Genomic DNA, 122,374 nt, shown 5'->3' with positions numbered 1-122,374 from the left:
GTGTGTGTGTGTGAGTGTGTGTGTGTGTGTGTGAGTGTGTGTGTGTAAGAGCGTGTGTGTTCCTTCTCATAGACTGGGGAGTTAAGTTGATTATGGGCCTCAACACAGTAGGGGGCAAAGAAAAGGAAAGGAGATATATGCTGTTTACAGTCCACATATTTATCATATCCAGGCTGCATGTATGTAAGTGCTAACGTCATTCTGTTAATTATGATTATGTTTATTTATCTGTAGAGGTGGAAAAAGTAGTAAGGTTTGAATGAGACCAGTGTCATGGGTGCCATGAGCGGAGAGAGGGGCAGGAAGAGAGAGGGAAAGGGGAAGAGGGAGTGCAAGGGAGTGGGGTGAATAGTGCTCTGTTTGGGGAACGGGAGACAAGAGAGAGACTCTTGTGGTATGTTTACATGTTAGTGCGGTTCCAAGTATGATTGAGAATATCTGCTTGTGTGTGTGCCTATAGGTGTGTGTCTATGTCTATGAGTGTGTGTTTGCACATTGAATTACTGGGATTTCGTTTGCAATAATTTATACCTGACCATTATGCATAGCTTAATGTACCTAGTGTCACTGTTTAATTGGTTATGGCTGTGTTTTCAGTTCATAATTCAGTGTTTGTCCTCGGAGATGTCTGGCCTATAACAAGCAGGAGCGTGGTAAAAAGGCTCAGTTCTGGGTATTCCACTATTTAGCATTGCACAGAGCTACCAACCAACACTATCCAACAGGCAGTGTAAATCTGAGCAGCCTTTGGCCTGGAGGTGTTTTGCTGGAGAGACTAGTAGTGTAGTCATAATAGAGAGAGGCAAACCTGATGAACTGTAAGGAAATCAGATGTAATTGCAGAACAGAAATTCCATTACAATTACCCCGGTCTACTATATTTAAGTTATTGCCTTTTTTCTCATGCCCAGTGATTGTTGGTTATGTTATGTATTCATATGTTTCTAAAGCTTTCTTAGAACTGCACTGCAATAATTCAGTGCATACAATATATAAAACTGGTAATATGTTTTGCTATGAAGATATTATCAGCAAAATCGCCCATCTCAAGCAAGCACATTTCTTCGGGCTTTGATGTGAGGTAACATTTTTTTGGAAACAATTGATTTCAGTCCTTAGAGGAGACTAGAGTGTTTTTTTGAGGCCATAGAAGAGGCTGTTTCTCATTATTCAACAGCCAAGGAGGGGAAGAGAGGGTCACAGGGATGGAGAAGGGAAAGGGGAAAAGGGGGAGGCCAATGGAAAGAGACTAGGGAGCTGCATAGAGCAGAGAAAGACTGATGAATAGACAGTGAGATGTTTTTTCTTTTCATATAGGATATAGTATAGTAGTATAGTAGAATAATCTTACAGGATAGGAGGTTGAGGAGAGAGGCAATAACACAAGGGAGAGAGAGAGAGAGAGAGAGCGAGAGCGAGAGCGAGAGAGAGAGAGAGAGAGAGAGAGAGAGAGAGAGAGAGAGAGAGAGGGATTACAGTTCATCTCACATTACTGTCAATGAGACTTTAAGTGTGTCAGTCAGTGTAGTGTGCATGCAAAGTGTCAGGTTAGTGCCCTTCACAGCGACTCCCTGCTCAGTGCTGTGTGTTTAATAGAACCTCCTCATGCATAAACCGAGTCTTTAGTCACCCTGTCACTCTCTGGGTGTACTATAGCACAGCAGACGACAATGAGCTGCCTCTGTCTGTGACCAGAGCTGCTAATCTAATGAAGTAACTCACTTTGCTGTTTTAGGGTGTACTATTTGTTGTGCTGTAAACAGTTCTTAACAACATATCACATTGCTACCGATCCCTTGTTATCAGGTCGTTTAGATCTGTTTTAAGAAAGCAAAGCAGTGTAATACCAATCTGAGAAGCCTATATCTAAAAATGTTTATGAAAGCTTTCCCATACTCCTCTGGGGACGTGATCCCCTGTTCTCTGGGAAAGAGGACAAACAGGATTGCGGTAGAACTGCAGTGCTGGCTACACAATGACCATACAATACATGACCTCTGGCAATTCTAATGGTGAACTGTTTGTGAATTGTGCTCGACGTCTCTATGGAGAAGTGGAGAAATGTCACTTTGAGTTAGAAGTCTGGAGTCTCTCGCGAACCCTGCTTTGTCCTTTCCTGCTACTATGAGACCTTGCACCAGATCTGAGTGGAGTGTACTGGCAAGTGAACACACAGCTCAGACCTCCATCACACTTGTACTGTTAGAAGTGTATGCAAGGGTAGGAAAAGGTATGACCCTGTATCAACTGATGAAATGAAGTCTGTGATTTAGTGACTGTGGGTTAGCTGTTCTGTCTCCAACTTCTTCTCTATCAAGATCTGAAGATCTAAGTAACATCACTGATGTATGACAATTCTTATTCTGTCCTCTCTGTACAACCCCAGCAACTGAACGATTAAGGTGTCTTGAATAGAAGTTGTCATTATAAAAAGATTATGGTAAAGACAGATATACAGTATACTGCATTATTAGGCACTGGGAGGATTGCTGACTATAGTGAATATGACAGGAGCTGTCCAGCAGATGTTCTTAGACACGTGTACAATAGGCCATATACTGTGCAACAATGTAAACAGGGTTAGTATGTACATTAGGTCATGCTAAGCTAAGCATCACGATAGCTATATTCCCACAATCATGTAAGAAGTTCAGATAGAATGTCAGTCACTGTTGTTTTTAGACATATTTCCAGACTGAAGACATTGTAAAGAAACTGTGGTTAGACCTGAAAAGCAATAGGACATTAGCTTTTCATGAGGCACCCAGTATAGTATTAAATGGGCCTGAATAATGGAGAGAGACAGGGGAAAAGGAGAGGGGGTGGGGTTAAAATTAGACTGTGGTCTTTTCAAGCCCTTGTCTTTTGCTACGACTCATTTAGTGTAACTGGGATTAAGACGATTTCCGTATTGTATTTCCATGGAAAATTAGACAGTAAGAGGGGTTGACAGGGAGCAAAGGTGTTAATGTCTGTGTTGAACGCCAGCCTTGATTTTCTGCCATTTTGGGCCCGCCTTATGACTGAGCAGAAGAAAGGTCTGTTTGTCTGTCGTTGGCAGAAATTAGGCATATAAACCACAGACTGCCATCGCCAGACAGTGTGTGACATAAGACTGCTTTATTGAGTTTGCTAGAACCTGAAGCTAAATATGCCAACACACTGTAAACAAACAAACACAAACACAAACTCTTGAAAGGACCGACCATTGGTGTGTGGGTGCAGTGGGTGGGTAGGTGGATAAGGGGAGGCTGAAAGATGGACATTTAACATAAACAGTGGCCATAATTGTGTAAAATACTGTACATCTTCACCTCTGCTCCTGGATTGTTTGGGAATAGGTATCAGAGTGATAGAAACCATGGATTAGATTGGAGTAAAGTATTTGATCTCTGGGGAGGGGGTAAAGCAGGCAAGTATGTGGGCTAGACATGTGTCGACAGAAGGAGCAGGTTGGTAATGGTGAAAGAATGTGAGAAAAGTTTTATTTTGGCCCAGGAGCGTAATAACAACTGGTCTTTAAGTTAAGGTGATGAATGTACATAGTGACACACCAGTAGCTTTCTGCTTATATATCAGTGAGAGAGGGCAAATATACAGACACATCATGCCTCAAGTTAACAGATTAACTTGATACTCATGTTACTACTCCAGCTGTTTCATCAGATAGTATCAATCCTCGGATTCTGATCACATAGGAACCATATTGTTTAATTTCACATTGTATAACACCAACTCTCACCATCTGAACCCTAATGGCAAGACTTCAGTTGAAATGTTTCCCACCAAGAGAGGGCAGGGCTTACTTCTTTATTTTGGATAGGCTTATTCAAAGACAGGATTGAGGGAAATATTCAGAGACAACAAGCGGAAAATAAAAGGCAGTGTGAGCTGTGTCACCCGTGTATAGTACACTCTCCCTCCCTGGCCTGGTTCTTCTTAGTGCTGGGTCACAGCAAGTATGTTGTCAGAGGTCCTGAGGCCAGGTATGGAGAAGTACTGCAGAGCCCCCCTTCCTGAATGAGGCCATTCCACGGGCGAATAACCAGCAGGCAACACATAACCTATGACCTTACAATCCTGTACATGCCATGAGGAAAAGCTCTAAATCACTGAATGATATACTGTATGTATAATATAATGTATTTATGTATGACGTGATATATGATGTACATTATAAATAATTTGTAATTTTATAATACAAAAAGCATGTTGAATATGGAGTGTTCTCTTTTGCAAACAATGTGCAATCTGCCACAGACGTCCACTACAGGACCCCTGCAGTTTATTATTTTTTCATATTGTGTCATGTAAGTGCATTGTCTAAAGAATAGCCAAAACATATGTTGTAATGTGTTTTAATGTGTTTTAATGTGTTTTATATTAGAGAACAGTTTATGAACAGTCACTGAGATAAGAACTTAAAAGTGCTGTCCTAAGGAGAGTTTATATTATATATTATATAAATATAATAAAATCTGTATGATCTGGTGGATTCACAGAAAAATCTGTTTTCATCAAAAGCACTTTAGCGACGGTGCATCCGGGTAGAACAGGGGAGGACGAGGCAGACATGCAAGAGAGGGAGAGAATTCATCATGTGAGAGTTAGGGTTCGGGTTTGTCTTAGAGGTGGAGAAAACAAAGAAATAGAGGAATAGGGATGGGTCTTTGCTACCGTCGGGAAATAAGACAGGACATAAAGATGGAAAAGATAGAGACTTGTGGTTAGAAAAACGCTCAAATTCTTATCTATAAAAGCCTGACGTCTCATTTTGGGAGGTTTAGAAGGATTACATGGATCTTTTAGTGTGACATATTTACTTACCTAATAGCTGCGTCTAGACAAGCCTCTGGCAGGGACGCAGACCTTAGTGGATGTGGATGGGAGACAATAACTCACATTTATCAGATACTATTTCTATCAACTTCCCTTAGAAATGTGGTCTGCTTTGGCAACACCTGGCCAAGAGAACATTTGGTGTTGGAGTTTAGCTCTGTAGAGGGGGTGGGGTGGTGTTTGAGGGCTGCAGAGTTGACATCATGCCATGGCTTTAAGTTGGGGAGAGTGGGAATGGTGAGATCAGGTTTATGTTATGCAGGTTGTCATGAGCGCAGTGTGGATTTCTTGATGTAATGCAGCTTTGTCACTGCCCCCTGAACTCAGTCAGGAGCCCAGGAGGTCGAATACTGTGTGTGTGTGTGTGTGTGTGTGTGTGTGTGTGTGTTTTGGGGGGGGGGGGTTGGAAAGAACCAATGGCAGGTCCAAATAGAACAAACAGCCCATCAATATCCAATCAATCACCCATGTTTGCCTTCCCATTTTTCTTTCTCTGGCTTGTCTATACATCCTGCCAATGAGCTCTGTAGCTTGACCCCTGATGATGAGAAACTGCATAACATGGTCCTCTGTGGTCCCTGTGAGGAAAACAAGTCTACAGATTTGTCATAAAACAAAACAGAAATAGCACGCAGCCTTGTGCCTCTACCCAGGCCCCTGCCAAGAACCTTTCAGCCTGACATAAAAGCCCATAGAGAGAGAGAAAGAAAGAGGGTGGGGAGAGGGAGAGATATGTGACGCAATACGGCCCCCAGTTGGCCTCATGAGTTCCCCCTACACTACAAATTATCACCTTAGCCCTCTGACAGCATTGAATACCAGGACTGGGCCATATAGCAGGACCCAGTGTAGGATATACACAGGTGGGATCAATTTCCCCACCTCAGGCTCAGAGCAGGGTACACTAAAAGCACATGGACACACACTCCAGCCACCCCAGGGGCCTAGGCCTGCTCCCAGAGGGATCAAATTAGAATGCTGTATGCACTTATAAGGCAAGTGATCATAATGTGTCTGTATGTGTGTGGCACATAAAGTAGACCTAATGGGCATGTTACTAACGTAATGACTATGTTATGACTGTGTGAGATCAGTAGAGGGACCACCTCCCCCTCCCCCTTGGGGCTTCCATGGATGTGTGGTGAGGGATAAGGGAGATCTACGAGCAGGCAGAACAGAGTATCTCACTAGGTGGTAAAGCCTGGCGGTACCCCCCCCCCTGGAATCCATAGCAGAGAACAAACCCACAACGATGGGTTTATATAACATTAAAGACATTACGTTATATAACAGATACAGAACCAGACAGAAGTTAGCTGCTCTCCATCCAGCTACAGTACTCTTGTTCTCCAGAGTAGAATAAGAGTGCTGTATGAGGCCTAAAACATGTTGCAATATCCAATACGATCTCCCCTAACCTTCAAAACATCTCACATGTACCTCGCTCTCGTGACCCTCTAACTGCCAAGTTTCAACACGAGCCTCCCTCTGCTACTCCTCTCAACATTCACTGTTGAGGAAGATGCAAGGCAATCAAGCCAAAAAGTCAAATATCTTACAATAGGCACCATAGAGTAAGTGATGGAAACAATAGGTGACCTCTGACGTAACTTAATGCAGCTAAGCCACAGCTGAAAAAAGGCATATTAATAGAGAGCAGAGCTCTCTGAGCTGTTGACTAGAACCAGCTGTGGTGGGTGATCAGACAGCAGCGTGATTGATTACTATCACCTGGAGCACACACGCACATACTATAATAACAAACACGCACGCACGCGCACACACACACACACACACACACACACACACACACACACACACACACACACACACACACACACACACACACACATAATAACTTGCAGCTGAATTCTAGAAGGAAATGACCTGTAAGAACTTGGATTATAGTGGATAAACAGTGAGACAGAGAACTAGGGAAATGAGCTGGAGAAGAGGGAGCCATGAGTGCAAGAGTTATGGCAACTAATAACAATGCGTGTTTTCTATCATTTTCATATCTCTCTGTTAATGTCAACCTTTTGTATCACTTCATTCATCATGGGACAAGGAGTAGAATTAGACGAACACAAAGAGAGAAAGATATGGTATGAAAATGAGAAAGGCCGGCGGGAGAGACGGAGAGAAGAGATGATGTTAGGTTAAATCCATAGTGAGAGGTTGACTGGAGAATGGCATAACAACATGGTCAAACAGTGATTTTGAGGAAAGCAGTAGAAGAAGAAAAGGCTACAAACAAAATCCAGACTAAGCCCTGAGGACATTTCAAGTCAGATTTAGTTTCCAGGCAACTCTAGTGAGTTGCAGCTCTGCAACAGGGTTATGGGCTCACCACATATGGGCGGGATCAAAACCTTTTGATCAGGTGGGTATTCGATTTCTAAGATCTTTTTCTCCAAAGATACAGTATGTGTTGGAGTTCTGACCATATGACTCACAAACTGGCCTCAGCTCACCCATCAGGAGAGAGTGTTAGGGGAGAGGGAGGTACGGGGGAGTGAGGGGACCAGGGGAAAGAGCGCACAGAGCACAAAACAGCGATTAGCAGTGTCAGGGAAGATGGGGGACGTATTGGGTTGAATAGGCAGAGTGGGGTAAGAGTATAAACAAATTGACTCTGATAGGGTGTATTCAGAGTAATCAATCTTAAACGAAAGAGAGTGGATGTGAACAAGCCAACTCTGTGTCTCTGTGGACCACATAACTGATGGAGACAGAGAGAGGTAGTTAAACAGTGACAGAGAGCCAAAACTTCAGAAGCCAAAATACACTCCAGCATAATTCCCAACACACTTCACACACCATACATCACTCCACAAACTCCAGTAATCCCTCAATTAATGCAAGAAACTCCACTATAAACAGCTTTCTCCACTCAATTTTCAAATTCTAAAATGTGGGAAACAGATCATAACTTTCCCACAGAATCTGATATTTGGGATTGACCTGTGCAATTATAAAGGGTCCCCGTATCCCTCTGACGGTAGAGAATATTATTACAGAACAAGAGAGGCAGAATGGAATTGTTTGGATAGTTCCCTTGTGCAGGAGCTCAGTGTATGATGCAGTGTGTGACGTCCATCGCTGTATAATTGCCTGTGTTTGAAGATCTGAGTGCTATGCTTACGAGAACACGCTGTCCTGGAGGCTTGCCCCCTACTACACAGAGGCTTCCTGACAACAACACTTAGCGTTTCCAACTCACATTGTGGTAACACTTGCGTCATAACTGAACCCCACTGATTTTGTAATAATGTAATTTTAGCTGGTCAAACAAATGACAATGGTACACATATGGTGTATGACAGAGCATGATGCAGTGTAGAACATTTAAGAACATACTGTATATACTACTATCAAAGACGTTATATTCCCTCTGTGTTGTGGTTGCCATCTAGTGAGCAAATGTCTAACAGCAACTCTCCTGTCAGTCTCAGGTTACATGTGAAGCATGGCCTCATGTCTGAAATTGTAGGGTACATTTATTCAGAGCTATATAAAAGGAGAGAAAGGTTGTTTCAGCAGCTAAGAGAACCATGTCATTTATTTTAGACAAAGGTTTTCCTAATCATAATATAGGTAAAATCACAACTGACAGAAAAATAGGCTTACAATGGAAAGTTTGTTTCTACATATCTGTTTGCTGAATCTATAAAACAACAACTCTTACCACAGGAAAGTAACATAGTTAACTGCTTTATTGATAATACATCTTACATACAGCCACACTATGTACACACAAATTCATCAAATTCATGGGCTTTGTCCACTCTAGACATCCATCTGTTTGTTAATAAGGTATATATATAAGTACTGTGGCATAAACACAACAACTTCTTTTCATGTGAGTACAACACAGAGATATGCTTGCATGATTGACATTTTCTGAATTGATCAAATGAAGTACATTATGACAGATAGGTATATGACCATTTTTAGTGTACAGTTCTTGATATCATGACATTATTGATCATATAGGAACATAGATGTAACAGTAAACAATGATGTTAAGTAGCATGACAAAAACCTTAAGGCAAAATAAAACCGAGCATTTTGACCGAATCAAAGGTTATAAAAAAAATCTGTGGTAAATTGTAAGACTTTGAAATCTGTAGAAGAGACACATCTGATAACATGAAAGAAAGCAGCAAAAAGCTAAAGCTAATTACAGTGAAAAACTGGAATGGGGAACATACAACTGTTATAACTCTCACAAAGAAAGCAGTGAACCATGCCCCTATCTTCAAATCTTTAGCTGGAAGTGTTGCTCTGTCATGTGTTAGGGTAAACCCAAGCACAAGGATCCAAAGATTACAGCTTTCCCATTCACCATTGGCACTCTGGTTAAGAAGAAGTGTACTATATGTCATGGGAACCAGGGAATGATTATTGAAAGGCAAATGGTGTTAAACAAAAATAACTTAACAATCCCTGAAGAGCAGACATTGAACAACAAAGCATGTGAATAAGATAATACACAGGGCTCATCTGAAAGGTAGGTAAAGACAAGAATGAACCACTCAGGTAAGTCATCAATGTGTGGGAGGAACATCACTATGGAGACAGGCATGCACAGACACACAGACACACACACACACACTCACACTCACACACACACTTGTTCACTCACTCACACACCCACACACACAGTGTGTTGTCCTCAGGTCCAGAGTTGCTGTGTTCAGAACTCGGTGGTGAGAGGTCCCTTGCTCTGGATGTTCCTCATGATAGACTGGACCACCTCAGACGTAGTTCCCTGTCCCCCAATGTCAGCTGTGTGCAACTGAAGGAGAACAAGAACAGCCACCATCACATCACAGTCAAGTCAAGTCAACTGACACTTGCATTCACAATTGTTTCATAGCACAAAGTCACCCATGAACATTATTTTTTAAAACAAAAACAATACTTTTGACGACAGGTTTGACCATGTTGTAATCTAGACTATAGGTCAAAGAGCTGAATGCTGAAATTGATAAATACTTGCCGAACTGGCAGACAATTCAAGTGAAGGACATGTCCAACCTGTCATTCAGGATCTGACCTCTAAAACAAAGGGCCTCGCACGAGCAGTGAGCTGTAGGGCAGAGAGGTTGCAGGTATGCATTGAGGTAAGACTACTTACCCTGGTCTCATTCATGGTGGTTAGGATAGCATTCCGGATCATAGTGGCATAATCATGGACCCTTGGAAACACAGGAGAAGGGCTTAAGTTGGCATGACCTTTCCACATTACCTGATCAACAAGTCCACAAAAATCGTTAACGCACAATACGAAATACCAAAGCAAATGTACAACCTTGTTGATGCAAAAATATTAACTTACTTGAGGTGGTCAAGCATCATGCAACTGGCCAGCAACATGGCAGTGGGGTTAGCAATGTTCCTGTCTGCAATACTCTTCCCTGTGTTCCTTGTCGCCTAGTGTCAGAGAAAGAGAGTGAGTGAGAATGAGGACGAGGAGTAGACTTCGAAACAAATCAATCAATCAACAATCAATCACCATCAGTTCACTCCTTCTTAACCTCACTTTGCCTGAGGCCCAAATTCGGACTCACCGTTTCAAAGACAGCGTAGTCTCGGCCATAGTTGGCCCCAGGCACCAGCCCAGGCCCTCCCACCAGCCCAGCACACACGTTGCTGACCACATTACCATACAGGTTGGGCATCACCATCACATCAAACTGCTGAGGCTTGGACACAAGCTAAAGAATCCAAACACAAAGAGGGAGACGCAAGCAATGAGAAGAGTAACAAAGACGCTGCAATAATCAACTGACTAATAATCAAATTCACAAAGAGAGCCTTGGTTACCTGCATGGTGGTGTTGTCAACGATCATCGCGTCAAAGGAGATGTCTGGATATCCGGAAGCCACCTCCCTACAGCACTGTAGGAACAAGCCATCGCCCAGCTTCCTGTTGGGGAGAACGGGGAGCGTTCAACAACCTCAAAAGTCAAAAACACTGGGAGGGACTCATGTCTCAAGTCTATTAGGCAACTGATGCACACATACAACTGAGCTGAATGACTCACATGATGTTGGCCTTATGCACTGCAGTGACCCTACGACGACCCTTCTCCCGGGCCAATCGGAAGGCGTAGTCAGCGATCCTAAGCGAGTTATTCCGTGTGATAATCTTCAGGCTCTCCACCACTCCTGACACACTCTACACAAGGAACGTAAGAAAGAAAGGTTCATGCAGAGTCAAACTGAAATTGAGGAAGAGACAGAAAGAGAGCAAGGGGTGGTGTGTGTGTGTGTATGTATGGCTAACCTCATGCTCAAGGCTGCTGTATTCTCCCTCTGTGTTCTCTCTGATGATCATGATGTCAATGTTCTTGTGGCGGGTCTGGACCCCAGGGAGGGACTGACAGTGCATCACATTGGCATACAGGTCCAGGCTGGTGCTGGTGGACACACAAAGACAAAGGGAGTGACTGTGTGAACGGATGGGGCAGGACAGAGACAGACACAAAGCAACAGAGTTGAGTATTTTCAAGGACTAATCATTTAATATAAACCCTTACCGGAGTAGATTGTTTCTGGATTTGTGGGAAGGGGGCATGGTGTGGTTGGTCTCAATATTACCTACAAAACATTGACATTACATAATTGACAACAATGTTATAGGCCTAAGTATTTCATTTAGAATAAAGGCATGATAGTTCACTATGTAGTGACACACATGCAATTGTGTTGTTTGCTTTCATCAGCATCAGAAAGAAATAGCACTGAGCATTAGTCCATTTCTCTAACCTTTGAGGGCCACTCCATTGCGGCGGATGGCAGTGATGGCATCGTTGATGTCATCCTCAGCGGCCAAAGCGGAGTTGACATTTACAACTTCAAAGTCCACAGGCACACAGCTGAACCTGTAGCACAATACAATACAATGCAATCCAATCCAAGGACACCTGTTATGCCTCAACTGAAAAAGAACAATCGCATGAGCCTGTGTCTATAAACCATGAATAACATGTGATAGTAACCTGTTATAATACACTTCTTCACTGACCTGAAGAGTTCCTTCACATGGTTGAGAAGTTCAGGTCCAATACCATCGCCAGGTATCAGGGTCACGGTGTGTCTCCCACCATACTTTGCAGGAGGGGGCTGAAACATAAACATACCATGGAGATGATGATAATAGAAATTGTCTAACAGATCAATATAAATGACGACACCAGTACTATATATTTTTGAAGTGTGCATGGGTACTGTAATGTCTTGCAGTGGTAAAAAAAGCAACAATAAAAAAAACAAGGTAAATGGTGGGGATGTGCATGCTTGTATGGTGGTACTTACTATGATTTGTCCCTGCTTTTTTGAGGTAGACATAAAGAAAGGCAGAAGAATAATTGTCAGTTAGAGAGATGCTAGCAAGACACCAGAAATCAATCAAAAAGTTGGCCTATCAAAACCAGGATCATCACCCTTCCCAAATAGGATGGATACAGTAGATAGAAAGGGCTGACAACTGAGTTAGCTTTGAAAATTACAAACACAACCTACCCAAGTTCAAGTTGACCCAACAATATAGAATGGAAATGTTCTGAATGTCAGAAAGGATTGATAAAATATCAGTGTTTGGCTCTAACAGAGTGGTATTGTGATGCTGTGTTAGTATCTAGAATTGACATCAATGTTTGATAATTTCGTGGTATTATGTTCCAAATTGGCATATTAACGGTAGGCCTAGGCGTACAGTATATCTTCTGTACCAAGTGTTAATAGGCCTACCCTGTTTAACAGACAAACGCTATATCTACACACTGTCAGATTCAACAACATGGATTTGACACAATTCCAACATAGTTCACTACTCACATAAGCTGCTGATGACTTCTCTCTGTGACAAGACACTGTAATTCCAAAAACCTGAAAATAAATGCAAAAATAGGAATAAGCACGGCGGATATGCCATGGACGACGTGCATGGGGACCTCTAGTCCTCCCCGTGTGTGTGGGTTTGCGTTTAGTGTTAGACTGATTTGAAGCATCTACCTAGCCGGATGTTATTCACTCGAGATCAAGTACAGTAGCTATACAGTAAATCGGGGAGAGCAAGGGGTATCATACCATCATCACCATGCACGGTTCATGAACATGATGCGCTTTCAACCAGCTAGCTAACTAGCTAGCTAACCAAATGACCTTGTATTCGTTAGGTTTAACCCCTCTGTTTATTTCATTCAAAGTTTTCGGCAGCATCATAGTTGTGAACCATGAAGTACGTGAGCGATGCCTTACTTTTGCAGTAGTTCCCAATCGTCCACCCCAAACTGGTTTTAGGATTTTGGACATTACAAGCGCTGCACCGGAAGCGGCCATCTTCAGACGATCTGACAGTTCGCGTGCCCGATTATGCTCGTACCCCACAGCAGAAGTGCCTGGCGATGCACCGTGTCATTGAGCACGAGTTGATACTCCACTCAGAATGCTGGTAGTTCTGCTGTGGCTATCCTACCTTAAGATCTGGGACCTAGTTTCTGTTGAAAGCTATCTGTTTGAAGCCAATTGCTGTCAATCACCAGTGGGAGGGCCTGAAACTATTCTGCAAGGTTTTTAACTCCTGCTCACCTTGGACCAGGACTAATACGTTTGGAATTGAGTGGTGAAGCCTGTTCTCCAGTCTAAGTAAGTTAATTTAATCTTGTTTTAAGGTCAGTGTGTTGCTGGTAGTTTTGCTGTATTTTGCTGTGGCTATCCTGCCTCGAGCTCTGGGACCTTTTCTGTTGAAAGCTATCTGTTTGAAGCCAATTGCTGTCGATCTCCAGTGGGAGGGCCTGAAATTATGCTGCAAGGTATTTAACTCCTGCTCACCTTGAACCAGGAATAATACATTTGGAATTGAGTGGTGAAACCTGTCTGGTCGTTAACTGATCATTAGGTGGGAGGGGCTGCTACCCTGCTAGTCATCAGCAATTACAGAATCTGCATTTCTATCTTGATAGTCATAGAGTGACAGCCTCTTGACACAAAGACGAAGGAGTCAATCTGTGGAGTATCTCTATACCGGCAAATATTACAATGTGCTTTCTCCCCATTCCTGTTATTTCATCCCTCAGCAGGACGCGTCGACGCCACACCTCCCCTCGCAACCATTCCAATCTAGTCTACCCACCATGCTCAACTGACCACGACCTCACGAGAGGTCTTTGGAACTACCAGTCAGCCCTCCGGAAAGCAGAGGCTATCTCAGTTTAAGCCTGCTTCATGTCCTTCCATTTCCTTGCCCTCACAGAGACATGGATTACACCGGAAAACACAGCTACTCCGGCGGCCCTCTCTAATGCCTGCTCCTTTTCTCATTCCCCTAGACTCTCTGGTCAAGAGGGAGGCACAGGACTGCTCATCTCACCTAAGTGGTCACATAATGTCCTTCCCCTGTCACACCTGTCCATATCCACCTTCGAATTCCATGCTGTTTCTGTCACCTCCCCAGTCAAACTTCACATTGTCGTTGTGACTAACATCCAGTCAGAGAAGCTTCACTCATCTGGAGTACTTGACCTTCTCTCCTCCTTCGGCCTTACCCTGTCCCACACTCCTCTGACTCATAACGCGGGCAATCAGCTCGACATGTCTTCACCAGATCCTCCCATACCCCCAACCTTACTGTCACCCCTCTTCCAGTTTCTGATCATCATTTTGTATCCTTCTCCCTTCCCCTCAAATCTACCCTCTCCCAGTCAGTCTCTACCCACACTGTATCCTCTCGTCACAACCTGCGTACCCTCTCCCTTACCACTCTCTCTTCATCTGTCTTATCCTCCCTACCCTCTGTTGAATCCTTCACCCTTCTATCCACTGATGCAGCCTCTTCCACCCTTCTGTCCACTCTTTCCTGATCCTTCGACTCTCTGTCCACTGACCTCAAGGCCAGCACGATTCTCTCCATGCGCTCCTTGGTTGTCTGAAACCCTGCAAGCTATATTAGCCCAATCTGTAACTAGTTATATTTGTATATTTACAACACAACATCCAAATGTAAATAATAGTAGTCACAGCTGGGGCTAATCCCATTGTAACCCCCCATTTATTGCTTAGTGCTCCTTTCTGCGCAGACTCGGAATTGACGTCATCGCAAATGGGTTGAAGACTAATCCGGAAGACATAAGACAGCTTTGATAGAATAATACAATTCCTGCATGCTTGTCGAAACGGGAATGATGGAAATCATACAGATGGCCAGCTAAATCGCTCAAATCAAACATTATTGGCTTAGTTTTTTTTTCGGAGGGGGGGGCTTCCTAGGGAAAGTAAATGTGCACAGGGAAAGTGTCGATGAGGTTGAAAAAATAAGTGTCCCAGGTTACAAGAGCAACGTACAGCTCTTGTTTGCTGGTTAACAAGGCGACAAGCAAATCAACCTCCATAGCTTGGACAGTGACCGTAGGTATGATATTGGCATCTAATGTTGATGAGTGTTACGATTAATTGACTGTGCTCTCTCTACAGTGTGTTCCCCTTCACTTTTTGCCCTGGTCGAATTCATTTCAAGTCAGAGCCATCTTGTTTGCTTGCAACTCTCATGATCTCATAGGTCGGACAGTTTTCAGAAATGTGCGTAAATGTTTTCTTGAACATCGTTACGCGTACTACACGTCTGCGTTGGTCAGGAAGTGCTTACATGTATAACTCCTAATAATCTTGTTGTTTTGCATCTAACCGGTCTACAGAGCAATACGATATTGATTTGTAAATCTTATTACAGTCCACATGTCATTTTTTTCTCCCCGCACAGGACTACTTGCAGGCCAGTTCTTACAGATCAAACATGAGGTTAGCAGGTGGGTTGGAGCTACAATGTATGAAAAACATTCTGTGTGTGTCATACTGTAATATTAATATAATCACCAAGTCAATTAATTAATGCTTTTTCTCTGTGTCAGGGCCACTGCGAGCTGTAGCTGTGCTGCTATTGGTTGGACTCACCTGGGTGTTGGCCAGCTCAATACTAGGAGGAGACAGTAGCTCATCAGTGCGACACTTCTTCACTGGTAAGACAACCAAACTGTCTGATGGATAACGTACAGCCTATGTTTCAGATTGAGCCCAGCATTTCTGTGATCAATCAGTTATACTGTACACATTGGTGTTTTGGAATTTACTTTAGCATTGATTATCAGCATTAACAATAAATCAAGAATGCTCACTTGATTGACTGAGAATGCTGTCTTTCTTCAGGAGCAAGTGAGGAGCCAACAGAAGGTAGGCCTATGTGGAAAGATCGTAACAGGCTGGGGGCAATTTGTACAACATTCATCTACAAACTTTGTCTTTGGAGGCTAAGTTCTTGTGAATGTCAGTGCTAACTTATGTTTCCTGTTTTCTTTCAGAGCCCAGACAACGCAAGTACAAATGTGGTCTATCTGCTCCTTGTCCTCAGAAACACCTGGCCTTCCGCCTTGTCTCTGGAGCTGCCAATGTCATTGGTCCCAAAATCTGTCTCGAGGATAAGATGTGAGAATCAGTACCAATTGCTCTCCATTCATGTCATTCTCCCTCTTGTCTCTCTCTGCCATTATAACCAGGCCCTAAAGTATGTCTGAGGAACTGAATGCGAGTATTCTCTGTCTTGCTTTCCTTCCATCTTTCTGGTGGTTTTGTCAGTCGTGTTCATCCCTACACTGTGTCAGTTGTTACTGTTACAGTGTACAGCTGAACTGGAACCAGTTTCCTGAAACCTTTGTAGCTAATGTGGTACTTAATTTCTTTTGTCAACCCAGACTTGTATTACTTGTATAACAGCAAAGTGCTTCATTGCAAAAATTCCATTTGGTCACGCACAGATGAGCTGCCAAATGTCGAAAGAGGTTGCAGAGAAAGATTAAGTACATGTTAGTTACAAAGCTTTTGAGAAATTGGATCCTATTCATTATGTTACCTCCCATCTGTGATCATTGCTCTTACCTTTCTTGTCCAACCAACCTCTCTTATTTCTGTCCCATAGCCTTGTGAGCAGTGTCAAAAACAATGTTGGCAGAGGACTAAACATAGCTTTAGTAAATGGTAAGAGTCTCAAAAGTCTCCAAGTCTTGATAGAATATTCCCATTTGCATCGTGGAAAGTGCTGGTTTTGACTGCTACTGTCACATGTAACACTAATTCTTATTTCGGTTTCTCAGGTGTGACAGGAGAGCTCTTGGACACTAAATATTTTGACATGTGGGCAGGAGGTGAGAAGTTGAATAATGTAATATGGATGTGCTGAGTACATATTATTCAGTGTTGGAAGTCAGAAATTATTGTACTTTAGTACATCCTCTGTTCTACATTCTCAGATGTGGCTGACCTGTTGAAGTATCTCCGGCCTCTCCATGAGGGAACACTTGTGTTTGCGGCCTCCTTTGATGATCCTGCCACAAAGTAAGAGTCCATAATGTGCTTCCCCCTCTCCCCAATACACTCATGGAACACATGGAAGCCATTTTCACACTGACAACTGTTGCGAAATGGTGGTGTTTTTCACCCCCAGATATTGTTAGGTAAGCCCCTGGCAGTTGTGCAAAACTTATTGTGTTACCCAGTGGCTGTCATTCACAGAAAACTGGAATGGGGGTTGCTTAACAGTACAGTTCATGTATCACCTCTTACTTGAAAGAATGTGAACAGATTTGCTAAACTGATGTACGTACTGTATGTTGCTTAGTTAGAACAGTCTCTCACTTCACTTTTGAATGCATTTCCACATTTTCTGAATAATGAAACGAGCATAAGCATCATTAACCAGCTGTTTTCTTCCTCCTAAACATAATGACAGGATGAATGACGAGGCCCGACGGCTCTTTGAGGAGCTGGGCAGCACAGCAATAAAGGAGCTGGCTTTCAGAGACAGCTGGGTGTTTGTGGGAGCCAAGGGAATCGAGAATAAGAGTCCGTTTGAACAGGTAGACTACAACTGGTGCTTTATTTGTCAATATGTGTGCATCTGCATTATGCACGACACACATTATCTTCAACACTCTCACAGAGGCGTGTTCGCGTGACCTTTTGAACAAGATATGTCGGTATTCATAGATTGGTGAGAAGATCAACACCGAAACAGGAAACCCCATAGACGTGTCAGGTTTTCATGTCTGTGAAACAGAATGGGAAATTAAGGGATAAAAGGACACAAAACAACAGAGCACTGAATAAAACAATAAGGTAAATGTTTAATGGCATATGTGTATTTCAATGGGATGAATCTCTCTCTCTCTCTCTCTCTCTCTGCGCCCCCTAGCGTATGAAGAACAGTAAGAGCAGTAACAAATATGAAGGCTGGCCTGAGTCTCTTGAGATGGATGGCTGTATTCCCCTGCGGGCCCCCTTGGAGAGCTAAGCCGCCTCTTTCGTGCTCTTATTAGGACTAGCACTGGAGGAGCAGCAGCATTGCCTATCACAACGGGACTAATACTGCTCTGTTACAGAGCCAAGGAACACTTGGGTTGTGAATTGACCACCTAGACAAGACTATTTTTACTTGACAACTCACACATACAAAGGACTTCCTCTCTGGATTCACTGTGAAAAGGCTGGAGCTAGTTGCTGAAGCTTCATATGCAACAGTTTTAACTAGGTAAATTAATAATTGTATGCATAAGGATGTTGCTGCAATAGCAGGTGACCATGTATAAGGGAAAGCGAAGGTTCTGAGACAAAATGTTTGATGACCAAATGCAGATATACCCAGAGGACTTTTATTTTCCGATCAGACTTTGAACAGATTACAATTAGATGTGGTAGTACTTCATACATATTTCTAGAAAACTGTTCGACGCAAGATCTTGCCTTTTGTAGTAATTAAGACTTTCATTTTTTTTAATTGCATTGACAGTTATTATTTTTTAGCTTTTATTAGAGAATTTGCTGTGTAGCAATCATTGTTTGACCAATGTTTACAGAATACCTTGTATGTGCAATCTTTCAGACATGTCTGATTTGGAATATACTCTCGAACCTTGACATACATATTTGCATGTCATATTAATTAATTGCGCACTAAGTTTTTGTGCCTATGAAACATGTTTCAAAACATTTGTGTTTGGGTGTTTTACACTATCTATGCCTTTATCTCTGTGTCTCAGGCTTTGTCTTATTATTGTCAGTAATGCTGTGTTTATTTTGCTATTGTACTTTTTTGTATCTAAGATTGATGAAATCTCCTTCCTTTTTGAAAAGATCTACTATGGGTAATTTCACACTTGGTCCATTTTTGCTGATTTTTATGAACTCAAAAATAACTGAACTTAGTCCTCTTTAAGTGAACCAAGAGGTGAAAAAAAACTTTGAATGGGGACTTCATTTGTTTTCTTGCTGGTCCATTTCAGTCCATCTTTCGTTGGAACTCAGGCCAATTAACTGCTTTGCACCTTGGGTAATTGCACATTGAACAGCACCACAGACTACTCTGTCTGTGAGATACACAGAGGTCAGATACACAGATGGTCTCAGTTCAGTTCAATTGGGGCTTCCACATATGCATGAACATTTTGGTGAACCGCTCTGAGTTCGCAAACATTGGCTGAAAGGGACCAAGTGTAAAAATACCCTGAAAAGTCCCTGAAATAGACCAGCAAGATAACTGAGTCCTCATTCAAACAGAAGGCAGTGTGAACACAAAAATAACTGAGTTCATTTACTTTTTTTTTCACATATTGGTTAACTTAAAGAGGACTATATGTGAAAATACCCTAGGATTTACCTCTAGCTGGCCTATAGCTACCATCTATTGGACACCTGGTAGATGCTCACAATTTTAACTACTTTGTCTTCTTCTTTGTGGATTTAATAATAAAATAAGCTTTAATTAGAAAAATCTTACATTTACCTTCTATACACTCACAAACTTGACAAAAGAAATGTTTTGGATTGTGATCATGATATGGCCAGGAATAGTGTCCTTCTGAGTGTCCTTTGATAAGAACAGAAAGAGTACACTTATTTGATGAGTGGATTTAGATATCACTGCTTAAGTGCTTGCAAAGTATGTGAACATTTGATTGTCCTGGAAGGTGGAATGATAACCAGGGATCCACTGGTGTCAGTGGAACATACACTGGTGCTCCACCTGCATGTTGTATGTATGTATTGTTTGTTTGTTTGTTTCGTTTTTTTAATTTATTCACTATTTTACTAATTACTATGAGCATGAAGGGGAGTTTTAATAAGATACGATTGATAGATCAGCACTACACAACAGCAATGTAGGAGGAAATCCACCAGAGGGAGACAAATGTCAGGGTTATTCGGTTCATTTTGCGCTTCGCGTCATGCCTTGATTGGAGGAATGGAAGGAAAATTGCGCACCATAGTATCACTTATTTTGTTTGTTTAGAGAGATTATGATAATAACAGAAGTTCCTAAACCAAAATTACCCACAGACCGTCTACAAACGATAAATGATTGTAAGACAACTAGCAAGTCTATCAGCTGCTGGCCTCAACATCACCTTGTGAGGGAAAAAGTCCAAATACAATGTAGGACGCCGTGGTCATTATTGTTTGTATTTGTTTGATAACGTTAAAATAGTGTTGTGTATGGTTTAATGTTTCATTGAAAGATCACAACGAAATGCGCGCGAGAGCCGCTGCCCTCTCCTGGTAAAACACTAGACTAGCGGTCGCGTGCGCACTTTGGATGAGCCCGGGCCGTGACAAGTGCTTCTCGACTGCCGGGAAGGAGAAGCAAGCAAGCGTATGTCGTTACACCTTGTACACAGATGGCCGTGTGACTCGTGTCTTGTCAATTATGTACATACATTAACTTCTAATCGTGTCTGCAATTGTAGGTGTGCACATTTAAGTCTCGACATCGACGACTGAGTGAGAAATCTGTACATCAAACGAGGCAAGCATCATCTATCCCGGGAGCACGTAGACCGACCTGCTTTTCATATAGATTGAGACTCGACGACTCGAGAGGGGATTTTTCAAGACAGGATTTACCGTCACAGCACCGTGAGAAGCGCTATAAAATGAAAAGGAAACAAATGAATGCGAGTCGTATGTGATGCCTATGTTTGGGGGAATTATTTGGTTTGCAATTCTCGTAAGAAAAACCCCCCCAATGTATAGGCCGCTCATGCAACGTTAGAATTGGTGTGTGTACATAACGGAATAAATTAGGGCTCAGTTAGCTAGCGTGCTTGCTAGCTCTCTGTGTTAACCCGCGCGTCTATAAATCACAGAACGGACCACAAGGAGATGATACATTTAGGTAAGTGCGGCTTGCGACATTGTTTCAGTTATAATGTAACGAATTTCAGTGTATCTACAGCTTGATATCAGTATGGTATTTCTAAGCATCTTGGGGAGAGTAGTTACAGTGTTATTGTCAGCTAACTACGTACCGGCATACCTCATTGGGGATTTAAACACTTAATTCTGGCTGGGAAATATCGTGCCACATTTTTTTTTATTCTCAGCAAAGGATTTCCACTTGCATGTTTATTTATGTTATGAAATAAGGCAAAGGAGTCCCCCTCAACATCACGTCGTGTGGGGGGCACGAGTGTGTGTGTTTGCTGTTGGAAAAATATCTCTATATTTGTCAGTTGCTTACTATGCTAGCCTATGTAGCGTAGCCTTGCCTGGTGAAGAAACGAACAAACATGCGTTATTGTAACCCGTGCCTCCATGTATCACTTCTTATTTCAGCACACTAGTGTTGATGTGTTCAGGATTTTTCGATCTGACATGTGTCAATCATCAGATTATGACTCCACTCCGCGCACAACTGGTGATGGCTGCGATCACTGCCGAAAGTCAGCTGCACCCGCCAGCCAGCTCCCCGCACAGTAGGCCCGATGCGCACTACTTGTACTCGAAACAATGTTGTACAAACGAAACAATTTATTTATTGAGTTTTTTTGCTTGTCAATAAATCATTAACATATATCGGGGGGGGCACCTTGATTGCCTCGACAGTCCATACACATAATGCCTACTTCTCAGCCTACAAGTTGTAATAGAGACTAGTTTATATTGGTAAAATGACACAAGCAACATTTAGATTGAATACTCACACTCATTGACATCAGTGTTCATTCTGGATACATTAATGATGACTGACTGTTTTTTTGTGGTGTCAGGTGTGAGGAACGATCATCCCTTTTTTATATTGAAAATGAAGTATGATTATTTGGCTGGACTATAGACTACAAATAAGTCCTGAAAATATTCTTTTAGTATAGCTTTGGTGATAGGCATATTCTGAACTGGATTAAGTCTTTTGTATATTCACATTTTATAATTGTTGAAGGAGTAAGCATTGGTTATATAACTGCTCCAGTGGGAGTCATAGTGATGTACAAGTACATGTACTCAAGTCATTAGTAGGGCTTCTGCTCCTTCTCAAAATGCTGACAACATATTAACTGACAAAATACACTATAGTTCGAAGGTGATCGGCTCAGTAGTGTGGCTGTGTAGTAATAAAAAGGGGCTCATCCATGGATGCAGGCTTCAGGAGTAGTAAACCACTTTTCTAACGTGTAATCCTGACTCATCATCGACAGGCGCCCGCTGATTAAAGCCCTCTCACCTGGATTAGATGGTTCCTTTAGTGAGAGAGGGCTCTACTGGGGAATGAAAAAGAGGAGAATAAAAGGGGGTTAGATAATACTCCTCTCTCTCTTTCTCCCCCTCTCTCTTTCTCCCCCTCTCTCGCAGTGAACAACCCGCTGTGTGTGCTACCTACACTCACTCTCACATGCTTGACCTGGATTGGACAAAAGTAGTTGTGTTTTCAGCCTTGGCTTTCCCCAATGGAAAGAGAACAATAATTTGTGTGTTTGATTCTTGTAGTTAATCGTTTTTTGTTCTTGACCTTGAACCTTGTACTTTTAAAACTGGTTCTTTGCTCAAGTCCAGACTCCTTTCGGGCAAGACTAGGTCTAAAAGCTTGTATTACTTTATATTGTGTCTCCGTACCCCAATCCCTTTAATCTCTGTGGGGCAGTTTGCGTAAAGCATGTGGCCTTTTCATATAAAGTAAGTTCCAGTTCCATGCACTCATCTCAAGTTGGCTTGTGAATAACACATTATGGTTACTTGATTATGACCAATAGAACACAGTGTGCTCTAACCATCCAGGTAGCCTATCTATATGTCAGTCCTGAGCAGGTGTAATAACTGAGGAGTAAGAGTGAAATATGAACTCAAATGCTTCCTGTACTTTTGATGGCCTTATTTAGGCCTGCTGTCAGAGGGCAGCCATAACTCTGTCCAACATTTTTCCCATTGTGGCTTCGGTAGGTACTCACACAATTAATCAGGAGGGGCTAACGAGCTGGGCTTTAACGAGCTCATGAGAGTGCCTCCATCCTTGTCCCCTGTCGCCCCCCCCCTAACCCTCCTCCACCAGACGTGGCTGAACCAGTAGCGTGGATCAACGTGGTGCACCAAACCTCTGTGCCCGAAGCAAATCGTTGTCGGCAAAACCGACTGAGCTCTTGCTTCTCGTGCTCCCAGTCAAACAGCCACTCGGCTTGCAGAAATATTACTATGCTAATGTAATTGCTTCACTCATTGTCTCCCCCGTTCTACAGTGACCTCTCACATTACCACTCCCATCTTTCATTCTCTTTTCTGTGTCCCACTCCTTCCTGCAAAAACTGTAGTTGTTTTTGTTCAAGCAGAAATTTAGCTATAGTCACTGCTTTCATTCACACAAACACTGGCACATATTTTATCAGGGAAAATCCCCCCAACCCCCTTTTTGTCTATGCCACCCCCTCTCTTTATCTCTCTCTTGTTCTCTTTCACACACACACATTTTTCCCACCCCTTACACTAGCCAGCCCCCCTTCCCTCCCTCCCTCCCTCCCTCCCTCCCTCCCTCCCTCCCTCCCACCCCCCCTCTCTCTCTCTCTCTCTCTCTCTCTCTCTGTCTCTCTCTCTCTCTCCCCCCCTTTCTCTCGGCGTTCAGTTTGAAACCTTGATGTCGCCTCTCTTCACCCTCAATCCCTTCCTGTCCCCCCTTTTTAATCACACTTTTCATCTATGTACCTCATGTCCCCCTTTACCCCCCCCCCCCCCCTCCCCCCCCCCCCCCCCCCCCCCCACACACACACACACAGTCCACTGGCTCCTCCTTTGTCTGCCTCACTAAATCTACAGAGGCTGTTCAGTCCCAGGGGATTAATGTGTGTATGCCCACGAAGTGAGGGATGAAAAAAGTGAGAGAGGCAGAGAGGGCGCGGTGTAGCAGCGTGTTTGTTATGTTTGGAGTTTAGTGACTCTGTGGGAGAGAGGGGGAAACTCTGTGTCCGTCCCTACACTTGGATGGAGGGTTTTCTTTATGTGGTGCGTTTTGGTTTTCCAAGTTTGCGTTAGAGTTTCCAAACATTGAGTTCAAGTTCTGCTAGATCAGTTAAGAGAGGGTTAAATGGATTTTTTAGGAACAAATCAAATTAAGGGTTTCGCAATACTCAACTGACAATGTCAGAATGATTTTTGCTGTGCGTTCAAAAAGTGATTAGACTTTAGTTAATACTTGACTGGTGTTACACCCATCTGGTGCTGGTGTTACACCCAAGTCCTCCAGTAGAAGCCTTGAGGGTAGGCAGAATTTTGCATGTCTTGGATGTTTGATTCTCATCACATGTAGTTCATGTAATTCCATAAACTTTAAGGCTAGATGGAGGAGACCAGTGACAAGTGAACTTGATCCAGCCACAAAACACACAACACCCCCCAAACAAGCTTTGTCTAAAGAATTGAATTTCTACCACATTATTACCACAGAGGGTTACCACATTTGCCTACATGGGCGGTCATTTGGCTGGTGTCAGGAAATTCCTTTTGACATTCTTTTTTTTTTTTTAAAAGGGACATGGTGTGTGTGTGTGCGGTGTGTATATGTGAGTGCACATGTGTGTATTTCTGTGTGTACGTGTACGTGTGCGTGTGTGTGAGAGAGAGAGAGAGATGAGACTGAATGTGTTTGATGTACTGTGATAACTCTGTCCGGTATGTGGCTTTCATGGGAACTCCTTGCCCTGGGGACACTGGCAAATAAGCTCCTTTTTAAAGGAGTACTTCCCCCTCTTTATCGCCTGTTGTTTTTCCACCTTGTCCCCCATTTGGTAGGGTACGTTCCCTCTGTCCTTCACTACCTTTTCCCTTTTCCTTGTTTGTGGTCATAGTTTTGATTAAGTCAAATACCATGATCAAATGACTTTTATTTTTTATGACTAGTATTTCAATGAGTGATTTGAAAGGACTATGTCTATACTATGACTGTATCTGGCTCCCGTTGGAATTCTTGACGGTGCAGCATTCTTAAAGTACAGCATGTATCCACAGGAGACATCTGGTGTCTTCCTCATACCTTTCATTAATCTAAGTCCTGTACAGTGGACTACATTTTCTATACAGAGGGAGTTGCTTACAACAGGTCTTATTGCTGTATGAGTCTAAATACAGTACAGCATGTGCCTCAGCCTCTGGAATGTAACTGAACTGGAATTCTTCTTCTCCTTTTTGTGTCTCTAACAGTTAGTCTAATATCCTTCACCCTCGCCCTATTGTTTTTTAAATTTGAGTGACAGGTATTGACATTGAAGGTTGGGTTTGCTTGGTTCTCTTATTCAGAAAGAGCATGCATGACTTGAGCATTAATAATTGTGTAATAAAGGACATTATGGTTAGGAGTTTCTGCTTCATATCCCCTGTTGTTCATTTCACTCATTAGATTTGAGGGTAAAGTATCCACCGTGACATTGCTTGTTACAACTGATTTTGCGTCCCTGTATGATTTTGACTCTCTTCCCATACATGATGTGGTCCATTCAAGTTAGCGATCTGTCAACGTACGTATGCTCAGGATGTTCAGTAACTCTATAAAGGTGTGTACAGCTGCTTGATTGATAGTGAATGGTCCTCCCACACATCAGATACCATAACACATCAGACACCATCACATAATGCAAATAACAATGCATATCCACATAGTGAGGGAATGTGTGTCCATCGTTGTTTGCTCTACTGTATCTCTCAGATTCAATATTAGCCAGAAAGTGAATTGAGCAATAGCCATTGTCGGGAAGCTACAAGCTGGGTTGGCAGTTATCGACTGTCAGAGGGGAGGGGAGACCTGACACTCAGGGACAGATGGAGAGTGACAGAGGAGAAGTGGTGATAAAGATGTAACCAGAGAGAGAGAGAGAGAGAGAGAGAGAGAGAGACTTACAGCATCAGAGGAATAGAGTGGTACCCCTTTATGGACGTTGTGTGTTACTGTAGACCAGGTCTGATCAGTTTCACTTAGGGCTGGGCGATATTGCCTGAATATCATATCACAGTATTTCCAAAAATGTTGACGCTTTGATGGTATTGGGCAGTATTTTTGTTTCTTAATAATTCAAGTTCTAAATATGTTTCATGAGTATGCATGACTTGACTCAATGCATAGCTCACTTGAAATACCACCAAGGAAATACCACCTTTAAACAAGATCTTGTGCCTCTTCAGCTGTTATTGTGAATCATCAGACACATATTTGATATGCACAGTGCACTGCATAGGCTAACCTGTCACCATAGCCATGACGTTTCTTAACCATTCAGAGAAGAGGATGGCGTGGGGGAGGGAAATGATCTTTTCCTTTTCCTGGACACAGTAGAACCAGAGTGGTATGCTAGAATTCTAATATAACACTCTGAAGTAGACCATTTTCCGCTATTTGGTCTCGCACCTATTCTCCACTATTCTGTCTCGCGCCTATTCACATGGATGAAAAGCTGTTCATTTTACAAATGAGAGCCAACGTCTCAATGGTGTCACAGTGGGTCTTTTATTCATGTTAAACTCGAATTAAACTGTTGCAGCACACAATCTGTACGTGTTATGAGGAGCAAAACAACGGTAGTAAAATTTCATATGACAGCGTGAATTATTGGCTAATGGTATAACAAAAAAAAACGTATACCGCCCAGCCCAAATTTCACTGTCTGCTGAAAGATGAGAACATTATGGAGCAATGAAACCTAGCCCACTGTGAATAAATGAACAAGCATTAGGCATATCAACTGCTAATGATATACAACTACTGGGTAGTGTTGCTGATCATAATTACAATGATGATTGTGTTCATTTATTGTGCGTTCACTCCGGCTCAATTTTACAATCCCCCTGCTTATGAATTAATCATGATGAAATGGCCCATACTGCATCATCCATTTTTAATCATCAGGATCTAGGCCTATCCCAAACAGCAGCTTTGTATTGACTAATGGACTTGAAACACAACACAAATTGCAAGACACTCACAAACTTGATTGATGATATACTGTGGTAGTCTCTAGCAAGCTAGCCTTTTTTACGAAGGACTTCTTCATTGTAACACCAAAGTCTAGCCCATAACAAAGATTAGGCTTTTTGGAGTGTTTTGATTAGCAGATTTAATGGTTGCTCTCCTCTGAAGGCTAAGAACATTCTCTCAAGTATCACCATACATGGGCACTTGTGGAGCTGCATGTGCTTGCCACCGAATCCGAATGAATGCAGACCAATTAATCACCTTACAGTACTTGTTTACCCACAAACACTGTTAAAAAGTCAATTTTTGTATATTTCTAGCACTTGTTGTATTGGTTAGCATTCGATTACCAGTTGTGAGGGTTAAAGGGACCTTTTGTTGACGCCCATATTATGAAATAAGCCTATTGCCTAGCATTCATTTTTGTGTGCTAGCAAGCTAACTGCAGGAACAGAAAACCCATTACAAAGAAGGCAATCAACACTTGAGGCAATCAAGACTCTGGGGAAACGTCTGTAACAACACAAATTGGTGGTGGTTGGCAGCGTTTAAGTGTACTAGGGAATCAGTTACAGTCAAAATGAGAGGGTAATTACTCCAAAGAATATTTCTCCATTTTCCATTCAAAAGAAGAACATATGATTGGATAGGACTTTACAGACTGTGAGCAGGCGTCTTTGATAGGTAATAGGCTACTGTTGAAATAAAAAGGTTCTGGATTGGTTCTTTGATTACTTTCAGATCTTCCACTTCAGCCTCTGAGACTGTGCCATCCCCCTGACCTCTACCCACAACATCAAACTCTTAATATTCTCAACTGGAGTTCTTCTTGAGGAAGATGAATATATAATATATAATATGAGTCAAGAGTTTTTACTGTAGTGCTGGCATGTGCTGAATATTAATTGTTGTTTGTTTTCTTTCCAGGATTTACCTGAGGATCTTCACCTTACGCTTTGAAGAAGGGGGATCTTCAAGAGGAGCCCCGAGCTCCTCTCAGAGACTTGAAAGACCCTCCTCTGCCTTTGTGTGTGTACATAGTTACTGTAGGGTTGGCTGAGGTGAGCTTCATTCCAGTCGAGTGCCCTTAGAGGGTAGTGGGGAAAGGGTAAGTAGGAGATGGAGAGAAGGAAAGTAAGGACAGAGAACTAGTATTGGGTGGAGAAAAGCCAAGTGCTTATCCTCTAATGTCATTGTAAAACACCTGAAGAGAGGAGAGAGAGGAGAGAGAGGAGAGAGGGAGGGTTAGTCTACCTGGTTGGGGGAAGGGCCCGAGTCACCAGCAGCACTGGAAGAACAGCTAGAGAACTTAGAAGGGTTAAGAGGGTGACCACAGAAAGAGAGAGACGGGGTCTGACAGAGAACCAGAGGGCCGGAGGAGGAGGAGGAGGTGGGGGAGGTGGGGGAGGAGGAGTGGGAAAGAGCATTCCCCATGGCAACTGACCCTGGAGAGCCCACGGGCACGGAGGACTCCTCTGAGAAGCCTGATGGACAGAGGGAGGAGGAGACGGAGCACGAGGGCAGGGCCGGCCGAGAGAAGGAGAGGACGCGCAGCACCCCCTCCGACTTCCCCTCCTCCCAGACCGAGGAGAGGAAAGCCGGGGGAGGGGAGGGAGGAGGACCAAGGGGAGGAGGAGGAGAAGGGAAGGACAACAGGCAGGCGGGGGAGAACCCTGTCAAACCCATGTCCGTCTCCACCCCCTCGTCCCCGGCGGCCCACGGGCCCAGACTGAGGAGGGAGAAGCGCTTCTTCAGGAAGAGTGTGGAGATCTGTGAGGAGGAGGACGAGGTGGAGGAGGCCCACGAGGCCCCCCACAGCGCCCCCCACCTGGAGCTGCGCTCCTCAGACACAGTCTTCACCAGCAGCGCCCAGCAGCAGGCCACCGCCTCCGCCTCCGCCGCCCTGGGCCACGACACCAGTCCCGGTGCCGTCCAGGACCCAGCCAAGGACGCCCCCTCCTCAGCACCCCCTCAGACAGGCAAGGAGAGGGACCGGGAGTTGGAGGAGGAGGCTGAGATGAAGGCAGTGGCCACCTCTCCCGGAGGAAGGTTCCTCAAGTTTGACATTGAGCTGGGCAGGGGAGCCTTCAAGACTGTTTACAAAGGCCTGGACACAGAGACCTGGGTGGAAGTGGCCTGGTGTGAACTTCAGGTGAGAATATTCATACCCTATGAGTTCTATACAGGCCATGATATCATGTAGCATCAAGTTTTGATGTTTGGTTGGTTATATGACACCCAATACTATCTCTTCTGATATAGTCTATGTGAGTGGTCCAGAAATCATTTAATAAAAGATGAAGAAAGTGGAATGAGATGCAAGTATCTGTACTGCATAACTATGTATTGTGTGATTTTCATATCCTATGATATGGATAAATAAATGGATAATGTCCATAATCCTATATTGTTTGTATTAGAGTGAGTTGGACACAGATAATGTGATATATGAATTGAAGTATTCCTAGAATTGCTGTCCTACTTGCTGTTCATGCTGTGAGACAGTACAGTGGAGACAGGGGTGAGAAAAGGAGCAGATGCACTTGTTGCTGCCTTCATTTTGAATGACAGTAGCAGAGACAGTTAATCCAAATGGTGGTGCAACAGTCGTCATAGATGCTCATGTCTTAATAGGTAACAGAATTATGTTTCTTATTCTTTTAAAGTTACGGTCCATTCATCCTCATTGAAACTCTCTGTGACCTCCAACATTTTTTTCATTGAATTATGAACAGCTTCAGACAAATGTGCTGGTTCGCTAATTCTTTCCATCAAAATGTAGCTCAAGTGTTCACTGTATGGTTTATGATAATGTTATATATAATCAATTTCTTATCTCATTAGACCACACAGTCCTCAGTCCACAGCCATCAAACTTTTGTAAAATAAGAGGGAGGTGTGCCTCTCTCTGTCCAGTCAGGTTATTTCTTGACAATATTTCAGTCTATTTTGGGGACCCGTTTTTGGCTTGTGTGTGCAAACCTTAGAACTAGTGGTTGAAAATATAGTCTACAAAAATCCTGCAAGATCTCTTTAAATCAGCTCTAAGCAATTAAGAGATCAATGCAAGTCACAAGACTTTGGGTAGGAGGTCAGCGAGTGTTCCATCTTAAAGTAAGAGGTTAACATTCCGCAACTCATTAAAGTAGTCTAAAGCAACATGTTCCTGTTAAGGTGCAAGTCGTGTATACACTTGTGTCTATTAGAAAAGTGTAGTGTCCCAGCCAATGCTTTTCTTTGTGTTCTTGAGCAGTAATGTTGTTTCGGATGTGAACCGTCAGTTACCACCAATAGAACACAACATAGACCTCATCAATGATGCCTAAAGAATGATGATCAATGATAATAAACCAACAGTAACATAAGGGTGAGTGGGACGTGATGGTATGTGTATGTAGCAAATAAAGCAACAAATACTACAGCATAATGACAATGTGGCTCACTATGGGGACTACCGTTTATTGACACTTGAAGTCGTGAAATAGTTAAGAGCCAAATGAAGTGTTGCACCCAGAGAAATGATCTCATCCCACAGAGAGCATGATTGATTGCACCGTAAAGCAACGGGGAAGGATGTTGAACGACGTGGGCTCAACATGTTGGTGGGAGTTGAGGAGAAGGAGAAAAGAAACTTGTCTTTGACTTGTTGGAACCACAATAGAGAGCTGTGGAATTTGCCAGTTGATTTGTTTGGTAGCTAAGCTTTGTGTGTGGAAAAAAGACTCCCTAGTTATGGGTTTGGTTTGGAGCTAATTCTACAGCCTTAACTAATTCCTGTGTTTACTGCTTGTGGGATTAAAGACCACCATACACCAATACTGTACCTCTTCACCTTTCATCATAGCCTGCCCTCCTGCTTCTAAATCACACTCCCATCAACAGCTCTGGTTTATATCACTTACAATGCCAGCAGCAACTCTAACTGGTACCTCCATCAAAGGCAACTGCCTTACCTAAGCACTTAGTAAAGCCAGAGATCTTTGACAAGAGATTTACTGAGGTTGTAAAGCTAGTCTGCTCCACATACAAAGGATATCACTAGGTTATTGTACCCCTTACTATGGCTGTAAGACTTGTATTGTACCACTGGTGAAGGCAGCAACTCTTTGTATAGCAAGAGCTGGGACACATCGTTTTGAAAACAATGAAGAAACAAAAATACTCAACACTTTATGCTCCCACAAGGTTGAATGATACATGCATTTGAAATGATTGAAACAATGCTTGGACAGACAAAACATGCTCATTGTTCTCTGCCTTCTTTGTTAATTGTTTCACATTAGTTTTTAACGTTTTGGATTTGGGTCTGCCTATTCCTATTCCATTTTCTAACTAGACTGTTTATCATGTGATAGAGAGAGAAAGAGAAACAGAGAAAGAGAGAGAGAGATTGATAGAGGGAAATTGTGTGTGTGTGTGTGTGTGTGTGTGTGTGTGTGTGTGTGTGTGTGTGTGTGTGTGTGTGTTGAGGAGGAGGGGGGGGGGGGGGACAGAGTGAGAGAATGATGACCCAAACAGAGGATTAACATGGCATCACTCCCAGAGAGAGTGGCCGTGTGGGTTATGCTAACTTAACACACACACACACACACACACACACACACACACACACACACACACACACACACACACACACATACACACATACATACACACACACACACACACACACACACACACACATACACACATACATACGCACACACACGCACACACACACACACACACACACACACACACACACACACACACACACACACACACACACACACACACACACACATACCCCCCCACACACATACCCACACCCACACACGCACACCCACACCCACACGCACATAGATGGATCCACTAACACACATACACACCCAATACACAGACTATATCTTGTGACCTGTTTCATTTCCTGAATTCCTGTAGCCTAATGTGAATTCTCAGTATCAAAGGAAAATGTGATTAGGATGGATCATGATGATGATGATGATGAAGATGATAATGATGAGTATTAGAATTGATAGGGTAGTAGTAGCAGTAATGATAATTCAGGTCAAGGCAGCTGTTGCAGTGGAAGACGATATGCAATGTGGTGGATAAACGATTAAGGCTTCAAATAGGAATATTGATCCTTTTTAAATTCAGCAGCATAATAAGGCTAGACAAGGACATAACCTCAAACTATTTGCCACCAAATGTTTCTAGAAGTGACACTCAAAAGTTGGCAGGTGAGAGAGAGTTTTGAATCATATATCGTAGTATCTTCATATATCATATCAGTACATCTTTTGAGATTGCTGGATATCGATGCAGGTCATTGATGTGGTTTGTTGTAAGTTGAATCATTCTCTTATCATTATAGACCATATGATTTGCATCTATTTGATTGCAAAGTCAAACTCAAGGGAATTCTACATACAGTAGTAACATTAACATGGATACATACCAGGAGTACAAGCTCCACACACTTGAGATGTGCACTGTCCATGAGCATACTGTACATGCGCAGTGAGCAGTGAGCACCTACTCTTGTATTCACAAAGAAAGGGAAGGCCCTCCTGAACTGGGGATTAGCTGGACTAATGCATCTTGAAAGAGTGGGACGAGTGAGAAATTCCCCCTTCGTCTCTCTTCCCTCAAGAATTTTGTGCTCAAAGGGCAAAGCCATATATCCCCTCATGCTAACATTTGTGCTGTCATTTGTCACTTTAAATACAGTGTGTGTGTGTGTGTGTGTGTGCGTGTGTGTGTGTGCGTGCGCGCGTGTGCGTGCGCGCGCGAGTGTGACTGAGTGACCGAGCGAGTGAATGCACGTGCACAAGAGTTTTTTGAGTGTGAGTATCTGTGTACAATTGTGTGTATGTATGTGTGTGCATACCACTGTATGTGTGTGTCTCTCTCTTTGTCTGTGTGAGTGAGTATACAGAGTGATCCAGGGAGTTAATTACAGTGGGTGCCTGTCAGGCTGGAACAAAAACCCTGCACAGACAGCACAACTCGGGCGGCAGAAACCCGACTGGCTCAACCCTGTCAAACCAGACTGGCCCAGCTCAGGGGCTGACACAACAACAGGCTATGCCACAGGGAGGGGAATGAGCCAGGCTATGGGATGGCTGAATGGAGCTAAGAGTAGTGTAGCATAAGTAACCTGCCCAGGAATCAAGACATCAAATGACAAGTTTGGACCAGTGGAACAGGCATTTAGGGCCGTGTTTTACTGTAGTAAAGGTTGCCATGATCGCTAGTCAGTGTGACAGGTGGATGTGATTCAGCATGTCTTCCTAGAAACACTGGGGCCTCTAAGGATTCCTCAGTATTTATGTCCACAGACAAGAGGCTAAAACTCAGAGGCCCCACATACCATGTCTTCTTTTAGAGCGAGAGTTTAGAGAGAGGGTAAAACCAACAGTACAGTTGGGGGAAACAAGGTCTTATAACTCTGTTATAGTGGGTATTATCATGTGTGCTCAATTAGCTCAGTTACTCTAAAGACGATTGGAGACACTCCAGGAGACCATCTATTGGATTAAAGTCAGAGATTGACTTCATGATAATCCAGCCATTCGTGGGGTTTAGGGATAATTGGTCGTTTGCCCCAAAAAGACTAATGTCATTTTGGTGACATTTGTTGGTGAAATTTGCTAACCTTTGAAAATAAACAAACTATTAGGCCTAATGTTGAAATGGTTGAATAGCAAATGGTGCAATGTTAACAGTCAGAGCTTGATTTAAAATAAATGTGGTTATTCAGTTTAATCACGACCAGTTGAGATGGATTTATGTTTATTAGAGAGGCTAAACAACAAGCTGTACTAAATGACTCATGACTAAATTAGCCCACAGACCACAGCTGAATTTATTACACAAGATTATAATTGATTAGGCCAGATTGACCAAACATGTGTTGAACTAGGCCAGCGATACTCAAATAGCAGCTCAAGGGTAATAACCAGCCCGCCAAAACAAGTCCTGTGGCTCACCACATTGATCGAATTGTGAGCTCCCACAGCAAACATTGATGGTATAAAATCAATAATCTCATTTTTATGATGTGTGAAGATTGGTTCTGATTCACTGGGATTACAGAGCTGATTCATGTTGATGTTTCAAACCATTGACCTGAGACTTATTATTTGAAAAAGAAATCCTGCTTGCTAATCCCATTCTTCAAACCGTGCTTGCTGTGGGAAATGTTGAGGAAATGTTAACGTTTTTGTATTTGTTAGGATAGCTAACTAACTATTGCTTCCCAAGTTGAAAGCATGACAGGTTACGACAGATGGAATTTCAAGCGCAAATGTTGTGTCTAAGTACTTGAGAATCATCTGCCAATACAGATAACAGCCTTTATTTAATTCTGAAGGCCATAGCCTTGCTACTGTACTGTACTGTGTATGCAGCCAACATTTCTCATCATATTTGGACAAGGAAAGGCTTTCAAGCTTTCATTTAAAGTGAAACCCAAGTGTTTAATTACGAGGTTAATTAAGTATTGATCATAGAAGCTCCCTGAACTCAAGAGTTGTGAATAATCTTTGCCTGTCATAAATCTCAGCAGGAGGCAGGGATGGTATGATCATTAAGCTACATTCATTAATACAGCAGGATCCTGCTGTCATTTTTCACTGTCGGTTTAGTTACCTAAAATCCCCACTAATAGAAGATAAAAGGCCATAACTAGAAACATCCGTGATGGGATGCCTATTGAACTTGGCCCGCTAGCCTGTGTGCTAATCCGAGTGAGATCTGCCCTTTTCCAGCAGTCCATCTCGTTAGTCTGAGCTCCCATAGATTACAGTAATCTCAGCAACCAGCCGCCTCGCATTCTCAACCACTAAAAAGCTTACTCCCACACTGCAACAGCCACACTCCGGCTAGCTGATGTGTGCAGACATGTCCATATGCACAGAGAATTAGCTTCACCTGGGGAGCTGGTTACCCGGAGGCTGCCTAGCTACCATTCACATCATATCATGTTGGGGGAATGATCTCCTCCTTTCTCTCTCTCTCTCTCTCTCTCTCTCTCTCTCTTTGGAAAAAAAAACGATTGCCTGGTTTTATCATCAAGATACTGTAAGCCTATCAATCCGAGGTGTATCTAAAACTTCGGCTTCGGCGTCAGTCAAATAGGGATTGCACAGTAGAGGGAGAGGCATGAGAATGAGGTCGTTCACAACTATAAACTATATTTAAAAAAAAAAGTTGTTTTCCCATTCCCTCAAGCAAGCCTTGGCTTTAAAGCACTGTCTGCTTGGCCCAGTGTTTTCATGAGCCTACCTAACCCAGGGCCTGACCTTCTGCCTTAACAGGTGTCTGATCCAAACCAGTCTGACGGTGTGTGGCTAGGCAGGGGCAAGCAGGGTCAAGTCTTTTTATGGCACGGGGTTACAGGCCTGCTACTCGAGCCTCCCATTATCAAACTGAGCGTACAGGCGATTAGAGCATGTACACAGGTTATGTAATGTCTTTGTTCCATGTTTTGAGCTGCTACATTGTTTACATTAATACACAGCTGAAAGTGCACAAAGTGGTGCAACTGTATTCACGATCGTCAACGAGTCATTAAACAAAAATTAACACACATATTAGCTATTGTAGATTAGGATTTATTTATGCTAGGAACAGTAGGAGCAGTGTAGATATGTATCACACCACTTAGTAGAATGCAGAAGGACACCCACAACCTGCACACAATAGGGCTCTTTCATAGCCTCATGGGCCTCCCTTGTTCTCTCCCTCACTTTCTGTCTCTTTGTTACTCTGTTGCTCTCTTCTTCGATTTTTCTAGTGGTCAATTTAGCAGCGGCTTTCCATTTTTTGGATTTTGTCATTTTGACGTTTTGGCCAACATTCTGTATTCTTTCCTCACAGATTATTAGCATTACATCATAATCAATGCTTGCCTGCTTTGCTAAAAAGCAAATGATAATTGTTATTGTTGCTTTTTGTTTACAGTATATATCTATTGTCTAACATTCTGGTATGCAGTATTGATAATGAACGGGGGACTATAATTTATTCATGCAGCACTTGAAGATCTATCTTCTTTCCTATTGCGTAGAGCAGGTGTTTATGTGTCTGATTGTTCGTGTATCTTAGCTTGTCCACAGTGACATGACTGATAATGATAATAATTGACCCCTCTGACCTTTGCTTACCGCATATTGTCTGAGCTGACACTCAGAGAGACACAATAGATGCACAAGGGAGAGCAGGATACAGAGGGAATGTAGTCAGACATTCAAACAGACATCCAGACAGAAGCACAGACAAGCACTCTGTCTGAGACTATCACAGTCCGACAGAGTGATACTCAAACTACACCGTGACACACTGATGTGGTTAGGCAGCCACCAACAAACACAGACAGAAACGAACATAGGCACACATTCAAACGTAGAGATACCCACATACCGGGAAAGAAACACATCCATTGAGACCCAGACAGACCCAGACACAGACAGAGCCGGTCAGACAGACAGAGCAGCAGGGAGGAGGGGCACAAGGCCAGTCCCGAGGCTCTTATTTTTAGTCATGATAATGAAGCATTCTCACTGTTGTGATGCTCATTTCCAGGGAATAAAGGAGAGAGAGAGAGAGACAGAGAGAGAGAGAGAGAGAGAGAGAGAGAGAGAGAGGTAGGGGGGGGCTTCACATAGCCAAGAGGGGGAGGGGAGGAGAAGTGGCCTTCACAACTACTTCCAGAAAAGGACATTGAGTTGTCGAATGGATGAAGAGGATCTTGGAATAGATGATGCAGTGACAGAGGCAGACATAGGGAGACGGCAGGGGGGAGTTTAATGGAAGGAAACATTACATTGCATTACACAGAAATCTAATTATTCACAATGAAATGTAGCCTATCCCTTCAGACTACTCATATAAACAAAGTGTTCTAAGTAAATGTAAGTGGTTAATGATGGAAAGCAAAATATTATGAATGCTATTTTTGGGGTGTCAGGCTGAAATGTCAGACATCCCACTTCTAAGGCCTACAAGGGGATGGTATTGTTTCTTATTCTTTCTCCAGTGAATGCTCTTTGTTTGATTTAGGCTACCATATGGTAATGTCACAAAATGTTGCAATTGTCACTTCTTTTATTTCACGCCTCTTATTGTGTGTGTCCTATTCAGACTGTGACCTGAATAGGACAAGATGCCCAAGAGAGGCAAGTGGCACGGTCAACAAAGGTCAAATGACCACAAAACCCCAATCCATTATTTGTACACAATTGTAAGGAGAACCACCATTATGGAATTACTACTCGACACATTTAAATGATTCATGATTTTATAGTTTATTGAAGGCATTTTGGTCCAACATTGAACAAAAGTTTACCCATGGATATTATGAAATGAAGTGCAAGCGATTTTTATTCCAAATGCAAATGATACAGAGAAACGTGTGAGCTATTGTTTCTCTAAATGAATTCAAAGTAGTCTTTTTATTTCATGCAAGCAAATCCTTGCTCTGGTTTGATATTTTAGAACACACTTATGCTTTTTTATTAGTTTACCAAACTAAATCCTATCCTCATCCTGTGATGACTCCAGAGTGTGTGTTTTGCCAGTAGCCAACAGAGGGCCTAGTCTGTAGCCTGGTCTGTTCCTGTGGGATGCTGTGCCAGTGAGAAGGATTTCTGCAGCATCCACCATACTGGGGCAGTCGCAGCATGGCAGATGCAGCAGGCATTTTTTTTTTTATCGGCTGAGGTTGGGTGTTGTCTCTTCAAGTCACGCAACTCTATTTTGCTAGCACCACCTAGTGGTAGTGTGCAGGTAGTGCTATGAAACGTGGTTGCTACTGGCTCTTCTAGCACAGTTCTCCGGTAGTGGGCCTGTTGTTGACAGCACTGACTCATAAAGGTATAGTCTACTCCTCCTAATATGTTTCCCACCAATGTCAGGTTATGGCAATGGATTATCTTTTTTGAGAATGAGCCCTAGTAATGTAGACCTAACTACCCAAAATTGTACATGGTATTTTCATGTACAATATTAGTAGTGTATCTACTACACGCAGAAGACTTCTGGTCCATGTGTATGCACTCATTTGGTCTGTAAGCACTCAGTCGGTCTAACCTGCGGTGTGTGTGTGTGTGTGTGTGTGTGCCTCAGGACCGTAAGCTGACCAAGGCGGAGCAGCAGCGCTTCAAGGAGGAGGCAGAGATGCTGAAGGGACTTCAGCACCCCAACATCGTGCGCTTCTACGACTCCTGGGAGTCGGTGCTCCGCGGCAAGAAGTGCATCGTCTTGGTCACCGAGCTCATGACCTCTGGGACACTCAAAACGTCAGTGCACCCCTCCACCACCCCTCTATGCCAGCATACATCCCATGACAGCTAACATTAAAGGCAGCCTATTCAGGATTGTGCCCTCTTTTGACTGCAATGGAATTGGAATGACAATTCAGAATAGTGTCCCCTCCTCCCACTCTCCCCTTGCTTAATGCAAACTACTTCTAACTGAAACAATGAATCTATCAATCATTTTTACATTTTTATCCAGCAAATGTCTAATTTACATGACCTTGAAACTAGCAAAGGACTTGTTGAAATGGTTGAAAGGGCAGCCGTTATTTAGTTGGAACTCTTGTTGTTGTTTGTATCCCTTCTAACTGCAGTTACCTGAAGCGCTTTAAGGTGATGAAGCCCAAGGTCCTGAGGAGCTGGTGCAGGCAGATCCTGAAGGGCCTACAGTTCCTGCACACGAGGACCCCACCTATAGTGCACCGCGACCTCAAGTGTGACAACATCTTCATCACAGGGCCCACGGGGTCGGTGAAGATCGGAGACCTGGGCTTGGCCACCCTCATGAGGACCTCCTTCGCCAAGAGTGTCATAGGTAATGGATGTCACTGTGAAATGGCACTGGGAATCTGGATGGTCTCTCAACTGCATTTCCCTATGGATCTGTTATCTGCACAACTCTCAGAGAAGCCAAAGGCTGCCCAGGAGTATAGAGTAATTCAGATAAAGGTCATTCAAGAATCTATAATGGCAGCACTAACTGTAAGACCATAGCTGGTGCCTCTTAAAAAAAAAAAATTAGTTGAGTGGCATTTTAGTGTGATCGGGCTTGACCTCAGAGCAAGCATATTTACTGCCAAGATTGTTGTCATCCCGACTACAAATTAGTTTGGGGCCAAAGCTAAACCTTCCAAGATAAAAAATGATTTGCTATAATAAACACATGTTGTAGTATAGATACTTATTGTTATACAGTAGGTGTCATTGGCACCGTTGTCCTGACATTGACTGAGATGTGACGGTCTTGTAGGCACTCCTGAGTTCATGGCTCCAGAGATGTATGAGGAGCACTATGACGAGTCTGTGGACGTCTATGCCTTTGGGATGTGCATGCTGGAGATGGCTACTTCAGAGTACCCCTATTCAGAGTGCCAGAATGCAGCACAGATCTACCGCAAAGTCACCAGCGTAAGTCTGAGACTATAGATAGCTACTTTGGCCTTTAGCCTGGCTGTGCTTTCCCTCGTTTTGAACATAAATGATGAGTGAATTGGGCGCGAAAACTGCAATGTCAGGTTTCCTTCATGACCTCTTTATGATTACTACTCCATTGTAGGAGTCCTTTCACGTATTGTACACTATGCCCCCCACTCGCTCTCTTTGCAGGGTATAAAACCAGCCAGCTTTGATAAAGTCAACGACCCCGAGATTAAAGAGATCATTGAGGGCTGCATTCGTCAGAACAAGAGCCAGAGGTAAGCCTTTTTTTTTCTTCTCATAACATGATGTCTTGCATCGCCTCTCACAAAACAGAGCGCTCGTAAAACTTCATCTGTTTTCCGCTTTTTTTTTCTCTCTCTCCGCAGGCTCTCCATCAGGGACCTCTTGACACACGCGTTCTTTGGGGAGGACACAGGGGTGCGGGTGGAGCTGGCAGAGGAGGACACGGGGTGCCAGGACTGCCTGGCTCTGAGGATCTGGGTGGAGGAGCCCAAGAAGCTGAAAGGCAAGCACAAGGACAATGAGGCCATCGAGTTCAGCTACGACCTGGAGAACGACAGTGCAGAGGAGGTGGCTCTGGAGATGGTGAGAGACTGACGGACAGAGAGAGCAGGGCAGGTCTGAGCAGGAATAGGTAGTAGGGCCTCTGTAGGGGTTTAGGTGGAGGGAAGACTGTGGGGCATAAGTTAAGATGTGGAGTCTAAAACAGCTTTGATGTATGGTGAGATCAACAGCCTATTAATCATGCTCTTCTGGCTAGTAGCTCTGACCTATATTCCCACTCCCTACCTCTGATGCATTAACTTATTCTCTCTCTCTCTCTCTCTCTCTCTCTCTCTCTCTCTCTCTCTCTCTCTCTCTCTCTCTCTTTCTTTATCTCTCTCTCTCTCTCTCCACCACAGGTGAAGTCAGGCTTCTTCCACGAGAGCGATGCCAAGGTGGTGGGCAAGTCCATCCGTGACCGCGTCACCCTCATCAAAAAGTCCCGCGAGAGGCGCCAGCAGCAGCTGCTGCAGCAGCAGCAACAGCAGCAGCAGCAGGGCTTTGAAGAGAGGAGGGACTCCACCCTCACCTCTTCCTACACCTGCTCCCACCCGTCCTGCCCCTCCTCACTGGGGCCCATGGCAGCCGGGATGACAGGTGGGGGAGGAGGGGGGCAGGGGGAGGCTGAAGAGCTGCCAGAGGTGGATCAGCATGTCAGGCAGCAGCAGATTCACAGTGGGAATCCCCCAACCCTGCCAGGTACAGTACTACAGCAGCAGATCCTTTGGACCTTAAGATATTACCATAGATCTATGACTGTACAAGTCATGACTGAGGTAGATAACACAATCTAGCATGTAGCAAAATTGGACTAACATGAAAAATATACACATATTAGTTGATTGAGGACAATCCTGGAATTGATTTTACTTTCATTATACTGAAACAATTTCTCAAGTATATGTCTTGTTCTCCACATCTCACTGTCTTTGATTCAGAAGGTGAGAGCATCGGCTCAGCCAGCTGTGAGTCATTCGCGAGCGGACAGAGCCAGGCGTATCCTCAGCAAGGGGAGTCATATATCCACTCTCAACCCAGCCTCCCTACAGCTGTTCCTGTGAGTCTGTGTTTAGAAATGAACTAACATACCGTGTCTCCACTCAGCAACCCTGCTCATATTTACATAGTTTACTATTATCTATTTTTAGGCAATGCAGAACACCGGGGTGGTGGCTCACCCACAAATGCTCCCAGGAGGTCAGAGCGGAGGGGCTACAAATGTGCCTATTGGTCAGAGTGGTGGAAGATCCAGCATGTCCATTGGCCAAAGTGGTGGTCAGAATTTCATTCAGCCTGTTCCTATGGCAACACAGGTCTCACCAGGTGTACCACAACATTATTCTCAGGTAAGTGGATGTCTAGAAATGGTGTCTATTATATATTCATTCACTGAATCCCATGGGCTTGATATAACTACAGTTTCCCCACCACAGTTTTAACCTTGATACTTTCTTAACAGACTATTCAAGCTAACTATTGTAACAGTTGCTCTTTAACGATAATGAAGACTATAATGATTGTATGCTTATGCTTCATGTTCTCAACATTTGTTTGCAATCCTTTGATGATTATTGCCCCCCTGCTGATGCTTACTCTTACCTTCTCTCTCCACCACTACCTCTTTCCCTCCGTCAATGCTCCATTTGTCCATGATGATCATTTTCAAATCACGTCTGCCCATCTCAGCCATACCATTCAGATGGATCACAAACTGTCCCTCCACATGGTTCAAATGCCCCCTCACAGTCATATGTACCCCCAGTCTCCCCCCAAGCACCCATCAATATCCTTAGCACTCCAATCTCAGCTGGAGATCCCACTGGACTAGTTGGTGGCATGGTCCCCCTCCCTCAGCAGACCCAGCCTGTCACTCCCATGCAGCCATCTGACATTGTACCCCAGCCTTTAGCCCAGCTAGCACAGCCTGCCATGATCCCTCAGCAAACCATTGTTCAACAACAACAGCAGCAGATACTGATGGAGCCACAGGCAACTCTACCGCAGCAACAGCAAATGGAGGCCCAGGCTAATCTGCTCCAGCATCAACAAGCAATTGTTAATCAACAGCCTCAGGCGGTTTTGTTACAGCAACAGATAGAACAGCCCCATTCAGCTACAGCAATCCAACAGCAACAAACTGAGCCACAGCAGCAAGTATATGTACAGCAAACGGTGGTCCAACAGCAGCATGTGCAACAACATCCTCAGCAGGCCGTATTACAACAACAACCACCCATGGAGCAACAGCAACAACAAGCGTTATCATTGCAACAGCCAGTGGAGCAACCTCAAGCTTATGTACCACAATCGCAAATTGATCTACATGAGCAGAGCTTGATACAACAACAACAACAACAACAACAACAACAGCAACAACAACAACAACAACAACAACAATTGCAGCAGCAGCAACAACAGCAGCAGCAAACATTGTTACTACAGCAACAACAACAGCAACAAATGGACCCGCAGCAGCAACAACAGCAAGCATATATGCAACAACAGCTCGAGCAACAACAGCAGCAAGCTTTACTACAACAGCAACAACAGGCCCAACTACAACAACAACAAATTGAGCAACAGCAAGCTCTATTACAACAACAAATATTGGAGCAACAAAAGCAAAATGCTATTTTACACCAACAACAACAGGAGCAACAACAACAGCAAGCTTACATACAACAACAACAACAGGCACAACTACAACAACAACAACTGGAGCAGCAGCAAGCTCTCCTACAACAACAAATATTTGAGCAACAACATCAACAAGCTATTTTACAGCAACAACAACTGGAGCAACAGCAACAGAGCCAATTACAACAACAACTTGAACAACAACAGCAACAACAAGCAATACTGGAACAACAGACCCAGTTACAACAACAAATAGAACAACAACAACAGCAAACTGTAATACAACAACACATGGAACAACAGCAAGCAATTTTACAGCAACAACAGCTACAGCAACAACAAGCTATACTACAGCATCAACAACAGCAGCAGCAATCTCTTCTACAGCAACAACAAATGGAACAACAACAACAACAGGTCCAACTCCAACAACAAATGGAACAGCAAGCTATCTTACAACATATGGAGCAACAAAGGCAACAGCAAGCCTTGTTACTGCAACAACAACAACAACAAGCAGAGAGACTGCACCTTGAAGCTTTGTTACAGCAGCAGCAGATTCAACAGCAAGAGAGTGTGCAACAGCAGCAGCAACCCACCATTATTCAATTACAGCAAAGTGAGAAACCAGAGACTGCATCCATTCAGCAACAGTGTGAGCAGCAGACTCTAATTCAACAGCAACAAATTGATCTGCAGCAGTCATGTATGGCACAGCAAAAGAATATTGCTTCTTTTCAACCACACACAAGTGTAACACAGCAGCAACTAATAGAACAGCAACAGGCAGCGCTAATCCAGCAACAGCAAGCATACATTGCCCAGCAGCACCATCTGAGCTCTGTGGTTGAGCCTCAGCTCCCCCTGGTCGCTCTAGCTGCCCCAGAAATGATTCAGGTCCAAGCTCAAATGGCCGCCCAGGGTCAGAGTCCAATAGCCATTCAGCCACAGATTCAGTCACAGGTTCTCATCAAGGCACCAGCCCTAATCCAAGCCCAAGTCCATGCCCAGAGTCAGAGTGAAGCTCACCCCCAGAGCCAAGGTCATGTCCCAGTGCAGCTTCAGGCTCAGCCTCCGCACACACTCCCAGAGACTGCGATAGAGACTCAAATAACTGCTAAAGTGGTGGCCCCTATCCAGGGACAAACTCAACCCATCCAGTCCCAGGTTCCGATACAGGCCACACATCAGATCCCCGCTCCAATACCGGGCCAGATACCAGTGCAGTCGCTTGTCCAGACTCAGCCTCTGCACCCAACACTTAATCAGGTACAGCCACAAGGCCAGATCCCAGCTCTCGAGACACAGATGATGCCTCTGCAGAGCCAAGCTCATGTTCAACCTCCGGTCACAGCCTCAATCCATAGTCACACCCAACATGAGGCCCCAATGCAGAAGAGTGCTCTGATACCAGGACTGGTCCAACAACCTCAGCTCCAGGCCCAGACCCCAGCTAGCCTTTTACAAGCGCAGTACGCTCCAGTAGCCCCTCAGCCTACCCACCAAGCCATGCAGCCAATCCAGCAGCAACAGGACATAACCCAAGTTACACAGCAACAGCAGCAGCAACAACAGCAGCAGCAGCAGCCAGTCCTGCAGTATCAACAGATGATGATGTCTCCTGGATCAATGGGAGCTGTTGGAACTGTCATGGCTACCTCTGCCACAGTCATGGACCCCACTACCTTGGTCCCTGCACCTCAGCATATACAACAGACTGGACAGGCGTATATTCAGGGCCAGGTTCAGCTACAGCCCGTCATGCAGTCACAGCAGCCCACGGGAAGTGCAGCTGCACAGCCGGTAATCCAGTCCATCCCTCCTCAGCCCGTTGAGCAATACCAACAACAGCTGCAGCAGGTTCCACAAGTACAGCAGCAACACCTTCAACCGGCTCAGACAGTCCCTGTTCCCATCCAGCAGGCCCTTCCTCCTCAGCAGGCCCTTCCTCCTCAGCAGGCCCTTCCTCCTCAGCAGGCCCCCATTCTTCTCGATCAGAGTCAACTGCCCCCCCAGCCTCAAATCCCCCCACATCTGGTGCCCCTTCCCTCTGCACAGATAACATCCAGTAATGTGTCTCAGACCCAGGCCAGAGTCCTCCCCCTATACAGTCAGGTAGTAGCAGGTCCTCCTCCATCCCCTCAGCACCAGGCACAGCAGCAGACCCTACCTGCTCACACACACACACAGACAAGCACCCAGGCTCAGGCGCACACCCAGACACAGACCCAAACCCAGATACAGGCACACTCTCACACACAGACACACACTGAGACCGCAGGAACTGCCGAACAACTTCCTCTACCCCATGCAGCCCTCCCTCCTCCACAAATGCCCCTCAGCCCCTCTCATACCTCCTCCCACCCCATGTCTCTGCCACCCCTCCATCCTGCTGGCCCCGCCCCAGAGCAGTCCATCCCAACAGAGGGGCAGTTCACTCTGCCAGGGCTGGCTGATGTGGCCCCCACCTCTTCCCCTCCTGTTGCAATGCTCCAGCTGCTTGACTCTAACGCCCCCTTGCTGCCCCCAACCTCGCTACAAGACTGTGACCCTACCCTGCTGGGCATTGCTCAGGTACAGAAGCACACATCACTCTGCAACTGCATACACGAATCAGATCAGCTTGTTATGTAAGCAAGTGTATTGAAAGCGATTCAAGGGGACACACCACACACCCTTTCTTCTATGAAATGCTTTTGCAATTATGTTTGAGACATTTCTTTTTCACTGAATCGCACTCAAGTTCCTATAGTAATTTCTAATTTAAACTAACCAGAGCTATGGCAAAAAAAAGAGTTATCTTTTAACTATCATAATTTCCATTGATTTTATGTGTTATATACAGTATCTTTATTTTTGTTCAACGCACATTTTTTTCTATTCAATTTCAACTAATTGGTATTTCTTTTTTTGCTGTGGGTTTCTGGTGTTTCTTGTGTGTTTGTGTTGTGTTTCCTCTGTGTCTGTATCTCCATCTATGTGACTCTACAGGAGAATCCAAACCAGTCCAGCATAGAGAGACACTACTCATCTGGGTATGTCTCCCATTACTACTCTCACTTTGTTTAGATCTGAACTGTCAAACGCTTCTTTGACACTTTGCATTGTTGCCGCTCTTCACGATAATAACTAGCAACAATAGATTTACATAATAATTAGTAAATGCATGATAAATGGAGTTCAGTTGTTAATTAATAGATTAATGGAGATAATAGTGTTTTGCAATGATCTGTCTTTTCCGTTATGAACATAATGGACATTGCCTGCTTGTCCCACAGTTCTGTCCCAGCCAATGGAGATGAATCTCTTCAGCTGGTCAATGGGAAATTGGAGAGAGTGAAGTCTCAGAGGAGATCCTCCTATCAGAGACCAGAAAAGGGGTCACACTTCCAACTGAGCATGCTCCAGGTATGCCAAACCATATTGAAGATAATTAATAATTAATTAATTAATGTGTAAGCATCTTAAACAAACAAACATGCAACCATATGTCTTCCTGTATTCCATAGGTGTCCGGCAGTGGGGACAATATGGTGGAGTGTCAGCTTGAGACTCACAGTAACAAGATGGTGACCTTTAAATTTGACACTGAGGGGGATTCGCCTGAAGATATTGCAGATTACATGGTGATTAACAGTACTTTAGTCTGCCCTTGGATTTGTATGTATTCTATATTCTGTGTAAATTGTGCTGTTACTGTATGCTTTGTGTAGGTGGAGGAAGACTTTGTCCTTGAGTCAGAGAAAGAGAAATTTGTGGAGGACCTGAGGGCCATTGTCAAGAAAGCACTTGAAATTCTTCACACACACTCACAGGTCTGTTTTTGTCCGGACAACCTTAGTTTTTGTTTTTCTCCTCTCTACTCATTCTTTACGTTCATGTTAAAGCAGTACAGGGTTTCCTGCTCTTAGTGTAATAGTGCATTGGAAATAAGTTATTTTCTCCTTCCAATATGGAGGCAATTTAACCATTGTGTAACTGTTACGTGGTGTGCATTCTGAGACAGTAGCAAATGTGTGATTTATTCATAATTCTGCTATTATTTCAACATGGAATGTATTTTTATTTCTCTGCCAGACTGGATCTATTGAACAGCTGCACATGAGCACCCCCGGCACAAGTGAGTTTTTCCACCCACTACCCCTCTCTGATATACTAAGCTTTGAATAAAATATAAAAAAAACATTTCTACAGTTAGACTGATATGTTGTTTTTCTTGGCTATCTCACTCTCTCTCTCACTCTCTTTCTCTCTGTCCTCCAGTGGACTCTGCCCCCCAGGCCTCCCCAGTGGGTCGCTGGCGTTTTTTCATCAACCAGACCATTCGCCACAGAGACTCTCAATCCAACCAGGGAGCCTCGACTCCTCCCCCTACTGGAGAGACACGTGTACCCCAGTCCACAGAAGCAGAGAGGGGTAAGATGTTTCTCAAAGGGCCTCTGTATGTATTGGCAACCATGGCTCAATAACAACCTGTGTTTTGTGTGGGTTGTATAACAGAAACTAACCCTCTGTCCCTCTTCTCTGGTTGGCATAGAAGGGGATGGATCCCAGAGGTCAGAGTCCTTCGCTGGAATAGCCTCTCCTCCCTGTCCCACCCTGTCTGCCTCCTCTCCCCCTGTCTCCACTGTTTCCGCCCCTGCCTCCATGTCTAACCCAGCCACTGCTGCCCCTGCTCCTGACACGACTGCCTCTGACAGCGTTTCTGCCCCAGCCTCTACTCTCACTAGTGCGGTTGTTGCCTCTGTCCCCGCTGGCCTCCACCTGCCAGTCTTCACCTCAGCATCTAATGACCAAACCTCCAGCGCCACAACATCCATCACCACCCATGTATCCACTTCCGCCAACCTCCCTACCCTGGCGGCTACTCCTGCCGCCGTCGCTCCCATCCCCCCTACCTGTCTAACTGAAGCTCTCACATCCCCAGCCACCAGTGGCAGCGCCATAGTGGGCCCAAGCCCGGGTGATGTAGCGTTAGCGCTAGCTGCCCTGGGCCAGTGTGTATCTGGAGGGGACCACTCGTCCACCTCTCTTCAGTCTCCAACTGCTGCTGCGGTCGCCTCTCTCCCTGTCAGCCTGGTTGGGCTGGAGCAGCAACAGACACTGGCTCAGATGCCAAGGTCAGCCCAGCCTCAGACACAGCTAAATCAACAGATATTACCACCCCCACAACAAATACAGACAGTCCAGCAACTTCAACAGGTACAGCAACAACAACAACAACAACAACAACAACAACAACAACAACAGCTTCTTGAACAACAACACCTCCAACAGCAGGACATACTACAACAGACACAACAGCAAGTGTACCAAGAGCAAATTCAACTACAGCAGCAGCAACAAGCAGCACTGCAACAATCTTACCAACAGCTGCAAATGCTACAGCAGCAACCACCCCTCCAACCACCCCTCCAACCACCCCTCCAACCACCCCTCCAACAACAACTCCAACAACAACTCCAACAACAACTCCTCCAACAACAACAACTCCTCCAACAACAACAACTCCAACAACAACAGCAGCAACAACAGCAGCAACAACAACAACAACAACAGCAACAACAACAACAACAGCAACAACAGCAAACACAACAGTCTGAGATACATTTGCAACCCCAGCCCAGTCAATCAGAACAGTTACAACAGTCTATGTCACTGCAAACACAGACAGAGATGTTACCACTGGCACTTCAACAGACCCAACAACTCCCTGTTCAAAAGCAAAACCTACAATACAACCCACAGTTACAAATGCAACAGCCGCAGTTACATCAGTTACCACAGCAACCGGTAATGCCACTACAACAAGCCCCAATTGAACTGCAGCAACAGCAACAGTTAGGTCTACAACAAACACTACACTGTCAGCAGCAGCAACAGCAAATTCTACAACAACAACAACAACAACAACAACAACAGCAACAGTTGTTTATGGCTGCTACAGCCATTCAGACAGATCAGTTACAGCAGCAACAACCCCAGTTGCTAACCCAGTCAGTAAATCAACAGTATATCCAACAACAGTCAGCACAGCCACTGAATGTTGCACTTGTGCATCAACAGCAGGCTCAACAACATACCCATCAGCTCCCTCTAGAGCAGACACAACTTGTACAATCACAACAATTGCTACAGCAAGTACAGCAACAACAACAACTACAACAACAACAACAACAACTACAACAACAACAACAACAACAACAACAACAACAACAACAGGAGCTTAAAACCATGGAGATGCACCCTCAGCAGGTGCCCCAGCAGCAGCAGCAGCAGCAGCACCACCAGTCGCCATTACAAAAACAGCCCTCGTTCCAACAGTCAGAGTCTGAGCTGTCTACTGGGGAGGCCAGTGTCACAGAAGATACAGGCAGCCATTCTGCCCCCCTGCACCCCTCCTCGGACTCCTCTCTGCCCCCTCTCACTCTGAGCACCTCAGATGTGCCCTTACCCCCCCTCTCCCTCACACTGACCCCCTCCCCTGCTCAGCCCTCCTCTGTGGCAGAGTCGGACAGCGAGGGCCCCCCCAAAATCGAGTTTGTAGACAACCGCATTAAGACCCTGGATGAAAAGCTAAGGAACTTGTTGTATCAGGAGTACAGTAGTGGGGCAGTGCTGGCGGGGGGAGCTGCTGTGGCGTCTACCGTGGCCCCCACTTCAGTATCAGCAGCCTCGACATCGGCAGGAGGGGAAGAATCATCGGAGCCTCACTCGCTCCATCCCTTCTCCTTCCCTCCACCCGCTTCTTCTTCTGACACATCTCCTCATTCCTCCTCCTCCACCACCTCCTCCACCACCTCCCGCTCCTCCTCCACCTCCCCTGACCTAGAGAGGGGGAGAGGAGGCGGAGGACGAGAGGAGGCTTGCCCAGCGGAGCTTGGCCCGGTGGAGCAGCAGCCTGCCCCGTCTCTCTCCTCCGCCTCCCCCCCTTCCTCCCTCCTGGCTCCCTCACATGGAGACACTGCCGGGCCCCCACCTCTGCCTGGAGAACCTACCATTCTTGTAAGTGAGGTCTACAGATATGGGTGTATAGAAGACTGTGTGTGTGTGTGTGTGTGTGTGTGTGTGTAAATGTTATATTTCTGTTTCTTGTAATGTTAAAATTGTCAATAACGATAGGCAACAGTACAATGTATACAATGTTGTATAATGATGTATAACGGAATAAATGCCTTTCTTACTGTGGTGATTATATTTATGATATTTAAAGTCTCTCTTTTTCTCTCTGAGGGTCTCTGCCCCTCACAGCCAGTCTTACCTGTCGCTGTGCCATATCCCCCTCCCCCCGTACCCATCCTTATCTCCAGGCTGCCCCCTCACACTCTGACACCAGTACCCCAGGAGATGTTACGTGGCCCCCCAATCAGCATCCCATCCCCCTCCGGCCTGGACAGCAGCAGCACAATGCAGGAGGTGGATATTTTGGCCTAAACCTGACATGTCCTAGTATCAGAAATCCTGTTAGCAAGAAATCCTGGACTCGCAAATTCAAAAGCTGGGCGTGCAAACTGCGCCACTCCGCCAGCTTGTTCAAGAAGCCCAGAGTCCAGCAAGGTAGCGTCTTCTTAGAGAGAGAGCGAGAGAGAGAGAGAATGGGGTGTTGGTGGAGATTAATCTCAATAATGTCTAGATATGTGTTAGTATAACATAGACTTGTATCTTGCTAAACTACTAGGAACATTTTACCTGTTATGGCTAAAGGAATTGTTTAATCTTTAGTAACATATTTTGGGTATTTCTATTGTAACGTGATTGTCTCTGTTGTATAGTGTTGGTGTTGATATCACTACATGATACATGACTTTTTTTGGATTGTTTGTTTTGCTGAATGGCTTTACTAAATTTATTTTGGCAACCTTTTTTTTTGCATGGGTTTCTCACCCAGGGGCAAGGACAGTGGAGCGTAGAGAAGGGGGGAGGAAGGGCAGAGAGTGTAGGAAGAGAATGGCATCAGGAGCCTGATGCCACCGGTGCAGATGATCTTACAATCTCTGGAGATCTGGAGAAATACCCGCTGCACCCAGGATATGACCTCATATCACCCCCCCCTCCCCCCCCCCCCCGAATCCTCTGCTCTGCTCTTAGATCCACGGCCCACACCAACCCCCTGCCCACCTGAGTAGCTCAGAGCACTGCACTGTACACAACACCGCCTGAGGGTTCACTATCACACATACTGCACTGTCATGGCTACCCATGAGAATGAATGGTTAGATTGATGAAGAGGCCATGTTATGTTATCATGATAGCCGATTCAGCACAGAAGATCTAAATATTACTTTTACTACACGTCACATTTTGATTATACCATTGCATGACACATACAGTTAATATTGCACCAATAGCATTGTATTCAGATGCAACACATTACAGGAAACGTACATCTTACATTTTTTAACATGCCATTTTCTTTTAGTATGTTCTGTATGTGATAACCCTAGATTATGATGATGGTCATCATTTACAGTATATTGTGCACATTGAACAGGGTTTTAGAGGTTACTCTCTTGGGTTTTAGAGGTTCCTGTTATTATATATATTATTATTATTATTATTATTATTATTATTATTATTATTATTTATTTATTTTTCTTCTTTTTTTTACCTGGGTAGGCTTTTGTAAGGCCTTTTTCATGTTGTTTTAGCATACTGGTATTTTTTGCATGTATTTATGTAGTGTAGTTATGTGTATTTATTATGAATATAACATATGCACGAACATACAGTATGTGCAGTCCATGTACCTTATGTTCTACATATGTGTGTATATATGGTGATGTATCATTATGTATCGAAGTCTTAGTGTGTTAATTAACATCAGCAGCACACATCAAGCTGCACATTTTCATGTTGATCTGAAATGATGCAGCATATCCATATACACACTTTCTGTTTAGAAAAAGATCATACACCATGAACAATATCACTGTCAATCAGAGAGCAGATTCACAGGTGGTGTTGGTATCTGGTGTCTGATATGTGCCTGGGAGAGTGAGACTGTGAGTGTGAAAGAGTGGATGTGTGGGTGGGTTGGGGCATACTGATGTACACATTCACCTGACATTATCCCATAAAATGTATTCATATTCCATGTCTGTATTTCTCTTACAACACCTATCTACTTATCTACCAACCCTACCCACACCCCATAACATTTTAGCTTATTTTAAGCATGTTACCATAGATCACTGTAAGAAATCACTGTTACTCACTGTAAGAAATCACTGTAAGAAATCAATGTCACTCACTGTAAGAAATCACTGTAAGAAATCAATGTCACTCACTCTTAATAAATCACCGTAAGAAATCGATGTCACTCACCGTAGGAAATGTAGGAACATTGTTTTCAAAAATCATTGTAATGTTCACACATCCCCATAGTCTCGCATAGAAGCTTGTAAGTCACAGATTGCTGATGATGTGATGTTATGTGATACAATGATTTTTAACTCTGTGTTTTTGTGTGTCTGTGTACCATGTGTCCATGTCTGTCCATGTGCCTGTCCGTGTGTCCCCCGTGTTTGTCCATATGTGCTTTTTTTCTGTTTTCTGCATGTTTCTTTGTCTACCTCCATGTGAATGTATGTCTTTATCCCCGTCTGTCCATGTCCTTGTCTCTGGGTCCTCTGGTATCTCCCCCCTTTGTTTTTCATTCCCCATCTCTTTATCAGACGGACACTCCAGCAGTCAGGCTGTGAGAGAGGAGAGAGAGGGCTCCTCCCTCATTCCTCGCCACTCACGCAAAGGTCGTTTTGAGGTAGGGGAAGCCCAGCACTCCGGGATTAAGCAGAATATGCTGAAGGAGGAACACAAAGTTAATGAATCCCGCTACCTCTTTTCCCCAGGTCACCCCAGTACCCCAACCCCCTGAGGCCTCTCCCCCCAAGGCAGTAGCCTCCAGCCAGGGTGGTGGCCACAGGAAAGTGGGGCGCTTCTCTGTGACCCAGGCTGAGGCTGGGAAGGAGAAAAGGCTGACCGACAGCTCCCTGGTGTCCCCTGACCTGGAGAGGGAAAGGAGGAGGGCCAGGGGGAAGGAGGGAGAGAGGGAGGAGGGCAAGAGGACCCCTGCACTGTCTCACCCACCCAGAAGCCACGCCCATGGACATTCGCCCCCGGGCAGCAGCGATGATGATGAGAGCGAGTTGGAGGATGAAGACCTGAGGAAAGAGCTGCATAAACTGAGAGAGAAGTGAGACAGGGGAAAGGGGAAACAGGGGACAGGATTTGTTCTGAGTCTCAGTTTGCAATCACATTTTTTACTTTCTTCTTCATATTCACTCCATCCATCCCTGCCTGCCTTCTCAAATGTCCTCACCCTCTCTTCCTCTGCCTCAACCATTAATTCCTCTCCCATTAATGGTTTCCCAAACACTTTCTTTTCCTACCTTTTTTCCCACTTCCTCCCCTTTGCATTTCATATCTCTTCCGTAGACACATCAAAGAGGTGGTCTCTCTCCAGTCACAGCAGAATCACGAGCTCCAGGAGCTGTACAGACAACTCCGCTCCCTCAAAGACCACCGGCAGACGCTCCCTCTCCCCCTGCCTCGCACCCCTCCCCTCCCATCAGGACCTCCTGCCATCTCCCCCCGCAGACCCAGACCGGCCAAGGTCAAGCTCCGGCCCCGACCCCATTCCCACATGGACAACAACGGAGTCGCACACCCTGGTAACTACGGTATTTGTCTCTCTCTCTTACACTTTCACACTCTTTCTCTGATTTATCTATCTATCTATCTATCTACCTATCTATCTATCTATCTATCTATCTATCTATCTATCTATCTATCTATCTATCTATCTATCTATCTATCTATCTATCTATGTATCTATGTATCTATCTATCTATCTATCTATGTATCTATCTATGTATCTATCTATCTATCTATCTATCTATCTATCTATCTATCTATCTATCTATCTATCTATCTAACACTCTTCTCTGTTCTCTCCCTCTCACTCTCATTCAGTTACCTATTAAATTCTAAATATGTAATTTTTACTATGTGTGTGTAAGTGTGTGGGGAGGGGGTACTATATATAGGAGATTTGGATTATCTCTTGTTGTTACTGATATAGATCACTGACTGTGGTCCCTTCTTAGGAATACAGCAGTCCAGTAGTTTCTCAGGTGGAGAACAGAGCAGACTACCCCCATACTGCAACCCAGAACACCCTACTTTACTGACTACCAAAAGAGGTAAGAGTCGGCAGTTTCACAAAAAAAAGTCTTCTATACACCCATATCTGTAAGCAGTGTTTGACTGACTAGTTTTCCTTAATATCCTCTCAAGACCATAGTCCTCCACCCCAGGGGATGGGTGCCAGGAAGAGCACATTCACCGACGAGTTGCACAAACTGGTGGACGATTGGGCGAAGGAGACAGTGGGTCCCGCCCCGCCCAAGCCCTCGCTTAACCAGATCAAGCAGATCCAGCAGGTGCAGGAGTTAGGAGGCTGGAGCCAGCCCACTGAGGTAAAGCGCATCGCCTCTTGTTACATACCTACAGTATTGAATACATATTGATTTTTCAGTGTGTGTAGTCATGTATTCATTTGCTTCCTCGTGAATACATGATTTTTATTATGGTTGTGCTATCCGGGTTGCTATTGTGCTCATTACTGTGTCTTCCTTCCAGGTTGCTCCACCAGGTTGGTTTCCTGTATCACCTCTGAGTCCCCAAGCAGCACCCGCCTCTGCCAGCCTCGCTACGCCAGCCCCGTCTCAATACACCAGTGGGGGGGGTCTGGCCCAGTGGGGCGGGGTGGGGGTAGCGGATGCACTGCGTTCACCAGGACCGCAACAACAACCACAACAACAACAACAACAACAACAAACACACATGCCTCAAGTCCCACAGCTGCAACAAAGTTTACATCTCCAGCAACCCCCGCACACTCAGCCTCACTCATTACAGCAAATGCCCTTTCAGCAATCCCCATTACACCTACAGCAATTACCACAGCCTCTGATGCAGACTCCACTGCTCTCCCAGTCCCAGCCCATGCAACCACAGATGCAACAGATCACCCAGCTGCCCCACGCACCGCCTCAGAATCAACCCCTGTTGTCTTCCCAAATGCCCCCGTCTCAGATGCCTTCGTCTGCGTCTCTGCTGCCCAGCTCCGGCACGGCGATGCCCACGGACAGTGGCGCCGCCGCCGCCGGGGGGACATTCTGCTCCTGCTCCTCTTCCTCTTCCTCCTGCTCCTCCTCCTGCTCTACTGCTGCTCTGCCTTCCAGTGCCAAACTTCACCCGACACCCCCAACCTCCACTCTTCCCCTGGGACAGCAGTAAAAAAGAATAAAGGGGGGGAAGAGTGAGGTAGTTATGATGGAATGGGAATGAATAGTTGGAGAGAGATGATGAGGGAAAAAAACATATTGAGAGTAGGCGTGTGTATGAGAGGCCTGACTGAGAATGAGCAAATGGATTCCAGTGTATTTCTAGAGATAAGATGGAGAGTGAATGTGACGGACGGTAGACCATAGTATGTACAGAAAAATGGCAAAATGGATCATGAATATTGGTGTGTTTAGGTGTCGAGTTACCTATGTAAATTATGTAATGTGTGCGTGTGTATTTGTGTGTATGTGTGTGTGTGTTTGTGTTGCCATGGATTTTCTCAGTACATATCCCATGTGTATTTTGGCACCAAGTAACGATCATGTTTTTTTTCCCAACTCGATTGGACCTGAACTCTTCCTAAGCAGAGACATGAAGGAACACACAAACATTCTTGATGTTATGTATTGACATAATTTTTGTTTTTATTTGTCAATGCTTACATTGAAAGGACTATGAATTTTAAAAGTGCAATTAGTAACTGTCATCTAAATTGATCATCCTGTATTGTTGTTATTTGTCTGTAAGGCATAAACAAAATATTTTTGTACAAGCACGTTGACAACAACCAGACATAAAGAATTAACCGACATCTTAAATGAATATAGCACAAATGTTTTAAGAGGCAATGAGACATAAGGCAGTTACAGCCACAGCATGTTACATCACAGAGCATGGCAATGTTACCTGGCTGTCATCACTACCACAATGCCACTAAGCACACTGTTGTACAGTGTAGTGCACGGGCAAGGCATGTACTTTGTGTATCGTGTTTTACTTAAGTAATGGTAAAAATGTAGGTTTAAGATTTGAGGTAATATGATGAGCAACATCATAAAACTTCTGATAAATTGATTCCATTAATATGCTGATATGATAGATACATTGATTTGATTAATATGTTCAGTGGACTTTGTATTGAGGTTTACTGAATGTACACTCATCCCAGGACTGCATGACCTTACAGCTACCTACCTTGACTTGCCTGAATTTAGTGCAATCTGCTTACACTTGTGCTTATATTTCTCACATCTGCTGCACACAACAACTCTGAGATAATTGATCAATCAGAAGTAATCACAGTTTTATTTCAGATAGGCACTTAAATAAATAGATTTGTGGAAATGTTGAATTTCCTCATCAATCTCGGCCCTTTATATCGAGGTGTTATACGAAGACAATGAGAAAATAACTGCCAAGTAATTTTATGGAATGGGTGAACCATGGAAATGGGCTGCTCCTATATTGCCTTTTAAAATTAATACTTTTGTGTGTGTGTGTTTTTCTTTTGTGTGACAAAGCTTTGTGATATTTCTTCACTGCATCACAAATTGTATCCCCACTGCTTCCATGGAAAGCAGCCTCTCACATTAGTTGTGACTGTACCAGTATACAATGTTTACTTAGAGCCCATGTCATGGGCGCCTCTCCTCAACACAAGACGTCAAACCAAGTGAGTGCTTGGACCCATAAAGGCCATAGTTTTAGTTTGTTGTCAAACAGCATTGTGAGAGCCTCACTGGGCAATATGTCAAACTGGTAATGTTTCTGGATTTCATTAACTATTTTTGTCCTTAAACATGGGTTGTTTTAAGTGTGAATGACTCTTTTGTAAATTAGACTAAGGACCTGCAGGAAGTGCTGCAAAAAGTTTACTGTATGTAATTGAAAACTTTTTATTTCTAAATTTTCAACTTACTTCAGTGACAGATGCAAGGGTGCACATGGAAATTAGATACATCTGCAAATGTTTAGTGGTTTGCAAATATCAGTGCACTTAGCCATATACAAATTTGACCAAGAAATGGTCAGGCATATATTTTCTGAGAGCTTACAAAAGGTTTTATAGTCTAAGCAGTATCTCTGTTTTAATGAAATTAATGATAGTCAGAGATTTTGTGCCACAGCAAAGAGGAGATTGTACAGTATATGTGACAGACTGCTTAACAGTGATGAAGACGCACTAAAACTCAAAAGTGGAGGGAGGAAAAACAAACATAAAATGTTCTATTGGGGAGCTAAACAATTTGTGCTTAAGCTTATGGTTGTTCAAATGTAAAACAATTACAATTGCATATGAATATAGAGTTTAACATAATGGTTTTGAGTATTTATGTTGTTTTCTATGAGACAACCCACATTTTCACAGTAATTTAGTTCATTATTAGTTGCGGTGAGTTACTGTGCTGTCATGTCAAATACTAACATGTTGACTATACGTCACAGCTTTGATGATATTCATGAAAGGAGATGTGGAACTCGCCCTGTCCTGAAGTGTTACCAAAATGTAATCTAAAAGAAAAACATTATTTTTGTATTTTGAAATGGGGTTGTACAAAATGTAAAATGTGTTCTGATCAGTATTTAAAATCTGAGGTTATCTGAAACTAGAAAACATTGGTTCTCATCTCTGTTCATGGAGTTCCCCTGGATTTATTCCTTTCCTCGTTGTGTTTAAACTATCACATTTAAATCCCAAGAGTTTTCGTCAGTTTGGACATTTTTTTTTTGCATCTTCAAACCTGACTCCCTGGACCAAACAAAAACAAACAAACAACATCACCAGGAGATATCTTTATTGGGTTCCTCTACAAAACACAACCCTGGGAGCCCCAAAATGACCTGAATGAGAACCAATGATTTAAGGATATTTAAACAGAAATACCTAGAAATAAATCGTATGTTGCTGGTGATTTAGCCTCTGTAAAATAACTGTAACTAATTCAATTGTTGATTTTATTTATGTTTTGTAACTAATCGAAATAAATGATGGTGTTAAACATCAAATAGAAAATATTGTGGAATTGTGTTGCTTACTCTTCTATCTTTTTCATATCTTTTTTATAATATGAAACTGGTTAAGATAATTCATGTTAGAAACAATTGATTAGAGACAGTTGATTAGAGGACCAGGCATGGTGTGGCAACTGTATCAACTCATATAATGTCTGTGTTCCAAAATGCGTTCTTGCATCTATCTAGACTAAGCGTATACCGTACTTGGTATACGATCTAGATGGAGTGCAAGAACGCATTTTGGAACACAGCCTATTTTTCTGTCTGTTGTTACCAAAAACCTCTGTTGTTGCGTTTGGCTTCATTGGCCGCAACTTTATTGTTCTCTCAACTACGGACAGCCCCGATTGCTTGCTTTTGAAATGGCGATGCTGCATCACAAATGTCTGTAATCTGAGTTGTTTTCAGTCACAGCGCTCATGAAGTGGTATTTTTAACTATTAACATTCTGGTAGCATACAATTTTGGACTTAAACTACACACCTGGATATTATTTGTGCTTGAAAAAGAATGCAGTAAGGGCTGTTGAGGAATAGTTTTCCCTGCATAATAAGGCCGCATTGATCCTCGGCCTTTCGGAGTGATTTCAACCGCTTTCGAGTGCTTGGCCTCAGCGACCAGACAATTTAGGTAGATACGGTAAGAATACATTTCTGACCCTTTTTCTGAACTCAAAATGTGTATTAATGTAGCTAACAGTATAACTGAGTGTTACTGCAAGAGAGTGTACACCTAAATAACTGAATTTAACTGCCTGAACATTAATATTGGAAACAGTAGCTAACAGTTAGCTACTACAGCAAGCTAGCAAGAATACACAGATTAGCTCAAATAGTTTGTTCGCTCTTAGCCAGCGCTAGCTAACGTTAGCCAACACAATAGGTCGGAATAAACAGGCAAAGCAACCTGCTACGTTGTCCAAACGTACATGTTTTTAGCTATTTATATCTCAATGGTTTTAAACTAGCAATTGTTTGTTATTTTGTGTTATTAACTACCTGCTAGGCTTAAGCTAGTTAGCTGGTGTCAGCTAAGATAGTGTAGTGTTTACAACAGCTGTAGCTAGCTCTGTCCCCTGTAATGTTAGCAAACTAGCTATCGTAACTATCTAGCTTGGTAAAGTCGCAATCAGGTTAAGTTCAGTATCATGCATTGCACATAACTAATGTAATGACAACTATCTTTGTCAACTCATTAGGTAGTTTGTCTTGTCTGGGCATGTTGACGTTTGGAATATCTGTTACATTTCTCTAATCGGGTGAGGTTGCTAGCTTGCTAGGTATCCATAACAAGCCAAGTAGTCTGGCTGTTGTTTGAGGTGGATTTCCCGATAATAATAAAAAAAAAAAAAACTCTTGTTCTTTTTTTTTTTTCTCTCCCTTTTCAACAGGTCCCCCAACCATTGTGGATGCTGTGTGCCATGTGTGACAGGCATCTATACCCAGTGAAGTGACAGATCAGCAGTTCACCTGTTACTGCTCTGTGCGGCTTCAGAATACATTAGATGTTCAGTGCAGCGCTGTCTTTTGTCATAGTATAATAATATCAGGTGCAGTGCGAGTTCCCATACAATCCCAGTATGGCTTCTGTTCCAGTGTACTGCTTGTGTAAACTACCCTATGATGTCACACGTTTTATGATTGAGTGTGACATTTGTCAAGACTGGTTTCATGGAAGGTAATTTTTCTTTCGATTAGTTTTTATTATATTGTTAGTCATGTTAAATCAATGTGTGTGCATTTGAATTTGTGCAAATGTGTCCATTTTTGTGTTTAGTTGTGTTGGAGTGGAAGAAGATAAAGCAGCAGATATTGACCTGTACCATTGTCCCAACTGTCAAGTCAGCCATGGGCCCTCTGTCAGTAAGTCACTTCCTTAGAATGTTCCTCCCTCCACTCAAGGCTGAGAACACTTCGTTTTTAAATGATTTGTACCTTTTTGAATATGGACTGTGTCTCTCCATATGAATACACATGACAAATTCCTCTGAGCTTTTTGGCTTCTGATCTGCCTCTCTAAAGTGGTGCAGTCACCTCAGCAGTCCTTGTTGTCTCCCGATTGTTTTGCAGTGCGGAAGCGGCGTGGGGCTAACAAGCAGGTTGATGCTGGTGCAGGTGTGGGAAGAGATGCTGGGCGACCAGTAAAGACCGGCAGCCCACAGTTTGTCAGAGAGTTACGCAGCCGCACATTCCCAAAGTAAACCTCTGACATCCACTACAATGCATGAAAGTTGTTTTACTAGCATCTGATGCTACTTATACATGTTCACATTGATGATGCTTCCCCTATCTCTACAATGAACAATAACTGAAAACATTTTACAAGTAGATCCCAAGATGATGCAATGTTTTCTTACACAGAGCTTTCAGCTTCATGCACGCAACTCTGATCAGTCTCTCACTCCCCATGTGTCTCTGTGTGTGATAGTGCGGATGAAGTGCTGTTGAAGCCGTCTGGGGCCCAGCTGACAGTGGAATTTCTGGAGGAGCGCTCCTTCAGTGTTCCTGTGATGGTGCTCAGGAGGGATGGCCTGGGCATGAACCTGCCCCCAGCAGCCTTCGGAGTCAATGATGTTGAGCATTACATTGGTAAACCTCCCTCTCCACAGACAAGGATCATCCCTGATCTTCTGTACCTAACATTTCTTCACTGTCATAGATTTGTCTAGGGGTCGATAAACAATCAGACTTAATTTGTGTACCACATTTTATACACTTGCGATATAATGCAGTGAATGCACTTTACAGGATGAATACATACAAGCAGAGAGAGGTGATACAAACACAACAGGAGTTATCTAGTGTCTTGCATCATGCTTAAGACAGATATGATTCTGTGTAGGTGCGGACAAAGAGATTGATGTGATTGACGTGTCCCGCCAAGCTGACCTAAAGATGCGATTGGGAGATTTTGCGGAGTACTACAATAGCCCCAACAGAGACCGAGTGCTCAATGTGATCAGCTTGGAGTTTTCTGAGACCAGGTAGTCTACACAGCTCGCTCTTGTGCTACAAGTCTCGTCACCATCATTTTCTATATTATTTCTGCAGACAGAATCACATTGTTTACATTCTATCTACGTGGACTACGTAGCCTCTTTTGAATCAATGTTTTAATTATAACATATCAAATATCCTAGGCTGTCAAACCTGGTGGAAACTCCGAAGATTGTGAGGAAACTGTCATGGGTGGAAAACCTGTGGCCTGTGGAATCTGTGTTTGAGCGGCCCAACGTCCAGAAGTACTGCCTCATGGGAGTAAAAGACAGCTACACAGACTTCCACATTGACTTTGGAGGCACCTCTGTGTGGTACCATGTCCTGCGGGTAAGGAAGGAGCTACTGTAGGTGACAGTTATGACTGATAATGGGTGGTACAAAGGAGAAATGGAACTGGGCTTACTTCCTGCTAAATCTGTTGACATGCATAGCTGAGAAGATGCATATTTGTATACCTGTGATGTTATTTTGATCATCTTTGTAAATGCTGTGTGTGTGTATATATATATATATGTGTGTATGTGTATATATATATATATATATATATATATATATATATATATACACACACATATATATATATATATATATATATATATATATATATATATATATATATATGTGTGTGTATATATATATATATATATATATAAATAGAATCTCTATCTGTGTGTGTTCCTCAGGGAGAGAAGATCTTCTACCTCATCTCTCCCACAGCAGCCAACCTGGCTTTGTTTGAGCGCTGGAGCTCCTCCTCCAATCAGAACGAGATGTTCTTCGGGGACCAAGTTGACATGTGCTACAAGTGCTCCGTCAAACAGGGAAACACCCTCTTTATCCCAACAGGTATTCAACAACGTGTCATCAGATGTTGTGCTGTTGTCCTGCCGTTGTCCCGTGTACAAGGATTAGTACTGCGACTGGCCTGTACATTGTGTGATTGGTGCATTATTGTCGCTGGTGATGTGGCAGTGTGGTACGACTAGCCAGAAGTCAACATGTTGTTCATGTGTATCTGCGTGCGTCTCTTAGGGTGGATACATGCTGTTCTGACTCCCGTGGACTGCTTAGCATTCGGAGGGAATTTTCTGCACAGCCTCAACATTGACATGCAGCTTCGGTGAGTCCCCATCTACTCACTCTGTGTCTCTGAACTGGCCTTCGTTGCATACCAATCATTTCAGCATTACCTATTTAAAAAACTACAGGCACATTTCATTTTCTTAGACATTTTGTCAAAGACAAACTATCACCATTCATTACCGTCTTGTCTCTCCTACGGTCTGCCTTCTTTCCCTATAGAGCGTATGAAATAGAGAAAAGGCTAAGTACAGCAGACCTGTTCAGATTCCCCAACTTTGAGACTGTGTGCTGGTATGTTGGCAAGCACCTGCTCGACACCTTCAGAGGTGAGTTAACTTTGAGTCTTGGATCTTTTTTTTTTTTATGCATAAACTCAGTCCTCCTCTGTTCTCTTATGAACTACATGCATATATGCCAATATACACTCACCGAGCACTTTATTAGAAACACTATACTAATACTGGGTAGGGCCTCCCTTTGCTCTCAAAACAGCCTCAATTCTTCGTGGCATTGATTCCACAAGATGATTTTTCAGATGCACTTTCTAGCTGTGAATCTCCCATTCTACCACATCAGGTGTTCTATTGGATTCAGATCCGGTGGCTGGGAAGGCCACTAAAGAACACTGAACTCATTGTCATGTTCATGAAACCATTTTAAGATGACTTTTGCTTTGTGACATGGAGCATTATCATGCTGGAAGTAGCCATTAGAATATGGGTAAATTGTGGCCATGAAGGGATGCACGTGGTCAGCAACAACACTGAAATAGGCGATGATTGATTGATATTATCATGCCCAAAGTGTACCAAGAAAACATTCCCCACACCATTACACCACCTCTACCATGAGAAGGTGTACAGGTGTTCCTAATAAAGTGATATGTGAATGTATACTCATATTGACATTTCATATGGATACATTTATTTGGGGGGGGGAATAGAAGCAATGCACAGATACTTTAAAGATTGCCTCCCTTGGTAAACTTTGCAGGTCTGAGAGAGAACCGCAGACACCCTGCTACCTACCTTGTCCACGGAGCTAAAGCCCTCAACAACGCCTTCCGCACCTGGACACGCAAAGAGGTATGTCATGGATTCATGATGGTTTGTCTCAATGAATCTTTGGGTACTTTGTAGGTGCTGTGTTTTTGATAGACATTGTGGTTGTCACCCACAGGCGATATCTGACCATGAGGTGGAGATTCCAGAAACCATTAAGACACCGCAGCTGGTGAAGGACCTGGCCAAAGAGATCCGCCTTGTTGAGGTAAGCATGGGATATTGATTACTTTTTCTGCCCATATTTTTAGACGAAACAACTCAGAAGAGCATGACATTCTAAGGACTTTCTCTCCACTGATTTCTGGAATAGGACATCTTCCAGCAAAACGTAGGTCGTTCTGGGACTGCATTCCCTGGAGCACCAGGCTTCCCCTCTCCCCTCCCCAAAGCCCCTCTAACCACATCGCAGAGCCCAGGCCGTCCCCCGGGCAAAAAGAGAGGCCCTAAACCCAAGGATGGAGTAGGGGGCCTAGGCCCTCCAGGAGCCAAGAAGAAGGGCCAAAAGGGCCTACTAAAGGCTGAGGCAGGAGAGCTGGACCTGCTAGAGATTCACACCAAACACACACTGAAGAAATTCCAACTTGGCAAGTCCAAAAACAAGAACAAGGTATAACTGATAACAGTCCTTTTTTTATTCAGGTCCTGGCTTCGCATTATTTCTCTGTATTCTTCAATTCATTAATGGAAACCATGTAAATGTATTGCAAGGATACAGATATGTTGAGTGTCTTAGTATAGAAATACTGTGCAGTATGCAAAAGTGGTCAAGATACTTTTGTCAATTGTGCCTTATACAAACTATTGATTTACATCATGACTTTGTCCCTTGCCTTGGTTGCCGAGGGTTGTTTTACTTTTCTTCCTCTAACTAATTAAGTGCATGCAATTTCTCTCCATCTCCAGTTAGAGCTACCTTTGGAGGAGTTTGAAGGGAAACTGAACAAGAGCAAACTGAAACTGGTGCTGACCAATGGCAAAATACAGGGGTAAGACTGTGGTCTGGAGAAGCTGATGTACCTGTGTACCTTTTTTTCTTACATTTGTACCATTTTTACTTTGTCATCCACCGGTTTATATAGTTTCTTATTTTGTCAATCGTAGGAAGAAGGGGGGCCGCTCAGGCAGCAGTAACGGTGCGGGATGTGCCTCTCGCTTCCGTTTTGGTATGGGAGAATCTGCTCTCTCAGACTTTGAGTCCGAAGACGAGCTGCAGATTGATGAAACGCCACCTCCACGCCGCAAGTCTGCAGGATCCAGCAAGAAGAAACTAAGTGGTGAGATCCTGTTACACAGTAGAAATGTACTTAGGGAACACTTGTTTTACAATCCTATTTATTTTCTGCTCTCTTTGGGTGCTCTGCTTAGTCACAGGCACTTTTAGTACCAGCGGGTCTTCTCTTCTCCTTCAGGTTCAATTAATAACAGCAATAAATCCTTTTTGAAGAGTCCTTTGGGTAAATGAATGGATTAGATTTGATCTAGTGCGGTGCAGTAGAGAACAAACGGTAAGCTTCCTGCTATGTTCTGTATGCCTGGCTCCTCCAGGTCTTCCTAGGAAGCTGCCTCGGGCCAAGCCTTGCTCTGACCCCAACCGCATCAGGGAGCCAGGAGAGGTGGACTTTGACATTGAGGTAAGATCATCGACAAAAGATAACCTCTATTTTCTACCAACAATGATTATCTTGGGCATCTGTTTCTTAAATACCAATACATTTCAGCATACAGCATTAATCAGGTCAGGCTGTTTTGATATTTAGATGAGCAAGACCCCATGCTTGTGTTTTTTGATGCTTGTGTTTTTTGTCGTAGATGTGGCATGTTTAATGTGTGATATTTGACTGCAATGTAAATTCTATATGTACCTGGCGGTGTAGGAGGACTATACCACAGATGAGGAGACCCTGACTGTCCATGGGGTGAAGGGTGGAGCTGGAGGCATCCTGGACCTGCTGAAGGCCAGCAAACAGGTGGCAGGCCTCGACTCTGCTCTCAGGTAGCTACACTTCAACTGCCAGATCAGCCATCATTCCATCAAGACCCATAATATTATTAAAATATTATTTTTTACTGTTAGTGTGATTTCTCATGCGTGTCCTCTCCTTCACCCAGCGAGGAAGCCCCAGCCTCTCCAAGCACCCGGGACGCCATCCAGGGCATGCTTTCCATGGCCAACCCTCCCTCCTCTTCGTCCTCCTCCTCGTCCTCTTCTTCTTCCCCCCTCTCTATCTCGGGAGGCCTGTCTGAGGGTTTGGCAGTGGTCAAAGAGAAAGGAGGGCGGGCTGTGTGGGTCACAGAAGGATCCAAGAAGAACAGAGCGACCCCTGAAAAGAAGACACCCTTCCAGCGCCCTGGGAAACGGCCAATCAAGCGCCCCGCCCGTCACCTTAGTGACGAGGAGAGTCCAGACGAGCAGGAGACACTTGGCACCTGTTTTAAAGACTCAGAGTATGGTGAGTTACAATAAGCACATGCCCTTGCTGATAAGAGGATAACTCCCATCACACTAAGTAATAGGTTAAGTATGGCACTTGGGTGGATACTTTGTTAATGACAATGATGTGTTCTCAAGCTTGTAATCAAACACTGTCTCTCAGTCTACCCTTCATTAGAGTCTGATGAGGAGGACCACGCAAGCAAGGCCAAGATGAAAAGGAAGAGAAACCTGGCTGACACACCTTGGAGCCCCAAAGGTACTGAACTCCCTCTTCTCTCAAATCAAAGTAACTGTTTGTTAGGGGAATTTTGAGCACGGTGAACATTTTAATTGGTTTAACATCTCCCTTGCTTCTTCAGCACGGGTGACTCCCACCCTCCCCAAACAGGAGCGCCCAGCGAGGGAGGGGGCCAGGGTGGCGTCGGTGGAGACTGGCCTTGCTGCAGCTGCTGCCAAACTGGCACAACAGGTGAGAAGAAGGGACAGTGTGTGGGGTGACAGCAGTACAAGTACAGTTGTGATGGCTGTGCATGCTCCTCTGAATTGTTCTCTGATATTTCTACTTTTGGTTAATTCAGGAGCTCCAGAAACCCACCAAGAGGAAGTACACCAAAAAGCGCCCAACTGCCCCTCCTCCTGCCCCACAGCCTCCACCTCAGACAGATCCATCCCCACCCTCCCCTTCTCCACCCCCAGAGCCTCCAGCTGACTCCAGCCCAGAGAGGAGGATAGAGTGCTATTCAGCCAGCCTGCTGGACCATGAGTACACGGCAGGACCAGGCCCCTTTGGCCCTGGGGGTCCCAGAGGGAGTGCGGCCATGGCTCCTGGGGTCTTCCTCACTTCCAGACGGCCCTCCCTCTCCCCCCAGAACAGCAGCACTTATTCCCCCTCGGCTCCGTCCCCCGCTGGGCTAGCAAGCCCAGGAGTCACTGTAGCTGGGCATGGTAAGCACACATAAATAAACTGCTACATAGCACTATGACATGATGAAACGCATGTGATTGTTACACACTCTATTCTTACCCAATGCCTCCCTCTACCTCCATTTCTCAGGGAAACGTCCAAAGAAAGGACTTGCAACAGCAAAACAGAGACTAGGAAAAATTCTGAAAATACACCGAAACGGCAAGCTTCTACTGTGAGATATTCTGGAAAAGTGGCTGGAGGAAGATTTTTTGACAGATTTATATATATTTCTTTCTATTTTTACTGTTTTTTTTTCATCTGGTGTCTCATCTTCACTTACATGTTCATATACTCATTTCAAATGCCTCTTACCTGGCCACCTACAGACCACATTTTTTTTTTTACCAGACTGCTTTTGTACTATTCTTTCATGTTTATTCATACTTTGTTATGAATATACTCAATAAGCATGTTTTCTCTATGATGTCATTCACAGTCCAGAGCAAAGAAAAACTATGGCTCCATTAATTGCTATATTCACTTAACTTTGATAACCAATATTAACCAATCATTGAAACATACAGTTTAACTTACATGCAGGAATCAAGTATTTATACAATTGGAAATGAAAATGGGTCATATTAATGATAGTTTGAGTGGTTGTTAAGAATAGACTTTTAGGTTATGTGGCTAACCCACGGTCTCCTTTAGGGCTGTACAGTATGTTTGTGTGTCCCTGTGCTTGTGGGCAAATGCTTAAGTGAGCATATAAAAGGGAAAGGTCCCACTTTCTAGTCTGGTATTTGATATCAAGGTAATAATAAGGTTTTGCAGTCGATTCATACAAAAATATTTTATGATTAATTGGCTCAAATCATTTGTAGAATTAATGTAGATATTTTGTGCATTAAGGTATGCATGAAGACCTAGAAGTTTGTTTCATTTGGAAGGAATTTTGAATAACCCTTACATGCATAGAAATCCTTCATGTAAGTACCTGAATAAAAGTGCTCATTACTGAATTATTTATTCCCGGAGGATTCAGCAAAATGGGATTTTTAAATTGATCTAATGATTTTTTTTAATTTTATTTTTTCCACGAAATCTAATATGAACTAATTAGTTTTTGTTTTATTTATTCAGCTACTTTTTTGTATTTATTATGTGGCTGTAGTATGCCTGCCATCTCATGCACCCTCTCCAGTTGTGTTCACATCCATGTTCTTTCCTCAAAAACTCATCACCCTACCCCTTGTGTATCATATTTTCTTATCATACTGTAGGTAATTCCATTAATTCAGCTTTCCTTCCCTCATGTAAGATAGCAAGACATTTTTATTATGTTCCTCTTTACCAAAATTGTTGTAGATATTTAAAAGATTTGATCGGTGTGCTGTTTCCCAAGAGTTCACTTGTTCAGTATAGTGTCATTGTATTCATTTAACTAATTTTTGATGAAATTGTGTGTTTTTAGATGTGTATATTTTTGAATTTATACAGCTACCCGGTCAAAGCAGTCATGATATGAAGAGTCTAGTTCCCAGTCCTTTTCTAGTTCACATCCAAGTCTTAATATCACACAGACTTGAGCCAGCAAGGTCATAGACTGATGCATTTTATTTAAGGAATGTGCAAGAGATTTAGACACAATTGTAGTTTTATGTTAGGACATTAAAGTTGGGGTGTGGAGTTTGGTATTGATTCACATATGTACATAATTGTTGTTATTTGGTTTTTATAGTTCAAAGAAAGACTTTGTTTGAAATTCTTTCTTAACATACCATGTACAAAATACATAAATGTCATTTGGAATATGTATGATATAGTCAAAGTTGAGTTTTCTTTTGTATGCAGTAATTATGTCACTATGTTTAGTTGGTCATGTTGTATTGTTAATGTAATAATGAAGTTTGTGCTCAACAGGTCTGCTCTTATTGTTAATTTACCTTTTTGTTTTGTTTCCTAATCATAATTGATATTTACGCTTGTGTCAATGTACTGTATATGTTAGACATGTAAAGCATTGGCCTTGAGGAGATATTCATAGGCCTACAATACATTACTTTATACATTTCTGATTTGTCTGCCCCACAGTTTCTCACTAGTACCAAAAATAGTGTCAATTTAATTTAGTAGGCCAGTACTGTTAAATTAATGTTAGTTTTTCTTTAACTTAATTTGCTACTCTTTGCAGTAGACCCCCCCCCCCCTCTTCCCCATTACAGCATTGGATAGAGAGTGTTTGCACTGATGCTCATTTCACAATCTCAACCCTGTATGTTCTAAGGTTTTCAATGGTCTTGCTATTATCGTAATGATGTGGCAAGAAACATTTGTATTGTATTAAACACACCAATACTTTACATCTATTTGGACTTACATTTTTTTCTCCCTATAACATTTCTACAAAGGACATTGAGAAGGATGCCATTTATTATTGTCGTTAGTTAAAATAAATGACTCATTAGATGTTTTTTCTTTCACTCCAGAATCTCTTAGCTCTTACCATTTACTCAATGTTCATATTTCAATGGTTGATTATAGTGTGGATCACACAGTTCCTCTCAGGGTTTATTTGATATCAATATCGTGCTCATTATTTTTATGGTGGTGCTTACAAGAGCAGTAGACTAACACAAATTTCCTCATTTAATATTGGACAATAAATTGCATTTGTATTCATAATACTGAATAAAAATGTCAGGTGTTTATGACCTTGATTTTCAGTAAGCTTGAGAGAATTGTCATATTAAGCTGAATTAAAGAATATTTTTCAAAAATAAGTGTTGTTCTGTGAGTAATTTCATAGGGCCAACTATGAAACAAATAAATAAGCAGATGTCAGCAGTTTTCTTTTTCCACAGACCTCAATGTGTGATTGTCACACACAGGAGTCAGGACAGGACACACAAGTTGAATCCACTCCAAATATTCTCTGCAGTACACTGAAAATATATCAGAGACCTTGAAGTATTCCTCTCGAAAATGACCAAACCCGTACTCAAATGGACTGTGTTTAGAAGACATGAACTTATTACAATTCAGTAGGCCTTCAAAAAAGTGTATAAGCCACATATCATTGACATATGTGCCTAATGTTGGGAGTGCCCAAGCTACATAGGAAGCCTGACGTTTCTCTCGCGAGATTCTAGCTAACCTACCCTGCTCACTAGTGCAAGATGGAGAAGTGAAATTAACACGCATCTAAGGTAAGCAAATAGATGCATTCCTGCGCGTCCGTTTGGCCGTTGTGTGTTGAAAGGTTGAAATCGGGGATCTGGAAAAACATATGGGGGTTGGTATTTGACAGCGTTTGGAACGTAGAACTCTAAAGCGAACGTTTTCTAAGGCTAAAGTCCGGACATTCTGCTGTGTAAACCGCCATTTTTAATTTAGCCATGGACCGTGGTCCCACTGACTGACTGAAAGAGCATTGTGGTGCGCTGTATGCACGCGCCAAACGCACACACAGACGAACACACACTGCTTGTGTGTGTGTGTTCACAAGCTAAGCTAAGCTATCTAACTAGCTAGCAACCTACTTCGTGAAATTTCTGGTGTGTGTGTGTGTGTGTGTGTGTGTGTGTGATAAGGTAATTGCTGGGGGCTGATGCCTTGGTGAAAAATTACAAAGAGAGCCTGTCGAGATTGCGGATGAAAGTTAAGCAAGTTAGCTTGCTAGCTAGCGTCATCTATTCGTGGATGAAGAAGATGGCTAGCTCAGCTAGCTAGCTGTCCTGCCCAGCATCATCATTCAACACACCAGTTGTGATCTAATGACAGTTCCCTTGGCTGTGTGAGACAGAGAGGTGGTTTATGATAATCAGACATGTCAGGGTATTATCATATAATGTGAGTGAGAACCAGATCAACGCATTGAATTTGAGACAAAGTGACGTTTTTATGGTGGGGGCTAGTCTCATTTACAATTTTAGCCCTGCACTAGTAACGGCTTTAAGATTAGGGTCTTTGATCAATATCCTAACTATATAACTGAAGGTAGACCATAGTAGTAGCTAGTAAACTGTGCCCATTAGCCTAGCAAATATATTAATAGCATTGGTCACGATGAAACATAATGACATGGGAAATTATAAAGTCCACAAGCAGTTGAGCCCCAGTGTATTGAATAATAAAATGTTTTTATGTTTGATATTTCTCCTGGACTTTTTTCTTTAGATTTTGCCTACCCAAATGTACACCTTCAGTGTACATTTCATTGGTTGATAGTTCCCTCAGTATTGGGCTAGATTCCAGTGCTTTGTTTTTGGTTCATTGTAATACTTAAAGCTGTCAAAACCCTATTTTTACTCAATTGGTTTGCTTGATTTTATGCTTTCAGATTGTTTTAGGAGACCATAACTCAGCTGAGGAGAGAAGTGATGGAGCTAATGAACCAAAGCAGTTTCTGGTATGTACCAACCTTGGTTACTATGATTAGCTACAATAAGTATCTTATCATTTATATTTGTTATTATTCTGTATTACTATTAATCAACTTTCTAAATTTGAAAATTTGAAAATCTGATCTTCCAATGAGACTTGTGGAGTGTAAAGGTCTTTATAATCCTAAAACTGTCATTTGGCATTCTCTCAAAAGGTGTAGTCATCCTGTTTGTCATGGGGTTATTCGTTTTATGTTTATCATTGTCTATTGTATAATGTTTCGATCACATTGACGAAAATAAGAGCCAGAAGAGCAAACACAATGTTATTTTTCCATGATTTGCTCATTTCAAAATATAGACTTATTATGCTTGTCAGCTGTGAACTGACATCTTGAAGTTTTATGAAGATGATATGGATGGGGTCTGTCTACTAAGGTGGAGCCTGGCTTCCACCCTCATCTTTTGGAGTTGTAGTTATATAGGATGTTTGTTAACCAAATATGCAAAGAACACTAATATTGATGATGCATTTATTGATACTGTCTGATTATAAAGGGGATAATGTGGACAATTTGGTTGCAGAGATTTCGACACCATATCCAGTAGAGGTCTCTGGAATAGGTATTAAACGTGCTTAGTTTTGAACAGATGTGATTAATTACGAGGTTAGCGTCGTATGATTATTTCTGTTCAACAAAAAATGCTATTATCATTTTTGTTGTTGTCATCACTATTTGGGAGAAACATACACGCAATGATTTGTATCTGAATCATTATGCGGTACAGTACGAAAAAAAAAAAAAAAACATTTAAAAAAAACAGTCGTCATTGTACTTTAAGTAGCTACAGTTTCATGCTACAGACACTCGGGCGCGCACATATAACATGAACATCCCCAGGTAGCCAGCTACGCACACTTGCTCATCGAAAACTATGAAATACACCGACTCGCACAGTCAGTGTCACGTTAGGCCCGTATGGGGGAATGATTCAGCGGGTTATTATGCGTTTCGGCTACACCAACTGGCTAGCCAACGCGTGTGCGGTAAGTGCGAGCATCTTTTTATCCGCCTGAAAGCATAGGGAGGAAGTATGACAGAATGCAATTGCTTGCCGTAAATCTCTAAATACGACTGATCGACGATGTTCTAGTCTCATCTGATCTTACTGTTGCCAGCTAGCGAGTTGTGTTTACCTACGGTATGTGTGTATTGGTAAGGATGCAGGGGTGGGAGAGTACGGACGACTTGTGAGGCCTACTGCAGGCTCAGCCGGGAGCTAAATTAGGAAAGCACTGCATGTTCAAGCGTCTGAGGAGTGGGAAAATGACATGGTAGTGCCGGTGGTTGAGCCTATGTGGTTACTGTTTTCCACTTGTCAGACATTAGACTATTTTACTTAGCTAGCTAACTACAACATTTAGCTAGCGGCTTGTCATAGCAAGCGTGCTAGTTACCTCACATTCCTTCAGTACTAGATTGGCTAACTTGACTGTCCTTGCTTGTTCGCTACCGACTGCCTGTTTTGCATTCGGAAAAATCTGTTGACACCCTCGAAAGCATTCGTTATCGATTGAGCTTGTTTAGCTGTCTTGATAACTAGCTGCCAGCTAGCGTTAGCTACCATTCCCTCAACACAGCAAAGGTAACCAGTTAGCTAGCGAATTGTTAGCTAGCTAGATTGATTTCATTAGTATTGTTTTGGCGTAGTGTTTTCATGGTGCAATGTTTTATTAGGGTACACATTTTTTATTAAATGTAGCTAGGGTTAAACTAGCTATCTAATCGACTTGTCAATGAATGCTCCAGCCAGACGCGTTAGCTAGCTAGCCGGGGTTGCTAACGAGTCAACAAACGTCAGCTAGCTACGTTAGCTTACGGACAGCTAATTTGGCTCCCTACCGCAGAGCTGGTGGTGTCACATCTATTAGCTAGCAGGCTTGCTGTAGCTCTGATGATTTACCGTTTTGTGATTTTAATGTTATGTTTTTTATTAACGTCAGTTATCTAGCTATGTTCTAGATTTGAATTCGTAGCTAGCGTAGCTTATGGCTCATATTTCAGACCAAGCTGCTAGTTAGCAGGCTGCTAGCTAATTTTGTTTCGTTTGATTATGCCCCTCGACCGCGCGATACAGAGATGGCTAGTTTGCACTTAAATCTCATATGCTGAGTAATGTTCAACTTATCAGTGGTACACATTTCTGATCGTGTGTATATATATATGTATGTAGAATCTATATATATGTATGTAGAATCTAATGTATGTAGAATCTCTCTCACACACACACACACACACACACACATATATATATATATATATATATATATATATATATATATATATATATATATATATATATATATATATATATATATATATATATATATATATATATATCCATCGTAGCCACTGGTAACATGTTGTTGAGCCAACAATCACACTAGCAGCTATGTTTGGAACCAAGTAACCCACTGAAGCCTGTCCATCATTTCAGCCCTAGATTGTAACAAAGAGGTGGCTAGTGTGAAAATGGGTGATTTGATTTGGTGTTCAAAGAAATATCATTTGCCATGTTTCCCAACTTATGTATTGATTGATTGGAACTTCATAGCTTTCTGTGTCAACCTCTCATTTGGTCTGTAGTTTTGCTTGTCTCTCTGGCCTCTCTTTCTTAGAGCTGTGTCCAGACTGTTGCCTCATAAATGCACATCTGCATGGAGTAATGCACCACTGTTGGAATTGGTTTGTCAAGGCTCTGTTTGTCTGGAATTGGGTTTGGAAAAATAACCTTTTCTCAGATGAGGTTTTTGTTAGCTAGCTTACTAACAGTAAATGTCAAATTGTAAGATGGTGCCTTGACAGCAGAGAATCTCTTCAGTCTGCCTGTATACCGTTGATGATATTAATGACATTGACTTTTCTCGTTTCAGGTATTGTGAATGAAACATGCTGTTAAGTGGGTATTGCCAAATTACGTACCGTAAGTGTCACTTCTAAAAACTCTCATGCTCTAGGTATATTCCCTCATCTTATGAGATGTGCTCTCATTATGTCTGCGATGCATTATAGCTGTTTTTGATTTATGTAAATAAATCACTGAATGAATCTTGTATGGAGATTGATGCTGACATGCTAACTTGATCAAAATTCACTGTTTTATTAGGTCCTTTTTGTTCTTACTGGATTAATATACTAGATTATTTTCTTAGTCTGTTTTTACTGGATTAATATATATATATACACATATACACACAGTACCAGTCAAAAGCTTGGACACACCTTGCCAAGAGTGTGCAAAGCTGTCATCAAAGCAAAAGGTGGCTACTTTGAAGAATCTAAAATATAAAACATATTCTGGTTTGTTTAACACTTTTGTTTACTACATAATTCCATATGTGTTCCTTCATAGTTTTGATGTCTTCAATGTAATCTACAATGTAGAAAATATTTTTTTTTCTCATTCAAAGAAAAACCATTGAATGAGAAGGTGTGTCCAAACTTTTGACTGGTACTATATACGTATATAATATGTGTGTGTAATATGTGTATATATATATATATATATATGTATATATATATGTGTGCAAAATCAGAAGCACCATTTTTTACCCTGTCTCATTACAGAAGGTGTGCATGCATGCTAATCTATCGTATTTCAACAGGAGCAAAAAATAGAAACTAGGGACGATGAAGGTCGACAGAACCAAGTTAAAGAAAACCCCCACAGAAGCTGTGAGTATGCATAGTGTTACCCCTGTAATCCCTTTTGGACTCACTAGGAGGTCTCTGCACTCGGCATGCTTGTCCTTTATGGTCTTATTTCTCTCCTCCGCAGCCTGCAGACTGCAGGACACTCATAGAGAAGCTCAAGGGATGTAGCGATGAGCAACTGCTGCTGGAACTGCAGCACATCAAGACCTGGAATATTGGCAAGGTGAGCACCAGGGAAGGGAAAGGGAGCTGTGCACATATCATATATAGCCAAGTTTAATGCCACACTTTTGGGTCCAGTTTATTATCTCCAAATTGGAGAACATGTGCGGCTCCCTGTCCTCTGTTCAGATACATGTACAGAAATGTTTTCTCGTGGTTATTGAGACCCTGGATTTAGGTGACTTGGGGCACGTCCTCACGCACCGCTCCTACTCAGTCAACGAAGCGTAACCTCAGGTTTTTCAGCTGTCGCTCTCTCCCCTCTCTTCTCTTCCATCAGTGTGAGCTCTACCACTGGGTGGACCTGCTCGATCGCTTCGATGGCATCCTGTGTGACGCGGGGCAGACGGTGGAGAACATGTCCTGGCTGCTGGTGTGTGACCGGCCGGACAACGGGCAGCTCAAAGCCCTGCTGCTGGCTGTGCTCAACTTCACTGCACTGCTCATCGAGTACAGCTTCTCCAGACACCTTTACAGCTCCATAGAGGTTAGGCCTGTCGGTTAGGCCCTGCACTTATCACCTCCTCTCTCACAGGGGGGTACCCACCTGTCACAGACCAAGGCTAAATTAACTGATGAGATTCCTCCCTTTTTGTTAACTCTCACTCTCTCTCTCTCTCTCCCCCCCCCTTGCAGCACTTGACCACCCTGTTGGCATCATGCGACATGCAGGTTGTCCTGTCTGTGCTGAACCTACTTTATGTGTTCAGCAAGCGTTCCAATTACATCACCAGACTTGGGTCTGACAAGAGAACCCCTCTGCTGGCCCGCCTGCAACACCTGGCTGAGGTATGTGCGTGCCGTTCGTAGCATGTTGTTAAAATAGATTTGAACTTCCAGTCATATTTTATGTTGATTAAAAAAAAAAAAAAAAATAGTAATAATAATTGCATGGGGAGGTTGAAAAGCTGTTCTAACGTGTTTTTTTTGTCTTCAGAGCTGGGGAGGGAAGGAGAATGGCTTTGGTCTTGCAGAGTGCTGCAGGGACCTGGCTATGACGGTGAGTGTTTGTCACTGTCACACTATAATAACAGCTGTCCAGGACAATTGCTCATTGCTTTGTAATTATATGACATTTTTCATAATGACTGCCAAAATTATACTAACACTCCATTTAATCAACCCTTCTCTCCTACCCCCCGCCCCCTCTCTGTTGGCATACCATGTAAATGGAACAGAAGTACCCTCCTAGTGCCACTACTCTGCACTTTGAGTTCTATGCTGAACCTGGCCCTGAGGTCAAAGTGGAGAGGAAGGTAAAGACCAACACCATTTAATTGTAGTAAATAACAGTGGTATACCAAGTAGGTGACTTAAGAAAGCCGATTTAGAGTTTGGGAAACAATATCCAGATTTCTGCTCTTTATGATGTCTCAATGTAATTGGATTTATTGACCATTTGTGACATTCTTTCCCCAGCAGACCAGTAGTAACACACTACACTACATTCACATTGAACAGCTAGACAAGGTAAGGACCAAACACAATTTGTCTATTTTGTCACAACAAATTATAGATTTGACACAGACAGTCTGCTGGCACGATTGCAGTTTGGGAATGAGTCCATGCCTCTGGTGTGTCTTGTCAGATCTCTGAGAGTCCGTCTGAGATTATGGAGTCTCTGACGGTGATGTACAACATCCCGAAAGACAAGCAGACCCTGCTGTTCACACACATCAGACTGGCCCATGGCTTCTCTAACCACAAGAAGAGGCTGCAGGCTGTGCAGGCCAGACTGCATGCCATCTCTATACTGGGTGAGTGTGTGTGAGTGTCCTCCACCGTCAGGCCTAGTTCCGCCACACTCTTTGCTATGAGTTTGCTGAGTAGTTATATTGTAACGGTCTTTTTCCCCCTACAGTGTACTCCAATGCACTCCAAGAGTCAGCAAACAGTATTCTGTACAACGGGTTGATAGAGGAGCTGGTGGATGTCCTACAGATCACAGACAAACAGCTAGTGGTGAGAACAAAGCTTTTTCTCTCTGTGCCTCTGCCTCCTGCCACTCATGGGCTGGTAGGTCTACGGCACATATCAATAGAAGGTGTGAAATTGGATCCCATCATCTCAACTCATCCCTTATGAGCTTTAATGGTATTTTTGATGCCATTAGTATTAATGTAATCAATTCAAGACTTATGAAGTTGAAATTTGCGATCTGGTTTGTGGCCACAGCTTTTGTGGCCGTCACCATTGTCTATCCATCCCTAAGTACCGTGTCTCTCTCTCTTTATCAGGACATAAAGGCAGCATCTTTGCGCACTTTAACGTCCATTGTCCATCTGGAGAGGACACCGAAGCTCTCCAACATCATCGACTGCACCGGCACCGCCTCCTACCATGGCTTTCTGCCCGTACTGGTGCGCAACTGCATACAGGCCATGATAGGTGAGTGCACTGCTTCCAAGTGGAGAATCTTATTTGGTCAATATTAGGGATGTACTGATGCGGGTATCAGGCCGGAAAGAGGCTCAAATGCTCATACTTGGTATCGGAGAAATGCCCAGATACCTCCAAACCGATACTAGGGTCCACCAAACTCCACTTTTGCCTACAAAAAAGCAAGACGAGCCTCTTGGGTACCTGAAATCTGTAGCCTTCAAAGCGCAGGCTAAACATTTTTTGAGCAAGATGGGGGTAAAATGCATTTAATGTTTTGTTTCCTATAAGAAGTGTGTATATGTAGTTCAGGAACTATAGTAGAAGACATCCTCGTTTTTCCACTAACATAGCCGCCATCTTGTTGGTGAATGTGTCGTTTCTCTCGCCCCCTCCATCAATTTGATGTTTCTTGGCCCAAAATGACATTGATGCGCACTCCTTTCCAAAAGTACTTGTATGAGTACTCTTGTATTGGCCCAAACTGAGTACTCTGTACCTGTACTTGGTCAGGAAAAAAAAAAAAAAAAGTGTTGTTACTTTGTGAGGCCTTTGCTTGACCCTCTGTGTTGTGTTGTCAGACCCTCTGATGGAGCCCTACCCGCACCAGTTTGCCACGGCGCTCTTCTCTTTCCTTTACCACTTGGCCAGCTACGACGCCGGTGGGGAGGCCCTGGTCTCCTGTGGTATGATGGAAGCCCTGCTCAAGGTGAAACCTTCTTCTCCGTCTATCTGTCCGTCCGTCTATCTATCGACAACGGAAATAAGTTGTAGGAGCTATTTCAAGATTTGTTTTTAATGCGGTGTATCCACTGTGTAGTTTTGGAATTATTACAGAAATTACAGTTATGATATTAAATGGCTTTGTTGTGTACAGGCCATGTTTTTGCGTACATATTGTTTGCATGTCTCAACTTCTGTCTGCAGGTGATCAAGTTCCTCGGGGATGAGCAGGACCAGATCACGTTTGTGACGCGGGCGGTCCGAGTCGTGGACCTCATCACCAACCTGGACATGGCTGCCTTTCAGTCCCACACCGGCCTTACCATCTTCATCAGCAGACTGGAGGTGGGTGATGTGACGTACTCCTGCTCTGGGCCCTGACCCAGCACTCAGTCTTGCTCAATGTCACTGGAACAAGTGCCAAACCCCTGTACTCTCTCTCTCTCTCTCTCTCTCCCCCTCCCCCCCTCTCCCTCCCTCCGACAATCTCTCTGCAGCATGAGGTGGACCTGTCGAGGAAAGAGTGCCCTTTTGTCATCAAGCCAAAGATCCAGAGGCCCAACAGCCAGACTGTAGAGTCTGAGGATATGGACACAGACATGGATGGTCAGTCTCATAACCAGCAACACATCATATTGTTATTATTCCTCAACAAATCTGTATGGATAAACTGTGTCAAAGGTCAATACTTGTAGTTACATTTGACCATTTTTTGATGACAGTCGTATGATTATACTGCATGTGGAGGTACTGTCCAGTTGTAAATAGTTCTACTATAAAGAGAATCAAGATCTGATTCAAGACCCTGGTGCTCGCCTACCGGGCAGCAAAGGGAACAGCCCCTCCCTACTTGCAAGCAATGGTCATCCCCTAAACCCCTGCCCGATCACTACGCTCTTCCACCTCGGCTGGCCACCTGGCACTGCCGCCTCTACGTAGATGCAGCAGCCGTGCTACTCGGTCACGGCTTTTCACTGTCCTGGCGCCCAGCTGGTGGAACGAGCTTCCCACTGCTGTCATGACTGCAGAGTCACTACCGATCTTCCACCGTAGATTGAAGACCCATCTCTTCAGGCTACATCTTAACGGTCGCTCCTAAAGACCTCTTTTTTCCCCACTACCCCCCTGTACAAGTTTCTCTCCTATTTAAAAAAATAAAATAAAAAATGAAGAAGAAACATTTTTTAGAAGAAGGAAAACATTTTTCCTTCTTCTAGCATTGTGACTGCCAATGGCCCCTGGTCCTAGCATAGATTTGTTTTTCTTATGATGACTGATGGATAGATGATTCATTTCCTTAAACAAATATATTTGTTGCACGTCGGTTTGGATAAATGCTGTAAATGTAAATGAGTGAAGTGGTGTTACGGTTGCTATGGTGACACTGCCATTCCTACAGGGTCAGATGTTGCCATGGAGAGCAGCCCCGGCCCTTCCACCTCTTCTGGCTCCAGACCAGAGGTGGACCACCGATCACAGAGCAGCACTGCCAGCACGCCCAGATCAGGTACACACACACACACACACACACACACACTCACTCACACTCTCTCCTATTTTTTTTCTGCCATGCCATCATTGTTCCCATGTCTCCCTCCAGGCATGCAGTGTATCCCCCAGCGTGCCGCTCTGTTGAAGTCAATGCTAAACTTCTTAAAGAAAGCCATCCAGGACCCCGCCTTCTCTGATGGCATCCGCCACGGTGAGCTAGCTTTAACGACTCTCGCGCTAACTACGTTAACGGAGCTATTGCTATTTCAACATCGAACGGAAGCCATGCGTTAATGCAAAGGCCATAGGTGGATATATTCCCTTTATTAAATGTCTCAGATGAATGCCCCGTGGATGTAACTTGGCTAACATCCATGTCTGTCTGCCTGCATGGCCTTTTCTCTCCAGTCATGGATGGGTCCTTGCCTACCTCACTCAAGCACATCATCAGTAACGCTGAGTATTATGGACCGTCTCTCTTCCTATTGGGTGAGTTAGACTGTCCACAAGTTGATAGATTAGCTGTCATTGTGTATGATCAATATCACTTTGCTGTAGACATTTTTGCAGTGTTCACCCTAAGCATATTTAAAAGTTCTCAATTATGTTTTTCTCTGTGGTATTTAACACATTCTCTCTCCCCCCCCCCCTCCCTTTTTCTCTCTCTCCCTCTCTCTCTCTCACACTCCCTCTCAGCTACGGAGGTGGTGACGGTGTTTGTGTTCCAGGAGCCGTCTCTGCTCTCCTCCCTGCAGGATAACGGTCTCACTGATGTCATGCTGCATGCCCTTCTCATCAAAGACGTGAGTCTGCCAGCACTCCCCCCCCCTGTGCTCTCTTACTCTGTGTCTCTCTCTCTTTCCTTCTCTCTCTTTCTCTCCCTCCCTCTCCCTCCCTCTCTCTCTCTCTCTCTCTCTCTCTCTCTCTCTCTCTCTCTCTCTCTCCTCTCCTCTCTCTGTCCCTCTTTCCAGTCGCCCCCACTGTATCCCTCTCATTCCCTATCACTGGTCCCCCCCCCCCTCTCCTCCCACATATTTGACATGTTTAAATGTCACATGTTCTCTTTCAGCGGGGCTCATGCACGGCGGTAGTCAGTGGACAGAGTGCCTTCACTGCAGATTCTACCCTCACATAGCCCCTCCCCCCTCCAACTTCATTTCTTCATCACTCCCTCCCTCCCCCTCACTCACTCTGGCACATAGCATTGCATTTAAAAGCCATTTCCCTCCCTCCCACCTCTCCTCCCCTCCCTCTGCTCTCCTCCTGTTCTCCCCCTGGTCCTGATTGCCTTTGCGTTTTGGTTTCCCCCCCCGCGCCCCTCCCCTCCCCGCCTCCCAAGTTGTTCCCTACCCTCGCCACTCTGTCTCTCACTCTCTCTCTCTTCCTCCCCTTCTTTTTCTCTCTCTTTTCTCCCTTTTCTCTCTCTCACAGTCTCTCTCTCTGCAGGTTCCTGCCACCCGCGAGGTGCTGGGCTCCCTCCCCAATGTGTTCAGTGCCCTGTGCTTGAACGCGCGTGGCCTGCACTCCTTTGTCCAATGCCAGCCATTTGAGCGCCTCTTCAAGGTGCTGCTGTCTCCAGACTACCTGCCCGCCATGCGCCGACGCCGCAGCTCTGACCCACTGGGTGAGTTGTGTGTGTGTTTTTTTTTTTTTTTTTTTTCCCCACTTCTAGTAGTCCAGTAAGGCGACAATAATGCTCTCTGTTGAAAGAGATGTTTGAGGTTGTGTCTGCGTATGTAAACATGCCGATGTGTCTGTCTGTGTAGGAGACACAGCGTCAAACCTGGGCAGTGCTGTGGATGAACTGATGAGACACCAGCCCACTCTGAAGACTGACGCCACTACTGCCATCATCAAGGTGGGGTAGTCTCGCAGTGAAAGCATAGCGCAAGTTCAGGATGCCTTTTGAAAATCCGAAATGACCAGCACCATTTTAAAGAATAATTGCATCCTAAATTAATGCAATATTGTCTGTTCTCCCAGTTACTCGAGGAGATCTGCAACTTGGGAAGAGCCCCTGAGTACATCTGTCAGAAGCCGTCGATCCAGAAGGCTGATGGGACAGTGGCGGTGCCCCCGGCCCGCTCCAGCCACGCGGCCGAGGAGGCCTCCAGTGAAGATGAGGAGGAAGAGGAGGCCCTCCACACTTTCAGCCAGCAGCAGGGGGAGCCAGAGAGCAACAGACAGTCAGTGCCAGTTGATATGTATGGCATTGCATTAATACCCAGTAGAGTAGACTTGCAAGAAAGAGTTGACATTATATTTGTGTAGTTGTTATTTGATAGCATCATTTTACTATGAATATTTGATTCCATGTTGGTAGTTGGTGAGTAAAGTCCAGTTGTGTTGTTTTTCTAGGGTCGTTGGCACAGAGGAGAGGATACCAATTCCGCTCATGGATTACATTTTAAACGTGGTGCGTGCTCATGCTCTCATTATTTGATGGTTTGTGATAAATGTGTCACCTATGAGACTTAAAAGCTAACTGGAATCAACGAGTCCTTCCTCATCCACATCTGGAGTTTGTAGTAGAAAGTGAAAGCAAACGACGGTGCTGGTATCTCCACAAGCTTTGCTCTTGACGTGGTTTCCCATTTGTGTTCCCCCCCCAGATGAAGTTTGTGGAGTCCATCCTCAGTAACAACACCACAGATGACCACTGTCAGGAGTTTGTGAACCAGAAGGGCCTGCTGCCCTTGGTCTCCATCCTGGGCCTACCCAACCTGCCCATCGACTTCCCCACCTCCGCAGCCTGCCAGGCCGTGGCCGGGGTCTGCAAGTCCATACTGGTGAGACTGGCTGGCACAGGTGTATGAACATAGGGCTGCTCCAACAGTATTCAATTGTGATCATTCTTAGGCAGTGTGAAAAAAAACCCCAAAAAACCCCCACTTACAGACCAATGTTTGCTCATGTAATGCCATTGACTCATGCAGTCCGGGATTGTCAATTACTGTAATGCCAAGCCTAAGTCTTTTCTGAGTATAATAGAGACTGAAATGTTTGTCCTGCTGTGCCCATCCAGACCCTGTCCCATGAGCCCAAGGTCCTTCAGGAGGGGCTGTGTCAGCTGGAAAGTATCCTGTCCGCTTTGGAGCCGCTCCACCGGCCCATCGAGGTGCCCGGGGGTTCCGTGCTGCTCCGCGAGCTCGCCACCGCCGGCCACGTGACTGACGCCACCCTGTCGGCCCGTGCCACGCCCCTGCTGCACGCGCTCACCGCCGCGCACGCCTACATCCTCATGTTCGTCCACACTTGCAGGGTAGGACAGGTAAGCATTGGACATGTGGGAATACTGCAAAGTAGAGGCTAGAGCTTTAGTTTTGTTCAATTCAAATTAGCTTTATCGGCACGATGGGTAAAAAGAAACCAATTGTCGGATCAACCAACTGTCAAGGTTCAGATCCTAGTTGTCTGTGGGTTTGTAATGGGTTTTGTGTTGAGCTCAGGTTAGTGAGTTGACAGTGCTCTCTCTCTCCTCTCCCTCCCTGTGTGTGAGCAGAGTGAGATCAGGGCCATCTCAGTGAACCAGTGGGGTTCCCAGCTGGGCCTGAGTGTCCTCAACAAGCTGAGCCAGCTCTACTGCTCCCTGGTGTGGGAGAGCACTGTGCTGCTGTCCCTCTGTACGCCCAACAGGTCAGTCTGCAACCTCATTTCTCTTGCTATTCTTCTTCTCTGGCTCTGTTTCTATCCCTCTCAGCAGTCTGCAACACTTGACCAACCTCTCCTATGTCTCCTTCCCCAGTCTACCCCCAGGCTGTGAGTTTGGCCAGGCCGACATGCAGAAGCTGGTGCCCAAGGAGGAGAAGCCGTCTGGCAGCGCTGCCACCACCGTTCCCTCCGGGACCAGGAGAACTGGTAACGGAGCCTTCCTCTACCACTTCAGAAAAACAAATCTAAAGAAGCATACGCTCACTTCCAGCTACCACCACCACAGCCTTACCTCTAGCTCTAACCCTTTCTCTCCCCCTGTCTGTGTCCCCCTAGCTGAGGCTGAGGCTGTGTCTGTGGACCCCTCGGCTCAGGGTCTGTTAGAGGGGATGGGGCTGGACGGAGACACGCTGGCCCCCATGGAGACTGACGAGCCGACCACCGCTGACCCCAAGACCAAGTCCAAGCTCACCCCTGCCATGGCCACACGCATCAAGCAGATCAAACCTCTGCTCTCCGGTTAGTGTTTAATTCCACGCTTGATCATCACACGGATTTACCATCAGTGCTTTTCTTTCTTATGATTATTTTTGATATGATAAATCGCATGGATTAAATAATGACCTCATGATAGCCCACCCATAGTTCTGTAATACACAATGGTGTGTTGTTTCCACCGGAGAGTATATCTGTCCTATGCATCTCTATCTAACTCTCCCATCTCTTTCTCTCTCTCTCTCTCTCTCTCTCTCTCTCTCTCTCTGTCCACAGCCTCTTCTCGTCTGGGCAGGGCCCTGGCCGAGCTCTTTGGCCTGCTGGTCAAGCTGTGTGTGGGTTCTCCGGTGCGCCAGCGCCGCTCTCACCACGCCACCAGCACCGGCACCGCCCCGACCCCGGCTGCTCGTGCCACCGCCTCTTCCCTCACCAAGCTGCTCACCAAGGGCCTCAGCTGGCAGCCCCCGCCCTACACCCCCACCCCCCGCTTCAGGTACAACACTCAGACTACTGTCTGGTAGTAAAACCGCAGTCTCTCCCTCTTACCTTCTTTTTTCTTTTTTTTTTAACGAAAAATAGCAGTTTTAAGACTGGCTAACTCCTCTCTGTTCCCCCCCCCTAGGCTGACATTTTTCATCTGCTCAGTGGGTTTCACATCTCCCATGCTGTTTGATGAGAGGAAATACCCCTACCACCTCATGCTGCAGAAGTTCTTCTGCTCCGGGGGGCACGACGCCCTGTTTGAGTGAGTAGAACACTGCTACCCAACCCGACACCTTACCCACCTGCGTAGTTGTATTGCCGTCGCTCATGGACATTGTTTATTCGATGACACTGAATGTTCCAGGACTTAAAGTGTTTTTTGCCTAGCAGTACTGATGCCTTTGTGCGTCCCCCCAGGACATTTAACTGGGCCCTGTCCATGGGTGGCAAGGTGCCCGTGTCTGAGGGACTGGAGCATGCTGAGCTGCCAGACGGGACCGGAGAGTTCCTGGACGCCTGGCTGATGCTGGTGGAGAAGATGGTGAACCCCAGCACCGTGCTGGACTCGCCCCACTCGCTGCCTGCCAAGGTGCCTGGGGTCACTCCCACCACCCCCCAATTCAGCGCCCTCCGCTTCCTCATTGTCACCCAGAAGGTCAGTGGTTGGTACGGCGGTGACACCAGATGAGCTCGGCTCTCAGCCGTCACAGTTAAGAGTCACTAAGATAAAACGCAATACTCACCGTCTCCTCGTCCCTCCAGGCGGCGTTCACCTGCATCCGCAGCTTGTGGAACCGCAAGCCTTTGAAGGTCTACGGGGGCCGGATGGCCGAGTCCATGCTGGCCATCCTGTGCCACATCCTGAGAGGGGAGCCGGTCATCCAGGAGAGGCTGGCCAAGGAGAGGGAGGGCACAGCCCGCCCGGAGGAGGAAGGGTCAGCGGCGTCTACTACGGGGCCTGTGGTACCCAGCAGCGGCGGCGCCCCCGGAGCAGTGGTGGCGGCGGGAGAGGGGCCCGCGGGGCCAGGACCCGCCACCGGAGCGCCGGCAGGGAGCGTCGTGGAGGACCCCACCAACTCCACCCCCAGGAGAGAGCCCCAGGCCAATCAGGCCCAGCTTACTCAGGTGAGGGGAATTTAATGATGTGTGTCAGTACGTGAGGCCATGCGGGGGTTCTTTCCTCATTGAAATGTATTTTTGGCTTTGATTATATTGTTAGATTATAGCCTGATAGTTTTGATGATTATTAGATGGTTTTGAAAGTTGTTATGTAATGTATAGCATTGTTAGTTCTGATAGCATTGCTGGATACTAAGACGGGCATGTCAAATTGGACTGTTCCGTTTTGTTCTCGCCTTCCTCCCCCCCCTACACCCTATAACCTGAACTCTGGCCCGCGGCGCGGCCACTTTGTCTTATGACAGGGAGGAGGCAGAGAGAGGGAGAGGCAGCCACAGGTCAGCCAGCAACAACTTCAGCAGGTAAAAAGAGCCCACAGGGAGGAGGGGGCAGGGACAGGAGTTGGGGAGGATGGGGGCTCAGTTTGATAGGAAAAAAATGTTCAAAGGGAAGATGTTTTGATCAAAGGGAAGGAACCAGCAAATATTTAGTCAGCCTGAGTATGTAGGGGGAGAGAGAGAGAGGGGTTATAAAGGGGAGGTTTTAAGGAGAGGTTAGGGAGGATGAGTAGGAGGCCGCTTCTGAGCTATTAAAGAAAATAAAGGGAGGGTGAGGAATGTCTGGAAAGAATGTATGTCGAGTTTCATCATGATTTATCTGTCTCGCTCATTCACTTTCCTCATATCTCTCTGTGCTTCACGGGCCACCGTCTTCTCTCTTTTCTATTTCTCTCTCTCCTGTTCTCTCTCTCTTCCTTTCGTCTCTCCTGTAACTTTCTGCATTTTGGTTTTTCTTTCCTTCCCCCGTAGCTGATGGATATGGGTTTCTCCAGAGAGCACGCCATGGAGGCTCTCCTCAACACCAGCACCATGGAGCAGGCCACCGAGTACCTGCTCACACACCCGCCGCCCCTCCTCAGCGGAGCCGTCAGGGTAAGACCGCACTCTTATCGACACACACACACACACACACACACAGGGACGTCGAAGCGTACGCATCCACTGTGTGTTCACGTGACCAGGGCTGTGTTTAGTTAGTGTTCCTCTCCTCCTGGTGTTGCAGGACCTGACCATGTCTGAAGAGGACCAGATGATGAGAGCGATCGCCATGTCTCTGGGACAAGAGGTCAGCATGGAGCAGCGCTCTGACTCGCCCGAGGTGCGCCACCACACACACACACACACACACACTTAGGCACACCCACAACCGCACTACACACACCCCCCCCCCCCCCCACACACACACACACACACACACACACACACTTAGGCACACCCACCACCACAACCGCACTACACCCCCCCCCCCCCCCCCCACACACACACACACACACACACACACACACACAGGCACACTGTAAACCCCGCTGTTGAATGAACGGACGAAAACTCATAAATGAATAACGAGCACTTAACCAGAGCAGCTGCTCACATCGTCTCCCCCCCTGCCTCCCCCCCCCCCCCCAGGAGGCGGCTCGGCGGCGGGAGGAAGACGACAGGCGAGCCAGGGAGCGGGCGGAGGAGGAGGAGGCTCGCTGCCTGGAGCGCTTCCTGGAGGCGGAGCCCCTGGACAGCACGGAGCTGCACACCTTCACCGACTCCATGCTGCCGGGCTGCTTCCACCTGCTGGACGAGCTGCCCGACACGGTGTACCGCCTGTGTGACCTGCTCATGACCGCCATCAAGAGGAGCGGCCCCGAGTACAGAGACCTCATCCTGCGCCAGGTTGTCAACCAGGTCAGTGGAACGTACGCTACGGGCAAATTTGAGTACTTACTGAAAATAAGTACCCCCACAGGGTTCTCCCCCAAGGATTTTTGAACAGCGTGGCGCTGGATTGCATCATCAACACCGGACTATCGGTTTGTTCATGTCAGAATGTGCCTAAAAAGCTGAATTCTCTGAGAAACAATCATATTGTTTTTAATAACTATGTTGTTGCCTATGAAAGAGAGAGTAACTATCATTACTAAATGTTATTGAATTTGCCTTGAAACTGTTTTTTAGCTTCTTAGTGTAATGTGTGTGTGTGTGTGTGTGTTATCTGTAGGTGTGGGAGGCTGCGGATGTGCTGATCAAGGCAGCCGTGCCCCTGACCACCAGTGACACCAAAACCGTGTCAGAGTGGACCAGACAGATGGCAACCCTGCCCCAGGCCTCCAACCTGGCAACCCGCATCCTACTGCTCACGCTGTTGTTCGAGGTACCAATACGCACGCGCACGCACACTCATTTTACTGCAATTTTAGCTACTGACAAAGAAAGAGATCCCTTCAGTACACACACACACACACACACACACACACCCTTCCTTGTGTGCATCTGCTGACTCCTGCTGTGTGTGACCGTGCTGTAGGAGTTGAAGCTGTCTTGTGCCAGAGTGGTGGAGAACAGTGGGATCCTGAATGTGCTGATCAAGCTTCTGGAGGTAGTGCAGCCCTGTCTGCAGGCTGCCAAGGAGCAGAAGGACATCCAGACACCCAAGTGAGTCCTTCCCACCATCCTCACATGACAGAGGACAGGACTGAGGAGACTAGCATACCTGCAGGAACGCCTTTCACCTACACTGACATGTTAGAATGAACTGCATCAACCTTTATTACAATGCATTTCTTCTATTGTTTTGGCAATATGTCGGCAATGTCTTACATCTTATTGTATATAAATGTATAGGAATATACGGACCGCTATAAGAGTATAACATGACTGATTGTTGTCCGTCTCTGATTCTCTGTATAGATGGATCACTCCAGTGCTCTTGATCATTGACTTCTATGAGAAAATGGCTGTTTCATCCAAACGCAGAGCACAGATGAACAAGGTGTGTGAGGAATTGACTGCAGAGGTCTGAATTTACACACACAGGTGTGCATATTCTTACCAGTCTTGCTCAATCTCACCCCCCCCCCCCCCCCCCCTCTCTTCCTCCCTCCCTCCCTCCCTCCAGTACCTGCAGCCCAACGGTAACAACTGGCGGTGGTTTGACGACCGCTCGGGCCGCTGGTGCAGCTACAGCGCCTCCAACAACAGCACCATCGACTCGGCCTGGAGAGCCGGAGAGAGCAGCGTCCGCTTCACCGCAGGCCGCAGGAGATACACTGTGCAGTTCAACACCATGGTGCAGGTATGTACACACACACACACACACACACACACACACAGCCTAGCACCCTCCAGTTGTAGCCCCATAGCACTCCTATACTTGGCCACAAAGCACTCGTTGAAAAACAAAGGAACAAGAGGATTTGTCCTTTTTCAACTCGAGTGTTTCCGTTCCTCTCCCTCTGACTAACAGGTGAATGAGGAGACGGGTAACCGGAGGCCCGTGATGCTGACAGTCCAACGAGTACCTCGTCTCCCCAAACCTGCCAAGACGGGTAGCCTGACGGACACCGAGAGGGAGGAGGCGGACAAGAGCAAGGCGGAGGAGACCCAAACCGACCCAGGTAACGGACACGCCCAACACCAACTACTTCTGTCAGAGTCGTTATCGCCTGTGTAATATTATTGTGACGGGCATTTCATTAGACTAGTTCTGTTGTGTGGAGATGTGTCTATACTTAAGTGTGTTTTGTCTGCGTATGACAGACTCAGCCCCAGTGGCCGTAGAGATGAGCGCTCCCAAGGACGATGGCAGCCAGCTGAAGGAACCTTCGTCCACCGGCCCCTCGGCGCCCCCGGCCCCTCCCCCCGTGGCCCCGCTAGACCCCGCGTCAGCATCTGAGCGCTCCTCCATCACGGGCGCCATCATGGTGCAGGGCCTGACGGAGGACATGACCACGGTGCTGATCCGCGCCTGCGTCAGCATGATCAGCGTGCCCGTCGACCCCGACACCCTGCACGCCACGCTGCGCCTCTGCCTGCGCCTGACGCGCACCCATCACTATGCCATGATGTTCGCCGAGCTCAAGAGCACACGCATGATCCTGGGCCTGACGCAGGGCTCGGGCTTCAACGGCTTCACGCCACTGGTCACGCTGCTCTTCCGCCACATCATCGAGGACCCTGCCACGCTCCGTCACACCATGGAGAAGGTAGGAGTCTCTCTCTCTCTCTCTCTCTCTCTCTCTGCCAGAGTGAGAGCCCCCCCCCCCCCCCGCCTCCCAAGGTTGATCTCAATAGTCTCAGTAAAAGCTGGACCAGTAAAAGCCAACCCCCTGATAGGAATCTACCATGTTGCTTTAACTTATCCTGTGTTATCAGATCAGCTATGTAGGAAAGCAGAGAGGGAGATGAAACCACCGGAGACTGTTGACATGCACCCCCCATTCCTTCATCTCTGACCTCACTCTCGCCTTTTGACTGGTAACCCTGAGCGACTCTGTCCCCTGCCCTCCTGTATAACCTCAGGTGGTGAGGTCTGCGGTGACGAGCGGAGCGGGCAGCACCACCTCCGGCGTGGTGTCGGGCAGCCTGGGCTCCCGGGAGATCAACTACATCCTGCGCGTGCTGGGCCCCGCCGCGTGCCGCAACCCCGACTGCTTCGCCGACACGGCCAACAACTGCGTCCGTATCGCTCTGCCTGCACCCCGCGGAGCCGGCACCGGTGTGTTAGAACTGGAAATCTATTGAAATGTTTTGTATCGTGTATGAGAAAGTGTACTAATTTTAGGTGCTGTTGGTAGTGAGGTGTTTTACTGCCTTTCTGGTGTCTCTTATCTTTCTCTCCCTGCCTCCTCTCCACAGCGTCTGATGATGAGTTTGAGAACCTGCGCATCAAGGGGCCCAACGCTGTTCAGCTGGTGAAGACCACCCCCCTGAAGCTGTCCCCACTTCCCCCCATCCCTGACACCATTAAAGAGGTCATCTACGACATGCTCAATGCCCTGGCTGCCTACCACGCTCCTGAAGAGGGTACGACATACATAGACTGCTGAAAAGCCTGCAGAAATGTTGCCTAGTAGCCCACACTTGTCTTTGAGAAGTAATCGTGTGTGTGTGTGTGTGTGTGTCGTGTAGCTGAGCGGCCAGAGGAGAGAGCAGTGGCAGTGCCAGGTGGGCAGGACCTGTGCCAGATCCTCCAGGATGTGGGCGATGACGTCTACCAGCAGTACAGGCTCACACGGCAGGGCAGCGACTTTGAATCCCGGGCCGCCTTCCACATCAATGTGAGTGTCTGACCCTGACCAATTTGTACTGTCTGCGTGTCTGCGTGTGTGTGTGTGTGTCTGTGTGTGTGTGTGTGTCTGTGTGTGTGTGTGTGTCTGTGTGTCTGTGTGTGTCTGTGCGTGTGTGTCTGCGCGTGTGTGTGTGTGTGTGTGGTGCTGTGTTGGTTTATATGTTGTAGGTGATAATTTCTCTGCCTCTCCTCCCAGGCTCAGGTGTTTGCTGCCGATGGAGGCGTGGCTGAGTCGTCTCAGTCTGGGACACCCCAGGGAGAAGGTGACCACACCCCCCCCCCCCCCCTTCCCCCTACTTATCCATCCATCCATCCATCTCTCTGTCTGTGTTTAGTCTCTTTCTCTGTCTGTGTTCAGTCCTAACTCTCTCCACCCTGTCCCCAGCCTCGACACCAGAGGAGATGCGCGAGGAGAAGGAGACCACAGAGGGAGAGAAGAGCACCAGCTCTGAGGAGGGCAAAGGGGCCAAAGCTAAGGCCAGTAAGCCCCTGATGCCCACTTCCACCATCCTGCGGCTGCTGGCAGAGCTGGTGCGCTCCTACGTGGGCATCGCCACCCTCATCGCCTCCTACTGCTACACCGCTGGCCAGTCAGAGCTCATCAAGGAGGTTGGTCTGCCCTCACCACAGGCTCAAACCTCTGGCTGTACTTGGGACAAACTGTTAGATAAACTCCTGTTGTTGTTGTTGTTATTGCCATACCTACCCCCAGTACCTTTATCATAGTATTGGTGTTGGTTCGGTTCGACCTCGTGTCCTGACTGTAGTCTTCTGTCTGTGCCCTGTAGGACTGCAGTGTTCTGGCCTTTGTGCTGGACCACCTGCTGCCCCACTCGCAGAATTCCGAGGACAAAGACACCCCTGCCCTGGCGCGTCTTTTCCTGGCCAGCCTGGCAGCCGCCGGCACTGGCACAGATGCTCAAGTGGCCCTGGTCAACGAGGTGAAGGCCGCACTGAGCCGGGCGCTGGCCATGGCAGAGGGCACGGAGAAACATGCCAGGTGAGAGGGTCGCCGCCAACGCTGCTGATCACACCGCATGACTCTCTTTGCACTGAATCACGAAAACCTACTGAAATTCTCCCCTCCCAGGCTGCAGGCGGTGATGTGCATCATCAGCACCATCATGGAGTCGTGCCCCTCCACCTCCAGCTTCTACAGCACAGCCGCTGCCAAGACGCAGCACAACGGCATGAACAACATCATCCGCCTCTTCCTCAAGAAGGGCCTGGTGAACGACCTCGCCCGCGTCCCCCACAGCCTAGACCTCTCCAGGTAGATACGCCACTGCCCTACGACCCCCCCCCCCCCCCCCCACAAACACACACACACACACACACTAGACTAGATACTGCCGCTCAATTTGACCATGCATCACTAGCTGTGGGATGTGATTTGTTCCTGATTTTTAAGTGATGCTACGAGATAAATTGTATAGCTTGAACCAAAGACGGCTCCCCATCGCGTGCCTGCAGTGCCCTCTAGCCTGCCGTGTGGAGCTTGTGTGTGGATTCCACATGGCTCAATGCCACGGGCACACTGTACAAAATGAAAGTGAAACTTAAAAGTATGTCGTCATGATGGGGAGTACTTATGTTAATGCTTGCTGATTACTTAATGTCTCTCAGCTATGTAAATGCAGTCTAGACAGCCACCCCATTTCCTTACTTTGTGTGTCTGTAGTCCCAACATGGCCAATACGGTGAACGCTGCCCTGAAGCCCCTGGAGACCCTGTCCCGCATCGTCAACCAGCCCAGCAGTCTGTTTGGAGGGAAGGGAGGCTCCAGCAAAAACAAGACTGAGCACGACACTGTGGGCACCGCCAGGGACAGCAATAGCAACACACAGGACCAAGGTAAAAAGGCACTATGCTTGTACACACACACACATACACACCAGAACCACATTGGAAGTCGGAAATTGTCATGGTGGACTGATTGAGGTAAAGCATCAAGCCTCATTAATGTGGTGTGTTTCAGGCGAGGCAGAGCCAGTTGAGGGCAGTCACAGGGTCCAGGGCACAGACAGTGACCTGATGGACGGAGAGACAGAGGGAGATACGGTGGTCATCGCAGGCCAGCCTGAGGTTCTCAGCACACAGGCAATGCAGGTGAGTGGATACACGGCTAAGACACAAGTTCTAACTTGTTTTCCAAGTTGTGTTCAATGCAGTTCAGTGTGCAGATCAGCAGAATGATTTACCCTGATCAGCAGAATGGTTTACCCTGAGATGGTGAATTCCTCTCCAGGCATTGAGATCTGATAATGTATGCAGTACGACTGCAGTGATGGTGCCCATTGGTAGAATAGTGTCTTATCTTTTTTTCAACATTCAGTGTCCTTTTGTTACTGGTTACCTGTTCGTTTTAGAATAGCTTTTAAGGCTCGGCTGGGTCTGGCACCGGACTATGTTTCGGACCTTTTTAATCCCCTGTGAGCCCCAGTGCAGCCTAAGATCCTCAGGCAGGGCCCTTCTGCCCTTTCAGAAGTCTAGACTGAAGACAACAGGTGACTGCGCCTTTACTGTTAGGGCCCCTCGACTCTGGAACGACCTGCCTGAGGATGTTAGGCTAGATCAGTGTTTTCTTTTAAATCTCTTCTTTAAACTCATTTTTCTCGACTAGCCTTTCGTAGTTTTTTTCTTTTTTAATGTGTTGTGTTTTACTGTTTCTACTTATATTTTTGTTTTTATTTGCATGTGTTTTATATATTTGTAAAGCACTTGGTAACATTGTTTTAAAAAGGTGCTATACAAATAGATTATTATTATTATTCTCTCTAACATGTGAAGGTGGAGAATGAGCTGGTGGATCTGATTGATGAGCTGTTGGAGAGAGACGCTGGCACTGTCAACAGCACCATTATCGGTAAGCAGCCTGGATTCATGAGTGGGAGGTGGGCATTGGAAAAGGGCATATGTTATACAAGGGCTGTTTCTGATTGGTCGTGTTATCTGCCACTCAGTTGGGCGCAGCGCAGAGGATGAATCACAAGAGGATGTTCTGATGGATGAGGCCCCCTCCAATATTAGTCAGGCTTCCACTCTTCAGGCCAATCGTGAAGGTAAGACTCAGACAATAAACATTAATTGTGGAAATAGCATGGTTAAAACTACTGCATTAAGTTCCAGTGGTCTACATGGTAGCTGTGTATGTTATGCTCTGACAGAAAATATAGCTTCAATTGTGCTTGGATAACTGTATTCATCATTCCAAGTATAACCTTTCAGACAGGAAAAAGTACCACTTCCAGTTTTGGAACGAATGCTTAGTTACCCTAAACAAACGTCATTAGCCAGTTGTTTAACGTGCCAACCAACTAGACATTTTGAGACCCATAAGGTAATTGTGGGAAGACATCCCACTTTCTCCAGACAGCCTTTATTTATAATGCCAAACACGTTGGAGAGGATCGCGCTAATGTGGGCATCCTGCACTTGTTGACGTAAGATTGATTGACAGTGCAGCTTCAGCTGCCTTTCAGACAGAGAAAAATGGTGCAGCCATAGCGCTGTGAAACTATCCCCATAGTAGGTTTAGTTGCCATTCTAAAAAGCCGTAGCGTTCCCTGCCAGACACAACAAAATGGCGTGACTGAAGCACTACAGTAGCATAATGTCTCCTCTGTCTGAAAGGGGTACTAGTAATTCAGTTTTGTCAGCGCTGTTTGTATGTTGAATGGTTTGGTCTGACTTTCCTCCCTCTGTCTCTCAGACTCCATGAACATCCTGGAGCCCGAGGATGAGGAGCACACGCAGGAGGAAGACTCCAGCGGCAGCAACGACGACGAGGACAGCCAGGATGAAGAGGAGGAGGAAGAAGAGGAAGAGGAGGAGGACCAGGTAAGGAAGAACACACGGTGTTTCAGGGTTCTCCCCAGGATTTTTTGAACGAGGTTCAAAAATGGATTGCATTATCAAAAAAGACTTGCGTTTATTTGACTATTCTCAAAATGCTGCTAAAATGCAGAATTAACCGAGGAACATAACTTTCGATCTCGCCTTTTAAGAATGATGTCATTGGCAATCAAAGATAGAGCCTCTATCATTAGAGCAATTCCATTAGAGCTCTGAAATGTTTACAAGTCGACAGGGTGGTGCAGCTCCCCTCTTCCATCCTTTGGGGAGAACTCTGGTGTTATTGAGTCAGTCTTCCATCCTTTGGGGAGAACTCTGGTGTTATTGAGTCAGTCTTACAGCGTTTGGTGTTTCTCATCAGGACGATGAAGAAGGAGATGAGGACGACGACGACGAAGGCTCAGAGATGGAGCTGGACGAAGACTTCCCAGATATCAACGCTGCCCCACACATTCGCTTTGAGAGGTTTGACAGGGACGACGACCTCATCATAGAGTTTGACAACATGTTCTCTACCACCGGTGAGTCATCTGTTTACGGTCATTGTCTGATTGTATGACTTAATTATGATGAATTATATTATATGCGTGTTAGATTTTGAACACTTTTGAATACTTTGTCCGCAGTTTTTAAAACTGTTTTCAAACTGATATCTCTGAAATAAAAATGTAGAATTAGAAGTAAAAGTAGATTTTTTTTTTTTTTTTAGGGTGTCATATTTTGAATCGTCATGATGGTCGAGTGACTTGGGGTCGTCAACTACCTGCCCCCCTAATGTCTGCAACTGTTCTCTTTGTTTATCATGTTCCTTCAGCTGACATCCCTCCCTCCCCAGGCAACATCCCCAGCTCCCACCCCCTGATGGTGCGCCACGCTGACCACGGGTCCCTCACACTGGGCGGAGCGGGCACGAGCAGCCGCCTGGCACAGGGCATGGGCCGCAGCCAACGCACTCTGCGCCAGCTCACCGCCAACACGGGCCACACCATCCACGTCCACTACCCCGGCAACCGGCAGCCCAACCCCCCGCTCATCCTGCAAAGGTGAAGTGTCTGTCTGTGTCTGTCTGTCTGTCTGTGTGTGTGTGTGTGTGTGTCTGTGTGTGTGTAGGTAGGTAGACTATTCCACTGGTTGTAACTCTGCCGCGTCTCTCTCCTCTTGTGTCCAGATTGCTTGGCCCAAGCGCTGCAGCAGACATCTTGCAGCTGTCCAGCTCTCTGCCCCTGCAGTCCCGCGGCCGCGCCCGTCTACTGGTGGGCAACGAGGACGTGCACATCATCGCCCGCTCGGACGACGAGCTGCTCGACGACTTCTTCCACGAGCAGAGCAGCACAGGGGGACAAGCAGGTTAGACTGAACCTTCTAGTCCGGTCGCTCCTGGTTCTTTTAACCTTTCGCCGGAGTTCAGAGACTTTCATTGAGATCGTTTTCCACTTTTACATTTTCAATGTTTAAAAATAAAATTAAAATAAATCAAAAATCTGTTTTTAGGAACCCTCTCCAGTATTCCCACTGCCTTAACCCGATGGACAGACGAGTGTAAAGTCCTTGATGCTGAGAGCATGCACGACTGTGTAGCAGGTAAATGCCAACCTTCTAAACACTCGAGACTGGTGGACCTAAACACACACACACACACACACACACGCACATCCCATCATGTTGTGCTAACTGGCCCCTTCTCTTATTATCTCTGTCCCAGTGGTGAAGATGCCCATCCTGCAGCACCTGGAAAGCCTGCGTGACGAGGAGCTGGAGGAGCGCAGAGAGAAGAGGAGGAAGCAGCTGGCGGAGGAGGAGGAGGCCAAGCAGAACGAGAGGAGGGCGTCAGGAGCGGAAGAGGCCAGAGAACAGAGCTTGCAGGTGGGAAGAGGGGGAGAACAGAGGGGCATTGCTGGAGGAACAGACACGCAAAGAGGTTAATAAGTACAATCTTCTATAAGTGATATTCAATCACGATCCATTTTCTTTTGTCTTTGTCTACAGGGTTCAGGGTTAGGCACCGTCAATGGTGCTGCAGAGAACACTGCTGGTAAGGTTACCATTTATCTTCAAATTTTGACTAAGATATTGTATAGTTTTTTTGCTTGTGCTTAATCTAGACTTAACGAAATTGAACTGTGTAAACCTGCTTTGCAAAGAGCCTCACCCCCAACCAAGCGGAGACTGGTCCGGTAATGGGCGGAGTGGAGCAGCCAGTAGTGCATGCTGTGGGCTGAGGTAGTAGTTTGTATAGTTTTAGGATCACACCAGATCTGGGAGATAACTATACAGTCTACTGTCTTTCCCACGGCAACGCCATGACGACTCGGCGGCCACCAGCGCTTATCATCCGTCATTCCATCGACATGGAAACCACAGTATTGCAAATGTATTATTTGACGTCACGCGTTATTGTAGCTTTCAGTGCTTTTTTTCATGTTGTTGCTCTTCCATAGCTGGATGTGAAAGGCGAGGCGTGGACATCGGCTCTGCTGTGGTGAGGTAGTAAGTTGTGTTGTTGTTGGGGATCAGGATAGTGCACCCCGTAAAGGAGATAACTATACAACTTACTGCCTTCCTCAGTGGAGCCTCTCAACTTCTCACCTTGAATAGCAATAGACCTTGGACCATTGATCTATTTGCATGTCTTGGACAGAGAAACAATGACTTCCTGGTTTGACTCCTCCCTTCTCCTGTGTGTGTTGTGGTCACAGAGGGTGAGCAGGCTCAGGCTGTCTCCTGTCTGGACCCCCCCAGGGTGTCAGAGGGCTTCCTCACTGCTCCCCCCTCAGGAGAGGTCACCCCCACCACCCCCGCCCCCCACGAACAGGCCCTGGTGTCCTTGGAGACCGCCATCAGCCAGCAGGTGCACCAGCCAATCGCAGACCTTCTGTTGGCCGAGTCACACGCCAACTCGCTGGCTGTCCTGGCGGGGGCGGGCCTCCCTCCCCTGGCAGCAGCCGATAGGCTGAACTGTGAAGCGGAGGTATCCCAGATGGAAATGTCCCCGACGCCCACTATTGGTGAGAGAGGAGGAGAAGCGTTGGATGGAGGCAGGGAAGGTAGACTAACATTGAAACTGTAAAAACTCTTTAACAGACTGACCAACAGTAAGGGCACATTTGTATTCACTTTTTTTTTTTGAATACACCCCATCACAGCCACTTGGGCGTTTAACCACATTGTTACCTGCATTGTTGCTATGCCTGTTCCATGGAGTTTGAGTTAATGATGTCAACTGACACATTTCTCCTCCCCCCCCCCCCCATGTCTCTCCTCTCCCCCTCAGCCTCCCTGAGTCCAGACATCGTTGAAACCTCAGAGCCTGCAGCGGTAGGCGTGTCACAGCTGGAAGGGTCACCAATGGATACCAGCAGTCCTGCCTCTGCCACCCAGGAAGATCCAGCATCCAACCCCGCCCAGACCGGTCACCTGTCTGCGAGTGGGGACAGCGGTCTGACGGACAGACAGGCAGATGTAGAGACAGGGTGAGTGCTTGAATCACAGAACAATTGTATGTCTATTGCCAAGGGACCTGAACTGTTTGAACGTATACCAATTCATCGGTGTTCCTCTCTCCCCCCCCTCTAGCTCCACCTCTGTCTCCTCCCCCGGAGAGACCATGCCCCGGAGTGACAGTGCCGACAGCCAATCCCAGGCAATCCAGGAGGAGCCCCTCCCATCCACCAGCAACGAGGACGAGGACCCACTGGCGGGTAAGAATCTCCTGTTTCTTTTCTCTGTGAAATTCCCGAGCCCTGCATACTACAGTAATCCTTCCATCTCTCCTCCTCTGTCACTCCTCTCCTTCTCTCTCCGCAGGCATCAGTCTGCCAGAGGGCGTCGACCCCTCCTTCCTGGCAGCTCTTCCCGAGGACATCCGCCGTGAGGTGCTGCAGAACCAACTGGGCATTCGGCCCCCCGCTCGCCCCCCCGCCACCTCCGCACTGCCCCCCTCCACAGCCGCCCTGCTGTCAGGAGGGCCCGGGCTCACCGAGGTCAGCCCCGAGTTCCTGGCAGCCCTGCCACCGGCCATTCAGGAGGAGGTGAGTCCCTCGAAATACACAGGACAAACACAAAATGAGTACTAGCTTACCTGTAGGCAAACAACTGTTAGTCTGGCTGTTTTTGGGGATACTTGTATAATGCCTCATGACCAGTTCCCCCCTCTAACCTGCTCTCCCTTTTCTCTCTCTCTCTCTCTCTCTCTCTCTCTCTCTAGGTCCTGGCCCAGCAGCGGGCAGAGCAGCAGCGTAGAGAACTGTCCCAGCAGCCCACCCAGGGCGACACACCCCTGGACCCCGTCACCTTCATCCAGACCCTGCCCTCCGAGCTGAGACGCAGCGTGCTGGAGGACATGGAGGACAGCGTGCTGGCCGTCATGCCCCCGGACATTGCCGCCGAGGCCGCCGCGCTGCGCCGCGAGCAGGAGGCGCGCCAGAGGCAGCTAATGCACGAGAGGCTGTTCGGCCACAGCTCCTCCTCGGCCCTCTCGGCCATCCTTCGCTCCCCCGCCTTCACCAGCCGCCTGGGGGGCAACCGCGGGGTCCAGTACACCCGGCTGGCCGTGCAGAGGGGCGGCACCTTCCAGATGGGCGGAGGGGCCAACCACAGCAGGTGAGGGGGAGAGAGAGAGAGAGAGAGAGCCATTGCCAAGTCATGAGTGGAGAAAGTACACGTGTGTCTGTGCTGAACCTCACTGGAAGGAGTTTCACCAGAAGTGTTTAGACTTGGGGTGAAGTGTGTGTGTGTGTGTGTGTGAGTGTGAGAGACACATTCTAAACTCTTGTGCGACCGTGTGTGTGTCCAGGCCCTCCAGCTCCAGCGTGGACTCCCTGCTGCGTCTGCGCGGGCGTCTCCTCCTGGACCACGAGGCTCTGTCCTGCCTGCTGGTGCTGCTGTTTGTGGACGAGCCCAAGCTCAACACCAGCCGCCTGCACCGCGTGCTCAGGAACCTGTGCTACCACTCGCAGACGCGCGGCTGGGTCATCCGCAGCCTGCTGTCCATCCTGCAGCGCAGCAGCGAGAGCGAGGTCTGCGTGGAGACGGCCCGCCTCGAAGACGCCCGGGGCAAGAGGGCCGCCGCCCAGGGGGCCTGCGGAGGGAGCAAAGGCTCCACCGCCTCCTCCCTCTCTTCCTCTTCCTCCTCCTCTTCCTCTTCCTCCTCCTCCTCCTCTCTCGAGCTGCTCAACAGGGTGGAGTCGCGCAGCTCCAGCCAGCTCTCCTGGCTCTCCGTTTCCATGGACGCGGCCCTGGGCTGCCGGACGAACATTTTCCAGATCCAGCGGGCGTCGGGCCGGAAGCACGCGGAGCGGCACTCTGCCGGGGGGTCGTCAGGCGTGGGCGTGCTGGGAGGAGGAGGGCTGACCGGGGCCGGAGCGGGAGTGACGTGTGCTACTGGCGGAGGATCCACGGTACACATCCACCCTCAGGCTGCTCCTGTGGTCTGTCGACATGTGTTGGACACACTCATCCAACTGGCTAAGGTATGATATTTTTCTACGATTTGTTAGTTTGGGGCGTTTTGAATTGATGTTTTTCGGGAGATGGTGAATTGCCATTGTCTTTGTAAGTCATGGTGTTTAACTTCTTCTGTTCCCTCTCCTCTTTTTTTAGGTGTTCCCCAGTCACTTCACCCAGCAACGCTGTAAGGACCTGTCCTCCTCTGCTTCTGACCTCGACGCACGCCTGTTATCAGGGGCATCGGGAGGGGGCTCCAGGCCCCAGAACAACCCCACCTCCAACACCCCCTCCACCCCCTCCTCCACCACCCAGAACTCTCTGGGCGCCTGTTCCGCCATCACGCCCCAGTCTCTGGGCATCTCCACCGACTTCTGGGACCTGCTGGTAAAGCTGGACAACATGAATGTGAGCCGCAAGGGCAAGGCCTCCATGAAAACTGTTCCACTGGGGGGAGCCGGCGAGGCAGAAGGCGCCCAGTTCAGCCTGGAGGCGTCTCCGCTGGGCCAGCTGATGAACATGCTGTCCCACCCGGTCATCCGCCGCAGCTCCCTGCTCACGGAGAAACTGCTGCGCCTGCTCTCGCTCATCTCCATCGCTTTGCCCGACAACAAGGCCAACGAGGTGCCGGCCGGGCACCCCGCCACGCAGGCCACCGCCGGCCCCACGGCCACCAGCACGGCGGCGTCAGCGGCGCCCACTATCCCCGTTTCAGTGTCGGTTTCAGCCTCGGCTCACGGTGCCACAGCGGTGGTCTCAGGGGGTTCGGTGGCGGCTGCAGCCCAGGGCTCATCCTCAGGGACGAGCCTCGCAGCCCTCCAGACCTCTACCTCTGTGTCCATCCCAGCTGCTACCGGAGCCAGCTCTGCAGGTGATAACACGCTCCTCAAACTGCACTGAACAAGCAATGGCAGGATGTATCAGTGAATATAGAGGAGGCTGTGTGTTTACCCAGCTGCGTGGTTACACCATGTGGAGAAGACTGATGGTTTGTGTGTGTGTGTGTGTGTGTGTGTGTGTGTGTGTGTGTCAACAGGGAAGCAGAGGGGAGCTATGTTGTGCAGTGTTGAGAGTGACACCAAGCTTGCCACCACTGGACTCACTGAGAAACAACTGCAGCTATCTGTGGAGGTAAGGAGGGGCATCATTTCAACACACTCACTGGGTTGGTTCTATGTAGTGTTGGTGTGTGTGTGTGTGAGAGAACACTCTGTGTTGGGTTCTATATTGTGTGGATTAACACTGCCCTTCTCCTCCACCCCCCAGGTGCTCACGTCTCACTCGTGTTCAGAGGAGGGCCTGGAGGACGCAGCCAACATCCTGCTCCAGCTGTCCCGAGGTGACGGAGCCACAAGGGACACGGTGCTCCGATTGCTCCTCAGTGGGGCACGCCACCTCGGATACACTCTCTGCAAACAGATCGGTCAGTACCCCACATACCCCCCCCCCCACACACACACACACACACACAGCCATATCTACTGACATCATATACATACACACACCTTATTCAAAGCCTCCTCACCCTTAACCTCTCCATCCCACCCACAACACAGTTTGCCCTTCAACACAGCCCTACTGACTCATACTCATGTTTTAAAAGTCCCTCTGGTCCCGTCTGTCCCTCTGACCCTCTCCTCTCTCTATCTCTCAGGCACGTTATTGGCCGAGCTGAGGGAGTACAACCTGGAGCAGCAGAGACGAGCCCGGGCCGACGCCACGTCACCCGAGGCCCCGCCGGACGACTCCCTCTCTGCCAGGCTCAAAGGCAAGATGCCTAGCAGGTGAGGAGAGGGGGGGGCACTCACTGGGGACGCTAGCGTCACTGTCACTGGCTCTCAGGGTGTCTACGGAACCTTTTCAAGTCTGCTGATTAGGAAAGGCTTCGTTAGCTCGAGGCTAAACGCATAACGAGGATGACAGACATTTAGCTTACATGACAGCATTCCTTTCCGAAGATTAAAATGTCAAAAATAATGCATAGTAATCAGTGGTTTTTGCCTTCTCGCAGTACCAACTTGACAGTTTTTGAGCCAGACTGGCTGAGATGAATGAATGAAGCCGTGCGTGGTACCCTCGTTCGCCCGTGTCCCGTTTCTGTCCCATTCCTCCATAATGACTGTACTCGCCTTGTCGCCCGTCCTCGTGTGCTGGCGGGGGCGTAGGTTCGACGGATCGGAGAGCGTGGTGATCGTGGCCGCCCAGAAGCGCACGCTGGGAGGCCGCGAGCTGCAGCTGCCCTGCATGAGCTCCCTGACCTCCAAGACGTCCACGCAGAAGTTCTTCCTCCGCGTGCTGCAGGTCATCATCCAGCTCCGGGAGGACACACGCCGCGCCAACAAGAAGGCCAAGCAGACGGGACGGCTAGGTGAGGCCACAACACACACACACGCAGGCATTTTTTATTTATTTTTTATTTTATTTTATTATAATTAAATTTGGGTTCTATACAGATTGCTGTTATTGAATGAATGGACCATGTACGTGTCGTGTGACTGCCGTGTCCTCTCCTCCTCCCAGGCTCCACCAGTCTGGGCTCCGCCAGCAGCATCCAGGCGGCCGTGCGTCAGCTGGAGGCCGAGGCCGACGCCATCATCCAGATGGTGAGAGAGGGGCAGAGGGCACGCCGCCTCCAGCAGCCCCCCCCGCCCTCCTCCGCCGCCGCTGCCGCCGTCTCCACCGTCGCAGCCGGATCCTCTGTGGCCCCCCATGCCCCCGCTGCTGCCCCCCCTGCCGGCACGGCGAGCGCTGCCACGGTTAGCATGGGCCGCATTGACAGCAGGCAGCAGACTGCAACACGCATACTGACGCCATACATCGCATACTAGTACTGATAACTTGCAAACTTACCATAGGCTGCTGACGACATGCATATTGGCTCATAAACTCACACACTGACCAGTCATACATATATACCAGTTCTGGCCAAATGCATACTGACTACACTGGTGCCAGCATTGCATTTACTACCACCCTACAGCAGTAGTCTCCCACCTACAGTACTGTTGTCCACACCGATAAACATCCACACTGCTGATGTGATGTATAGTGACCGCTTCAGACAGATATCTGCTGCCAATGATCCACTGCATTCTGTATTGATGGCCTGTCTGGGTGTACTGACACGTTCTACTGGCAAGGAAGGACGGTCTGTCGTGTGAATGTGCTGCCTGCTCCTATTGGATGATTTGATGATGTCTTTGTTTGGCTGGCTGTTATGGCTTCATGCTTTTGCCCCCCCCCCCCCCCCCCCCCCACCTCTCTCCCTCTCACTCTTTCTAGCAGGTTTAGAGGAATGTCATGATTGCATGGCAAACTCAGTTTTATGGTCTGGTAGAAAAACCTCTGGCTTGTATTAATCATGCATTTTTCCCTCCCCCCCCCCCCTCCCTCCCTCCCTCCTTCCATCTGCTCCTATGTTCTCCCTCTGTTTCTTCTCCTCTTTTATTCTACCCATTTCTCCGGTCCAGTCGGAGGTGCAGTCAGTGTCGGAACCTCAAGCCTCCCAGAGAGACGACTCCCCCATGGATGTTGACCAGCCGTCCCCCTTGGAGCAGGACCCTGCACCCCTGGGTGAGACAGGCCACGTGTGTGTGTATATATATTGGGAGCATAGGTCTCAACACAGTCTATAGATATGTATGCTAAATTGACTGATTTGTGCAGATGAAGAAGGCAACAGCCAATCGGAGAATGAGGAGAGGCTCCCGGACCTCCCTCTGCTGAGCGAGCAGCTGCTATTGGACGAGCTGTGGGACATGCTCGGGGAGTGCCTAAAGGAGCTGGAGGAATCGCATGACCAGCACGCTGTACTGGGTACGTGTTAAGTGTGTTGGTCCTTCATGTCGATAACTCTTAAATGACCATTGTCTTGAAGATGTGAGTTATTGGCCATTTCACTTAACAATCAAGAATGCAATTAAATACAGTTTAACCTTTGCCCTAGTACATAATGTGACTCAATAACAAACTGGATAAAAATAACAATTTGAATATGTTGCCGGTCTCTCACTTTTTTGCCTCGCTCTCCTTCCCCCAGTTCTGCAACCAGCGGTAGAGGCCTTCTTCCTGGTCCATGCCACGGAGCGGGAGAGCAAGCCCCCAGTGAGGGACACCCGGGAGAGCCAGCTGTCCCACATCAAGGACGAACCTCCCCCGCTATCCCCTGCACCCCTCACCCCAGCCACGCCCTCCTCCCTGGACCCATTCTTCTCCAGGGAGCCCTCCTCCATGCACATCTCCTCCAACCTGCCCCCCGACACCCAGAAGTTCCTGCGCTTCGCTGGTAAGTCTAAGGGCCCAGCGAGGAGGGGAGGGTGTAGTTAGGGTCATTGTGATCATGCTTGTCAAGTGTTGGGAAAACCGATACAGTATTTTCTTCTGTCTCAATCTTTATATCTCCAACTTCTCTCTCTCTCTCCCCTCTCTCTCTCTCTCTTCTCTCCCTGTCTCTCTCTTTCACAGAGACTCACCGCACAGTGCTTAACCAGATCCTGCGTCAGTCCACCACTCACCTGGCCGACGGGCCCTTCGCCGTGCTGGTCGACTACATCCGCATCCTGGACTTTGATGTCAAAAGAAAGTAAGAACCGACTCATTATTGTCCAAATGATGGTGCTCTTTGCTACGGTTTGCTCCGAGAGGCTGTTTCAATACCCACACTAGTGTACCATTTATAATGCTTGGCCCAATAACATGGCTTAATTCTATGTGGTATTCTAGTGTGACTTTTGGAACACAGCCCTTGTTTCCCAGATGAGGAGTGTGTTGTGTATTCTCACCATCCCTCCCTCCACTCCCTCAGGTACTTCCGGCAGGAGCTGGAGCGTCTGGACGAGGGCCTGAGGAAGGAGGACATGGCCGTGCATGTGAGGAGAGACCACGTGTTCGAGGACTCGTACAGGGAGCTGCACCGCAAGAGCCCAGAGGACATGAAGAACAGACTGTAAGCCTCAGCACTTCCTCCTCCTCCTCTTGTGTCTGTCACTTTTTTTGTTTGTCTGTTTCACCTCGTCACTTTGTTGTTCTACCCATGACACGACAGCCAGGATACTGACCCCATTGATCTCTCTCTCTCTCTCTCTCTCTCTCTCTCTCTCTCTCTCTCTCTCTCTCTCTCTCTCTCTCTCTCTCTCTCTCTCTCTCTCTCTCCAGGTACATAGTGTTTGAAGGGGAGGAAGGCCAGGATGCAGGCGGTCTGCTGAGGGAGTGGTACATGATAATCTCCAGGGAGATGTTCAACGCCATGTACGCCCTGTTCCGCACCTCGCCGGGCGACAGGGTCACCTACACCATCAACCCCTCATCCCACTGCAACCCCAACCACCTCAGCTACTTCAAGTTTGTGGGCCGCGTGGTGGCCAAGGCCGTCTACGACAACCGGCTGCTGGAGTGCTACTTCACCCGCAGCTTCTACAAGCACATCCTGGGCAAGAGTGTCAGGTACTGGACCGCAGCTCTAGCCATACAGACATGGACTAATCCTTTCATGTGTGGAAATTAGGTTCACAATACTATTTTAATGTTTGTAACAGGAACTTCATCTTTAAGGAATGTTATAATATCCATGGGGCTGACACAGGTGTGTGTGTGTGTGTGTTGTCTTCAGGTACACAGACATGGAGAGTGAAGACTACCCATTCTTCCAGGGCCTGGTCTACCTGTTGGAGAATGACGTGTCCACTCTGGGCTACGAGCTGACATTCAGCACTGAGGTCAGTTAAGTTACCTGCTCTCTCTTGTCTATCTCTGTGGTGTCTGTTGAAACTGATACAGGGTAGAGTTTTAAATGGGCCTGAAACTTCAAGCCCGACCCAACCCGGTCCTGTTAAGATGAGGCCCTCGCCCAACATCGAAGACATTTTAATGAGCCTTTCTTCACCGCAAGTCGAGCCTGGCCTGGCCCGGATCAATTGTCATAAAATCAGGTGCTGAAATTTAAAACAAAAAATACAGGGCTTGAATTATAATATTTGTTTCATAACAGCCAAAGTCAAAGAAAAGTAACCACTAATGGATGCCATCTATAATCCGTGTGTTATTGAGCTGAAATTGTGGATGCATTTCACAAATCACTGTTGGAGCTAAGCTTTCCCGTCCACTCTCCTCTCCCTCCAGGTCCAGGAGTTTGGGGTGTGTGAAGTCAGGGACCTGAAGCCCAACGGCGCCAACATCATAGTCACGGAGGAGAACAAGAAGGAATATGTGCACCTGGTCTGCCAAATGAAGATGACAGGTGAGAGGAGGGTCCATCTAGCCACTGCAACACCACAGGCAGCAGACGTCCCTCAGCTCTCTCCCCTCCTTACATAGAGATAGTTAGACATAAGAGCCTGAACCAAACCATACCGTGCTGGCTCGGATGTTTTCCTTTCACATTGTCTTTTCCAGCACTGTTTCAGCAACTATGGTGGATGTGTAACCAGGCCAGCTTTGCTCAGCTCTCTCTCTCTCTCTCTCTCTCTCTCTCTCTCTCTCTCTCTCTCTCTCTCTCTCTCTCTCTCTCTCTCTCTCTCTCTCTCTCTCTCTCTCTCTCTCTCTCTCTCTCTCTCTCTCTCTCTCTCTCTCTCTCTCTCTCTCTCTTCCCTCCTCTCCTCTGCCAGGTGCTATCCGTAAGCAGCTGGCAGCCTTCCTGGAGGGCTTCTATGAGATCATCCCCAAAAGGCTGATCTCCATCTTCACCGAGCAGGAGCTGGAGCTGCTCATCTCTGGCCTGCCCACCATCGACATTGACGACCTCAAGGCCAATACTGAGTACCACAAGTACCAGTCCAGCTCAATACAGGTACACACACACACTGACAATACCACAAGTACCAGTCCAGTTCAATAGAGGCAGACACACGCGTGCACACACAGTACCCGTATTCAGTGGAACGGTACTCTCACTCACTGTAGCAGGGCAGCTCAATACTGGTGTACACACACAACTACCAAGTACCACAGATGCCAATCATATAGCAAGATTGGTATATCAATATAATCATATCCATGTTTTTGCTCTTACATGTTGATCTGTGTTCTGCAGTGTGTGTGTGGTCTTGACCATTTTGCTGTGTTTTCTCAGATCCAGTGGTTCTGGAGGGCCTTGCGTTCTTTTGACCAGGCGGACAGGGCCAAGTTCCTGCAGTTTGTGACCGGCACGTCTAAGGTGCCCCTGCAAGGCTTTGCTGCTCTGGAGGGCATGAACGGCATCCAGAAGTTCCAGATCCACCGTGACGACCGCTCCACTGACCGCCTACCGTCAGCTCATACCTGGTACATATTTGCGTTAATTCATTTATTCTATAATAAAAAAAAAACATGTATCCTGTATCCAACATTAGCCGTTATTGCTGAGTAGCTGCTGGGTGGAGTGAAGCAGGTCCATGTATTGTTAGATTGAGGTCATGTTTCACATCAAAACTTTCGCCCCCCCCACCCCCGCTAACTTTTCCCTCCCGATCTCTCCTCTCCTCTCCTAGCTTTAACCAGCTGGACCTCCCAGCCTACGAGAGCTACGAGAAGCTGAGACACATGCTGCTGTTGGCCATTCAGGAATGCTCCGAGGGATTCGGACTGGCTTAGACACTGAGACTCTTAAACAAACGCGCGCACACACACACACACACTCTCACACCATGTAGACTTGCCTACTCTGACAGATTGAAACTGATGACACATAGATGCACATATATATACACACACACACATACACACACATACACACGCACTATCATAGACATTACTGGATTACTTGTGGAAATGGCCTAGACTTACTGGTTTCTAATACATATAAAGAAACAGAAAGACAGACCAGCAAGCGAGACGGACTGATTGACATTGCCTACTACACACAGAGCCTCATGTCGACACACAAAACTGTACCTGGTATATTTGTGTGTGTCTCCCCTCCCAATTAAAATGGCAGACCTGAGAGCGGATTCAGAGGATAAAACATGGACTAATATAAAAGACATTTTCTCCATTTAGTTTGATTTCTCTGTACAAAAGGTTTGGGAGTTTATTATGTTTAATCTTTTTTGTTCTTCTCTGGCTGTGTAAAAATGAGAAGGTTGTTTGTGTGTGTGAACAGGATGGTTATAAAACCTTTGGGGAAAAAATGTTGGTTGTTTCTTGTGGCAAATTTGTGACCTCATAAGCCTTGACGATGGGGAACATTTTTATGGGGGGAAAAAGAACAACTTGAGAAGTTTTGAAGATGTTCAAGAAAATGCACTTTTCAAAGTTTTGTGGCATTTTTAAGGAAGGATGGTACAAAAAAATGAAGAGAACAAGTGAAGGAGATAAAGAAATTAACCACAAATTCTAGAGTATTTTTGGCTATTAAATTGCTGACCCAGCCTTGAGCCTTTGAATCAGAGAGTGAAATAACTACATGAATAAATGCATAAAATTGAGTCTTATTGTCTCTTTTAACATTGTTTTAACCATTATAGCAAACTCATCCTCCATCAAAGCCAAACTAGCCAATTATACTAGTAGTGTGCAAATCACACTTTCAAATTCTACAGTAGGCTACTTACAAATTCTATTTTGGACTAATTGAGACAATTACCTTAATCTCTGGAGTGTATTGTCACAATAGATTGTATTTAGCTACATATCTGAAATGATGGTCAATTTAACTAAATTCTTATTTTAGGTCTTCCTTGCAGGTGAGATTTAATCTCAAAAGCCTGGATAACAGCAATGGATCCGTTGGAATGTACCCCTTAGGGTCACTAAACTTGCCGTCAGAAAGAGGCTTATATTGTTGAGTTCTGTGCAAAACACAGTTGTGCTGGAGCGCCAGTCCTTTATAAAACAAATGTCTTTGCACTGTATCTATATTGTAGTTCCATCCCAGTAACATGCTCCTCTCCCTGGGCCTGGCCTTTGCTCAGGGGTTGTCTGTGTTTAGTGAAGATTCAGACAGGACAGGAGCCTGGGGGCCTGTAAGGAGCAGCGGCACACAGAAAGACAGCTGAGTTGAGCTGTAGAGACCCAGTGCGGTCTGTAATCTAGTGGACCTGTTGTCTACATTCTCGGTCAGTCAAGCCACAGCTGTCTGTCTTTACCCTTGGTTATGTCACATGCATAGTCTGGGCCTACAGTCATCATCTCATCTCTGTCTCACTGCTGATGAACTGGAAGTGACATGATGTTGGAGAATGGGGACTTTCAGATGCACTTCATGGATGAGCATGAATGTCGGTGGCGTGGGCCGGTTTGTCGGTCACATTCTTTTATCCCTGAAGCTACTAATTTGCACTGTCGCTCTTGGATCGGTTCCTAATGCTTCTTCTCCCCTGAGTGGTGGGTGATAAGATGGTGTTTGTGTTCCTCTCAGCCCCTGGTTAGGACACTGGTCATGTGGTCGGAGGTGTTGTTTGAGAGGAAGAAATGACTGTCTGGCTGTGGCGTTGAACCCAGTGAACTGAGCCACAAGTGTCAGGGCTGTCAGGACAAACAACGTCAAGTTACGACAACCAGGGTCAGCGTATAAGGTGTAAACCGTTGTCATCTCTGATAACTTGTGTTTGTTACCTTGTGTCCCTTTGTGTTCTTAAGGGGCTTTAGTGTCATCTGTCACAGGGTCATTTAAAGGTAATGGAGCATACTGAATATGGCATACTTACCTGTAGTACTTACTTCCTTGCAAATAGTCCCCTTCCCTCGCCTGTCCTCCCCTTTGCCCCGTCCTCTCATGTTAAAGCACTTTCAGTGTACCTGTCATACCCCTTGTTTCTGTATCCCTCAAGTCTCCGTTCCCGAGGTTACCTGCTCTTGTGTGGCAAAGTTGGTCCACTTGAGAACGTGCCACAACAGGAAAAAAAAGTACTTCGCAGGTTTTCACACCCCTCCCCCCTCTCTAAAAAGCCTACTTTCCTCCTCTGATACTCAGTTGGACAATATATGATTTGGTGTGCGCTCATGCATGGTAAATGGAATTACAGTGCTGTCATGCAGGGATTCCAGCCCCACCGTAAGCCTTGGTTTTAGTTAAGCCAGCAAGTTAGACACCCTCCTGGGCAAATCGCAGATGCAATTTAGCACCAGAGTATTGGCCACACATGATTTACACAGAGTGACGGCATCAGTTGCGGTGTGTTGGCAGCAAAGATTTTGATTCACAATTAAAGTAGAAAAATAATTAGTAGTCCACCCTGGGAATCTGCTTGGCAGAGTAAAAATACCTTTTTCTTTGCATTGCCAGTTTGACAATATTTTTGGCTGGCAGAAGAGTGATACTGGTGTATTGGATGATAAATTATGCTTCTCTTTCAATGTTTTTATAATTATTTTCTGTATGCTGGACAAAATCATCTTTGAAGGGGATTTCACAGAACAGACACAATATCACAATACATTACACTACAACAAACATACCACCACCCCCCATCCCCTCTCTTCCAACCCCTCCCCACAAACACACACACACACACAAACACACACACACACACACACACAAACAAACAGAGACATACAATAATATGTATATTATTATAAATAATAACTAATTTTTCATAATATAAATATCATGCATGCATACATACAGTATGCACACACGCACAAACTGGCTGTCAGTCCCTCTTGAAATGTTCAAGGTTATTGTTCAAAACACTCTGCAGTATTTCCATGGGAAATAGGTACATCAACTTTTCAAACCACATAGAATTACTTGGAGGAGTTTCCTCTATCCATGTTTGTAATATAGATAGCCTAGCTGCATACCATAGTACTCTTAAGGATTTTCTGCCCAGAAGGGGGTGCTCAGATCTAAACCCATGACATAGTTGAGAGGATTAAAGACAAAACCGTACATATTGTGAATCAATAAAATCAACAAAATAAATTATGCTTAAACATTTTCTTATTTGAATATGTTTTAATTAGTACACAACAATAGAGATGGCAATGGCTTTAAAAGGTTTCCAGTTGAATTGAGCTGCATTGTACTTGTTTCTCCAGTAGGTGGTGATGATCACTGGATTGTGAAAGAAGAGCATGAAGTACTCTTAACATGGGATGAACTCTCTATTTCAGTGTTCAAGCAAAATCCAAATATAAACTGTTTTCATGGTTGGCCTGTTGAAAAACGTATTAGGGTCTCATCCTTGTGTCAACATATTGGTGCCTCTTGTCTCTCTAGTTTCGTTGATACAATGTGCTAAACGTATTGTCAGTTAGTATATTTGTATGTTATACTGCTATTGGGAAATTAAAACATATTTGAACAGTCAATTCTTAAAACAAGAATCAACTGAAAGGTTCATTAAAACCAGGATCATTTTGGGAGATGATAAACATGTGACAACATGATATTAATGTTTCCAGCAAATGCCAAAGGTCCAACACTTAGCTCTCTCCCTGCTGCTGATTTTAGACAGATAACAAGAGGAAGCGGATATGAAGGCTATATGGCAGTTCATTAATAATCAGGAGTACTTTGTGTGTGTTTGAACCAGAGTGCTCTCAACCTAATAAAGCACCTCCCTGCTGCTCTCAACGTCTCTGGCATACAGTGCCTTCGGAAATGTCAGCAACAAATCACTCAGTAAGTTGAATTGAGTCCATCTTAATGCAAGGATGATAGTTCATGTAATTTATATGGAATTAATATCATCAAGAGATGGTGCGGAAACTGCATGTGCTGGAATTGCACCAAACTTAATGCTTTGTAGTAAAACCAAATAAACACATTTCCAGCCACTTTCTTTGCTGTATCACTTGAATTCATTGTTGCTAACACAATTATGGATATGAGAGATTATTTTCCATTAAGGGATTCTTTTGGCCACTTGGTTATAGACCAATTTTGTAGAGTGACTGAGATGATGTCCCATCGACTGTGCTTTTTCTTCTCCACCATTCAACTTTGTAGATTTTTGTAAATCTCTCCAATCTAGGGTTGCATTCCTGAGCAGTTTTCTTCCTCTCCATTTGCTCAGTTTGTAATGACAACCTGATCCACACAGTGTGTAATTGATTCCTATGCAAATCAGAGGCCCTATAAAAACAAAGACATTAATTCCAAAATTACATGAACTATTATCCTTCCGTTAAGATGGACTTAATTCAACTTATTGAGTGATTTGTTGATGACATTTCTGCATTTTAGCTCATTTTAAGAGTGTCATAGCAAAGGGTCTGAATACTTATGTACATGAGGTATTTCTGTATTTCAATTTTAATAAATGTACTGAAATGTCTAAAAACCAGTTTTCGCCTTGTCATTCTGGGGTATTGTGTGTGGATTCCATTTTAAATTAAGTCTATAACACAACAAAATGTGGAAAAAGTGAAGGGGTCTGAATACTTTCCGAAGGCACTGTAAATCACAATATTACTGCCCTCAGAGAGAGAGAGAGAGAGTTCATGAAAGGGGGACATGGAGTGAGTTCATTAGTGTAATTGCTTTAATGTTCCTAATAGGCTGAATGGATATATTTTTCTGGGGAATTGATGACAGTGATTAACCATTTCCTTGGCAGAGTGCAGTAGCCAGTTCCATTCATATTGTGAATGAACTCTCTATGATCCTGCTCCAAGTGCACTACGGGGGGGTGGGGGAGACGACCACTGGAGACCCCACTATGTGAATTATAACCGAACAAAGAGAGTGTATTAATTCCATACATTTGATTTGTTTACATAAGAGACCAATTAACAGTCTCATTGTTTACTACCCTTGAGCACAACTGTGACAGTTGTGTCATATTTTCCCCTAATTAATTAATGTTGGATTATTCATCATCATTGAATTTCAGAATCATTTGTCTCAATGTAGCAGAACCCCCGTGGGAATTGTAGAGAGAAACACTATGACTGTTTATATGGATAGACAAAAATGCTGTATAAAAGTGGGAATGTTTTCTACAATTTCTGCACAAATGATTTCTTGTATCCAATCCTATTTCTTGTATCCTATGTTTTCTTTGTTGAGAGAATGGGGCAAAACAGAGACAGTGGCCTTTAGCATTGACAGGACATCAAATGTTCCGAGGGGTGTTATGTGTTGTGTCTGGCTTGTCAGCACCTTCTGATTAGGAAGCTATTTGTGCTCTGCCTGTGAGGAAAAAAAGCTTAGAAGGAGAGGACCAGTGCGGTCGAGTATAGCAAGATGTTGATCTATTGTGATGATAAGAACAGCCCTAGTTGAAGTGTTCTCCAGTTTGTCACTCAGGCACAGTCAGTAAACCTGGACTCAGACAGTCTCCCTCCTTATGTTTTGTCGTTCAGGTTTGAGAGTAATGACACAGGATGAACAGTATGGCTCCTTTTTTGTCCTCAGGAGAGAGGTGGACTAGAGATGGCTTGGCTCAGCTGGTGATCAGATAGGTATGAGATGGCCTTTGGTTACACACGCACACATACACACACTCACACACAGTCTCACACACACACACACACACACACACACACACACACACTCATACACGGTATCACGCATACACACACACACACACACACACACACACACACACACACACACACACAAGGACCTCACCATCCAGACACAGAGTAGAAGTGACACTCTCTGTCTACTGTAAAGGTCATAATGTTTTTGTATGTTGTTGAATAGCCCTCTACCTGCAGTACCCATTCATTTTCCACTGTCATACCTCTGTCCCCAGCCTCTCTACTGCACTGTAACCCCCCACCCCATAGCCCTCCCTCCCTCCCACAGCAGTGTGCACTGAGTGACATTTTAGAGGAGGCAGGTGACCACTGCAAAATACCAGCCCTCATACTTTTGGAGCACCATTACGCCACATGCAGTGCAGTGAACCTCTCTACTGTAACAGTTGGTCGACAATTTTGGTAAACTCACCATACCACTAAGACAAAGAGAGCTATGAAGGGCTGTTGACTGGTTGACGGAACATTCAAAACAGAAGTCATCTTGAGCCAGACATACAGTAACTACGTTTTTGCGCCTGTTATTTTCCAGAGGGAATAACAAAGGGTGAACCCAAGTTAACCCTACTGCCCCAAAGTGCGATGCAATGAAAGATTCTATGCAAAAAGCTCCTGCTTTGCATATAAGTGATTTGCAAAGATCCCAAATACCCTCAACCACATAATAAAACTACAATCTGAGTTCATTGTCGCCAGCTAAGATCTCTCCTTAACTGTCCATCATTTCTCCACACAGATTTAATATCGGTCTTCAAACTCAGGACAAGGCATGTCAAATAGTATCAGAGTCCTAAATGACTATTTGCATGGAGTAAACATCCTTAATCAAATGTGTTGATGAGGGTGAAGTACTGGTCGTATATGCTCGACAGGGCACTCGCCATGGCAGGAAACTAAATCAGAGTAATTTCCCTTCAATTAGTGAGTGATTAATGCTGGGTTGAGGTGGTAGGGTGACCTTACAGCCACGTAATGAATTTAACTGGATCAATGGAACACTGAGCCACAGCAGTAGAAACAAGCCCAACTCAGCCTGCCATCCTCGAGGAATGGCCTGACTAGAGAGAGCCCCGCCCCTCTGTCTTTTCTCTCTCTCTCTCGTCGCCTCTCTCTCTCTCTCTCTCTCTCTCTTTCTGCTTCACTCTCCCTCTTATTGCTTTTCTCTCTCTTTCTCTGCTTCTATATGTCTCTCTGATTAATTATATACTGTAGAGACTTTTTCAAATGTGTGGTGTCTGGGTGGGGCTGTGTGTATGAGGATGAAGAAGAGGTGATGAGGAAGTGAAGACTTGGAACGCGATGAAGAGGTGAATAGATCAGTTGAATTCATGAGCCATACGTTTTCCAGGTTCAGCGTTTTATTCGGTATACTGGGAAGTTTAATCTTTCCATGAACAGCTTCATCAAACAAATGGGGAGTTACCCAAGGGAGTTAACCAGCCTAGAAACACCAGACGATTTTAAAATGAGAAATGGGCTTGGACTACTCCATTGAAATGCCAGAAGCCTAATAAATAAAATGGACTTCATCAACACATGGCAAATAGGCCTCAACAGGCAAACCCAGACATTTTTGTGATCTCTGAAGCATGACTAAATTTGTCAGTGCCTGACAATGATGTGTCCTTAAATGACTATCCCATATTTAGGACAGACGGAGAAAGGAAAGGAGGAGGGGTGGCTATTATTGTCAAAAACTGTTTTACTGCATCTGTTCTGCTGTCCTCCACTGTACCAAATCAATATGAATGTTTAGTCCTTAGTGTGTGTTTTGGAAATAACTCTAAGCTGTCTGTGATAGGAGTGTATTGCCAACCATCTGCTAGTACCCTTGATAACATAGCTGCACTTTTATCATTATATTTACATTCTGAAGTAGTAATAGTTAGAAGAAGTAGACTGGTTGTCTCAAACCTCAGATAAAATCAAACACCTGTGCGATGGTTTCCACCCCGCTAGACAGCATTCTAACAATAGCCAGTGGTGTTTTTGCAAATGACATCAGCGATCACTGTCCGATGTCTGTATTATGTCTGTATCAGAGATGAAAGGAATATTTGCTCCACGCTTCATTATAAAAATACATTTTAAGCATTTTAGCGAGCAAAGTTTGTTACATGATCTTTATTGGTCGAATCTTTCCCTTATGAGCTGCATACCTGACCCCGATTTGGCTCTAGAACATTTCTTATCTATATGTACATCTCTGGCAGACAAACATGCCCCCTTTAAACACCTTAGAATTAAGAATAGGACTAATCCTTGGTATTCCACGGACCTTTCAGATCTCCTTTTGTTGAGAAACCAGGCCTGGGCCAAAGCTAGAAAAACAGACTTGGTAGCTGACTGGCAGATTTTCAGACAACTGAGAAATAGATGCACCTGATCAATTAAGAAAGTTAAATCAAGCTACTTCCTAAGTGCTATCTCAGATTCTGCTAGTGATCCTGCAAAATTTTGGGAAACAATTAACGCCCTGAAGTGTGGACATTCCTCTTCATCCCTACTAGTTTTGTCAGACTCTGGCCTCATTATAGAGAAAATTTAGATAAGTAATGCCTTTAACCTGCATTTCTTCTCAGCAGACTTTTTATTTGAGAGAAACGGTGGTTTGGCTGACCCTGGTCAGTCTGCGCTCCCATCTCCCAGCCCCCCAATATTGGATTGTGTATGCTATTGCCCCCACGATTGACCAGGCTCTATCTGAGCTACAGTCTGCATTCGCTGTCCTGCAGAGAGCATTTGTTGGGCTGAGGTTGGTGTTTAATGCTCGAAAAACAATATATATGTTATTTACCAAATCACAGATGTATCTGATTCATGCATATGTATTTGAGTGGTGCTTGTCTCCGCTTATAAATACCTGGGCATTTGGTTTGACAAAGACTTGACATTCAGAAAACATACGGAGGAGCTTGTAAAAAAGCTGGGCTTCTTTTATAGGAATAGAATGTGCTTTTCCCTGAACAGCAGAAAGCAGATTGTTCAATCAACGTTCATGCCAGTGCTTGATTATGGTGATATCATCTACCAAAATGCAGCAGCCACTACTCTTAAACCTTTGGATGGCATCTACCATAGCGCCCTTCGCTTTATCACAGGTCATAGTTTTAATACTCATCATTGCATACTTTATCAAAAGTATCGAAAAGTTTCACTTTTAGTTATGGTGCACCTAACTACTGGAACAATCTACAGAAACATTTTCAGTTGGATGTTCTGGTGCCGCTTGGGCAATTTAGGATGTTAATTGAGGACATCCTTGGTGAAAGATGTGATTGTTTCTTCTAATATATTGTAGTTTTATATGGTGTATTGATTTCTGTATTGAACTGTGTTGTAATTTATATGTTTTCTTTTGTTATTGTGGACAGGGTGCACTTGCAAAAGAGGCCTTGGTCTCTAAATAAATGAAGGTTAAATAAAATAAAATGGAAGATATCTTACCTTTAGAGGTTTGGCTTATAACACAGACATGAATAAGCCATAACAATTCTTATTGGTCTGTAGAATAGATCAAATTCATAACTTCTCCTATTCGTTACTTATGATTTCAGTCCTTTCAGTTGGCCAGTTGTCTTCACAGTGAATGTCTGTTGTAAAACATGTCTTTTGGCTTTGTAAGTAGATGTTTTCTGACTGTTGGATATGGACTTCTCTCCCCCCCCTTTTCTCCATCACCATTTTCCTTCATCCTCTCTCCCGTTCTCTTCCTGTCCTTCAACGCCTGCTTAGTCTTTCTATATACTGCTCTCTGTGTTTCTCAGTCGTTCCTTAGGCTAATGGCCTCCTCTCTCTCTTTCTCTATTTTATGCTGACAGCCTCTCTTTTTCTTGCAACCCTGCTCTAAAAGTTGTTCATTCATACACTTCCTCACTCCCTCTCTTCCCTACCCTCCTCCCTTCTCATATATCATTCCATCCATAACATTTCCCCTCTCCTGCCAGCTGATTCACTTACAGTAAACTTAGGAAGAGAGGGAGGAGAGAGGGGTATTATAAGGACAGGTAAAGTTAATTAAGAAGGAAGACTGGAACTCAAGTATGAGAGATTGTGACAGGTGATGTGAGTGTGCCTGCGGATGGAAACTGTGAAAGTACAGCATGATAAGAGTCTTACTGGTGAGAGCTATTTGAGATCTCTTTTATCCTTCTTCTATTCGTTGGGAAATAGGCTAGGGAAATGTAGCGGGATAGAAAGATCCATATAAGTCGGGTATGAGCGAGACGTGAGATGAAGACTGCTGGTGTATCAGGGAAACAAGTGGAGAGAGACAAAAGAGACATTATCCTTATTGATCCGTCTGAGCAGGATATCCTACAGACTGTTGCCTGTAGACTGACTCTTCCCTCATTCAAACCAATTGGGCATCTGCTAAATATTACATTACCCACTGTGTTTTCTACCACAAGGTCTAACTGAGATTGTTCAGATGAAATGTCAGTGGGAGTTGACTTCAGAAGGAATCCTTTATGTCAAATCACCACAACAGATGCTTACCGAAGTTTCATTATGATGTTGATAATTTGCCCACCTTTAATATCCAACAATATTCAATGTCAACTTAACCCCATCCCAGAAGTGCACTCCATCTAACTCACAAAGCAACAGCTGCAGAAGCATTGTTTGACACCAAACCCTAGCTTAAACCTCTGACACTAGTCCAGCCCTGACATCTAACCTCAGACCCATCCCATTTCCTTTGTCATAGTCCCAGTGTAACTGCTGGCTGTGCTGGGGCTCTGTGATACCTTGTATGTGTGTGTGTGTGTGTGTGTGTGTGTGTGTGTGTGTGTGTGTGTGTGTGTGTGTGTGTGTGTGTGTCTGTTTGTGTTTGTGTTTGTGTTTGTGTGTGTGTGTGTGTGGTTGTTGCCTCCTATCCTTTGTCTGGCAGATCATGTGGGCACATTGGCAGATGGGCACGCTGGCACACTCATGTTGGAGTAGCATCGGTGGCACAGTGGAGAGACATGGACCTCAATGGGACTGTGAGTCGTCATGACTGGCCATGATGTTGCCCTCATTGTAAGCCCTACATTGAACTAACTGTGCTTGTGGAATCTATACCACTATCTTGTTTCCAGTCACTTCTATCACACCCACTGCAATACTGTAATCATGTCATAACACTGTGAGGCTTCGTTCAGATGACTTAGTATTTCCTCGTTATCACCCAGTAAGTGCATCTCGGCGTCTCCTCGTCCCGCTTCCCAGTCACAGATGAAAGATGACAGTTTAATGACAATTAAACTGTCATCTTTCTGTCAACAATTTTTTCTTCACACATATTCTATAACACATGTCAAACGCTGATGATCCTTTGATTGTACTGTTATTAATTGAAGCTCAATAAATGTGTTAGTGACAGATTTTATTCAATGTAAGAGAAGGACTCAGTTGAGCGTGTATATAGATGTTATTAAAATAAGGGTAATTCGGTCATCACATTAACTGTATTGGGCTTTTAGCTTAAAGGAGAGACTGGTACAGAGCACAGGGCCATAGGCTATATGCTATGCTAATGAGTGTATTGTTATGCTGGCTCTTGCATGGCTGCATATAGGAAGGAAGAGCTCTCTGTTTCTGGTACCAGCTTGCTGGAAGATGGCCCTGCTAATCCAGCCAGAGAGTCTGCATACGGCCCAGAGAAGGGAGGAGAGGAGAAAGAGAGAGAGAGAGAAGGGAGAAGGGCGGGAGGGATAGAGATGGGGTGGGGGGGGGGGGGGGTGGTGGGGGGGGGGGGGGGGGGGGTGGGGGAGGAGGGGTGCACCGAGGGAATGAAGAGAGGAAGGGGGGGGTAGGAAGACAATAAAGGAATGGTCAGAATCCACAGAAAGCGGAGAGGGAGGGGTAGAGGAGGGAGGGAGAGGCAGAGAAGAAGGGTGATGTCACCTCTAGCAAGCAACCAATCTGAACGAGGGAGAGAGAGCAGAGCGGCTGGGAGAGGGTGTGTTTTTGTATCACTGCAGCATCAGCACAGAGGAGTGGGCACAATCAATTTGATAGAGAGGAAGAAAAGGAAGAACTAGATAAGGAGAAAAGGAGGACACGAGGAGTTGCCATAGGAAGGAGGAACCCTGAGGCCATCTTTTTAACCTGTGGAGGTAAGAGGGAATGGCAGCCATTAGAGATGAGTATGGGAGTTTGTCACTAACGAGAGAGAGAGAGAGGTATTAATAAGGGGATAATTGCAATGTTGGGTGTAGGTGGCTGATTATGAAATCACACCTTGGTCACATCTGCAGTTCCATTTGCATCACAAGATGGTAGTCGCTGATGGTTGAGTGGTGGTGGTAGGTTCAGTAGAGTTACAGTACTGTAGATATTCCGAATTGTAATCTGATTTGTTGCTTTAGATTTGTTTGTAGGGTATGGCAAAAATGTTTCGGGTGTTGACATGGAATGCAAAGATCAAAGTAATGATATTCACATGTCTCTGGTCTGCTGATGTTGTTGTTAAAATGGACTAATGTGTTTATCTTCATTTTGTTTTAACTGGTTGTCAAGTATTACCTTTTGATACATAACTTTTAATTTTTAAATGTTTTATTTGATGTAATTGTGAGCATGAAAGTACACAAAATGAGACATCTCGTTGAATTGTTTGAAATTATTTTCTAGGGAAACAATCTTCTTGTACATCTTGATACATTTTGCTGAGTGCAGTGCGATGCATGCAACAGGGTCTGTCTTGTTATTAATATTGAATGCATTGCTATGCGCTGTTGCAAACCCATATCCTCATTAAGGATATGGGTTTGCTGGTTTGCGTTAAACTTTCATGTGTGACATGAAATAAGTTCAAAATCAGTGTTCAAACAAGTAGTTATAATTTGTGATATTTTACATTGAGTGAGGGGTGATTTTTTGAGTATCATAAGAATTTTTTCCCCCCAAATGATAGTATATCAATATTGCTATGAGAGATATTTGGAACACAACTTCACCTGTGTAATGCCTTTTTTGACACTGTTTGATACCAACCTAGTTTGATACATCCAACTTTAATCATTTCCACAGCAAGTGTGCTTCTTTTTGCATCACATGTCTCTAACCTTGCTACTGGGGGGGGTACGGCTACCTTGATACTGGTATTATCTTTTTTTCCCCTGTGTTGTCCCCCTCCCCCACCTCGCTCAGTGCTATAATGTTGTTAAGTATGGCTCCTGATTGCATTGTGCTGTAATGGTATTCAGTGGTCTGGAGGATGTAGGTCTAATATATGGTAGGACAGAGTACTCCTGTCCCTACTGCAGTGTCTCTGGTTCCCTGGCCACAGGACAGATCTGGGGCGGTGTTCTGTTCTGTAGACAACCTGAAACACTGTCTGATGGGACAGGGATGGAGGGGAATGGCTATAAGGGAGAGAGAGAGAGAGAGAGAGAGAGAGAGAGCAAGAGAGAGAGAGCGAGAGAGAGAGAGAGAGAGAGAAAGAGAGAGAGAGAAGGAGAAAAATATGGGTGGGGCAGCAATCCTAAAGAACTGTAAGGTGCGCCTTTGAGAGCAGGCACACACCTGGCAAAGTGCCAGAAAAAAAGCTTTCACCGTAGAATCCACTCACATGTATTACTGACCAGTTTGAAATGAAAAATGTTATAGTCATTTTTCATGCAATTTATAGACCTAGAATCCAGAATTGGCAGCCCATGGTAAATGGTATGAGTTTTTCAGTCTGCTGGGTACCAAGCGTCAGAGCACGCACACACTCTTCCCTCTCGATGCATCAGTACCCTGCAGCTTGTCCCACAGGGACTGGGGACACACGCTCCTGACAGTGAGTTGTTACCATCTGTACGACATCCATAAACATACTGCAGGACACACACACACACACAAATACACACACGCCATAGATCAAGATATAGCTGCCGCTGCTGAAGTGTGTGTGCTGAGGCAAATGCTCAAGAGACACTGCTTCTCTCCACATTATCATACTGTTTAATGCAATCGTAAGTGTATTGCTTTTGCAGCCAGTTTGATACTCAGGGGCGGCTGGAGCTGTAGCCAGAGTTGTTCTTTCAGATTGCGGTGGTAGAGTGTACAGTGTGATTACCCTGGCTATGGCGCGGAATGTAATCTCCCTCTGACACCACAAGTTTAATTGAGCTGTTCTAACACAGGGATGGATGGGCTGAGTGATTTAAGACGAGACAGAGAGAGAGAGAGAGAGAGAGAGAGAGAGAGAGAGAGAGAGAGAGAGAGAGCAGTAGTGTGGGCTCCCATTTAAAAAGCACAACACTCAAGGTCCAGTAATATATGTGCTGGTAGATAAATTGTCTGAAGAGAGAGAGATAAAAAAGTGGGAGGGAGGAGGATCAACAGAAGTAGAGAAGGAGGGCAAGGTCACAGGGGAGGATGGCTGAGAAGATGACAGCAAGAGAAATTGAAAATAAGGTTTTAGAGGGAGGAGAAGAAAAGAGGATATGATTTGTACCAATGATGCATCAAGTAATATTCACATGTACAAAAGAGAGGTGGGTTCACATTTTACTGTCCTATTTATTTATTTACATCATAGAGTTTAATGTGGTGGAGATGTTTTCGCTATTCATTCAGCTGAGCTGTGCTCTCTCATTAGAATGGAGAGGTGCCATTAAACTGTAAAAGAAGGAATCTGCTCTCAATCTGCCAGTCAGGAGTAACTCCAGGGAAGAGCAGTGTTACACCAGACGCTCCACAGCCACCTGTTATTGCCTTAGGGCCATAGTACCAGTCAATGCTGCTCCCTACACACACACACACACACACACACACACACACACACACACACACACACACACACACACACACACACACACACACACACACACACACACACACACACACACACACATCCTGGTAGAATAATCCTTGCAAAACAACAAACACACTTGCAGACTCTGTGCCTGATCTAAGCGTTTGTACCAGATCAAAGTCCCCACGCACTAGTTTCTAGGGAATAGAACATTGAAGGTAGAACTAAAGGTAAAATAAGGGTTAATAGCAGGAACAGGATCTTAAGGGAAAGTGTAAATAAAGACACCCTTTCATGTGTTTAGCTTTGTTTGTCTTTGCTCCTCTGACAGGTGCTAACTTTCCACAGATTAACCCATGGGTGTATCTGCTCCAGTGTGTCTTTAACAAACTGGTGTTGAGATGGTGGTGCTGTGAGGACTGAAGTGGGTTCTCCTCGGTTGCAGTGACGCCTGTTTGATTTACATTCTGCAGATGGGGCCATGCAGACTGGGTGTCAAGTGTGTGTGTGGGGGGGGGAGGATCATGTAGACATGTGTTGGGGTGGGGTGGAGAATACGTTAGCGTGATTTAAGGAGTGAAGGGTCAGATGGATAGGCAGGCGAAGGGGAAGGGAGGAGGCGAAGGGAGGGGTGTCTGAATATACAAGAGGATTGATTGGATATATTCAAAAGTAGTGGGTGGTTTTAGGACAATGAGAGGCTGAAATCTGGGCATTTAGAACATCAGGCATGTGATGAAACAAGGCAGAGTAGATTGTAGATGCGTGCTTCA

The 122,374-nt window shown here is 45.5% G+C and overlaps 6 protein-coding genes across 9 annotated transcripts in view; 5 read left to right on the top strand and 1 right to left on the bottom strand.

Annotated features, from left to right (window-relative positions):
- Positions 1–8,537: 8,537 nt before the first annotated feature.
- Positions 8,538–13,240, bottom strand: idh3g (isocitrate dehydrogenase (NAD(+)) 3 non-catalytic subunit gamma). Its single transcript, XM_083674909.1, has 13 exons — positions 13,111–13,240; positions 12,688–12,738; positions 12,166–12,180; positions 11,876–11,973; positions 11,617–11,732; positions 11,388–11,448; positions 11,135–11,267; positions 10,893–11,026; positions 10,672–10,774; positions 10,416–10,562; positions 10,184–10,278; positions 9,983–10,043; positions 8,538–9,640 (listed from the first exon to the last, which is right to left on the bottom strand). The coding sequence occupies exons 1-13, from the start codon at positions 13,189–13,191 to the stop codon at positions 9,539–9,541; spliced, it is 1,197 nt and encodes a 398-aa protein (XP_083531035.1). The 5' UTR covers positions 13,192–13,240; the 3' UTR covers positions 8,538–9,538.
- A 165-nt stretch (positions 13,241–13,405) lies between these two features.
- Positions 13,406–19,655, top strand: fam3a (FAM3 metabolism regulating signaling molecule A). 3 transcript variants are annotated; one of them, XM_083674576.1, is made up of 10 exons: positions 13,406–13,497; positions 15,608–15,653; positions 15,756–15,863; positions 16,051–16,074; positions 16,203–16,326; positions 16,817–16,875; positions 16,992–17,042; positions 17,148–17,232; positions 17,627–17,753; positions 18,089–19,655. In XM_083674576.1, exons 2-10 carry the CDS (start codon positions 15,641–15,643, stop codon positions 18,185–18,187), a joined length of 690 nt encoding a protein of 229 aa, XP_083530702.1. In that variant the 5' UTR covers positions 13,406–13,497; positions 15,608–15,640; the 3' UTR covers positions 18,188–19,655. The 3 variants fall into 3 exon arrangements, with proteins under 3 accessions (XP_083530702.1, XP_083530701.1, XP_083530700.1); XM_083674575.1 differs by lacking the exon at positions 13,406–13,497 and adding an exon at positions 14,956–15,255; XM_083674574.1 differs by lacking the exon at positions 13,406–13,497 and adding an exon at positions 14,956–15,259.
- An 8,886-nt stretch (positions 19,656–28,541) lies between these two features.
- wnk3 (WNK lysine deficient protein kinase 3) lies at positions 28,542–57,882 on the top strand (the record flags this gene model as incomplete). The annotated part of the gene is made up of 24 exons (XM_083675952.1): positions 28,542–29,261; positions 38,222–38,394; positions 38,727–38,947; positions 39,383–39,540; positions 39,739–39,827; positions 39,939–40,158; positions 40,476–40,815; positions 41,055–41,173; positions 41,265–41,462; positions 41,803–45,327; positions 45,745–45,788; positions 46,032–46,161; positions 46,263–46,379; positions 46,467–46,568; positions 46,831–46,873; positions 47,017–47,169; positions 47,291–49,758; positions 50,064–50,310; positions 52,221–52,513; positions 52,602–52,945; positions 53,188–53,423; positions 53,859–53,954; positions 54,049–54,230; positions 54,394–57,882. The coding sequence occupies 24 exons, from the start codon at positions 28,542–28,544 to the stop codon at positions 55,051–55,053; spliced, it is 10,878 nt and encodes a 3,625-aa protein (XP_083532078.1). The 3' UTR covers positions 55,054–57,882.
- A 381-nt stretch (positions 57,883–58,263) lies between these two features.
- phf8 (PHD finger protein 8) lies at positions 58,264–68,747 on the top strand. 2 transcript variants are annotated; one of them, XM_083674631.1, is made up of 22 exons: positions 58,264–58,527; positions 59,288–59,574; positions 59,674–59,759; positions 59,967–60,093; positions 60,325–60,485; positions 60,739–60,880; positions 61,037–61,223; positions 61,580–61,742; positions 61,929–62,016; positions 62,199–62,305; positions 62,973–63,064; positions 63,159–63,248; positions 63,354–63,650; positions 63,947–64,029; positions 64,145–64,317; positions 64,589–64,674; positions 64,918–65,036; positions 65,153–65,493; positions 65,638–65,733; positions 65,837–65,946; positions 66,056–66,422; positions 66,532–68,747. In XM_083674631.1, exons 2-22 carry the CDS (start codon positions 59,477–59,479, stop codon positions 66,618–66,620), a joined length of 3,102 nt encoding a protein of 1,033 aa, XP_083530757.1. In that variant the 5' UTR covers positions 58,264–58,527; positions 59,288–59,476; the 3' UTR covers positions 66,621–68,747. The 2 variants fall into 2 exon arrangements, with proteins under 2 accessions (XP_083530757.1, XP_083530756.1); XM_083674630.1 differs by having other exon boundaries at positions 58,264–58,536.
- Positions 68,748–69,546: 799 nt separating this feature from the next.
- Positions 69,547–107,862, top strand: huwe1 (HECT, UBA and WWE domain containing E3 ubiquitin protein ligase 1). The gene is made up of 84 exons (XM_083675497.1): positions 69,547–69,593; positions 70,727–70,795; positions 73,705–73,754; positions 74,437–74,506; positions 74,610–74,708; positions 74,988–75,194; positions 75,344–75,496; positions 75,645–75,707; positions 75,886–75,963; positions 76,127–76,177; positions 76,296–76,464; positions 76,569–76,669; positions 76,945–77,095; positions 77,668–77,795; positions 78,014–78,154; positions 78,307–78,415; positions 79,209–79,316; positions 79,410–79,511; positions 79,709–79,789; positions 79,997–80,103; positions 80,747–80,924; positions 81,067–81,158; positions 81,284–81,504; positions 81,659–81,716; positions 81,913–82,089; positions 82,326–82,571; positions 82,803–82,936; positions 83,046–83,158; positions 83,288–83,470; positions 83,723–83,939; positions 84,069–84,191; positions 84,347–84,584; positions 84,692–85,054; positions 85,354–85,410; positions 85,858–85,980; positions 86,111–86,206; positions 86,515–86,784; positions 87,098–87,250; positions 87,404–87,531; positions 87,787–87,868; positions 87,995–88,171; positions 88,343–88,493; positions 88,636–89,081; positions 89,398–89,593; positions 89,734–89,901; positions 90,007–90,155; positions 90,363–90,429; positions 90,552–90,775; positions 90,955–91,166; positions 91,257–91,439; positions 91,848–92,020; positions 92,145–92,275; positions 92,957–93,032; positions 93,130–93,228; positions 93,879–94,006; positions 94,383–94,542; positions 94,836–95,064; positions 95,190–95,368; positions 95,513–95,602; positions 95,724–95,884; positions 96,008–96,053; positions 96,718–97,065; positions 97,293–97,491; positions 97,595–97,719; positions 97,826–98,049; positions 98,226–98,620; positions 98,814–99,489; positions 99,620–100,334; positions 100,500–100,594; positions 100,730–100,886; positions 101,118–101,248; positions 101,618–101,831; positions 101,984–102,219; positions 102,934–103,036; positions 103,130–103,279; positions 103,503–103,748; positions 103,928–104,045; positions 104,268–104,408; positions 104,618–104,905; positions 105,072–105,177; positions 105,581–105,698; positions 106,066–106,247; positions 106,530–106,720; positions 106,927–107,862. The coding sequence occupies exons 4-84, from the start codon at positions 74,462–74,464 to the stop codon at positions 107,027–107,029; spliced, it is 13,851 nt and encodes a 4,616-aa protein (XP_083531623.1). The 5' UTR covers positions 69,547–69,593; positions 70,727–70,795; positions 73,705–73,754; positions 74,437–74,461; the 3' UTR covers positions 107,030–107,862.
- An 11,000-nt stretch (positions 107,863–118,862) lies between these two features.
- l1cama (L1 cell adhesion molecule, paralog a) overlaps positions 118,863–122,374 on the top strand; it is a 35,461-nt gene continuing 31,949 nt past the window's right edge. Inside the window, exon 1 of the mRNA XM_083675809.1 lies at positions 118,863–118,971. The gene's annotated coding sequence lies outside the window, so the exon portion shown is untranslated. The remainder of the gene's footprint in view (positions 118,972–122,374) is intronic.

This window comes from Argentina silus, assembly GCF_951799395.1.
Source record: "Argentina silus genome assembly, chromosome: 8".
In the NCBI taxonomy this organism is placed as follows: Eukaryota; Metazoa; Chordata; class Actinopteri; order Argentiniformes; family Argentinidae; genus Argentina; species Argentina silus.
The sequence above is the reverse complement of the archived record's forward strand: the minus strand, read 5'-3'. Positions and strand labels throughout refer to the sequence as shown.

Excerpts from the sequence above, each read along its gene's own strand:
- huwe1 (XM_083675497.1), top strand. The coding sequence starts at position 74,462 with ATGAAGGTCGACAGAACCAAGTTAAAGAAAACCCCCACAGAAGCT. Across the intron at positions 77,796-78,013 it reads TGATGGAAGCCCTGCTCAAG|GTGATCAAGTTCCTCGGGGA; the intron begins GTGAAACCTTCT and ends TTCTGTCTGCAG. Across the intron at positions 97,492-97,594 it reads CAGGCAGATGTAGAGACAGG|CTCCACCTCTGTCTCCTCCC; the intron begins GTGAGTGCTTGA and ends CCCCCCCTCTAG.
- fam3a (XM_083674576.1), top strand. Across the intron at positions 17,233-17,626 it reads TTTGATGATCCTGCCACAAA|GATGAATGACGAGGCCCGAC; the intron begins GTAAGAGTCCAT and ends ACATAATGACAG. Across the intron at positions 17,754-18,088 it reads ATAAGAGTCCGTTTGAACAG|CGTATGAAGAACAGTAAGAG; the intron begins GTAGACTACAAC and ends TGCGCCCCCTAG.
- idh3g (XM_083674909.1), bottom strand. The coding sequence starts at position 13,191 with ATGGCCGCTTCCGGTGCAGCGCTTGTAATGTCCAAAATCCTAAAACCA. Across the intron at positions 11,449-11,616 it reads CAATGGAGTGGCCCTCAAAG|GTAATATTGAGACCAACCAC; the intron begins GTTAGAGAAATG and ends AATGTTTTGTAG. Across the intron at positions 10,775-10,892 it reads GTGCATAAGGCCAACATCAT|GAAGCTGGGCGATGGCTTGT; the intron begins GTGAGTCATTCA and ends TCTCCCCAACAG.
- phf8 (XM_083674631.1), top strand. The coding sequence starts at position 59,477 with ATGGCTTCTGTTCCAGTGTACTGCTTGTGTAAACTACCCTATGATGTC. Across the intron at positions 63,651-63,946 it reads AGTCCAAAAACAAGAACAAG|TTAGAGCTACCTTTGGAGGA; the intron begins GTATAACTGATA and ends CTCCATCTCCAG. Across the intron at positions 64,318-64,588 it reads CAGCAAGAAGAAACTAAGTG|GTCTTCCTAGGAAGCTGCCT; the intron begins GTGAGATCCTGT and ends TGGCTCCTCCAG.